The sequence below is a fragment of the Zootoca vivipara genome, chromosome Z, assembly GCF_963506605.1.
Source record: "Zootoca vivipara chromosome Z, rZooViv1.1, whole genome shotgun sequence".
NCBI classification, from domain to species: domain Eukaryota; kingdom Metazoa; phylum Chordata; class Lepidosauria; order Squamata; family Lacertidae; genus Zootoca; species Zootoca vivipara.
In genome coordinates this window covers 45,699,554-45,843,732 of record NC_083294.1, presented here as the reverse complement: position 1 = coordinate 45,843,732, position 144,179 = coordinate 45,699,554, and the positions used below count along the sequence as shown (strand labels likewise).

At 46.6% G+C, this 144,179-nt stretch overlaps 1 protein-coding gene across 1 annotated transcript; it reads right to left on the bottom strand.

Annotated features, from left to right (window-relative positions):
• Positions 1 to 27,507: 27,507 nt before the first annotated feature.
• GPC4 (glypican 4) lies at positions 27,508 to 138,401 on the bottom strand. Its single transcript, XM_060270287.1, has 9 exons — positions 137,978 to 138,401; positions 75,781 to 75,939; positions 56,965 to 57,356; positions 46,969 to 47,134; positions 38,309 to 38,439; positions 37,666 to 37,812; positions 36,304 to 36,440; positions 29,985 to 30,160; positions 27,508 to 28,247 (listed from the first exon to the last, which is right to left on the bottom strand). Exons 1-9 carry the CDS (start codon positions 138,156 to 138,158, stop codon positions 28,033 to 28,035), a joined length of 1,704 nt encoding a protein of 567 aa, XP_060126270.1. The 5' UTR covers positions 138,159 to 138,401; the 3' UTR covers positions 27,508 to 28,032.
• Positions 138,402 to 144,179: the final 5,778 nt, after the last annotated feature.

The window sequence follows — 144,179 nt, the reverse complement described above, 5'->3', positions numbered from 1 at the left end:
GCATTTTAAATAAAAGAACACATTCTACTCATGTAAAAACATGCTGATTCCTGGACCGTGCGCGGGCCGGATTTAGAAGGCGATTGGGCCGCATCCGGGCCCCGGGCCTTAGTTTGGGGACCCTGACCTAGCTCAATATTGTCTACACTAACTGGCAGCAGCTCTCCAGGGTTTCAGGCAGGGGGTCTTTTTAACTAGCCCTAGCTAGAGATTCCGCTGGGGATAGATAGAACCTAGGACCTTCTGCATTCAAAAGGAACTCTGTCACTAAGCCATATTCCCCCTCCCAGCCCTCCAAGTCCAAAATCCAGTGCAGTTATGAAATAAACCAAAACCAAAACCAGTGTTTCTAGCCCTGATCACTGCAAAGGTTTAATGAAAGTGTGTGGATGGCACACACTGAAATCTCTCACCCCAGAACAGTTGCTGAAGATTATTTGCAGTGACTAGAAAATGGTGTATAGGGTGTTATGGGAAGGTTAGTACCACTTGTGTGGGACATGCCATGCTTCTTCCGAGGTAGTTTGACTCATGACACCCTGGGGACAGATTTAACTGTCTGGCTAAACTATGGTGGGTAAGGGTAGTCGATGGATCTCAAACCCTGGGTGGGTTAGAGACTTCCTCTGCATGCAAATACAGGTTTTGACGGATAGAACAGACAAGCTCAAGAGTGGGTCCAATGGTCAAGAAGGTTGTTTCGATAGATGGAAACGAGGAGCAGATGCAGCCCATCTAGGAGAAGGAAAACTCTGACCCCAAATCTCCACTGCCTTGTGGGATATCTTCAGGAAAAGAAAAGGCTAAGGAGTAGGACATACACAAATCCAATGTAGAGTCACTAGGACTGTTGGATGGTGTCTTGTGCACCTCGTTCCAGCAACTCCTGCAGCCAAGTTGCTGCCAAACATCTTGCTCTGCTTTCCTTTGGACCCCATCAGCAAGACCAAGAAGGGTGGGAGGTCTTGTCCTCTGGGCAGCTCAGGATCTCCATACACATTGCCCAGGCTTGCGCCTTGGGGAGGTCACTTTGGTGCTTACTAATACAGTGGTTTGCCTTCACCATGGAGACACACTCCATTGCCCCTCGAGACAGAAGGATGCCAACAACTACCACCAGGAAAGGGAATTTGGCATCTTGGGAAGAGCCCACCCTTGGGGCTAGCAAAGCTAGAGTGGGAAAAACAAGACACCCAGGGCCAGTCTCAAAAATTTTGCTACCTGAGATGACCAGTGTGCTCCCTCCAAATTTTGTATGCAGACATCGGTCAGGCCAGGAGTTGAATCTTACTGTAATGTTGGCAACAGATCAGGATCCTCCAGGATGTTTTGGTGTAGCCCAATAACTTAGGAAGCTGTGGGTGTCAAGATGCAGCTCTCTCTCCTTCAGCACCTCATTGCTGCTTTTTGCTCCTGCCTGAGGCAGCTGCTCCAGTCTGGGTAAAGGTGAAGGGACCCCTGACCATTAGGTCCAGTCGTGACCGACTCTGGGGTTGCGCGCTCATCTCACAATATTGGCCGAGGGAGCTGGCGTACAGCTTCCAGGTCATGTGGCCAGCATGACAAAGCCGCTTCTGGCAAACCAGAGCAGCACATGGAAACACTGTTTACCTCCCCACCGGAGTGGTACCTATTTATCTACTTGCACATTGATGTGCTTTCGAACTGCTAGGTTGGCAGGAGCTGGGACCAAGCAACAGGAGCTCACCCCGTTGCGGGGATTCAAACCGCCGACCTTCTGATCAGCAAGCCCTAGGCTCTGTGGTTTAACCCACAGCACCACCTGCGTCCCTAGTCTGGGTAATTGTTGTTGTTTAGTCGTTTAGTCGTGTCCGACTCTTCGTGACCCCATGGACCATAGCACGCCAGGCACTCCTGTCTTGCACTGCCTCCTGCAGTTTGGTCAAACTCATGTTGGTAGCTTCGAGAACACTGTCCAACCATCTCGTCCTCCGTCGTCCCCTTCTCCTAGTGCCCTCCATCTTTCCCAACATCAGGGTCTTTTCCAAGGATTCTTCTCTTCTCATGAGGTGGCCAAAGTATTGGAGCCTCAGCTTCACGATCTGTCCTTCCAGGGAGCACTCAGGGCTGATTTCCTTAAGAATGGATAGGTTTGATCTTCTTGCAGTCCATGGGACTCTCAAGAGTCTCCTCCAGCACCATAATTCAAAAGCATCAATTCTTCGGCGATCAGCCTTCTTTATGGTCCAGCTCTCACTTCCATACATCACTACTGGGAAAACCATAGCTTTAACTATACGGACCTTTGTCGGCAAGGTGATGTCTCTGCTTTTTAAGATGCTGTCTAGGTTTGTCATTGCTTTTCTCCCAAGAAGCAGGCGTCTTTTAATTTCGTGACTGCTGTCACCATCTGCAGTGATCAAGGAGCCCAAGAAGGTAAAATCTCTCACTGCCTCCATTTCTTCCCCTTCTATTTGCCAGGAGGTGATGGGACCAGTGGCCATGATCTTGGTTTTTTTGATGTTGAGCTTCAGACCATATTTTGCGCTCTCCTCTTTCACCCTCATTAAAAGGTTCTTTAATTCCTCCTCGCTTTCTGCCATCAAGGTTGTGTCATCTGCATATCTGAGGTTGTTGATATTTCTTCCGGCAATCTTAATTCCGGCTTGGGATTCATCTAGTCCAGCCTTTCGCATGATGAATTCTGCATATAAGTTAAATAAGCAGGGAGACAATATACAACCTTGTCGTACTCCTTTCCCAATTTTGAACCACTCAGTTGTTCCATATCCAGTTCTAACTGTAGCTTCTTGTCCCACATAGAGATTTCTCAGGAGACAGATGAGGTGATCAGGCACTCCCATTTCTTTAAGAACTTGCCATAGTTTGCTGTGGTCGACACAGTCAAAGGCTTTTGCATAGTCAATGAAGCAGAAGTAGACGTTTTTCTGGAACTCTCTAGCTTTCTCCATAATCCAGCGCATGTTTGCTATTTGGTCTCTGGTTCCTCTGCCCTTTCGAAATCCAGCTTGCACTTCTGGGAGTTCTCGGTCCACATACTGCCTAAGCCTGCCTTGTAGAATTTTAAGCATAACCTTGCTAGCGTGTGAAATGAGCGCAATTGTGCGGTAGTTGGAGCATTCTTTGGCACTGCCCTTCTTTGGAATTGGGATGTAGACTGATCTTCTCCAATCCTCTGGCCATTGCTGAGTTTTCCAAACTTGCTGGCATATTGGGTGTAGCACCTTAACAGCATCATCTTTTAAAATTTTAAATAGTTCAGCTGGAATATCATCACTTCCACTGGCCTTGTTATTAGCAGTGCTTTCTAAGGCCCATTTGACTTCACTCTCCAAGATGTCTGGCTCAAGGTCAGCAACCACACTACCTGGGGTGTACGAAACCTCCATGTCTTTCTGGTATAATTAGTCTGGGTAATAGCCTCCAATAAACACATGCACACTTCCTTGAATCACATGGTGTCTGCAAAGCCCACAGAACAAAGCTATGTTAGGGGGAGCAATTTTAACTTTTTAAAATATTTTGAAAGCTTGTTTTCACTCAGCCTTATGATTTCCCACCCCAGACTTTTAAGAAGCAAATTGTTCTACAGTATTGCACTTAAGCAGAAGCATTTCTCTTTGTAAAGCAAAACTGTGGTCAGATGCGCTCTTCTTTCAAGTTCATGTGCACAGACTGGCATGCTGGAGTGAGTGCAAAGTTGCACATTCTGGAACCACACACACTCCAAAGTGGAGAGATGTAACTGAAGTCTCCTTGATGGGAGGTCATGCTACACATGCTAGATCAAGGAATGAAATGGGCAGAAAGGACCTTACCAAATTGCAGAGGCAGAGTCTGAAACTCACGACGACTTTGTGGCCTGACATAAGGTGTATCATTGTGGGGTCTCCACAATTCTGTGGTTCTTTTTGAAGAGGAGAACAGCCGAGAGAGGGAGAGAAAAGGAAGGAGTCTGGGTGAGGGGAGGGAGAATCAAATGCAAGTGAGTGTAGTTCTTTTTAACAGTTGCATAGAATATATTTTGATAGCTAAGGCTGCAACCTTTAATGGACTATCTCAATTAGTCAGGCACTTACAAAAAGAGGAACAAACTACTTGTAACAGAGGCACTTGGGAGGAAATTACAAGCAGGTAGAGTGTTTAGCAAACCAAATAGCAAACATGCGCTGGATTATGGAGAAAGCTAGAGAGTTCCAGAAAAACGTCTACTTCTGCTTCATTGACTATGCAAAAGCCTTTGACTGTGTCGACCACAGCAAACTATGGCAAGTTCTTAAAGAAATGGGAGTGCCTGATCACCTCATCTGTCTCCTGAGAAATCTCTATGTGGGACAAGAAGCTACAGTTAGAACTGGATATGGAACAACTGAGTGGTTCAAAATTGGGAAAGGAGTACGACAAGGTTGTATATTGTCTCCCTGCTTATTTAACTTATATGCAGAATTCATCATGCGAAAGGCTGGACTAGATGAATCCCAAGCCGGAATTAAGATTGCCGGAAGAAATATCAACAACCTCAGATATGCAGATGACACAACCTTGATGGCAGAAAGCGAGGAGGAATTAAAGAACCTTTTAATGAGGGTGAAAGAGGAGAGCGCAAAATATGGTCTGAAGCTCAACATCAAAAAAACCAAGATCATGGCCACTGGTCCCATCACCTCCTGGCAAATAGAAGGGGAAGAAATGGAGGCAGTGAGAGATTTTACCTTCTTGGGCTCCTTGATCACTGCAGATGGTGACAGCAGTCACGAAATTAAAAGACGCCTGCTTCTTGGGAGGAAAGCAATGACAAACCTAGACAGCATCTTAAAAAGCAGAGACATCACCTTGCCGACAAAGGTCCGTATAGTTAAAGCTATGGTTTTCCCAGTAGTGATGTATGGAAGTGAGAGCTGGACCATAAAGAAGGCTGATCGCCGAAGAATTGATGCTTTTGAATTATGGTGCTGGAGGAGACTCTTGAGAGTCCCATGGACTGCAAGAAGATCAAACCTATCCATTCTTAAGGAAATCAGCCCTGAGTGCTCCCTGGAAGGACAGATCGTGAAGCTGAGGCTCCAATACTTTGGCCACCTCATGAGAAGAGAAGAATCCTTGGAAAAGACCCTGATGTTGGGAAAGATTGAGGGCACTAGGAGAAGGGGACGTCAGAGGACAAGGTGGTTGGACAGTGTTCTCGAAGCTACGAACATGGGTTTGACCAGGCTGCGGGAGGCGGTGCACGACAGGAGTGCCTGGCGTGCTATGGTCCATGGGGTCACGAAGAGTCGGACACGACTAAACGACTAAACAACAACAGAGTGTTTAGAGAGGCACTCAGAGATGAAATGCCTTTTAAAAGGGCCCCTGATGCAGTCGTCCACAATTCATAAAGGCATGTTTTTCTGTTTTAATTATATGCAAATTTTTGTGCATCTAAGCAGCTCTATTTGATTCAAACTCATTTTACTCAATTGGCTTAAAAACCCTAATAATCACGTGACAGCCCTTTTTATAAAAACTTAAAAGAGCTTGGCCTGGTCAGCTGGGAGGCCCATCAAGTCCAGCATCCTGCATTCACTGAGGCCAACCTTACAAGCAGGACCAGAGTGCAATCTCTCTCTCCTGCACTTGATTCCCAGCAGCCGGTATCAAGAGGAGAGCAGCCTTGTCCTTTATGAGCTTGTCTAAACCAGGCATCCCCAAACTTCGGCCCTCCAGATGTTTTGGACTACAATTCCCATCTTCCCTGACCACTGGTCCCGTTAGCTAGGGCTCATGGGAGTTGTAGGCCAAAACATCTGGAGGGCCACAGTTTGGGGATGCCTGGTCTAAACTGTCCAACTTGAGGGCCAACACTACATCTTGTAGTGTTAACTATGTGCTGTGTGGGGAAGTGCATCTTTATATTTGTCCAGAATCCCCTAACAATCTAAAGCTTTGCCTATTACCCCGGGCTCTACTATGATGTGAAGGTTTTCACTCCTTTTACACATGCCATGCATAATTTCATATCCCTTTATCATGCCCCCACTTACCTGACTTTTTGAAGAATTTATTCTCTAAACTAAAAAGGCCCAAAGATTGCAACTTTTCCTCACGGGGAATTGCTTCAGCCCCTTGATCATTTTCCTTTTGCATACTGTGAGGGACAGGGGATATCGCGAAGTCCCTCCCCTCCTGAGTTCAAGCCCATCCCCGAGCACAGGGGAAAGCAGAGAGAGTTCCGATTCCAGTGGGGAAGCAGGAAGTCGTGTCCGAGGCTCAGGCAAGGTAGCGGAGCCAGGGTCCCAGGTGGGACAGGAAGGGGCAAATAAGGGGGGGAGACCCATCCCCCCAACTCCGGAATTGCGCAGAAAGCGGAGAGGAAAGAGGATGGGTCTACCCAGGCTTTTGTGTTGGAGAAAGACGCGCCAAAAGCCATTCGGAGGTTCTGAATCCGACTGAACACATAGCTCCGTGTAAATAGCAATGACTTCAGCACTGTAAATACGCAGCACCAATAAAAGAATAAAATGCAGAGCTGTGTAGAGTCGTTACTCTGAAGTAGCCCGCTCCGACCACTGTGACACATACCTCTCGGGTAATTGCAGTGGGTTATTTTTAGTTCTGTGCATCTGCAGTGCAAATCTTCTGCTTCCTATACAGTTAGAAATTCAACTCTACACTCCTTTTTGCACTGGGCAATCCTGAATCAGTGGTGGGCAGCCTCTAATCCACAATCCTGCCTTATTTTGGGCTAACCATACCCACCTTTCCTAGGCCTTATATGATGTCTGACCTGGGAAACACCCCCCCCCCCCCATTTTCAGCCCAACGGCTTCAATTTGAACTGGGCTTCAAAGGAAGAATTATGGCACACGAACCTCATTCCTAAAGCTGGATCACTTGACATGCAGGTCAAAGTGGCAAGCAGGGGTTGGACTGGAACAATTTATCCAGCACTTGCCCTAAAGAGAGAAGGAAAACTGATGTTGGGAAATGTTGTGTATTGAGTCAAAGGATTTTATATCTGTATTACTATTGTCTGTATTTGCTTTAGGGCAAAGTAACTGCCTTTTGGTTCCAGAAGGTACAGCTACTATTGGTTCATTTCAGCTGCTGTATTTGGATCCCCTGTCTTATTGGTTTCCTCCAAAAGGCAGCACTGTGATTGCCTGATATTGTTCCCTCCAAAATGTATCCCTTTCTAGATAGTCCCCCGTCCCTATAAATGTAGCTTTCCTCTCCTCAGAGCTCAGTCTTGTTTGCTTTAATAAAGTGTTACTAGAGAACTGTCTCCAGCATATTATGTCGAGAGCTGAAATCACAAACCCCACGTCACAACAGGAAACATAGAATGGCCTCCACATGCCCCCACCCCTGGCCCTCCTACTGCAATTTGAAATTAAAATTTAAAAATCAAAAGATTCCTGGACCATTTTGACCAGCGGTGGCTCATGTTCACCCCAAATGCCCATGTATTTTAACTTGTTGCATAGGGCGGCAGTAAAGCGGAACTTCAAAAGCAAGGCACTGGGCATATGTTGCAGCCAGCCAGCTGACGAACATGTGTGGGGATGTAGTCATGAGCAGCAACCACCTCCATCCCCCATAGGGCCTCCTAAGGAGTGGGCACAATGCAGACAGACCCCCTTCCGAGTGAAGCAAAGCCCCACCAGATGAGCTCCCAGAGAGTCTGGCTTCAGTGCTGGGAGTGATGGTTTCAGACGTCCATAAAATTACCTCCTGGCCACCATCTTCATGATTCTCTTCAGACCCTTTGAAGAAAGCAGCCTCCCAGAGCCTGAGGTTCCGGCTTTCTACCGATTCACTTTGATACCAAGGAACCCTTGTGAATTGCAGAGAGTTCAGAGGCATTTCCCCTGGTGTGCACTAGCTTCACACTTATGGGGTCTGAAGGCCTCTCACAAAATCATCTTCCCCGCAAAAAAACTTTGCTTGAGATCTGCTTATTTGGAATTTGCTCTCAGGTCTCTGGATGACTTGCAGGCAATTTAGATGTGTTGTTGGTGTAAGGATCATACAGGCACAAGACCTCCTCTGTTTCTTGACACCTTTGCAAACATTGCAATCTGGGTGGCTTTGAGGATTCCATGAGGACTAGACACTCATTCAATCACATCACAAAAACAAGGCTGAGATTCATAATTTTAAAATATTTAGCCACCATTATGGTGCAGTGATCCTGACCGAACTTCTACAGCCACTGTGTTTCTGTATTCACAGTTAAATTGAAATTTCACATTGAGGGCACAGCATGCAAAGAGAAGCAGGAAATGCACATTTTGTCATTCTATGCTTACTTCAGCTTCTGTAGCCTCTTAAATGACACCATTATATAAAATGGAGGGCACCCCCAGTCCTTTTATTGGTTAGGGGGAAAGCTCATTCAAATGACACAAGTTCCAGAAATTGCTTTGGTGCCCCATCTGCATCAAAACAACTTAATGAATAATAATTAGTAGACCATTAGTTATATATAAAAAAGGATTAATGGAAATTCTGAGGGCAGGGTGGTTGTTGTTGGGTACACCAAATGGGCTATATGTTTTTCCTTTTTAAGAGCATAATTTACAAGTCTTTAAAAACAACACAGGAATACCCTGTGGCCCAGCTTCTCACAAGTGCACACACATTTTGGCATATGTAAACTTCACAGGAGCTTGATGAGTTCAAGAGGATATCAGAAGTCCTTTTGGTGATGTTAACCCAGTGCCAAACCACCCACACACAACATCGAGGGAGTCAAGTGAGGAAGACGCTTGTGTGAACAGGCCCTTTACATAGACCCCATATTGAGGATCCAGAAAAGTCCTATTATTCCGTATGTAGACCAAGCTCTACTCAGTTTTCTCACAACTCCCCTGCCCGTCCCCCAGCCCGGCTGACGAAGGCTCCAAGAAACTCCATGTTTCACTGCAGCTCATTTAAATCTTGCTGGCAAGCTCATTAGCCACCAGCCAGCAAAATAAAATGAAGGAGTTATCCACCTAGATCTTATCTTATTGGGACATAATCACAAGAAAGCCCGAGAACATAAGGTTGATTTGTGTTATTTCATGACTGAAATGCATATAACAATCCCCCTTTAATAATAATAATAATAATAATAATAATAATAATAATAATAATAATAATAATTTTCTTTGAAAAGAGGAAAACAAGGGGTTGGGAAGTAATACATCCAAATCCTGTTCATTAGGAGCCATGGAAACCCTTGGAAGAAAAGGCTCGTCAGAAATCCTTTTGTCCGGCCCAAGAACTGGAAAGGGAAACAGCTGGACTTAGTTTGAAGCTCAGAATTAAAAGCAATCTAATGAGATCTGTAGGGGATCACTCCTTGGTTGTGTGCTGTAGGCCCTGGTTGCCAGTTTTTTTCTCCTTCAGTGTAATAGCACTAAAAACAAAACAACTTTGGGAGGGAAATTCCTCGGAAATGAGGTAGTTTCTTAGTCACTGGCACATTTCCCCCCACAAATCCTTGCAAAAAGCAACAGTTATTTACAATTCCCCCCTCCTTCTCATGCATAAATTTATAAGCTTTCTCAGGTTTTCTGTGACCAGCTTTCAGCAACAGGACCCCTCCACCCCCCGCAAAAAACCCCAACCTGTTATGTATTAGTGTATATAGTTTTCCCTCAGGTCCTCAGGTCCTTGTCAGTTGTTTTAGGAGGGAACTTTAGGAGGGAACTTTGAATTATGTTTGATACATTGTTTGAGCCAGCCTCTATAAAAGCAGGCCGGCTCAGCAATGCAGTTCAGTTCTGTTCCAGCTTCCAAATAAAGAGCTTCTTTTGGAGAGATTCCTGTGTCATCTGCTATGCTTACCCACTATTTAATACTGGCGACGAGGATGGGATGGAAGGACAGCAGAGCACAGCCAGAATCGGACATGCAATGAGCTGATCACTGAGCGAAATCACTGAGCAAAATCACATTCAGAGCTGACCGTTCTGGCTAGAGCACTGTGCGCCCTCCATCGCCATCCACGTAGGCATCGGAACCATGGCTTCATTCGTGCCTCTACCGCCGTTCGCACCAGCCTCTGAATCATGGGATACGTACCTTGCTCGGTTCGCTTGCTTCCTCCAAGCAAATGCGCTGACAGCGGTGTCTGATGAGCGGAAGCGGGGTCTCTTCCTCAGTCTGTGCGGCCCCGAGGTATTCGAGACAGCCCGGGCCTTGGTTGCACCTCTACCCACCGAGGAAGCGCCATGGGACACGCTCAAAGAGAAGCTCCGTAACCACTATGCGCCCAAGCCGTCCAAAATTGCTGCCCGTCATGCGTTCTACCACCGAGATCAGGCAGAGGGTTAGTCGATCAACAACTACATTGTTGCGCTTTGAAGGGCCGCCCTGCACTGCCAGTTCTGAGACTTAGAAGACTCCCTGATGGATCGAATTGTCTGCGGAGTCCAGGACAACCATCTACAACAGCGCCTCCTCGCCATGCCAGACCTCACGCTGCAGAAGGCCATTGAGGAGGCCACAGCCTCAGAAGCTGCTGAACTCTATGCTCAGGCGATCCGCAAGTCCAGCAGCCCACACTCCACTAAGAAGCCAATTCAGGTGCACCACGAGGTTAGCAGCCACGAGACTTCTTCTTCAGATGAAGACGACGATGTGCACCAAACCAAGCGAGAGCGCAGAAAATTTAAATCAAAGCCCAGAGACCAATCAGCTTGTGCCGGTTGTGGAGGCCGCCATGCCCGCGCTAAGTGCCGATTCAGGGACGCCATCTGTCGGCGGTGTTCAAAAAAAGGACACATCGAGAAGGTATGCCGGTCAGCTCCGTCTGACACGCCCCCTTCACCATTTCGCAAGGCCAAGTCTTCACTCCGGTCCAACAATGAAAGCTGTTTTGCACTAACCAACTGCCACTGCACGTCAGGAACCGCGATTGGACAAGCCAACTCACTGACACAATGCAAGCTACACATCACGGTGCTCATCGAAGGAGCTCCATGTGATATGGAGATCGACACCGGGTCTGCCATGTCCATCATGTCCTGGAACACACTCAAAAGACTTCTGCCCAGGCTGTCGAAAAGGCAACTTGACCAGCACCGTGTACATCTCAGAGACTACCAGGGAAATGACATTCCTGTGGTAGGCGTCGGCAGGTTCCGGGTTGCCTTCAAGGAATTCTCGGGCCTGCTCCGACTGGTGGTGGTTGAAGGTCCACGTCCTAGCCTCCTAGGGCTAGAATGGTTTGATGCCCTCGGCATGGAAGTCACCGGCATCAACAGCATCTCCAACGCTGAAACTGAGGCCCTCATCAAAGACTTTGCTGAGGTTTTTGATGGCACCCTGGGCCAATACACGGGCACGCCCATATCTTTCAGCTTGGATCCACAAGTCGCCCTCATCAGACTTAAGCCATGCCGGGTTCCGTTCGCCCTCAAAGCTAAGGTGGATGAACAGCTGGACAAGTTGATCGCTCAGGGCGTCTTGGAGCCAGTGGATCATGCCAAGTGGGAGACTCCCATCGTTACACCAGTCAAGCCAGATGGGTCGGTGAGAATATGCGCTGATTACAAGTGCACAATCAACAAGGCGCTTCAGCAGCACGCTTATCCGGTTCCCGTCGTCCAGCACCTGCTGCACTCCCTGGGTGAAGGCAAGGTCTTTGCAAAACTGGACCTTGCCCAAGCCTATCAGCAACTGCCAGTCGATGACGCCACCGCGGAAGCCCAAACGATCGTTACCCACCGAGGGGCGTTCCGGTGTCGCCGGTTGCAGTTTGGGGTGAGTGTGGCTCCTGGCATCTTCCAAAGCCTTATGGAGCGTCTCCTGCAGGGGCTTCCGGGCGTGGTGCCGTACTTCGATGACGTATTGGTGTCAGCAGAGTCTACCCAACAGCTGTTCGAGCACCTCCGCACCGTGTTGACCAGATTCCAGGAGGCTGGACTCAAGGTAAAGAGAGAGAAGTGCAAGGTCGCTGTTCCGGAGGTGGAGTTCCTGGGCTATCGTGTCAACGCCTCCGGTCTCCACCCGACGGAATCCAAGATCCGGGCCATCCAGCAGGCCCCCACCCCAAAGAACAAAACGGAGTTGCAGGCATTCCTCGGACTGCTGAACTTTTATAACATGTTCCTGCCCCACAAAGCAACTGTAGCCGAGCCTCTCCACCGACTCCTCAGCACAAAGACACCTTGGTCCTGGGGTCATCGGGAGACGACGGCCTTCAATGCGGTCAAGGCTCTCCTTTCATCGGACAGTGTGCTGGTACAGTACAGTGAAGCCAGGCCGCTGGTTCTTGCCTGTGATGCCTCACCTTTTGGCATCGGCGCCGTCCTCAGTCACCGTTTTCCGGATGGAAGGGAAGCACCGCTTGCCTACTTTTCCAGGACGTTATATCCGACCAAATGGAATTACAGCCAGCTTGACAAGGAGGCACTGGCACTTGTGGTTGGAGTGAAGAGGTTCCATGAATACCTCTATGGCAGGAATTTCGACCTCATCACTGACCACAAGCCGCTCCTGGGCCTCCTCGCGGGTGATAGACCAACACCACCGGTCCTCTCGCCTCGCATGCTGCGATGGACTGTTTTTCTGGCAGCTTACCGCTACCAACTCATCCACCGCCTGGGAAAGTCGCTGGGCCACGCTGACGCTCTTAGTCGGTGCCTTCTTCCAACGCTTGTGGATGTTGAATGATTGTGTAAAAGTGTCATTATTGTTTCACTGTACCTTTAAGAGTCAGGAAAGATCTAGTGATTGGAGTTCTGCAGCTGTGGAGCAGCTCGACAGGTGTTGCTGTGAAGCTGATGATGCAGGGTATATCAGGGGTGTTGTGTGTTGCCTCTGTGCTGGGCAATTTCCCAGTGTGCTCTTGGTGGGTGGTTTGGTTGTGTGTAAGCCTAATTTAATTCTTGTTATTTTTACTTTCTCCATTAAACCAAGCATTTGTTTAAGTCTTGGTATGACTCTATGTGTAAGTCCCTCAGCCAGCTCCTGCTGATGCAACTCAATTGCTTCTAACCCTAACATTTTGGTTATGGGCCCAGTGGTTGAGTGTGGAACTGCACGTTTGTTTTTGGAGAAAGGTTTAGAAAGGTTCCCCCCCCTCTTTTCTGCTGCAACGGTTTTATGGGCTGGTGATTAAAAAGTTCCAGCATGGCAGACCGTGTTGCTGAGGCTGAGAAGGCTTTAACATTCCCACAGCTAACGGCCGATAACTACAGTTTATGGTCCTTTCGCATGGAAGCACTTCTGACTTCCCGTGATGTGTGGAAGTACGTGACCCTCCTGCTGCTCCTGTGACCGATGCCTGGTCGAAAGGTGATACTAAAGCAAGGGCATTACTTAACTTGGCTGTTAGTGATCAGCAAGTTGTGTATATAAGAAATAAGAAAACTGCCAAAGAAATGTGGGACAGTCTTGCGGCAGTGCACGTTAGAAAGGAGTCAGCGTCTGCCCTAACATTTTTAAAACGCCTGTACCAGACAAAGCTGCAGCCTGGAGGCGACCTGGCAGCACATTTAAGACGTCTGGAGGCGATACGCGGCGAACTAATTCAAAGAGACGTAGATATAACTGACATCCAATATGTGTTTATTATTCTTTGTTCTCTTGGTGAAGACTTTGATGCCATAGCTAGCCAGATATCTGCTGTACCTCCAGCACAATTAACTGTGGAAGGGGTAACAGCAAGATTGATGGGCGATCTGGACAGAAGGGAGGCTTGTGGGATTAGCACTCCTATTTCTAAAACTAATGAGGAACGCCGTATGCAAGTCTGCAGTGATTCATCTGCTTTCAAAACTTCCAAGCATTGCTGGTTTTGTAAAAAGCAGGGGCACCTTGCGAGGGACTGCAGATTTAAAAAGCAAAATGCTTCAGGGTCAGTTCCAGTTCGTAAATCACAGACAGCAACCCAGCAGTCGGCAGCACATCGTAAAGATGGACGTGAGCCGCGAGCGTTCCATGTTCGTGAATTAGGTCGTAAAGTAATTAAAGATGACACGTGGAAATCGTTTGTAGTAGATTCCGGGGCGTCAATTCATCTTTGTAATGACCGAAGTCTGTTTGTTTCTTTCGAAGAGGAAATTGGCACCATTCATCTGGCCAACTCCAATGTTCTACAGTCGCTTGGCAGAGGTACTGTGAAACTCAACTCCTTAAACATCACAATAGCAAATTGCACTTATTGCCCATCAGTGGACAATTTATTATCAGTAAGTTGCTTTGCACGCCAAGGAGTAACTGTGTGCTTCACAAAATCACTATGTGAGTTCTACAAAGGGGGAAAGCGTGTATTGTATGCCAGAGAGTCTGAAGGTTTATATAGACTATATTTTAAAAAGCATTCACAGCCACCTGTGAACTGTAGAGTAACCCAGCCAAGGCAAGGGTTGAGAAAAAGGCAGGGGCTGAGAAATGTAAAGCCTCACTCCGGATGTATTCATGAGGTGCATAGACTTTTGGGACATTTAAATTTCACAGATGTGATAAAGACAGAGAAGATTGTTGATGGACTAAACTTGAAGCCATGTAAATACTATATGCAATGTGTATCTTGTTGTAAGAATAAGATAAAGGTTGCAAGAAAGGGTAAATGCTCAGGCAGGAAAGTAACAGAGCCATTTGAACGTGTGCATTGTGATTTAGTAGGGCCACTCCCTCCTTCTTTAGGAAATTCAAACTATTGGCTTACTCTTATTGATCAGTACAGCAGATATTGTTTTGTTTACACCATTGCTGAAAAGTCACAAGCACTTGAGAAGTACAAGATTTTTTGCAACTGGGTAAAAACCCACTTTAACAAACCTATAAAACATTTATTTTCTGACAGGGGAGGAGAATTTATTTCTGAGGATTTTTCACATTTCCTGGAAGCGCAGGGGACTGCTCACGAGTTGTCCTGCCCTAGAAGTCCCTGGCAGAATGGGATAGTAGAAGTAGTGCAACATGATTTGCAGGCAGGTGTTAAAACTTACTTGCATGATGCTAATTTGGGGAAAGAATATTGGGCGGAATCTCTTCATGCCTATCTTTACGTTAAGAACAGATCCTATCATTCTAGTTTAAATGTAACACCCTATGAAATGTTGTTTAAAAAACGCCCTAATTTAAAATACCTACAAATTTGGGGTTCAGATGTTATTATTCACTACCCTGCTAGACACAAGTTGGATGAGCGTAGTGTTCAAGGAAAGTTTATGGGCTACCAGCAGGGGGCGTACAGAGTTTATGTACCAGCAACTGGCAAATTTCATATTACCAGAAGCATAATTGAAACTGTAAATTGGAATAGAGTTGCTATTTTTCAAGATAGTGCTGGTTTAGATAATGCTGATGAGGAGGAAGTAGAAGTAGAAGAGGAAGAAGCTGGAGCAGGGGATACTAGTGAATCTGAAGACGAAAAGCCTGTTGTGTCTGGTGATTTGTTTGAAAATTTAAAGACACAGACACCTAAAGAAAGGTTAAGTTCTTCTGAGTTTTCTGAGAGTAAGAAAAGCCCACAAGAGTCTCATCAGTCTGATGATAGCAATTTACAGTCTGAAGCTAGAAGTCCAAATAGTTCTACTGATTCTGAAGGGCCTAGCTCTTCTTCAGGACTAAGACGTTCAGACAGAAAGAGACAGGAACCAAGACGGTTTTCAAAAGAGCAGTTATACACTGTGTATGCCAATAAAGCAGTTTTTGAGCCAAAATGCTACAACGATGTTCAAAAATTACCTTTGCATGAAGCTGCAAATTGGTACAAAGCTATGGATGCTGAAATAGCTTCTTTAAAAGAGCATAACACTTGGTCTCTTGTACCACAAACCCCAGACATGAGAGTTATTGATTCAAAATGGATTTATAAAGTGAAAATGAATGATAAAAACGAAATTGTAAGGTACAAGGCTAGATTAGTAGCCAGGGGTTTCCAGCAAATCCCAGGTGAAGATTATGATTTGTGTTACTCACCAAGTGTAAAGTATGAAACTGTTAAGCTTTTGTTAAAAGATGCATCCCAGCGTGGACATTCTGTCTATCATGTAGATATAAAAACTGCCTATTTGTTTGCAGATTTAGAAGAACAAATTTTTATGCGTGTCCCTGATGGCGTAACCGCCACTAAAGGAGTAGTGTGCAAACTAAATAAATCTCTTTATGGTTTGCATCAGAGTGGTAAAAACTGGCACCAGACTTTAGTGAAGGAATTGCTGAATTTTGGCTTTACACAAGGCAAGGCAGATAACTGTGTGTTTACAAAAGAAAATGGAAATTCTGTGACCAAATTATGTGTTTGTAGATGATATACTAATTTCTACAAAAACTAAACATGAATATACACAGATAGTGTCACTGTTACAAGAAAAATTTGATGTGGTAGAATTAGGCAAAGCTAAAAACTATATATCCATGAAAACTGAAGAAGGCAAAAATGGTTCTTATCTGATTCATCAAACTGCAAAAATAGATCTTGTTGAAATGTTATGTTTAAAGAATGCAAATGGTAAAGAAACGCCTATGGTATGTGGTTCCACTTTTACAGATGGCAATAATACGTTCTCTGACAAAACTTTGTATCGCTCTGCCATAGGCAAGCTCAATTTTATTCAAAGAGTTTCAAGGCCAGATGTAACTTATGCTTTTCATTTTCTGGCAAAATTTGTAGAAAAACCCACTACCCAATGCTTCAATGCTCTTAAGAGAGTGGTGATGTACCTCAAACACACAAAACATTATAGGTTGGAATTTACACCATCTATTGACAAAGGTTTTGAAATATATTGTGATACATCTCATGCTGTAGAGCAAAACAATTACAGAGGTACATCTGGTATGGTTTATTTTTATAATGGGTGTCCTTTTGAATGGAAAGCACAGAACCAAATGATTAATTGTCTTTCTACAACCGAGAGTGAGTTATATGCCTGTGCTCAGGCCATTCGTGATATAGAGTGGTATTCACAAATATTTGAAGATTTAAAGATGCCAGTATCACTCCCAGTAAAAGTTTATCTCGATTCCCAGAGTGGACTTGCTATCCTGTGCTCAGAAACCAACACACAGCACACTAGAGTGTTGAGATTACATTTACAATTTGCAAAGAATTTGATTGCTGACAAAACAATTGTTTTTGAATATGTTCCAGGTGACAAACAAGTTGCAGACATCTTTACTAAAGCACTTCCAAAAGTTGCGCATGAAAGACATGTACAAAGTTTGTCTCTGTTTCACAATAATGAACTGCAGGGGATATGTTGAATGATTGTGTAAAAGTGTCACTGTACCTTTAAGAGTCAGGAAAGATCTAGTGATTGGAGTTCTGCAGCTGTGGAGCAGCTCGACAGGTGTTGCTGTGAAGCTGATGATGCAGGGTATATCAGGGGTGTTGTGTGTTGCCTCTGTGCTGGGCAATTTCCCAGTGTGCTCTTGGTGGGTGGTTTGGTTGTGTGGGTGTTTTGTGTAAGCCTAATTTAATTCTTGTTATTTAAACAAGCATTTGTTTAAGTCTTGGTATGTGTAAGTCCCTCAGCCAGCTCCTGCTGATGCAACTCAATTCCTTCTAACCCTAACAGTGGAAGACCCAGCTCCAGCGTCATCAATCCTCTTGATTGAAGACCTTCCAGCAGCTCCAGTGTCGGCTACTGATGTGGCCTCCACATCTGCCCAGGACCGGACTATCAGCCGTGTGCTCAACTGGGTGTGGAGGGGATGGCCACAAGGTCCCTTCGCCTCAGATCTCCAGCCGTTTGCAACCAGACAACACGAGCTCTCGGCTCATCGTGGCTGCCTATTGTGGGGGGACCGAGTCGTGATTCCTCAAAAGCTCCGGCAACGCGTCCTCGAGGCTCTGCACGTCGGACACCCAGGAATCGTCAAAATGAAGGCGTTGGCTCGGTGTTACGTCTGGTGGCCGAACATGGACGATGCCATCACTGCATGGATTGCCGCCTGTCAAAAGTGCCAAGAGTCGAGACCTGCACCGCCAGCAGCTAAAGGGCACACTTGGGAGACGACCAAGGCACCCTGGTCAAGGGTACACATCGATCTTGCCGGCCCGTTCCACGGATGGACCTTTATGGTGGTGGTCAACACCTACTCCAAGTGGCTGGAGGTGGCCCTGATGACATCCACCACTTCCGAGGCCATCATCCGGGTGCTGCGAGGCCTGTTTGCAACCCATGGGTGTCCTGATGTTCTCGTCTCCGACAACGGACCACAGTTCACCTCAGGTACGCTTGAACGGTACCTCATGGGACTGGGCATCTGTGACAAATTGAAGCACTTTTAAAATGTTTATTTCTGCCCGGCTGGCAAAGAGTTAACCCACCTCCAGCCTGACTGGCATAGAACTCTGATGGGGGCGGGACTGTGCCAGGTTTGAAAGGAGGGAGAGTCGGTTTTGGTCAGTGAGGAGGGAGAGGGAGGAAGGTGTAGTGTGGTGTTATGAGGTGGCTTGTATGAAGACAGTTAAGAGGCTAGGAAAACTTAAAGTTGAATGTTTGACTGAGTTTATTTTGCACAACTGGAACAAAGCTAATTAATAAATGACACGTTAAAGAATCACTTATGTTTTTAACACAATAAAACTTCATCTCTGTTTTTGCCAACAAGAGGTCCGTCTGTATTTTTCCAGCGAGGTACCAGGACTCACAGCCGTGGTGACTCAAGAGAGGGCAAAACTCACCTCAGGCAGGGAGGTGGTGGTTTGTGTCCTGAAGTTACACGGAGGAGGCTTAGAAGGGTAACTTGAGGTGCCAAGAAGTTGCCAGAGTGCATAGGGCTAACTTCTACAGTGGGGGAATCCAACTGAGGGAGACCCTTTACTGGAGGCAAGAGGTTATTCCTGGGGGGACAGCCTAGAGTTTCTTAAGGTACCAGGCCACGCAAGCTGGAAGGCTCTCCTTACTTAGAAACCCATTAGTAAAAGGGGTTTATTTTTGAGGCGGTAGGACCAGAGGGTGGGTGTTTTCCCCTCTGGATTCCTGTGTCGCAGGGATAGTAAGGTAGAGTGGGACCTGGGTCGTCACATTTTTGGTGGCAGCGTCGTGATCGAAATTAAAAGCTCACGCGCCTAGTTTGGTTTGAGTCTGTCAGGATTTTCCTGTGAGGAAAATGACTCACGTAAGAAAACCCAGAGAGGCAAAAGGAGATGAAAGAACGGAAGGGGCTGAGGGAAGCCCAGGTTCTGAGGTAGAACTGATGAAACTACGAATTGAGATGGCCCGGATTGAAGCTGAAAGTGAGAGGGAAAAAGCTAGAATTGAAAGTGAGAGAGAAAAAGCTAGGATTGAAGCTGAAAGTGAGAGAGAAAAAGCTAGAATTGAAGCTGAGAATGAGAGGGAAAAAGCTAGAATTGAAGCTGAGAGGGAAAAGATGGCATCTGAGGAGAGAATGCAGTCCGAGAGGTTAAGGGTACAATTAGAACAGGACAGAATGAAGCTTGAAGAGATACGTTTGCGATCAGAATTAACTAGTGGCCCAGTTAATAATGATAGTATCGCAATTAATTTAAAAAGGTTCCCCAAATTTGGAAAGGACGATAATGTCGAATCGTTTCTATTTACCTTCGAACGCGTTTGTGTGGAATTTCAAATACCTGAGGAGAACTGGATGCTTTATTTAAGACCTCAAATTTGTGGGATACTAAGTGAAATTTACGCTGACCTGAGGGAAGAAGAGCTGTCAAGTTACCAAGTATTTAAGCAAAGGGTCAGGGTTCGATGTGGACTCACGGCTGAACAAAGCAGAAAGGCTTTTCGTGAGGCAAAAAAGGAACATAAAGAGACTTATGCCCAACTAGCTAGCCGCTTAGATAAATTACTTGACCGATGGATTCAAGGGAGTGGAGTGAAGGACTTTGATGAGTTAAAACAATTAATTTGTTTAGAACAATTTTTTAAGCAAATCCCTAGCAATTTACGTTGGTTCTTGAGGGATAAAAAACTGAAAACTGTGGCACAGGTTGCCGAGGTCTTAGACGAACTACAAGGAGATTTCAATGAAATAGCATTCCCAAAACACTCACAGAAGGGTAATCCATGGAGAAACAGAGAAAATAAAGACAGGCAAGAAAATTTTCCTGTCAGGGAATCAGTTTCTGACAAGACAGGGTCTAAGAAAATCACTTGTTTTTTCTGTAATCGTGAGGGCCATGTACGTGCCAGGTGCCCCCTGCTGGTTAAGTCGCAAACTACACCTACTGCAGCTAAACAAGTAAAACTGGTAATGCAGTCACAGGAAAATAGCTCGCCTCAGACAGAAGGCTCAGAGAAAACAGACAGTCCAGCTGAGACTACTTCTAAAGTCTTGCAGGTCTGGAGGGCTGAGCAGGAGTGCAACCAAGATTACATGGAGCCAATTGAATTAAATGGTCAGTCTTTTTTAGGTTTGAGGGACACAGGAGCAGAAGTCTCACTTGTCAAATCACAATTTGTTCCAAAGGAGCAGTACCTCAAGGGTCAGTCCTATAGTTTAAAAGGCATATGGGGCCCACATTTTGAAGTACCATTAGCTGAAGTTGATATTACCTACAAAGGATTTTGTGGCAAATGGAGAGTAGGAATCCTAAATGAGTTGGAGGTACCCTTTTTAATAGGGAATGACCTAGCTAGTCAGAAGCACCGTATTCAAGTGATAACTAGGTCACAGTCTCAAGTCACTGAGAGTAATCCTCCTGCAGTTATAGAGTCACCCATAGAGCCTAGTGAGGGTGAAGGGCTGATTAGCGTGCCAGTGGTCCAGGAGCACGGTGCCCAATTCTTGAGTGATCAAAAAGAGGATGAAACTATAAAAGAGCTGTGGGGTAAAGCACAAAGTCCTACTGCAGAAGTAACTGTGGAGAACCCCTGCTTATTTACCACCATTGAGGGAAGACTGTATAGAATTTCTAGGAGGAGGAAAACTGCTGCTGTTTGGGAAAGGAAGAAACAGTTAGTGTTGCCAAGAGCTTACCGGTTGCAAGTGCTACAAATGGCACACGACGCACCCTCAGCAGCGCATCTAGGCATTAGAAAGACTAGTGATAGAATCCAAGCAAGATTTTACTGGCCTGGGATGGGCAAGGACATCAAAGAGTATTGCAAGTCCTGTGTGATCTGCCAAAAAGCAGGCAAAAGAGCGGACAAAACGCGAGGCTTGTTACAGTCTATTCCTGTAATTACTGAGCCCTTTTCCAGAGTAGGAGTGGACATCCTCGGGCCTATCTCCAGAGTTACAAAAAGGGGGAATAAGTTTATTTTATGCCTCGTGGATTATGCTACGCGCTATCCAGAAGCAATACCTCTAAAGGACATTGACTCAAAGACTGTAGCAAAAGCCCTCATGTCGGTGTTCCTAAGGCTGGGATTCCCCAAAGAAATTATAACAGATTTAGGGACATCCTTCACGTCCAAGACCATGGAAGAGCTTTTAACTCTTTGTGGGATTAAGCATGTTAAAACTACGGCTTATCATCCACAGTCGAATGGCTTGACGGAGAAATTTAATTCGACCCTGAGCCGGATGCTAAAAACCTATTCCATCAATCATCCTAACGACTGGGATGAGAGGCTGCAACACTTCCTATTTGGTTATCGCGAAGTGCCGCAGGAGAGCACAGGGTTCAGTCCTTTTGAACTCCTATTTGGACGACAGCCACGAGGACCCCTAGACTTGATGAAAGCAGCGTGGTCAGGGGAGGAGCAGATCGACAGCCCTGATGTTGTGACGTATCTACAGGAGCTGCAGAGCGACCTTCAAGAGCTACGGGAGCAAGCTGCTCACAACTTGCAGCAGGCACAGCGTCGACAGAAGCAGTGGTATGATGCACACGCAAGAGACAGATCTTTCCAGCCCGGTGACAGTGTGCTCGTGTTAAGAACAAGACGTCGAAAGAAGTTGGAGATGTCGTGAGACGGTCCCTTCAAAGTGGTCGAGAGGATATCGGCGGTGAACTATTTGGTAGAGTTAGATGGGGAAGGGAACCGATGTAAGAATTTTCATGTAAATTTACTTAAGCCTTATTTTGACAGAAATAAGTTGGTGTTGCAAGTAAAGGGGAAGGTGACCCAAGGAATTCATTTAACTGGATGGGGAGAGCTAAGTAAGGGCACAACTCTAGCAGAGGTGTCATTCGATGAAAGTCTGACCCCAGAGCAAAAGGAGCAGTTAAAATTAGTCCTTGCTCAGATCTTCTCAAACATCCCAGGGAGGACCAACCTAGCAACTCATAAAATAGATACGGGGGAAGCAAGACCCATAGCTACCCCCCCTTACAGAGTGACGGGGGAGCACGCCGACTTGGTCTCTTCAGAGATCAGGGAGATGCTTGCACTGGGATTGATTGAGCCCTCTTACAGCCCCTGGTCATCGCCCCTGCTCTTGGTCAGGAAGCCAGACAATACCTTTCGTCCCTGTGTAGACTTCAGAAAGTTGAACCAGGTGACCGTGCCGGACGTTTACCCCATGCCACGGGTGGACGACTTGGTTGAGACCATAGGAAAAGCGAATTATATATCTACACTGGACTTAACAAAAGGGTACTGGCAAGTGGAGATGGATCCCTTAGATAAGCCCAAAACCGCTTTCATCACTAGAGATGGGTTATTTGAATTTAAAGTGCTGCCTTTTGGGTTAAAGAACGCGGCAGCCACGTTCCAGCGACTCATCGATAGGATGCTAAGGGGTCTGAATACGTTCGCCCTTGCTTACATTGACGACATAGCGGTATTTAGCCCATCGTGGAGAGATCACTTACAACACCTAAGTGTGGTTTTCCAAAGGATAAAAGCGGCAGGTTTAACAGTAAAAGCGGCTAAGTGTCAGATGGGGAAAAGACAGGTTAAATACTTAGGCCATGTTCTCGGAGGGGGAGTGATCAGGCCAGATACTAACAAAGTGGAAGCCATCAGAAGCTGGCCGGCTCCCAAAACTAAGAAGCAGGTGCGTGCCTTTATAGGAGCTATAGGTTATTATAGGCGTTTTATCCCCCAGTTCAGCACTCACGCGGCTGTGTTGAGTGACTGTACGAAGAAAAGCCGCCCGGACAAGATTATCTGGACATCACAGTGTCAACAAGCTTTTGAACTTTTAAAGGCTGCTCTGATGACAGAGCCCATTTTAAAAGCACCTGATTTCTTTTGCCCTTTTAATTTAATGACGGACGCTTCAGGTGTTGGTTTAGGTGCAGTGCTGGCACAGGAGGGAGAAGGAGGGTTTTTACACCCAGTATTATATATCAGCCGGAAGCTATTGGAGAGGGAAAAGCACCTCTCCACCATAGAACTCGAATGCCTAGCGATTTTGTGGTCCGTAGGTAAACTGAAGCCTTACCTGTGGGGCCGAAAGTTTACCCTATATACCGATCACTCACCGCTGAAATGGCTAAACCAAATGAAGGGTAACAACAGCAAGTTAATCAGGTGGAGCATGCAGTTACAGGATTACACTTTTGATGTCAAACACATAAGTGGGAAGGAAAACATCATAGCGGACGCCTTATCCAGGTATTTTTGAGAGGTATAGGATGGTGCAAATTACTATATGAAACGGTAATAACCCTAGCAGAACATTTGTGCTTAGGCATTATAGTCTGACACATGCCAAACATGGTTTATCTGTGTACAAGTTTATGAGATGTTAATTTAGTTGACTTTGTAATATGAATGTTATAGAATGCATTGAAGTATTTTTAACCCCAAGCCCATTGCTTTGGCATTGCTCTAGTTAGTTAAGAGCAAGCCGACGCAATGTCTTTGTGGTGGGGGAGATATGTGACAAATTGAAGCACTTTTAAAATGTTTATTTCTGCCCGGCTGGCAAAGAGTTAACCCACCTCCAGCCTGACTGGCATAGAACTCTGATGGGGGCGGGACTGTGCCAGGTTTGAAAGGAGGGAGAGTCGGTTTTGGTCAGTGAGGAGGGAGAGGGAGGAAGGTGTGGTGTGGTGTTATGAGGTGGCTTGTATGAAGACAGTTAAGAGGCTAGGAAAACTTAAAGTTGAATGTTTGACTGAGTTTATTTTGCACAACTGGAACAAAGCTAATTAATAAATGACACGTTAAAGAATCACTTATGTTTTTAACACAATAAAACTTCATCTCTGTTTTTGCCAACAAGAGGTCCGTCTGTATTTTTCCAGCGAGGTACCAGGACTCACAGCCGTGGTGACTCAAGAGAGGGCAAAACTCACCTCAGGCAGGGAGGTGGTGGTTTGTGTCCTGAAGTTACACGGAGGAGGCTTAGAAGGGTAACTTGAGGTGCCAAGAAGTTGCCAGAGTGCATAGGGCTAACTTCTACAGTGGGGGAATCCAACTGAGGGAGACCCTTTACTGGAGGCAAGAGGTTATTCCTGGGGGGACAGCCTAGAGTTTCTTAAGGTACCAGGCCACGCAAGCTGGAAGGCTCTCCTTACTTAGAAACCCATTAGTAAAAGGGGTTTATTTTTGAGGCGGTAGGACCAGAGGGTGGGTGTTTTCCCCTCTGGATTCCTGTGTCGCAGGGATAGTAAGGTAGAGTGGGACCTGGGTCGTCACAGCATCCAACATGTGCTGACAGCACCATTTCACCCCACCAGCAATGGGCAGGCAGAAAGAATGGTGAGATCGGCAAAAGAGGCGCTTGCGCGCCTGAACCAGGGGGACTGGCATGAGCGGGTCACCGAGTACTTGCTCGTGCAGCACATCACCCCTCATGCGGCCACAGGGCGGAGTCCGGCTGAACTGCTGATGGGCCGTCGCCTTCGATCTCCACTCGATCGACTACACCCGGATTTTGGTGTGGCCAAACCCCCGGGCTGTGCCAACGCACCACAGTCTTTCATTCCGGGGGATTGGGTTTTTGCCCGGAACTTTGTGGGAGACATTCCTTGGGTGCCGGCCACGGTAGTGGGAGTCACTGGACCCCGCTCATACCAGGTGGCACTTGAAGACGGACACTTATGGCGCCGACACATTGACCAGCTGAGGCGCAGGGTTGGGAATTTGGACACGGCTACAGTGCCCCCAACTGCACCCCCAGCTCCAGAGCAAGCTCTAACAGAAGGCGAGGCTCGATCTACACCTCCCTCACAAGCTGCGGACGTGGATCCTAGACAAGCCACGTCAGAGGTTCAGCAGGGCCCCCCAGAGACTAGAGCCACTGCTGTGCCTGACCATCCACCGAGTCCGCACATGGCGGTTCCTTCGGCAGTCGCGGAGACAGGAAACTTGGACTCACCACCAACATCGGTGGCGCCACAGGCTCAGCAGGAATCGGCCAACCCCCTGGACACTGGTACTGGCCCTCGGTGTTCCACCAGGGTCACCAAGCGGCCATCCTACTTACGGGACTATGTCAGTAACTGCACTTGAAACGTTGCATTGTAAATAGAAGCTATGTACCTTGAAACTGTTATGCCCTTGTACCTAATTGAAACCATTACGAATGTAACTAATACCTTTTCTCGGTGGGGAGGGGTGTTATGTGTTAGTGTATATAGTTTTCCCTCAGGTCCTCAGGTCCTTGTCAGTTGTTTTAGGAGGGAACTTTAGGAGGGAACTTTGAATTATGTTTGATACATTGAGCCAGCCTCTATAAAAGCAGGCCGGCTCAGCAATGCAGTTCTGTTCCAGCTTCCAAATAAAGAGCTTCTTTTGGAGAGATTCCTGTGTCGTCTGCTATGCTTACCCACTATTTAATACAACCAATAGAAACACCAAACATCTAGCCAGAATTAAGTCTGGCTTAGTAACATGGTGTTTTAATAAATAAACTGGCTACTTCTGGAAATATTATGCCTCTCAGGAGCAATTTATTGTAGTATCTCAGCCAATACAATTCTATCTTTTATATAAAAGTTCTTCTTTTGGGGGGGTTCAGTGCAGGGGGTGGGGGATGTGAACAAAAATCCCGACCCTGGTCTACCAAGCAATTAATGTTTCAGTATAAAATAGAAGGAACAACCCGAACACACACACACACACACACACACACACACACACACACACACACACCTTACAATACAACACAGGAAAGCAATAATCCCCCCATGATGTTCCTTGTTCATTCTTTCTCTTTTACCCTCAGCCAATTGTTTTCAGAGTCAGAGGGACACAACGATGGCTGAACTAGGGAGAAACTTCCAGAAAAGTTTTTAGTCTTCCTGCAGACTTCACATGTATCATTCTATTTAAAGTGATTTGATTTCCCCCCTTCCCCCCAAAATATAAAAATATATACATTTATCCAGGAGTTTCCCATTGCCTCAATATAGCCCCCTCTGAGGTTAGAGGTAAGTGGGATCTTCCAAGAAAGAAGGTTGCAAATCTTGCCTCACATCAGCCTCCTTCCTTCCCTTCCTGGCGAAATCTCTCAGCCTCGCCAGTTGCCTAAAAGTCTGTTCCTGGAAACCCATTAAAAACCACCAGCTGTTAATGTGGTCTTTCCCCAGCCTATCGTCCCTCAGTTGCTGTTGACTGTGACAACCATCTTCCCTAACCATTGGCCATGAAGGCTGGAGCTGTGATCCAAACCATCTGGAAGAGGTCTAAACACATCACATGGACTGGTCTTCCCATTTTCCATTTGGTGAGAAAAGCATTCAAACCATTATCATATCTCTTTATGGCTTCAAGTCATGGCTTTCTCCAAAGAATCCTGGGAGTTGCAGTTCGCTAAAGGTGCCAATAGTTGTTAGGAGACTCCCTGTTCCCCCCCAACAGAGCCACAATTCCCAGAATTCAGTGGGAAGTGGGATAAACAGTTAAGCCACTCTGGAATTGTAGCTCTGGGAGGGGAGCAGGGGTCCCTAACAACTCCAGCATGCTTAATGAACTATGAATCCAATTATTCTTTGGAAGAAGCCATGACTGAAGTCATAAAGTGATACGATACTGCTTTAAAAGTATAGAGCAGATGGGACCTAAATCTATTTCCCTGTGTGAAACAGCTTGCAGATCAGCAGTTTGACACCAAGGAAGTGTAACAGTTATTATACCTAAGGACCGCACTGTCAAAACTAGGAAGGGGTTATGGAAGCCAAGTGTTTGCCTCCAGTAAAAATTGGGTGCTGGAAGGGTGTGGAATCTCTTCTAAGCTGAGGGAGGGGGATATATACCCCATATATCAATGGTTCCCAATTAGCTGCAGACCCCCTTGTTTTCAAAAGCCAAGCCATGGACCCCCTACTTTTGAAAATTTTGATATCTCTTATGGTAGTTTTTGTTATGAAAATAGTGCCACAGACACCCTGGGGTCTGTGGAACACCAACTGGGAGCCACTGCCATAAATGCATCTGGGTGATTTCTTGGAGAACGGCTGGCGGCGGAGACAATGATTGGCTTTCCACAGCTGAGAACAAGGTGTGCAAAAGCTAACCGTTCACATTCTGTTCTAAAGATTGGAACACCCCACCCCACAAAGAAATGAGCCCCTTCCCTCTCCTGGGTAAGGCATCTGAGCGTAATGGATACATGTGGGAACTCAACATTATACAAAGCAGCGTCTGTTTGCTTGAGAGGCAGCTTCTTTCACTGCCCACGAAATATGATAATTTTTTTTTAAAAAAAGAACTTTTGCTTCTGTACAGATAATTTCATGTGGGTTGGTTTTGTTTTTTTGTTTTGTTTTTGAGGGAGGGAGGGGAGAGAGATCATCCTTGATACATGCCAAGATAGGACTCTGGTTCAGCCATTTGTTTTGCAGGGAGCAGGCTAAAATAAAATAAAATGGGAAGGGGTTGTGGCGAGGCAAGAGAGAATTGGGCTATTTAAAAACAACACAAAAGCAATGCTACCTACAGGCCTGTATATACAACTTAGTTCACCACATCTATTGTGGTTTCTCAGTCAACAGGTCAGACTAACTGGTCCAAATCCTCACATTCATCTTCTCCTTCCCAAAAATTGAGAGAGAGGGAGGGGGGGAGAGAGAGAGAGAGAAAGAGATTGGAAAAACTCATGAAACCCAGCGGCAACATAGTAAAAACTGTACACTGCTGTCCATTAACTTACAAATCTCACACCCCCTCCTCCCTGCCCCCCCCAAAGTCACTAGATGGTACAAAAGTGAAATCGGGTGCCTATTCGGGTGCCTGTTTCATTTTAATAGCAGTCATTTCCCACCCTCAAAAAGTAAAAGAAAGAAAGGAGTTGGCACAGTTATCTCCACTGTCTCTGCACAGCCAGGAAAAAGAGGGCGCTGGCGAGGAGAGGTGCTTCTAAGGAGGCCACCCTAGGGGAGGCATTGCCGGGGCTGGCATTTTTGTTCATTTTGTTGGTGTTCTGATTGACTTCTGTTGCGTTGAACACGAATTCGGGGGAGCACTGCTGCAAGTCACACCCACTTCCGCTGCCTTCTCCACTACTTTCATCACCTGGAAGAATTGCACAGACAGTTTGTTAACTCTATAATTCTAGCATTCTATTCAGATTCACCATGTTGTGAGTTTGGAGGAGCCTGAACAGGGAGCAAAACCCATCTACTAACTCCTCACCCCATGCAAGAAGCAAAATTTGGACAAGAGTCAGCTGCAAGGAACAAGTGCAATTCAGGGTGTGGTCACTTTAGATGGGGGGATATAATTTTTGCAAATTTCTTCAGTGAGATTTAAAAACACATTTTTAGGTATGAGGAATTTGAATCTATGGTCATACCTCGGTTTAAGTAGGCCTCAGTTTGAGTATTTTCAGTTTAAGTACTCCGCGGACCTGTCTAGAACGGATTAATCCACTTTCCATTACTTTCAATGGGAAAGTTCGCTTCAGGTTAAGTACGCTTCAGTTTAAGTACTCCGCAGACCGTCTGGAACGGATAAATCCACTTTCCATTACTTTCAATGGGAAAGTTCACTTCAGTTTATGAATGCTTCAGTTTAAGTACTCAGTGGACCGTCTGGAACGGATTAATCCACTTTCCATTACTTTCAATGGGAAAGTTGGCTTCAGGTTAAGTACGCTTCAGTTTAAGCACAGACTTCCAGAACCAATTGTGGTTGTAAACTGAGGTACCACTGTACTACTATTTCTGTGAGGCACATAAACTGCTTTAGGAAAACCAAAGAATTTTAATATTGCCTTTTGAAAATGTCAGTTAATGCTTAATAATAATAATAATAATAATAATAATAATAATATATTACTATATATTACTATATTTTTAATGATTTCTATGCAATTCTACACACATTTTATTTACCAAGCAAAACCAAATTATATTTATTTAATCAAAATATCTTTTGAATTTCTAAGCCTTACCACAACTTTTTAACACCCTCTCGTTTTTGGAATTTGAAAGTTTTAAAGTTCAACATGCCCTACCAACATATGCAGTGCAGAGCAAGCGTCATCCAGACTGGCCCAGCACCTCCCCACTCTTTCTGTTAAGGAAGCCCATCAACTCCAGGCACAAAAATTGCAATTCACCTTTGAGTTTGTCTTGGTGCTCCGGCAGGTGCAAAACATTGTGGCTAGACTGTTGATGGGGACAGACTCTTGCCGGCACATAACTCCAGTGCTCAAAAGTCTACCCAGACTGCCAAATAAGCTCAAGGGCCAGGTCTACAGTTTTTGTATTCCGTTACAAGGATCCTTAACAATTTGATTCATTATATCCCTAACTGATCACTGAGGCCTTCCAGGGAGTCACTGTTAGTGGTTCCCCATGACCTGAACGTATGGCTCATATCTGCAAGGAGTTCTGTGGGCCCAAGTTTATGGAACTTGCTTCCAGTTGCCGCCAACGCCCAAGTGATCTACTGGCAGAATGAAAGGCTGTTCACCAAGTGCTCACTCCAATGCTCTGCATTCTACCACTAGTCAGGCTCGCATCATTTTGCCACACGATAAATTGGTAAATTCTTGCCACGCTTCCAGCACCCAGTCAGATCTCTGAGAAAATCAGAGGAATGCAGAAGAATCTTACACACCCCTCCATTTTGCAGAAACAGACCTCCCAGGCATCCTAGAACCTTAAGCAGCTCTAGATATAGGCGTTCTCCAAAGGTCAATGGCCTCCAGCTCCCATCAGCGTGGTCAGTGGTGCTGGAATTCAGCAACATCTGGCAAGCCTCAGGTTCCCTCTCCTTGCCTTGGGAAGACTCATCTGCACTTACTTAGATCAATGAAGTCAACGTCATTGCCATTGTAGGCATTCTTCATCTTATTGGTCATCACACGGAGAGCCATGATTTGCCGGCGAATCACCATGTCTGGCTTCAAGGTGTCAACTTGCACTTCAGGATTGGTCGCCTGGTTGGCTAAGCCGTTCGCTGTCACTGCGTAGACATACCTGTGAGAAACAGCATTCACTCCATCAGAGGCCACTCAGTCAGTGGTCAGCAATGGTCAGGATGAGGGATGAATGGAACAGACAGCGGGAGAGGTGACGTCTTCACACCCCTCTTGTCTGCTCAAGAACATAGGAAGCCTTATACAAAGCTAGACCATTTGTCCCTCAAGCTCGATATTGTCTACACTAACCAGTAGTGTTTCCACAGGATGTCACACAGTCATACCTGGAGAAACAGGAATTGCACCTGGGAACTTCTGCATGGAAAGCACAACTTTCCAATGCCAGGTTGAATTAGCCATCATTGGCAACTGCTTGTGAATGGCCACTGTTATTACTGCAACTATAGTTGCCTATATTTTTTGTATTTTTGCCCTCACTGCTTATAATTCACCACCACCACTGTCCCACAAACTCTCTCTGTATATATTTATCATCTATCTATCTTCATGGATCACTGCCTTGTCGTGGCGAAGAGGCTTAAATAACTTAGAGAAGTTATGTTTTGACCAAACGTGATCCACCTGGAGAAGGAATTGGCAAGCCACTCCAGTATCCCTGCCAAGAAAACTCTATGGACAAAGACAACAGGCATATAAAAGTTATGACGCTGGAAGATGAGCCCCTCAGGTCGGAAGGCGTCCAACATGCTACTGAGGAAGAGCGGAGGACAAGTACAAGTAGATTCAGAGCTGATGAAGCGGCTGGGCCAAAGCCGAAAGGTCGCTCAGTGGCGGATATGCCTGGAAGCGAAAGGAAAGTCCGATGTTGTAAAGAAAAATATTGCATAGGAACCTGGAATGTAAGAACCATGAACAATGGTAAGCTGGATGTGGTAAAAAATGAGATGGCAAGAATAAATATTGACATCCTGGGCATCAGTGAACTAAAATGGAAGGGAATGGGTGAATTCAGTTTGGCCTTGGAGTTCAAAATGAAGCAGGGCAAAGGCTAATAGAGTTCTGTCAAGAGAACAAGCTGGTCATCACAAACACGCTTTTCCAACAACACAAGAGACGACTCTACACATGGATATCACCAAATGGGCAGCATCGAAATCAGATTGATTATATTCTCTGCAGCCAAAGATGGAGAAGCTCTATACGGTCAGCAAAAACAAGACCTGGAGCTGACTGTAACTCAGATCATCAGCTTCTTATAGCAAAATTCCAGCTTAAACTGAAGAAAGTAGGAAAAACCACTGGGTCAGTAAGATACAATCTAAATCAAATCCCTTATGAATACACAGTGCAAGTGAGGAACAGGTTTAAGGATTTAGATTTGGTGGACAGAATGCCTGAAGAACTATGGATGGAGGCTCATAACATTATACAGGAGGCAGCAACGAAAACCATCCCAAGGAAAAGGAAATGCAAGAAAGCAAAATGGCTGTCCAACGAGGCCTTACAAATAGCGGAGGAGAGGAGGCAAGCAAAATGCAAGGGAGATAGGGAAAGATACAGGAAACTGAATGCAGATTTCCAAACAATAGCAAGGAGAGACAAGAGGGTCTTCTTAAATGAGCAATGCAAAGAAATAGAGGAAAACAATAGAATGGGGAAAACCAGAGATCTGTTCAAGAAAATTGGAGATATGAAAGGAACATTTCGTACAAAGATTACCATAATAAAGGACAAAAGTGGTAAGGACCTAACAGAAGCAGAAGACATCAAGAAGAGGTGGCAAGAATACACAGAGGAATTATACCAGAAAGATATGGAGGTCTCGTACACCTCAGGTAGTGTGGTTGCTGACCTTGAGCCAGACATCTTGGAGAGTGAAGTCAAATGGGCCTTAGAAAGCATTGCTAATAACAAGGCCAGTGGAAGTGATGATATTCCAGCTGAACTATTTAAAATTTTAAAAGATGATGCTGTTAAGGTGCTACACCCAATATGCCAGCAAGTTTGGAAAACTCAGCAATGGCCAGAGGATTGGAAAAGATCAGTCTACATCCCAATTCCAAAGAAGGGCAGTGCCAAAGAATGCTTCAACTACCGCACAATTGCGCTCATTTCACACGCTAGCAAGGTTATGCTTAAAATTCTACAAGGCAGGCTTAGGCAGTATGTGGACCGAGAACTCCCAGAAGTGCAAGCTGGATTTCGAAAGGGCAGAGGAACCAGAGACCAAATAGCAAACATGCGCTGGATTATGGAGAAAGCTAGAGAGTTCCAGAAAAACGTCTACTTCTGCTTCATTGACTATGCAAAAGCCTTTGACTGTGTCGACCACAGCAAACTATGGCAAGTTCTTAAAGAAATGGGAGTGCCTGATCACCTCATCTGTCTCCTGAGAAATCTCTATGTGGGACAAGAAGCTACAGTTAGAACTGGATATGGAACAAATGATTGGTTCAAAATTGGGAAAGGAGTACGACAAGGTTGTATATTGTCTCCCTGCTTATTTAACTTATATGCAGAATTCATCATGCGAAAGGCTGGACTAGATGAATCCCAAGCCGGAATTAAGATTGCCGGAAGAAATATCAACAACCTCAGATATGCAGATGACACAACCTTGATGGCAGAAAGCGAGGAGGAATTAAAGAACCTTTTAATGAGGGTGAAAGAGGAGAGCGCAAAATATGGTCTGAAGCTCAACATCAAAAAAACCAAGATCATGACAAACAATGACAAACCTAGAAAAGCAATGACAAACCTAGACAGCATCTTAAAAAGCAGAGATATCACCTTGCCTACAAAGGTCCGTATAGTTAAAGCTATGGTTTTCCCAGTAGTGATGTATGGAAGTGAGAGCTGGACCATCAAGAAGGCTGATCGCCGAAGAATTGATGCTTTTGAATTATGGTGCTGGAGGAGACTCTTGAGAGTCCCATGGACTGCAAGAAGATCAAATCTACCGTGTTTCCCCTTTTTTAAGACACCGTCTTACAACTTTTTTTTCTCAAAAAAACACAGGGTGTCTTATTTTCGGTGGGGTGTCTTTTTTTTAATTACCTGATGATGATAAGATATAGTTTGCATTTCTGTACATTACATTTCTGTACATTAATTAATGATGATGATAAGCTATAGTTTGCATTTCTGTACATTACAAAAAGGGAAGAAAAAAAGAAGAAAAACTGGCTTAGGTGGTCCGCCCGGCCCGGCAGGGCGCTCCAAGCACTTGGCGCTGCGCCGGTTCTGGGCGGCGGGGAGGCAGGTCTCCTCGGCTGGGTCAGGCGGAGGCCACTGGCTCGGGCACTCCGCCCGGCCGACAGAGCGCTCCAAGCGCTTGGTCTTGCGGAGCGCTCGACGCGCTCCACGCTGCAGCCACCGGATCTGGGCGGTGGGGAGGCAGGTCTCCTTGGCCGGGCCAGGCGGAGGCCGCTGGCTCAGGTGCTCCGCCCGGCCCGACAGAGCTCTCCAAGCGCTCGGTGTTGCGGAGCGCTCGATGTGTTCCACGCTGCAGCCGCCGGATCTGGACGGTGGGGAGGCAGGTCTCCTTGGTCCGGCCAGGCAGGGGCCGCTGGCTCAGGCGCTCCGCCCGGCCCGACAGAGCACTACAAGCGTTGGGTCCTGCGGAGCGCTCGACGCGCTCCATGCTGCAGCCACTAGTTCTGGGAGGCGGGGAGGCAGGTCTCCTCGGTCGGGCCAGGCGGAGGCAAGACCGCTGGCTCGGGTGCTCTGTGTGCTCGTCGCTGCAGCAGCTGGCTCCAGGCACCGAGCCGGCAGGCTTCCTCCTGCTGCTGCTGCAGCCAGCATTCTGAGTCCCGCTGGCTGGTTGGGGCGCTCGGCGGTCTCTCTCCACATGGCATGGAGGTATGTCTTATTTTCGGGGTATGTCTTATGTTTAGCAAATGTTTAAAAATCCTGCCATGGCTTACTTTATGGCTACGCCTTAAAAAAGGGGAAACACGGTATCCATTCTTAAGGAAATCAGCCCTGAGTGCTCACTGGAAGGACAGATCGTGAAGCTGAGGCTCCAATACTTTGGCCACCTCATGAGAAGAGAAGAATCCTTGGAAAAGACCTTGATGTTGGGAAAGATGGAGGGCACTAGGAGAAGAGGACGACAGAGGACGAGATGGTTGGACAGTGTTCTCGAAGCTACAAACATGAGTTTGACCAAACTGCGGGAGGCAGTGGAAGACAGGAGTGCCTGGCGTGCTATGGTCCATGGGGTCACGAAGAGTCGGACACGACTAAACGACTAAACAACAACAACATCTATCATCTATCAATCATCTATCAATCATCTATCAATCATCTATCTATCTATCTATCTATCTATCTATCTATCTATCTATCTATCTATCATCTATCTATCTATCTCTAATCGACACACACACACACACACACACACACACACACACCTGTAACTCAGGATCTCACTTCATGCATCTGATGAATGTAAGAAGAGGGTTCTAGATCAGGCCGACAGCTCATCTAGTCCAGCAGGCCAACCAAATGCCAATGAAAGCTTGCTAGTCTCTTTGGCCAGGTTCACACAAATGCTAAAGCAGCATTGATTGCACCATGGTATATTAAACCATGGTTTAGTGTTATGTGTGAATGCTGCCCAGCCACTGAACTATGGTGTGCTTATTGTCAGCAAACCATGATCTGAAGGCTTGCAAGTTCTTGGATTTTTAAACTATGGTTTGGCATTATATTGGCATTAACCATGGTTCATTTGACCACTCCAAATGCTCACCAAGCCACAAAGGTATGAGGCAAGAGCAGCTGGGAAATAAACTGAGTTTTGGAAACACATATCACAGCTTGTTTAATCTCCTCTGGGACAACTCATGGTTTGTTAGCAAGCCATGGCTTAGCTTTATGTTATCTTATTTTTCCACCAGACTAACACACCTATCTAACACTGTCTGGAATCTGATTCCTGAACCAATGCATTCCAATTAAAAAAAAGGAGATTCCACTTAAACATCAGGAAGAACATTCTGCGGGTACGAGCTGCTTGACATGCTCTTCTGGAGTTTATTATTCAGTGGAAAGGAGCAACCAAGCATACTAAGACTCAAATCCTAGGACGTCCGGTCTGTCGCCAGCTCCGTTCGGCAGGACTTGCCACAGCTCTGAGGCAGCCCGGCTCTGTGAGGGGGGGGGAGAGCTGCGAGGGCGATGCAGCCCCCGAAAAGAGCCCCAGATTGTGCGTTCTGGGGATGAAGGGCTCAGCGGTGCTCCATTTGCGGTCCCTTTACCTCCCGGTAAGCTCGAGAAGAGCCCCGGTGAGAGTAGAGTCGGGAGACGCAGGAGCCATTTTTGAGCGTCATTTTACCCTCACGGGGTGAAGCCCTGCGCCGGTGGAGGAGAGCGATGGATTCTTCCTTTAAAGTAAGAATTTGATTATCTGGATAGCCTGTGGATTAAACTTTGATTTGATAAGAAGATTTGGAAACAGGGGGCAATTTAAAACAAGGAAGTCTGTTGCCACCCTCTGAGAGACAGCGAAGCAGTTAATTAACTCTTAGCTCTCAAAAGGAACGGAAACGTTCAATTTATCAGGAAGTGGACTTAAGAGCTCCTCTGTAGCAGGCACAGGGGAGAGGGTTGATTAAATTTAAATTGCCTGCGAAATAGTGACATTTGATAAAAGAAAGTTCCTCTGAAAGCTGGACCCGGATCCCGGGATGGTTCAATGAAAGGACTTGGAGTTAATTAAAGTATTGGATCATTATATTTAATTGGAAATTATTATTTTGGACTTGAAGATTTTATGGACTATGTATAAAAAATGGAAGAAGAGTGCATACAGTTCAGCCTAAAAAATTGAGAACTCTGTGTTCTTGATGGTGCTTGGACTGGATGGCCCTTGTGGTCTCTTCCAACTCTATGATTCTATAACATTGGAACAGACTACCTTGAAAGGTTTGAGGTTTCATTTGAGGTTTTTAAAGAGAGGTTGGATGGCCACCTGCCAGGGATTAAGTAGCTATGATTCCTACATTGTCAGGTGGTTGGACTAGAATGTCAAACCTGCGGCCCTCCAGATGTTTTGGCCTACGACTCCCATGATCCCTAGCTAGCAGGACCAGTGGTTGGGGAAGATGGGAATTGTAGTCCAAAACATCTGGAGGGCCGCAGGTTTGACATGCCTGGACTAGATGATCCTTGTGGTCCCTTCCAATCCTACAATTCTATGAGTCTATGAAAGGAAGAATTGGGCTTATTCCAAACCTGCTTTTGTCACTTCCATTCCAGCACTCTTCTTCATTGATGCTGTCAGCAGCCATCTTCTCATTGCTACAGATATTGCTGGGAAGGGAGGACCAGAATTTCTTGGCTTGCTTCAGCTTTTCCTTCACATCTGTCACCTGTTGGTCAAAAAGTATCATCAAAGTTACTCTTATTATGCTCAGCAAAACAAGCCCAGGAAGAAGAAGAAGTTGGCTTCTGATCCATCGAGTTCAGCATTGTCTGCACTGACAAGCAGTGGCTTTCCAAGGTTCTAGGCTGGATTTCTCCCAGCCCTACCTGGGGAGTCTGGGACCTTCTGCATGCAGAGAAGATGCTCTGCCGTTGAGCTCTTCTCCTTCCTTCTCTCACAGCGCTGGAACTTGGGGTCTCTTAACAGAGTTGGCAGGCAAACAGCTTTTGTGCTGCCAAAAGGGCACCCAACTTGGATGGCTTTAAAAAGAGGATTAGAGAAATCTGTGAAGGAAAAGGCTACCCATGTTCTGCCTCCATAGTCAGAGGCAGTGTTCCTCTGAATGCCAATAGCTGGGAACTGAAATGAGAAGAGTTGCTGTTTTGCTCAGGTCCTCATTCCAGACTGGAAGCCATCTGAGTGGCCACTGCGAGAAAAGCAGATCAGACGAAAGGTCCATCTAGAGCAGGACCAAGCCTTCTAGCGGTCAATCAGATGCTCCTAGGAAGCCCACAAACAGGGATTGGAGAGAAAACGTTTCTTAAAAGCAGCTTTGACAGCCTCTGATGCCTGCTGCTCCGTGGGAAACTTTGAAGCAGACTGAAGAGCTCCTTCCTTTTTTCAGAGCGTTGCATTTTGATCCCATCAATGTCAGCAATGCTTTGTTCAGTGCTGCTGCTGCTGCTGAAGCCATTGGCAGGCCAGCCAAAAAGGCTTGTTAGGCTCAGGATTGGAACCTTCTTCATGTGCCTCCTCCATGAGAGGTCCAGTGAGCAGCAACAAGAGAACAGACCTTTTCTGTGGTGGCTCCTTTTTTGTGGCACACTCTCCCCAGGGAGGCTTGCCTAGTGCCTTCATTACATATATTTTGGCATCAGGCAAAACATTCCTCTTCTCCCAGGCCTTGGGCTAATTATACAAAGTGTGTGGTGTTGTTTTGTTCGTCACTAAGTTAAGTACCACTGAGGTTTCATACCGTAAACCACCCTGTGATCCACTGATGACGGGTGGTGTAGAAATGTAATAAATAATAATAACAATAATGAGCCTTCAGGCCTCTGGGCCACCAGCTCGGCAGTGCTGCTCTATGCAATATATTTATTGGCAGGGGAGAGAAGACCCCCCATTCCTTGTCCTGTTGAACCACACAGCGCAGTTCTCTGTATACCCACCAGTCTATCTAAGCTGGTGCCAGCTGCTGTGGTCGGCCTCTCCTCTGGGTTGTAGGGTCTGAAACGGGCACTGAAGCTGCTTTCTGAGATGGAGCGAGACGTCCGGCTCTGCGCAAGTGTCTTGGGCTGCCCACACCCTTGGAAAACCTAAACCAATGGGAGACACAAAACAGTATCAGAAATTTGATTTTGTGCATCTTTGTTCTTACCTTCTACTCACTTTGAACTTAACATGCTAGACTGCAATACATATGTTTTCTGATTCAGCACAGCAACTGTTAGCTGACCAGCTCAGCATTGTGACTCTTTAAAGGGATGGTTTAACCTTGAAAAGTAGACAACTTTATCCCTTGAACTTTCAGTTTCTACTCCTGCCTTAAAAAACAAACGTTCATTCACCCATTAAAAAAAATCCAGGAAATTTGACAACTCAAATCATGCAATCCAACCAAACTAATGTAATTACATTTAAAAATAAAAAGTCAAGAGATGAAAAATAAATAATCAAAAAATAATTCACAATTATAGTGAGGTCATGGTGCCCCGTGGCTTGGAAACCTTGGTTCCATTAAGATGAGAAGCACCTTAATTCTCTCTCTCTCTCTCTCTCTCTCCCTACAAACGCAAAATGCCCTCATCATACCTTTTGGGAGACCTGCATGCTGTTCTCCTGCATGTTCATTATGGCATCAGAGATCTTCACATCAATCGGGTCCATGACGGATTCAATGTTGAAAGGGCCCTCCAGCCTCTCTGCCACCATGAGCATGGAATCTGAGGCAGAATACAGGAACAGTAGGATGGAGGGTTGTGGCAGATGCAATGAGTACCCTCCAGATGTTTCAGACAGCATTGCAATCCCAGCCAGCATGACTATGTTGGCCAGTGATGTTACAAAACTACCGAAAGGCCTGCTTACTCTGCTGGTCTTGTTGAGCTTTTTCACATTGTGGGTTTGCTACCAAGAGGGCAGGGAATGACAATTTGTGAGTCACTGGATGCCCAGTTACAATCTATTATACTGCACACACACACACACACACACCACCAGCAGCAGCTTCCTTATAGCACCTCTCCTGCTCATGCTGATGAAACAAGGAGAGTAAACAACGTAGAAATCTGGAACATTCCCTAGGCAGGCATCCCATCGTTTCAGAAACCAAGGAAGGCAGCAAGACGTCGGCTTTTCGCCCAGCTTTCCACTTCCTCACACCAGTTCCCATATGGGCTTCCTGCTTGCCTCCCCCTTCCCATTTGCCTTCTAAGCCCCAGGGGGACGGAGAGATTCCAGGCTCTTCAAACTGCACCCTCCCCTGAAATTTTGCAATCAGCGCAGATTGTCTAAAATAAATAATACCATCTGCCTTGTTTATTCATGCTGCATTTCAAGTTTTCCTGTTTCATTTCTTTTTACACACACACCAGAACACCCATGCGCACACCCTCTCTGCTGAAGGGCTTCCATCTCTTGTATATATTTACATTGTTAGCTTATTGGTGGCAGGAATCAGCTGAGGAACATTAAGGAAACTGAGTGTTTTATGGCCCTGAATACTGGTTGCTGAGGAGCAAAATTGGGGGATAGTGCTAAAGTTCTGCCTCCAGACTTCCAAAAGTGCCATCTGGTCAGCCTCAGGGTGTTGGACTAAATGGACCTGATCCAGCAGCCAGGCTGCTCTTGCAATCCCAAGTAGAGGTGCAGTGGTTGAAGACCCATTTCTATCCTTGCAGTAGGGTTCCTGTCTCCAGCACCCTGCAGCATGGAAGGGGAGCTTTCTAGCCACGGAGAAGGAGCCTTCTCACCCCTTGTGCTGATTGGAGCCCATCAGATATTGAGGATTGACTCCCAAGGTCACTCTGGAGAAGGGGTGTGGGAAGAACTCTAAAGAAGAATTGTTCTGTATGCTCCAAGAAGCATTTGAGAAAACTGGGGAAACAAGGTGCTTCTGTTTCAAGAAAGTGGTGCATAAATCCTTTTATGCACAATGGAGCTTAAGTCACTCCAAAATAAGATATTGGAGCACTCCATATCATTTACTTGTGTACATGCAATGAACACAGTAGATCTAGCAGAAAGGCCATGAATGGAGATGTGCACTGACCATTGCAATGAATCTCTAGTTAGTATTGCTGCATAGTTGTAAGACATTTGTATAATATTAGGAGAGTGCTTGTGGACAACCCTGTGACTATCATAAAGGGACCCTGCATGGCTGAATTTGCTGTGCCACAACTGCTCCTAAAGCTGAAAGAAACCTATTTGTAACCGTAGGCCAACTGAAGTGGCCCCTATGCCAAACCCCACATGGGTGATTTTAGAAAGGCCTGTGAAAAACGGATATTTGCAAGGGAAGAGGCAGCCATTCCCTTCCAAGGTACAGACCTTCTGCATTACCCAGGAGTGCCTGCTAAGCACCAGTGCAAACCATGCTCACCCTCACTCCATGGCTCTACTTGCATGGTGAGGCCCTGAGACAACCCTATTCCTGAAGCTGCAAATAACTAGACAAGACACAGCTTATTGGATTTTTGGGGCCAAATAATACCACAACGTTATTGGTTGTAGGTGTGAAAGGTTTGGCCATAGGAACTGAGGTAAGCCATGGTGCATATCACTGACGCCCCCCACATACCTGCCACTATTGGACAATTTGGCGGCAGGAGTACGATCTGGCCAGCAATAGGTCAGTTCATAGGGGAGATGGGGTGCCCACCTGCAAAGCTCCTGCCCGGGAAAGGCAAATGGACCTACCAAATAACTTCAGTAAATGCAAGATGGGACAGCTGGGCAAGGCAGAGCCTGAGATGGAACTGCAGCCAGTTCCCATAACGCTCAGCTTCCAGCCTTTCTGAGCAATGACTGCTCCCATGAATGTCCCTCATTGTACTGGTGAAGAGAGGGGGAAATGGCTTTTGATGTGACAGCAAAATGGAAGCATTCCACAGGAAAGCAGAGCATGACTTAAAGCAAGGCTCAGAGCTGCCTCGGTGAGCCAAGAAGGCTGCCCCTGTTACAGACAAGAGGAAATGTCTTGGTTTACTATATTATACACACACACACACACACACACACACACATATACACAGTCATACCTAGGGTTACGAACACCTCGGTTTGCGAACAGTTCGGGTTACAAACTGCACAACCCTGGAAGTGTTTTCGCCACGCGTGTATGCGCAGAAGCGGCGCGCGCACACGGTCTGCGCATGCGCAAAATGGCGCTTTGTGCAGCGTTCGGGTTACGAACTGCAATCCGGAATGGATCACATTCGTAACCCGAGGTATTACTGTATATATACACACAAACACACACACACACACACACACACACACACACACACACACACTAGCTGGCCTGCCCACGCGTTGCTGTGGGTGAGTCTGTTTAATGGATCCCTGAGAGTCCTCCGTCAGACTCCCCTCACCTTCAGAGTACCCCTTCATTTTGTTGGAATGTTTTACGTGTGTTCTGTTTACACAGGGTCATTCCTGTGACTTCCCCCCATCCCCCTGGTTCATGCTTGTGACCGTCCCCACCCTGTCCCGACCCATGAGGTATCGCGGAGTCTCCTCCCCCCGGCACATCCCTGTGAGTGGCCCCCCTCGTTCTGAAGGCGGTGGTGGCAGTGACTTTGGAGTGCAGCCTGCATGGGAGGTGGACTCCAGGCGGCCGTTGGGGTGTGTCGGAGGTGGGGTCGAGGCACCGGTGGTGGGAGGTGGGCTCAAGATGGCCGTTGGGTTGTGACCGTGGAGGAGAAGGGGGTGGGTGGGTTGTGCTGCTGAAAGGATATGCCGTCTGCTCCTTTCACGTCCACTGGAGGTGCAGTACCAGTGTGGTTGGCGCTAGAGGGCACTGTTTTGCAACCTCTCCTGTTCCTTTCCCCCCCAGCATGCACTTTAGGGTGAGTTGTGAGTTCTGGAACACGGGTTTTTTGGGGTTTTACGTGGCCCAGGTGTGACATATGTCTATGCGAATTGCCTAAGATACCTCACATATTTGTTTGGGATGTTGTGTCCAAATTTGAACGCAATCGGTCAAGCGATTTGGGAGAAAGGTTGGAAGTCACACACATGTACCTTTTACGTGTGTGTGTGTGTGTGTGTGTGTGTGTGTGTGTAAAAGGGACATGTTTGTTGGTCTCCACTTTTCACCAAAACCGCTTGACTGATTACGTTCAAATTTGGACACAACATCTCAAACGAATATGCAAGGGTTTGCATACCATTTGCGTAGATAGATGTCACACCTATGGCAGGTAAAGCAGGTAAAACCCACTGTTCCCGAACACAAAACTCAGACAGCCGGGGATGCTGGGAGCACAGGAGAGGTTGCAAAACAGCGCCCTCTAGTGGCGGCTACACTGGTACTGCAGCTAGGAAACCTTCCCTCTCCACAGCATCTTGGCTCCCCTTTGCAGACTGGACTGAGGGGGCGGGATAGGTCATGGCTCAGGACAGGGTGGGACCAATCACAGGGATGAGTCGGAGGGTGGAGGAGGGGCGGGATAGGTCATGGTTTGGGACAGGGTGTGGCCACTCACAGGGATGAGCCGGGGGTAGGGGACAGAATAGGTCATGGGTCGGGACAGTGGGGGGAAATCATAGGGATGACCCAGGGGTGGGGGAAGGAGGGGGCAGAATAGGTCATGGACAGGACAGGGTGGGGGGGAGTCACAGGGATGACCTGGGGGTGGGGGAGGAGGGGGCAGAATAGGCCATGGGTCAGAACAGGGTCGGGGCAGTCACAGGGATGAACCACAGCAACACGTGGCCGGGCCAGCTTGTGTGTGTGTGTGTGTGCACGCACGCATATGCACACACGCACACACTGTAAAAAAAAGATACACACATAAAAAGGAGGTATTCTTGTTGGTTTGTTTTTCAAAATAATCAATAAATTTGAAAGAGAGACTTGGGGGTGGTTGGGGACAGAAGAAGAGAAGAGAGAATGAACTTTTGGGTTATGTGGTGTTTTTGTCCAACCTCATGGCTAAGCAGAACATTCCTGAATTGGGGCCTTTGTGACCTGCAATTGTCATGGCAGCACACAAATCGCCACTCAGGCATGCCATCCTTATTCAGGCTGGGAGGAGAGTTAGGGTGGGGGCAGAGGAGAGAGGTGAGGGAGGGAGGGGAGAGAGAGAGAGAGAGAGAGGAGAAGCAATCCAAGTTGCCAGTGCAAAGCATTTGGAAGCAAATCCACACTTCTGCTCTCAGAGGAAGGATACAGATGGAAACTCTTTCTGTGCTGGCAGGGGGCTCAAAGGGATGGGTCAAGAATAAATACATTTTATTCAGGTGGGAGACAGAAGGCATTTTTGAAGGAGGGTGAAGTTTTCACTTTTTAAATGCCAGGATTTAGCCGGGAAGATGCATTAAAGGTGCATGGAAATGACTACATCCTAGCTCCCGCTAAGATCTGGCTGGCATGCCTGCCAGCAAATCATGATGAATGGTAAATCCCTCCCCCCTCCTGCCCGCAACAGCGTTGGGCTGTGGTTCAGGACAACAGGGCTTTAGCATTACACAACTGAGGAGGTCCGTATAGTTAAAGCTATGGTTTTCCCAGTAGTGATGTATGGAAGTGAGAGCTGGACCATCAAGAAGGCTGATCGCCGAAGAATTGATGCTTTTGAATTATGGTGCTGGAGGAGACTCTTGAGAGTCCCATGGACTGCAAGAAGATCAAACCTATCCATTCTGAAGGAAATCAGCCCTGGGTGCTCACTGGAAGGACAGATCCTGAAGCTGAGGCTCCAATACTTTGGCCACCTCATGAGAAGAGAAGACTCCCTGGAAAAGACCCTGATGCTGGGAAAGATGGAGGACACTAGGAGAAGGGAACGACAGAGGACGAGATGGTTGGACAGTGTTCTCGAAGCTACGAACATGAGTTTGACCAAACTGCTGGAGGCAGTGGAAGCGGACACGGAGCAATGGATTCAAACTTCAAGAAAGAAGATTCCACCTAAACATTAGGAAGAACTTCCTGACAGTAAGAGCTGTTCGGCAGTGGAATTTGCTACCAAGGAGTGTGGTGGAGTCTCCTTCTTTGGAGGTCTTTAAGCAGAGGCTTGACAGGCATATGTCAAGAATGCCTTGATGGTGTTTCCTGCTTGGCAGGGGGTTGGACTGGATGGCCCTTGTGGTCTCTTCCAACTCTAGGATTCTATGATTCTATGAAGACAGGAGTGCCTGGCGTGCTCTGGTCCATGGAGGTGGGCGGAGGCTGTGGAGAGGAGGAATCAAGGGCAAAGCTGATAATGGTTTGGAACAGCAGTAAGAGCTGCATGCTTGTTTACCTGGGGGTGGGAAAAATGTCTCCTCTCATGTGTACATTCCCTCCCTCCCCCTCCCCCCCACAATTAAGACCTGGCACCTGCTGGATTCCTTTTAAGGCAGCGTTCCTCAGCCTTGGGTCATCCCCAGATGTTGTTGCATCGCAATACCCCCACAAACCTCCAGTTTGCATGGACAATGCTCAGGGGCAGGCAACCCTGGCAACATCGGGGGATGCAATGTTGGGACGGGTGGCTTTATGAAGACTGGTCTGCTGTGACTTGGAGGCAGGACATTCTTGGCTGTGGCACCAGAGCTACAGACTCTCTTCCACAAGGTGGTGAACTAACTCATCCCCCCCCCCACCTGTTTCATCAGGCATTTGCTGAACACCTGAGCAGTGGAAGCTGCCTTCTAGCAGCAAGTCAGAATGCTTGTCTGTTGCTGGTCATTGGCTCTGACCAGCAACGTCTCCCTACAAGCTCTCAATGGCTGAGTGCCATGGACAGGTTGGGTGCAGAGGAGTGGGTGGGAGGCACCAGCTGGAGAATCCCCAAGGGACCCCTCAAGGGAAGAAGGATCAGAGCCAGTGGACTGGTGGTGGGACGGCAATGTGTGGTCAGAGGGAGACGAGGCACCAGACTGGGAGGAGAAAGTGTCATAAGCTGATTAGGCAACAGGGTTTAGTGAGCAGGAAGAGTCTGGGGCAGAGAGCAGTGCAGAGAGCAGGAAAACATTGAGGCAGAAGCAGAGGCTGCAGAGGAGGGGGGCCAAGATGCAGAGAGGAAGCAGACTGGTGAAGAAGCCAGGGAATCTCCCCTTCAGCCCCTGTAACTGCCCCATTGAGGCATGACCTACTGGGAAGAGTTGCTAGGCCTGCACTGTTTTGGTTTCTTCACTGACTTAACTGAGTTAACTTCACTGACACCAGTGTTTTTCATTCTGACCTGGTCCTGACTGGCTCCTGATACTCCTCCCCATAACAACAGCCCTGTGGAGCAATGCCTGGCCCAAAGCCACCCAGTGGGGATTTGAACCGAGGACCTCAGGTCCTAGGCAGGCACTCTAACCACTACATGACACTGGCTCTCTTGTTTTGCCAGTGCTCCTGCCTTCCCTCCTCACAAGGAGCTTTGCCTCTTGAGCCATTGTGAATGGTGCAGAGGCCCCTACAATTAGCAGACTGCCCTGCTTTGTCGAGCTTCCTGGCACTCAGTCCTTCTCCTTTGAAACATTCTGCACTTTTTTGCTGCAACTCTTTTCAGCACTGAGCTCTTCTGGTTATGGTCTTGGATAAATTAGCTAGTGTGCTCGCATCCTCTCTGGTGAAACTGGGCTTCTGAATGCTCGGTGCAGAGGCACAGGACAAGGCAAGCCTCTGTAACAAGCCCCAGGAGGAAAGGATATCAAGCCTCTTTGCCAAATAGCACCCCTACACACACACACAGAGAGAGAGAGAGAGACACAGAGAGAGAGAATTTAGAAAGGTTTTTAGCCCATGAAAAGGGCCATTACTAGAGTGTAACTGTGTCTTGGCTACCTGGAAGAAGTTCCTGCTACAGCATCTGCAAGCCTTGTCATCTCTGCTACCAAGTTCTCAGGTAATGATGGGGTGGGGTGAGAAATTCAGTTCAGATCACCTTTTAACGTGAACCTCTACTTTTTACCAAGATGCAGCTATCTATCAAAATGTGCACAGTACTTTGCATTTTGCGGCGCAGCTCTCTAACCAAAAACAGTGTGTAAAATGTGTATAAAACAAACAAGCAAACACACACACTCACACACATCTGCATGCATTAGTGGAAAAACAACAGGACCAGCTCTGTTTCTGTGACTGTAAATGGTTTTAACTGTTTCCAACAACAAAATTTAAATGTTTGCAACCTGCCCTGGATGAAGAGCAGGCAACACATTTAATGATACTAATGATAAGAGGAACAATGATAATAAGAACAGAAACATAAAACAATGCAATGTATAAGGAAAAATTGCACACAGAAATGTGTCCCTTAGGATAAACAAGTACTAAAATGCTGGTGGATTTTCACAAGGACTTTTAAAAAGAGAGATCCAGACTGACGTGGGAGAGTAGCAAATGAACTTAATACTGAGAAAGTGGGAGAAACCAAAATTGACATATTTGTCCACCCCTGTTCTCAGGATTTCTCCAAAGGACCCTGGGAATTGTAGTCTCAGAGCTACTTAGGGTGGATTTCCCAGAAGGCTCAGATGTCCTCTCCTTGCTCCACTGATAATAGGGCCAGCTATTTAGATGCCTGGAGCAGAAAATTTAAGTTGCATCCCAATGAAACTAAAAATATTCAAAAGGCCTAAGGAGGGGGTAAGGAACCTTTGTCTTGTTGGACATTGGCCTTATAAGTACTGTGTATCATTACTTTATATTGTTTTGGGTACAGTGCTTAGAGCTGTTCAGTAAAATGCTGTCAGAAAATTCAGCCAGGTGCTATAGAACATGGCTCTTAAAAGGTAAGGGAATGGCGGAAACCGAGAGAAAATAATATAATTAAATTAAATGGGGGGGGGGAGACCCACTAATACAGAGGTTTTCAATCTTTTTGAGTCCACAGCTCCCTTGACCAACTACATCCTTTCTGCAACTCCCCTGTGGGGCTCAGGTACCTAGTGGAGAAAACATGCTCTGAACCTCAGGAGCCCAGTTATGTCCCCCCTTGCCTGCAGAGCCAGCAGACCCTCACCCCTTTTCGAACGCCCTCCCTTGTGGAGTGCTCCCTCAGCCTCCTCTCCTCTCCTCTCCCATCTCCTTGGGAGCCCTCCGCTGCAGCCCCTCTTGTCTGCCCTAGCCGACAAGCTTTCTGGGATCCCTATTCTTAGGCAAATTCATGCCATCCATGTTGTTGTGTTTTTATTCAGCAGCCTATATACACTTTTCTAAATAATTAATTAAATTGGAACAAATCACACGGGGGGGGGGGGTTGTTTCATTTTGTTAATTCTCCATTGCCTGGTTTAAATAAACCGAACAAACAAGAGCCACTCACCGATGAAGTTGTTCCACTCCGTGTCCAGCTCGCCTTGGTTGGCGAGGCAGCCCCTCATGACATTAAAACAGTAGTTGTAACACGGCTTGACAGCAACGAGGCCTTGGCAGTACGCACAGTACATCATCTTCAGCAAGGCTTGGACCCCCTGAGGTGTGGGGGTGACCTTTGCAGAGAACAAAAATAAAAAGCATAGGCAGGGGGGCCAGGAGGAGAACCACAGACAGAACTATTATTATTGTCTTTAACATTTATAAAGTGCCTACTATTTCCTAAGCACTGATACCAAAAGATACAGCAGACTCACTATCTAATAGACGCAGCACAAAAGGAAAATGGAACAGGGTGGGACAAGGAAAGCGAGAGCAGGACCAGCTGCTCCTTTACCAGCCCATGGATGGAGCCACACTAGTCTCCCCCACCCCTTGCCATGAAGAAAAGCAGCTGGAGGAGGGAAGGTGTGCAGAGGCTGGAGAGAGGATTGTGAAGGAAGGAGTACAGCAGTACCTCAAGTTACAAACGCCTCAGGTTACAAACGCTTCAGGTTACAAACTCTGCTAGCCTGGAAGAGTTACCTCGAGTTGAGAACTTTGCCCCGGGATGAGAATGGAAATCGTGTGCCGGCGGCACAGCGGCAGCAAGAGGCCCCATTAGCAAAGCACACCTCAGGTTAAGAACAGTTTCAGGTTAAGAACGGACCTCTGGAATGAATTAAGTTCGTAACTAGAGGTACCACTGTAATCCTATTTGTCATCTCTGGGACCCCCTGGGAATTTCACCAAACCAACTGTAGCCTAGAACCGGGTGCATGCAGCGCAGATGATGTAGGGAGCCCAAGGAAGCTCTACAAGACCTGGATGCTTGCCAATAATCCCTAGAGTGACAGACTAGAGCGCCGTCAGCAGGTTTCAAGAACCCTCTTTGTTGTGAAATTTTGCAGGGAGGAGAGATCTGAGGCTGCATTCAGACATGGGGTTTATTTCATTAAGTTTTCCTGGTGATAATGATTCTTTCCCCACTTCCAGCATTCCATTTACATGGCATTACCTTTTCCATTACAGAGCTGGGGCTTTTTGACCAGCATACCACCAGGCCATGCTAAATTTAAATGGCGAGAAAGAACTGCATGGCGAGAAAGAACTACACCGCCCTATACCCGGAGGTCTCAGGGTGCTTCACAGAATAGAATCAAAATATCAAACCACAAAATACATATTTGGCCTACTGAAGTTCTTTACCCCTGGAATAGAATGTGCTGGAAGTGGTTGTGGTTCGTTGGCAGTTTGAAAAGCAGCACAACACAACTCAGCAACATGTGCTGCAGTGTCAGGAGGTAGAATGTACAAAAGGACACACACACACACACACACACACACACACACACACACACACACACGTGTTTCAGTGATAAATCCTCCAGAAAGGCTTTGGGACTGTGTTTAGCTGGAAAGGAAAACTGTGCTACAGTTTAGGGTTTCAAGACTTAGATGTCGGAGCTGCATGTTAGCAAGTTTAAGGTGGGAACAAACAGTTCTCAAGTCTCCAGATTTCCGTAGCTCTGCATGCCAGCAGAGTAATCCATCCCGTGGAGATTTCTTCATGTGAATAACAAGACACGTCTCTGTCTCCCTGCTGCATCTCACACAACAATTAAGAGCCCTTAACTTAACTGAGGAGTCTGGTGACTAGGAAACAAGTCTGGTTGGTCGACACCTTGGATTGGAATTGGAAATCTTTTGGGGGGAAATTGCACCTGGCTTAAAAGAGTCCACACTGCCTGGCTTTGCCTCATGTGGCTGGAAACTTGGTTGTAAGTAAAAACCCAAGAAGGGGGGAGAATGTGACTGGTCCCATTGTTTGGAATGGTCTCCCTCACTGTTATTAAGGAACAGAGGACAACTTTGCACACACAGCTTTGCCCACACAATAAGGAGGGAAGGAGAGGTCATAGGTCAGCGATAAGGACACATGTTCTACATGCAGAGGGTCCCAAAGTTAAATCCCCAATATCTCCAGTTAAGAGGATCAAGAAGCAAGTGAGGCTTGGGTGGCAGTAGCAGCGGCAGCGGGTGGGGCAGACAGAAGCAAAAACAAATACAAAAAAGGAAAAGAAACTACAGTGGTAGAATCATAGAATTGGAAGAGATCACAAGGGCCATCCAGTCCAACCCCCGTCAAGCCTCTGCTTAAAGACCTCCAAAGGAGACTCCACCACACTCCTTGGTAGCAAATTCCACTGTCGAACAGCTCTTACTGTCAGGAAGTTCTTCCTAATGTTTAGGTGGAATCTTCTTTCTTGAACTTTGAATCCATTGCTCCGTGTCCGCTTCTCTGGAGCAGCAGAAAACAATCTTTCTCCCTCCTCTTTATGACATCCTTTCATATATTTGAACATGGCTATCATATCACCCCTTAACCTTCTCTTCTCCAGGCTAAACATACCCAGCTCCCTAAGCCGTTCCTCATAAGGCATCGTTTCCAGGCCTTTGACCATTTTGGTTGCCCTCTTCTGGACACTTGTCAGTATCCTTCTTGAACTATATGCCCAGAACTGGACACAGTACTCCAGGTGAGGTCTGACCAGAGCTGAATACAGTGGTACTATTACTTCCCTTGATCTAGATGCTATACTCCTATTGATGCAGCCCAGAATTGCATTGGCTTTTCAAGCTGCTGCATCACACTGTTGAATCATGTCAAGTTTGTGGTCTACCAAGACTCCCAGGTCCTTTTTCACATGTACTGCTCTCAAGCCAGGTGTCACCCATCCTGTATTTGTGCCTTTCATTTTTTTTGCCCAAGTGTAGTACTTTACATTTCTCCTTGTTAAAATTCATCTTGTTTGCTTTGGCCCAGTTGTCTAATCTGTTAAGGTCATTTTGAAGTGTGATCCTGTCCTCTGGGGTATTAGCCACCCCTCCCAATTTGGTGTCATCTGCAAACTTGATCAGGATGCCCTCAAGCCCATCATCCAAGTCATTGATAAAGATGTTGAATAAGACTGGGCCCAAGACAGAACCCTCTGGCACCCCACTAGTCACTTCTCTCCAGGAGGAAGAGGAGCCATTGATGAGCACCCTTTCGGTTCGGTCAGCCAGCCAGTTAAAAATCCACTGAATGGTAGGATTGTCTAGGCCGCATTTTACCAGCTTCTTTACAAGAATATCATGGGGCACCTTGTCAAAGGCCTTGCTGAAATCAAGATAGGCTACTTCCACAGCGTTCCCTTCATCTACCAGGTTTGTAATTCTGTCAAAAAATGAGATCAGATTAGTCTGACATGACTTATTTTTCAGAAAACCATGCTGACTTTTAGTGATCACAGCGTTTCTTTCTAGGTGCTCACAGACTGTTTGTGTAATGATCTGCTCTAGAATCTTTCCTGGTATTGATGTCAGGCTAACTGGGCAGTAATTGTTTGGGTCCTCTCTTTTCCTCTTTTTGAAAACAGGGACAACATTTGCCCTCCTCCAGTCTGCCTGTTCTCCAGGAATTTTCAAAGATTATTGCCAGTGGTTCTGAAATCACACCTGCCAGTTCTTTTAATACTTTTGGATGTAGTTCATCTGGCCCTGGAGACTTGAATACATCTAAACGAGCCAAGTATTCTTGTATTACCTCCTTACTTATTCTAGGCTGTGTTTCCCCTGCTGAATCATCTGCTCCATGTTCTTCAGGTCGGGCATTGTTTTCTTTTTTTCTTAACCTCGGGTTAAGAACTTAATTTATTCTGGGGGGTCCATTCTTAACCTGAAACCGTTCTTAACCTGAGGTACCACTTTAGCTAAGGGCCTCCTGCTGCTGCTGCACCGTCGGTGCACAATTTTTGTTCTCATCCTGAAGCAAAGTTCTTAACCTGAGGTACTATTTCTGGGTTAGCGGAGTTTGTAACCTGAAGCGTTTGTAACCTGAAGTGTTTGTAAACCGAGGTACCACTATATTATATTCCTCTTCCATGTAGAGCAGGGGTAGGCAACCTAAGGCCCGTGGGCCGGATGTGGCCCAATCGCCTTCTCAATCCGACCCGCAGATGGTCTGGGAATTAGCGTGTTTTTACATGAGTAGAATGTGTCCTTCTATTTAAAATGCATCTCTGGGTTATTTGTGGGGCATAGGAATTCGTTCATCCCCCCCCCAAAAAAATAGTCCGGCCCCCCACATGTCTGAGGGACGGTGGACCGGCCCATGGCTGAAAAAGGTTGCTGACCCCTGATGTAGAGGTTTGCTACTTCTGGAACCATTGGCCAGGCTTTAGAAAGCAATTTGTTTAAATTTGTCACATATTAGCTTATCTTTTTTTGAACAACAACATTGTGTCTAAAACATAACTGTGTGACATCCAGTATTAGTCTTGCTCTGAGTAGACTGAAGCACATTCATTTCACACACACACACTTTTTTCTTTAGTTAGACATGTTATTTTTTAAAAGCGTTGCTTGAAATTTTAACAGGTGTCAAGCTATGTATCAGGACAACGTTGGTAGGTAGCCAATTGGATTTGGCAACATGGCTGTATTGTCAACTGAAGGCAACAAGTCCTGCATAAGTGAAGAATTCTGGTCTCTTTTGGAGCATCAGAAATGAACTGTCAAGACTCAAGAGGGGAATCTGATGCTGCCAGAAACGGCTCACAGAAATGTCACATTCTGCCCCTCTTCCTAACCGCTTTTCAGCTTAGCCCCAATTTTAAATGACATATAATTTAGCCATGTGTTGTTCATTATGAGGGTATTTCTGAAATCTATGAATTGCAAAATATCAAGTTCCCCTCCACCTTGAGTCACTGAGGTATCTGGCTTACATATTCCTGCCCCCACCAAACATACCGTACTTTTTGTTTAAGTGCCCTTGAGGCTTAGGCAGGAAATGTCCATGCTTGGCAGCAATTTAAACCTGTTGATTTTAATGTCTGTCAAGGGTTCAATAATATCCCAATTCCCCTGCCCTCTCTGTCACAGTTTCTGGTGGGGGGGGGTGAGGGAGGGTGAGGGAGAGAACATTTGAAAGAGAAAGTTCCCATACTTTTAGAAAACCTCCGCAAAGTCATTCACACTGGTTGAAAATAGCAGCCCAGGGTGGAAGGAAGAGAGAGAAATCATATTGCAAATTAATACATTTCACCTGCACTTGAAAGGGCTCTGCTCAGATTTACCCCCTTGGCACCCACCGGCCTATGTCCTATAATTACTGGTAAGTGAAATTTATAGCCCCAATCATCCGAAGGGCAGGAACAAGAATAATTCTGCTTGGGGGGGAAAACCCCCAGAGCCCTGTCCTCCAAAGGGCAAAGTAACATTTGGAGGAGTAGTGGATAGGTTCTGCTCGAACAAAGCTCAGATTAGATTTCGTTATATCAAAGGCATAGGAAAAGGAAGGCCCGCTGCAGATTGCTTTTACATGGTGAAAGTTCCTATTGGATACACTACTTTATGTTTGTGAAAATAAGAAGAGCCGCTTATATATATATTTTTTATGAATTGCAATATATACTTTTATAAATTAAAAAGTGCAAACAACTGTAATGATAATGAGCTGTATCCACTGTAGCACTAAACTAAAGTGACTTGGCATTATGTGTCCTGTTGGCAAAATGTTTTTTCCCCGTGCAAGAGAATGCATAAGCTGGTTGCTGGTGACTTAGTTGCTGCACAGTCTTCAACACAACAAATTTCCACTAGTGCAGCTTTTGCATTTAATGCCTCTGTTGGCCAACATTAAAACTCACCCACCCACCAGCACATGAGCACTTGAAACACTTGACAGAGAATGTTGGAATAATAATAATAATAATAATAATAATAATAATAATAATAATAATAATAATAATGCAAAATGAGGTGGTGTTGGGTAAGAAATTCAGGTTCCTCAGGAGTGGGCTGAAAATTAAGGCCAAGGAATTTGGCTACACAGAATTCCCGCAGATCTGCAAAACTGAAATAAATTCACGTGGTACACAGTTAGGTAAGTGGGCACCATGACACCTGAATTGGGCCTGCCAACATGATTGATCCCAAGGGGCTGCTACTCCATAAGAGGGAAAGGGTGCTGGTGCGTAAGAAGGAAGAGGAGGAAGGGTCCCAATTGCCTAACCATCATGGATGTTACATCTCCGTGGGGGCTGAGGCAATTCGGGGGTGGGGTGGGATGCGGGGACAGAAGGGAGAGGATTTTTAGGCTGGGAAACAATGATAGGGAAGGAAATCAGACAATGGGAAAACTCCGCATTTTACAGGAATTTGTGGAATTCTCTCAACAGTGAGCCTAGTCTGCTTCCTCCTTTGCTATATTTTCAAGTTCAGTCAATGAAAACTTTTTAACCCCCCCCCCCCCGGGCATTATAATTATTAAAAACAAAACCTCAAGATTTTATTGCTGCCAGGTCTTTTTTCCATGATTGAATTTTACTTTTATATTGCTATTGCTTTGCTATGATGCTTGTTTTCTACTGAGTAAGTTGCCCTGAGAGGGTTTACATTGCAGGGCTGCAAAGAAAACTCAAAACATGAGTACAGTAACGTTTCAAAGAGTGCTTCTTGCAACACAAGAGCAACAGATTTGTATTTTGTTCTGAATGGTCTGCTATAGTAATCCATAGTTTCCACAGCCAATCTAAGAGCATCCTTTTGATCTGCATTTACGTAGGAAGCTGACTTGTACACAGGCGTCAATAGCATCATTATGAGAGAGAAACCACAAACATTGCTAAAGGGGTATCATTACAATAAATGTTCTAATGAAAAAAAGTTATACTGGAAGTTGCCTACCCTGTTTCTCATATTTTAAGACATACCCATAAAATAAGACATAGCAGGATTTTTAAGCATTCAAGGAATATAAGCCATACCCTGAAAATAAGACATAGTGATAGGCGCAGCAGCAATGCTGGCCGCAGCAGGAGGAGGAGGAAAAAAATAAGACATCCCTTGAAAATAAGCCATAGTGTGTTTTTTTGAGGAAAAAATAAATATAAGACATGTCTTATAATATGAGAAACACGGTACTACAAGGTTGGAGTATTTCTCCATCTTGCCCAGAGGTTCCCCAACCCTTTGAGGCCTGGGGGCACATTCAGAAATATAAGAAGTTGTCTGAGCCAGTGTGGTGTAGTGGTTAAGAGTGATAGACTCGTAATCTGGGGGTGGTGTTCTTGGGGTCGTAGGCAGCATTCCTCCTCCTCCAAACATAGCGAGTTGAGTTGATGCCAAAGAGCTCGATTTTGGTCTCATCTGACCACAACACTTTCACCCAGTTCTCCTCTGGGTCATTCAGATGTGCATTGTCTTGAACAAGGGGACCTTGCGGTCTCTGCAGGATCTTAGTCCTTCACGGCGTGGTGTGTTACCAACTGTTTTCATGGTGACACTGGTCCCAGCTGCCCTGAGATCATTGACTAGTCCCCCCCGTGCTTCATCACCGTTCTCCTGATCATTGCAACTCCACAAGATGGAGGGAGGTTGACAGTTATTTTGTGTTTCTTCCATTTGCGAATTATTGCACCAACAGTTGTCACCTTCTCACCAAGCTGCTTGGCAATATGGCAATAGTCTTGTAGCCCCGTCCAGCCTTGGGCAGGTCTACAACTACACTCTAACTATAACTATATACTACACCCTAACCCCCCCCCCCAAATAAACCTTGACCAAACACTTCTCCTACTCCAAAGGCAACCCCCTTAACTAAAGAAAAACAACTCAGTTTTAAATACAGTGGTACCTCTGGTTACAAACTTAATTCGTTCCGGAGGTCTGTTCTTAACCTGAAACTGTTCTTAACCTGAGGTACCACTTCAGCTAATGGGGCCTCCCACTGCCGCCGCCACACGATTTCTGTTCTCATTCTGAGGTAAAGTTCTTAACCCGAGGTACTATTTCTGGGTTAACGGAGTCTGTAACCTGAAGCACCTGTAACCCGAGGTACCACTGTAAAACTAAAAACTGGGATGAGCCTTGTCAGAGAACTAAGGAGGGTATCAGCAGGAGCTGTGATGCCCATAGTGTCATGGGCCAGGAGTCAGCTTCACCTGCTGAACAGCAGCTTGAAGGGCAAGAAGGCAGAGTGACTCTACCTGCAGCTGATCAGCCTTCAGTGACAGAGAGGAGAAGGCACTGGTAAGAAGCAGCTGGCTCTGGTCTTCTTAAACAGAGCTCTGAGCAGCAGTCAGATGCTGGAAACAATGCCTGGGGTTCCCAGCCCCATTTTGCCGCTTTCTGCTCTCCATCTGGACCCTTTGCTCTGTGTACATCTGGATTCCCTGACCTCTGAACTGTCAAGGAAGTGTTCCTCAGAGACTCCTGTCCCCTGCTTGCTCAGCAACGGGACTCAGACAGGGCCACAAAACACAGGCACCATGCTGAGGACTCTTGGACCAATATTCTATGCACTGACTAGCAGGGCCTCTCCAGAGCTTCTTCAGGCATAAAAGGTGCTTCCCATGATCTTTCTCAGAGTTGGTAGATGTTTATGGAACCTGCTACCACTGGAGACAGCAATGGCCACCACCTAGGATGGTTTCAGAAGAGGATAGATTGGACAAGCTCATGGTAGATAAGCGACTACCACAACGGCTCTACTCTGCTTCCATGGTCAGAGGCAGTTCCTGGGAGCATCAGGCAAAGAGAGGGGTGGTGTTGCTCTCGGGTCCTGCTTGTGGACCGGTTAGCCACTGAAAACAGGATGATGGAGGAGATGGACAACTGGACTGATCCAGCAGTCTCTTATTCTGTTCTTCCTTATCCTTTTAACTGGAGGTGCTCTTAGGGGTTGGACCAGGGAGATCTTACTTAGTGTGCAAAGCTATTCCTTCTGCCTCTGAGCCACAGCCCTTTCCCCCCCAGATGCACCATAGAGCACTTTCTGTTGTGGACAATGAGCCCACCACCACCACCACCGTGGTGGGTGAAATAACAGCAAGCATTCCTATCTCCTGCATCCCCACCAGCAGCAAGAGAGGAGCAGTAGCCAGGGTAGCTGCAAAGCAGGTCAAATGTTTGCCACCACCTCCCTTGCTATGCATTGCTACTGCTTCCCACCGAAGGGATAGGAGAGGTGCTGGACGCCCCCTGGAGGAGGACCCTGGGTTCACTTACCGCTGATTTGCAGCAGCTGGGCTAATGCCAGACTTTGGGGTGGGCAGGTTAAGGAGGGGGAATTGTTGGTTGCTGTGAATGGTTTTTGTTCTGGGGGAGGGGTGGGAACCGAGGTTTCGTTTATCTGCTAATCAGTGGATGAGAGTATTGCTTTGCTTACTGTTTGACTGTTGCTAACGTTGCTTGTTACTGTTTACAGGGCTGGTGTATCGTTTTTGCTTTTCCATAAGTTGTATGTTAGATGAAATGCTTATGTATTATATGATTTTTCCACCCCGCCCATCTACCTTGACAAATGTTATTATGCATGTGCACATATTTTCTTTAACGTAAGTTGCTTGGAGAGCCTTGGATGAAAGCAAGTAGTAAATAAAACGTTCCTTTTAAACTAGGCCTTTGGCTGACCTGATCAACATCCCATACCCTTTTAAAATGTGGCTCTTTTTTGGTGTGTGTGTGTGTGTGTGTGTGTATTACTGGGTTATTGTTTTTAACTTTTATTTAGGGTGGATTTGATTTACATCAAATCAATTTAAATCACGATTTAAATCACTAGTCAGTAAAACTTGATTTAAATCATTAAAAAAAACACCTTAGACTGGGTTTTAGCACAAATGAAAAACTTAAACAAATCCTGATGAATAGCCTTTGGAGTATAATGTAACTTAATTAGAAAACTATCTTTAGAAAGATTTTTTTTCCTCCAAAAGCATTTCATTTTAAAAATCCAGTTTAAATTTGAAAAAAACTGATTAATTTTTTTTTAAAAATCCAATTGATTTTTATCCACCCTCCTTTTATTTTCTGTATTGTGATCTTTTAATGTGAACCACCCTGAGACCTTTGGATATAGGGCGGTATATAAATTCTAACAACAACAACAACAACAATAACAACAACAACAACTCACCACAGACACCTTGCCGACCACGTCCCTCGCCACAGCCAGGCCTTGTGCAAAGGTGCGTGCCGCCACGAACGCCCGCGTCACCTGGAGCTTCAGCTTGCGGGGCACGTCCCCGAAGGGCTTGAGCTGCTCAGTGTACTTGCTGACACACTCCAGGTACTCGTCCGAGAAGTGGTACTGGGGGTTGACCAGGCGGAACATGCGCTCCAGCAGCCGGGCCCAGAAGTCATTGAGCATCTCTTCCAGGTTGACGCTGCCGCCCGTGTAGTAGCGCTTCAGCTCCACAAAGAGGTCCTTAAACATTTCCGAATTCTGCATGTACAGGAGGCCGTAAGTCCTTACAAACATGTCGTTCAAGGATTTCTCGGCATTCTCGAGAAGCTCTCTGAAGAATTCTGCAGGGAAGGGGAGAATCGGTTCATAGAATCATGGAATTGTAGCCGAAGAACCCCAGTTGACTATACACAAGGGGACAAGCTTCCAATGGGTCTCCAAAGCTTTGGATGTAATAAACAAAGCTCAATTTTAATTTAGGAGGGACTGCAAATTAGGGCCACACGCTTTTATTTTGAAGGGTCTGGGCAGAGGGGGGACTGTTTAGGACAAGGGTCAGAAGCCTCTTTTGGGCCTCTTTTGCTGTGGAGGCCTCAGGACACAAAATGACTGCCGCATCAAAAAGAGCGGATAAAGAGACACAACCACAAAATGGTGCAGGCATGTCCCCACCATCTCCCACTCCCCATCAATAGTGGAGGGAGGTACCTTCATCAGCCACTAATATGCTTAATTCACAGAGAAGCTCTTTGCATCTCTTCTCTGAATTAAAGTTGGCCGTTCCTGTGCAAAACAGGCTACTGAATATGTCATCCTTAGTCATCGTTTCTCCTCCACATCTGAATGTGAAAGAGAACATCTGACATCTGAATACTTCAGCTAGAGTTAAAGACTGACTGAAAGCAAGGTTATGATTCATCCACAATTTGCAAACCACAGTTTGCATTAAATGTGGTTAAGAATTCTATCTGCCCAGAGCCAGCATGCATATCATACCCTTCCTCCAATAGTGCAAAAAGGTACACATGTGATGTTTCTGGGAGTTGGATTGATCATCCTCCCTCCAATCAATTTCAGGTATTGCAAACTCCCAGAGATACAGCAAGGTGATGGGTGTTCTCTACCAAATGTGGCCTTCCCCCAGCCCTGAAATCAAAAGGTGGGACAGAGCAAAGTTTCTGAAAAACGAAAAACCAGACCCTCATGCTGGAGAGGCAGAAGCTGCCTTCCACTCTGAGAAGATTTATGCTCTCCTGCAAGTTATTACCATTGCATTTCTGCAGCACCCAATATCATCCAGGAGTGATGCAACACAATAGGACACACACATGCCTACCTGACCATCATGAAGAATACAAGACGAAAGGTGAAGGGGATTGGAAAGGAAAGAGGGAGACTGCCCCAACTGGGAAGATGGTGGAAAAAGCAAACCGTTACAGAACTTCAGATATGCAAGGGAACATGGAGGTCACCCAGTCTAAAAGAAAGCCCTTCATGAAATGCAGAGTTAAGCTATGGAACTCCCTCCACCAGGAGCCAGTGATGGACACCCACTTGGATGGCTTTAAAAGAGGACTGGACAAATTCTTGGAGGAGGAGGGGGGGACTATTGGTGGCTACTAGCCAGGATGGCCATGCTCTGCCTCCACAGCTGGAGGCAGAAATACTTCTGACTACGAGTTGCTGGAAGCCCTGGGAGGGCAGAGGTGCTCGGGTCTTTCTTGAAGGTTTCCCAAAGGCCACTATGACTGCAGAATACTGGACCAGATGGATTGTTGGGGCCTGATCCACCAGGGCTCTTCTTGCGTTCTTATTGTTCAATGCACCACAATTTCCTCCCCTCTGATCATTTTCTTCTCTCTGGGGGAGATTCTTCAGCACAACCCTAAACCCAGATTCTTGCTGATCACTTGCCATGGACTGGCTGGATGCAGAGGAGTGGTGGGAGTCAGCAGCTGGTGAACCCCCAAGGAAAGAAGGCTCAGGACCCGGGGAGTGGTGGTGGGGTGACAATGAGTGGCCGCAGGAAGAAGACGGGGGGGTGTTGGAAGCAGAAAGAGGCTATGCCACAGAGCAGAGCAGATTCAGAGGCAGAAGTGGAGGCTAGAGAGGCCAAGAGGCAGATATGAGACAGGCTGCTGAAGAAGCCAGAGAATTTCCCATTCCTGCTGTGACCAGCTCCCCTCCCCTCCCCTCTGGTCTCTCAGAATCCACGGAGGTATGAAGAGGGCAGAGCACAGACAAAGAGGGCATTGGAGTCTCAGATTGTTTGGGATGGACCCAGGGGAGGAGGAGGCATAGAGAGCTGCAGGAAGGCAGGGACATCCCCTCATGGGGTAAGTTATTTTCTGTGCTCACTAGGCCTGGGATGTTTTGTTTCTTTGACTACAGAGTTAACTTCACTGACACCTTGTGAGTTATTGCTGACTTGCTCCCAACCCCTGCCTTAACACCATCACCTGTTAGAGGGGAACCCAGGGCAGATACCAAAGGTGGGCACTGTCTAGGGTTCCAGCAGATGCCCAAGAGTGCCAAATATAGATTCCTGGACACAGAAAACCTTAAAACGTTTTAATAGGTGCATACTTCATCCACTGAAAGCCAGACGCACTGATTCAAACTGTTAAAGGAATCCAGACCTAGGGATTGCTCTTGGGAGTGTCCCACATCATGCCTAGAAAATGCAGCATAGCAAAACTGCCACCCCAATCCCAAAAATGAGATGAAAGGTGCGAGATTTCCACAGCCACAGCCCTGTGGTCAGAAGGCACAGCGGGGTTTATTTTGGGGAGGAGTTCATACGAGACCCAAAGAAAGCTCAACAAGTAACATTAATACCATCATAATACCAGCCGTGTAATAATCTTAAAAAGTGTCTAATGTGGGACAGATGTCTGTAACAGAAAGCATGATTCCGTGCCCCAGAGTTACCTTTTCCCATCTGCAATGCAATGTTACCTTTTCCCATCTGTCCTGTATGTAATTACTTTATGATTCAATATCATTCAAAAGGAGGGGTGGGGTGAAGAAGGAAGGTCAATAGGTTGGGAATTCTCAGACTTCTTGTGTGCCGTCCTGATGGTTCCCTGTTGCACAGACTACTGCATCCCTAAAAAATAAAAGCCCCCCTGGGAAGGACGGTAGAACCCACCCTCCCCAAAAAATTATTTCCTCGAGGACACTGGATATCTGGCATTCTGTCCTGTGCCTTCTTGTGACTCATGTTCAATAAATAAAATTTTAATAAAACACGCCTCTGTGCTGGGATCCTCAAAGGAGGCAGTGTTTAGACTTAAAAAGTTGTTAGAAGCAGGAGCAGGAAAAAGAGTGACTGTCTTTGGCCCGGTTTGAATTTAAACCTTGTTAAAATGTATGAAGTATGTCGGAGTTCAAATTTTTTAAGTCTTCAAAGTGCTCCAGTACAAACAAAGTCTAACTCAGAACATTTTCGGGATGGGGTAGGGGTTCAGGGGGGGGCACTGAAATGCATTTTTTAAAAGGTGTTCTTTATTAACACAGTTCTGGGCTTGGAGCTTGACTGAGCAGCAGAAAGCACAGCAACGTTCAGAGTGCAGGAGGAGGAAAATGACCCCTAGGGAAAAGAGCATTTTATTTAGACACCCAACTCCCAACACATCCTCTGTCCAGTATCAGCACAAACTTCTCTGCTGGTTCCCATGCCTGGCATTTCCTGTCTACAATTTTCTCTCTCACTCCTGTGCGCATTTAATATATACTATAGAGAATGACTGGGTGGTTATGTATTAACTTCTAATTCACTTCATCATTCTGAAAGCTCACCTCCTTCACCTCTGTGTTTCTTTCTCTTTTCTACCCCCCCCCCCCGGCAGAATTTTTAATAGGAATAGGAAGGCCAGAGAACTTACACCCTTGGAAGCATAGCTGGGAAAGGATTAAGACAAAACTGGTTTTGAAAATGATGCTGTTAAAACACCTCCATCTGCTAATCCAAAGAGCAGAAGCCTGGGTTACTTAAGAGATTTCTGGCATCATGGATAGAACTCAGTTACTAGCACCAGTGTTAAGAAATAACAAAACAAAACATCTATATCTATATTTCTATCTATATAAATGTAGAGGGTGCATGTTTGTTCCAACGAACTTTTCTCCACAACCGCTTACCCGATCGCCCTCAAATTTGCCCACAACATCGGGTGCACATGTGGGAGTGTCTCTACCCACTTACATTGTCCTTGCACACACCCAGGACAGGTAGAAACCTGGATTTGTATACAAAAAAATTGCCCCCTCCAGTGGGCATCCAACAAACAACATCCAACATAATACCAAAATCATGCCCACTGGCAAAATAACGGCCACTCTCCATCCCCTCCACTATCCCGGGACACAACCCACCCTGGAGACCAGACCTCTGTCAGGGACCAGGCCACCCCAACAGCAGCCCACTCCCCAAGGACCCCGTCCCACCATGGAGGTAGCTACCCCAGAGATCCCCCCACTCCCCAGAGATCCCCCCCATAGGTCACGGTCTTCCCCATTCTGCCCGATCCACAATCCACGTTCTCACAGAGAGCAATCCGCCCTGACACTAGACAGCTCCCCAGGGATCACAACCCACCTCATAGATTGCACCCGTATCCATCCCAACACCGGCAGGGAGCAGGCCGCCCTGACACAAGGCCGCTCCCCAGGGATCGCCACCCCCCCAAGGTCTTGCCCTTGACCATCCCTCCCGATGCACAATCCGCACTCTCCGCTGACATCCCCCGCCACCACACATAACTCTAACCATTACAACTTCCCCAATTACCCTCTATACCTAACACACCCCTACTTTAATTTATACCTTCTTTATACCTCTTCGCAGATCTCCTCAACCCTCCCCTCCCAACTGCAACACCAGGACCACCCAAAGAAACAGACCTCCCCTGGGTGGGGGGTGGGGGAAAGAGGGAATTGGGGGATTCACAGGGACAAACCGAGGGGGGAGGGAAGGAACAAAATAGCTGATGGATCGGGACAACCTGCGGACACTCACAGGGAGAGGGGGTGTGATATGTCATGGGTGGGGGGAATCCCAGGGATAAGCTAGGGTGGGGGGAAGAGGAGATGGGATACGTCATGGATCGGCACAGGCTGGGGGGAGTCACAGGGATGCACCTCCGTTAACAGAACACGTGTAAAACAGGGGGACTCTGAAGGTCAGGGGAGTCTGAAGGGGGATTCTGAGTCTCCATTTAACAGGCTGAGCCACAGCAACGCATGGCAGGGCCAGCTAGTAAATAATCTATATATATATAAATGTAAAAATCATGAAATCCCGTTTGCCACTTTTCTCCGTAACCGCTTGACCGATCGTCCTGAAATTTTGGCACAACGATCCAGGCCACTCCTAGAGCGTTGTTGGGTGCAAAAATCCCTCAAATCGCACACCTGCCCAGGTACAGACCTGCTTTTCCATCAAGTCAAACAGCGCCCTCAAGTGGCATAGTACCCTCCTCCACCCCCTCCCTTCCTGTGAAATCTAAGCCACACCCACAAACCAAATGACATCATCATCAACCAAGCAACTGAAAATCCCCCAAGGCGGCCTTTAGGCCTTTGTTTAATGTAGGCCCCTGACAGACCGGGGGGGGGGGCACAACAACACACTTGGGGGCATGGCAAGGGGTTTTTACTGTACCATTTAGCACCACTAACCCTCCCCCCCCCAAAAAAAACCCCACAAAAAAACCAACATTGCCAAGTGGAGTTCGGGGCCTGCCTGGGGGTGTGTGGCACAGACCACAGCACAGCCTTTGATTTATGTAGGCCCCTGCACGGCAAGGGTTTTTTACTTTACCATTTAGCAACACTACCACACCGGTCATGGGGGGGGGGGGAAACTGAATAGATCATGGATTGGGACACATGGGGCCAGTCACATGGATAAGCCACAACAACACAACACACCCACAAACCCCGCCTCTGCCACGAGATCCTGTAAAACAGGAGGCCTTGGCTCCATTTTACATACTAGGCCTCAGGTCTACAGCCCATTAAATACTACCCCAAATGGAGCCCTGGGTGGGAGGTGGGGGGAGGAGGAGCCCAAATAGGTCATGGGCTGACGTAGGGTGGGGGGTAGATAACCCAAATCAACGCACTTGGGGGCACAGCAAGGGGTTTTTACTTTACAATTTAGCACCACTACCCCCCCCCAAAAAAAATCCACAAGACAAAAATAAATACCATCTTTCAAAACGTCCTGAGATACGCCGGTCATGGAGGTGGGGGGGACAAACTGAATAGATCATGGATCGGGACACATGGGGCCAGTCACAGGGATTAGGCACAACAACACACCACACCCACAAACCCCGCCTCTGCCACGAGATCCTGTAAAACAGGAGGCCTTGCAACCACCAAAACAGCTATTCCACCCCAAGCCCAAAGCCTCTCCCGGTGGCTGCATTAATAAACGCCTGGCAGCATTAGGCAGTCGTTCATCATTTCTCCTAACACGCACTTGGGGGCACAGCAAGGGGTTTTCGCTTTATAATTTAGTGGGCGTTGTGTCACATGCGAGGCTCCGGCAGCCATTTTAAGTAAGGGCAGTTGTGCCCCTTTTAACTTAGGCTTTACCGTGTTTCTCCAAAAATAAGACACTGTCTTATATTTATTATTCCTTTAAAAAAAAACCCACATTGGCTTATTTTCAAGGGATGTCTTATTTTTTAATTACGCGTCCAGCCTTGCCTCTTCCTTGGGGCCCTCCAGAACTGCGCCTATAACTATGTCTTATTTTGTGGGTATGGCTTATATTGCACAAATGCTTAGACATCCTGCTATGGCTTATTTTATGGGTATGTCTTATTTTAGGAGAAACAACTGATTGTAAGCCTCTGTGGTTTTTTTTTTTTTTTTAAAAACCCATTCACTTTCTCTCCCCAGTTTAAGTCCTCAGATTGATTTTTTTTTTAGAATTTAAAAACAACTTTATTTCTTCTTTTAAAAGTCATACAAGTGATAACTCATAAAATAGCAGTAATTACATAAAGTGGTCAAAATCAAAAAGCAAAAAGCTAAGATTGTAACAGACAAATCAAAAGCACAAAGCATACAAAATACAAAATGCAAAAAAGAAAACACAAAGGAGAAAGAAGAAAAAAAAAGAGAGAGGAAAAAGAAAGAAAGAAAGAAAGAACAATTTTGAAGTACCATAAAAAGAAAAAAGGGAAATATCCCACAATAAAAAGAAACTTCCAGATAATGAGATCGGTTTCCTTTCACCATTCCTAAATCATTGTGTTTCTTCCTCGAAATGGTTCTCTTTAGTAATTATGTGTTCCTCAAATATATTATACTCATATTTTTATTCATTTCCATCTTCCCTACTTTAAATGTTTATCTAGCAGCTTGTTGTTTCTATTCTAGGCATATCACCCATTTTGAGCTTAATCCCTCTTTGTGAAAATACTCTATTGCATAACTCCATTCCGTTTTTAATTTTTGTTTAGAAGTTTTCCTAATTATTGCCGTTATTCTGGCTAAATTCATATATTCTACCAATTTTAAATGCCAATCTTCAAGTGATGGGACTTTATCTCCTTTCCAGTTTTTGGCTAGCACTATTCTTGCCGCTGCGCATGCGTATAGGAGGATACTTCTCCTATCTTTGGGGGTGTTCTCAGGTAGCAGGCTTAGAAGGAAGGTCTCAGGTTTTTTTTCAAACGTCCACTTCAACATTTTTTTTAATTTCTCGTATACGTTATTCCAAAATATACTCACTTTGCTACAATTCCACCAGCAATGAAGATAGTCTCCTGCTTCTACTTTACACTTCCAGCATCTATCAGGTTCCTTTTTATATATCTTGGCTCATTTGGCCGGTGTCAAGTGCCACCTAAATACCATTTTCCATATATTTTCTTTTATCCCCATACAAGCCGTGAAATTAATATCCTCCCCCCACAATTTGTCCCACTGAGAGCTATAGATCGTTCTTCCAACATCCTGCGCCCGTCTTATCATTACGTGTTTAGTCATCTCGTCTTTCATATCCCATTCAAGTAAATGTTTGTAAATTTTTGCTAAAGATTTTGTGGGGATATCTAATAGTAATTCCTGTAATTTTGATCTATTTTCAACAAATCCGACCGCTTTGTGTTTATTGAAGATGCTTAACACCTGGCAATAGTGTAGCCAGCTCAGACAGTATTGTTCTATTTGATGGTAGGGTTTTAATACATATTGGTCATTAACCTTGTCTACTAATTCCTTGTATGTTACCCACTTTCCTCCAGTTTAAGTCCTCAGATATTTGCAGTGGCCACCCCCCACCCCATTTACAATCTCCTACCTTCCCCTTGCCCAGGCCAGGTAGATAATGTGGCCCTTTTTTAACCCCTTTGTTACTTTTCTCATTTTACTGATTGTAAATATGCTGACCGAGGCCCCCTTTAGATTCGGAGGCCCGCCCCAAGTGGCCCATATGACCCCCCTCCTTCTGTCTGGGCCTGTCTGTTGCTACTGGGCTATGGGGCTTCGCTATTTGACCCCGGGTTGGGATTCTTTAAGTAGTTATCTGGGTCCCAGGGCACATCATCATCCCCTATCCTTAATCTAAATATATAGAAATGTTCACGATTCGTTCGCAGGGGCCAATGTATGGAGATACAGGGGGGAGGGGACAACAGAGGGCTCAGACAGAAGTAAATACTGGGAAATAGAACCTAGAAACTGACAACTCCTTCTCCAATGATGGGGGCCAATGTAGGAAGATACTGGGGGTAGGGGCCAACACTCCCCAGGAATAACAGAGGGTTCAGACAAAAGTGCATGCTGGGAAATAGAACCCAGAACCTAACAGTTTCTTTTCAAAGGGTGGGGGCCAAGGTATGGAGATACAGGGGGAGGGGCCAACACTCCCCAGGGACAACAGAGGGAAGGGTATCCTACCGAAACACAGGGATGAGCCGGGGTGGAGGGAGGAGGGGCAGGATACGTCATGGATCGTGACAGGGGGGGGGGATCACAGGAAAGAACCACAGCAACGCGTGGCCGGGTCAGCTAGTAAAACAAATATGGATAGGTTGGTCTGAAAAAAATGCGTATTTGGCAGGTGTTGAAAAGAGCGGAAGGCTGACGTCAATAGGCAGGGAGTTCCAAAGTGTGGGTTCTGCCACACTAAAACATGCCAGAAAATATACAGCTGCTAATTCCTTGAAGACTGGGAGGTAAACCATAAGGACAAAGACAGCATGTGGAATTGGTGCACCAGAACAGTGTTCTTCAGATGTTGATGGAATGCAACTAACATCATCCATGCCCGCTTAGCCTAAAAGTGAAGGATGATGAGAGTTGTAGTCCTCCCAAGTTGGAAACACAGTCAAGCCATTGGTCCAGTGTTGTCTGCAAATGTGGTGCTGCTTGTGGAGGGTGGGAGTTGGGGGGGGGCACGAGGTTGACAAAGGCAGCAGTTCTCTTGCATATCAGGCAGGAGTCCCTCCCAGCCCTATCTGGAAATGCCAGGGATTCAACCTGGAACCTTCTGCATAGACAATGTTACTGTTAGGTGATAGTAGGCCCATCTGGAGGGGGCCAGGTTGGGAAAGACTGGCGTAAGTTGCATCCTTGTTAGAAGCATAGAATTGTAGAGTTGGAAGGGACCCTCCTTCAATGCAGGAATTGTAGCTCAAACATCCCGGACAGATGTCCATCCAAGCTCTGCTTAAAAACCTCCAAGGAAGGAGCGGCCACCACCTTCCATCCCCCTCTCAAACAGCTCTTGCTGTCAGAAAGTTCTTCCAAAAGGCAACTGCTACTGTTTCTCCTGGTTAGGTATAAATCCTCTCCCTCTCATGGTTTGTTGGCTGATTAATGAGCCACACTGTGGCCCAGGAATAAACCCTCTGACCTTGAGGGGAGGGACAGAATGGAGGTGGGGGCAGGAAGGCTGGTCTGCTATCTTGACAGTTTGAAGGGCAAAATAAATTAACACCTTTCGTTTGTCTTGGAATTCGGGCTTGTTCTCAAACAAAAGTTGTGCTTTAAGTGATGACTTTTCTTGTTTTACGGCATTGTAAAGGCGTGATCAGCGCTGCAGTGGGTGCTCTGGGTGGGGGAGACAAACGCAAACCATGTTTTCTCTGCCTCAGCTTAAAGGTGGGCTTCCATTGATACCCTGAACTATTTACAGCCTGTGCTAAATGTTTAAGTTTAGTTTAGAAGAACAAAAAGTCACCCTACTTGACATTCTACAAGGTCATGGAGAACAATAGCCTGCAATGTCCAGGAAGCGTGAACAGTGACTACGAACGACAACACTTGTTGGACTCCCAAGTCCAGCAGAGTCAATGGTCGTTGGTGAAGAGAGCTGTTGTCCAGCAAAACCTAGAGCGTCACAATTCCCCTGTAGAATTATAGAGAGAAGGACCCCAAGGGTACAGTTGAGAAGGACCCCAAGGGTCATCTAGCCCATGGGTAGGCAAACTAAGGCCCGGGGTCTGGATCTGGCCCAATTGTCTTCTAAATCGGGCCCGCAGATGGTCCGGGAATTAGTGTGTTTTTACATAAGTAGAATGTGTCCTTTTATTTAAAATGCATCTCTAGGTGATTTGTGGGGCCTGCCTGGTGTTTTTACATGAGTAGAATGTGTCCTTTTATTTAAAATGCATCTCTAGGTGATTTGTGGGGCCTGCCTGGTGTTTTTACATGAGTAGAATGTGTGCTTTTATTTAAAACTAGCTGGCCTAGCCACGCGTTGCTGTGGTTCTTTCCTGTGATTCCCTCCACTCTGTCTGGTCACATGATTTATCCTGTCCCCTCCTCCCCCCACCCCCGGCTCATCCCTGTGAGTAGTTAGTAGTAATAATAATAATACAGTAATAATAAAGTCATAGGGTGAGTTTATTATTTTTATTTCTTAAATTTGCACAGCGGCCTTCATCCACAGATCTCGGGGCAGTTTTCATTATTTCCTTTTCTTTCCTAACTTGTCTATTTATAAAAATGGGAAAAGAGTACTATTCAGGGAAGGATGCAGTTTCCTATTACAGAATCACAGAGTTGGAAGGGACCCCTGAGGGTCATCTAGACCCCTGGAATGCTGAAATCGGAGGGCAAAAAGAACTCTGTACATACTCTAGGCGTCGGGCCCTTGAAACCTTTTAAAGGCCCCACGGAAACACACGTGCCTTGCTCTGCAGAGAAGGCACTCTGCGTATGGTCAGAGGCACCCTTCACGCGGAACGTGGGCACCTTAGAGCCGAGCAAAGAAATGCTGCAATGGCGGGAAGGGAAAGGGCCCACTCGAGGAGGAAGCTGGGCCGTCGCCGCTGGCTCCCCCACTTCCTGGGGCCGCTGCCCAACTCCAGCGCGCGGTCTCGGCCCACTCATCCTCGGCCCAGGCCCGGCACATAGTCCAGTGGCGCAGGCATCCCCAAGAAGGGCTTCTTCTTCCTGTTCATGGTGCCGTCAGAGAAGCCGTCAGGCCCGAAGCGTTGCCTCTACCACCGGTGCTGGCGCCACCCCCGGAGCCTGCTATGCTGAAGCCCAATGGAGCCGAGGCCCCGGAGGACGAGGAGGAGGTTGATGAAGAAGCAGTAGCCGCGGTGGGCATGATGGTGGCTGAGGAGAAGACGCGGCGGGCAGCGGGCGAGAGGAGGGTGGCGAGGAGGCCTGAGTAGCTGGTCCTGCTCCGCCTCCCTCGCGGAGCGGCGGCCTCAGGTAGGTGGGTTTGCGGCTGCTTCTCCTCAGGCGGCGGGAGCCTCGCTAGGCCTTGGTTGCGCCAGCCGCCCTTCGGGGAGACTCTGAGGTCGGGAAGGCAGGGAGGAGGTGCCGCCGGGGAGGGAAACCGGCGCGGCAGTTGGTGGTTGCAGTTTGAGACCACAAATGTTTCTTTTTTTGTTCTGGGTCCCTGGTGGGTATGTGTCTAGGCCTTTGTCATGGGTTCTGGGGTCCGTCTTTGGGCTTTGGGGGTGGAATGGTCGTTTTGGAGGTTGTTGGACGATGGTTGATGATGTAATGATTTGGCCCCGCCCTCAGAGATATGCCTTTCTATTGGAGGTTGTTGGAGTCTTCAGAGCTTTTGCTGATGACGTCTGATAGGGACGCCAATTTTTTTGCGTTTGATCATTATTTTAGGTATGATAGGTGTGGTTTTTTTGGGAAAAAATCACGCTACATCCCTCCCTGATGGGCATGGAACGTTGTGGCCAAATTTGTTGAAATTCAGTTCAGCAGTTATGGAGGATGGCTGTTACATCCGCATGCACAATGCCTACATTTATATATATATACTAGCTGCCCCTGCTGTGGCTCAGCCTGTTAAATGGAGTCTCAGAGTCCCCCTTCAGACTCCCCTGACCTTCAGAGTCCCCCTGTTTTACACGTGTTCTGTTTACGGAGGTGCATCCCTATGACTCCCCCCAGCCTGTGCCGATCCATGACGTATCCCATCTCCTCTTCCCCCCATGCAGTCATACCTCGGTTTAAGGACGCTTCGGTTTGAGTATTTTCAGTTTAAGTACTCCACGGACCCATCTGGAACGGATTAATCCACTTTCCATTACTTTCAATGGGAAAGTTCGCTTCAGGTTAAGTACAGACTTCCGGAATCAATTGTGTACTTAAACCGAGGTACCACTGTGGAGGGTGTTGGGGAAATTGTAACGGTTAGAGTTATGTGTGGCGGGTTGGCATGATAGGAGATGGGAGTTGTGTAGTGGGGGGGTCAGGAGTTAGGTTACCTAGACAGTGGATGAGGTCTGTCTCCCTGTGGGGGTGGGTCCTGGGGTGGGCTGGATATCAGGGTGTTGACTGATCTGTGTAGAGGTATAAAGAAGGTGTAAATTAAGGGGAATTATTTAGAAATGGGGAAACATAAAGAAATATGTAGGGGTCTGGTGGATTTCCTTGGTGTGGGTGCGATGTGCGGGGGTGTCAACTGTGTTAGGGTTGGTGAGGGGGCGACTGTGTAGCAGCCTTGTGGATAGTCCGGGAGACCTCCTCCTTGTAGTGGCCTGGTGGTTGTTCCCTGGCGGTGGTGAGATTGGGGGGAGGGGATGGGGGGTGGACTGTGTAGAGGGCTTGTGGATATTCTGGGATGCCTTCTGTGAGGTGGGTGGCCAGATGGGGGGGCGGACTGTGTAGGGGGCTTTCCGGGAGGCCTGCTCCTTGTAGCAGCCTAGTGGTTGTTCCCTGGCAGCGGGGAGATGGGGACGGACGGACTGTGTAGCGGCCTTCTGGCTACGGGGCGGTCTGTTTCGTGGCGGTGGTTAGATATCCGCGGAGGGTGGGGGTCATGGATCGGGCGAGATATCAGCAGAGGGTGCGGATTGTGCATCGGGAGGGATGGTGAAGGGCGTGACCTTTGGGGGGGTGGGGATAACTGGGGAGCGGCCTCGTGTCAGGGTGGCCTGCTCCCTGCCAGTGCCGGGATGGGTAGGGGTGCAATCTATGGGGTGGGTTGTGATCCCTGGGGAGAGGCCTAGTGTCGTGGAGGGTTTCTCCCTGTGAGAACATGGATTGTGGATCGAGCAGAATGGGGAAGGCCGCGACCTATGGGGGGGATCTCGGGTAGGTTCCTCCGTGGTGGGAGGGGGTCCTTGGGGAGTGGGCTACTGTTGGGGTGGCCTGGTCTCCAGGGTGGGCTGTGTCCCAGGGTGGTGGGGTGGATGGAGAGTGGGCATGATTTTGGCAGTATGTTGGATGTTGTTTGGTGGGGTGGATGGGGAGTGGGTGGGGTTTAGGGTGTATGTTGGATGTTGTTTGTTGGATGTCCACTGGAGGGGGCAATTTTTTGTATACAAATCCAGGTTTCTACCTGTCCTAGGTTTCTGTATGGACAATGTAAGTGGATAGAGACACTCTCACATGCGCTTCCGATGTTGTGGGCAAATTTGAGGACGATCGGGTAAGTGGTTGTGGAGAAAGGTTTGTTTGAAAAAACATGCACCTTCTACATTCATAGATAGATAGATAGATAGGTAGATATCGGTAGATGCATCTCTGGGTTATTTGTGGGGCATAGGAATTTGTTCATCCCCCCAAATATATATATATATATATATATATATATATAGCCCGGCCCCCACAAGGTCTGAGGGACAGTGGACCAGCCCCCTCCTGCTGAAAAGTTTTGCTGTCCCCTGACCTAGCCTAATCCCCTGGAATGCAGGAATCACCAGTGTCTGTGGAAGAGTAACTTTGAGAAAAAGCCCTACTGAAATCAGGCATTTGCCTTTTCCACCAAGCTCAAAACTCTCAAAAGAATAGAAGTAAGATTTGTCCGCCATGCCTTGTTTTTAGGAAACTCTTGTTGGGTCTTAGTAATCACAGCATCCTTTTCTAAGTGCTTATAAAGGTAAAGTGCTTAGGTCCAGTCATGACTGACTCTGGGGTTGCGCGCTCATCTCGCATTATTGGCCGAGGGAGCCGGCGTATAGCTTCCAGGTCATGTGGCCAGCATGACAAAGCCGCTTCTGGCGAACCAGAGCAGCACATGGAAACGCCGTTTACCTTCCCGCTGTAGCGGTTCCTATTTATCTACTTGCATTTTGACGTGCTTTCGAACTGCTAGGTTGGCAGGAGCTGGGACCAAGAAACGGGAGCTCACCCCGTCACAGGGATTCGAACCACTGACCTTCTGATCAGCAAGCCCTAGGCTCAGTGGTTTAACCACAGTGCCACCTGGGCTGACCATTTAATTATCTGTTCTAGGACCTTTACTGGTACTGACACGAAGCTGACCAGTCGGCAGTTACCTGGCTCTTCTTTCCCCCTCTTTTTGAAGATAGGGACAACATTTGCCAGTCTCCAGCCCTCAGGGAACTCGCCTGTTCTCCCAGAATCCTCAAAGATTATAGACAGATTACATCTGCCTATCTGAGATTACATCTGCAAGATCCTTTGGTGCTGGAGATCTGAATTCACTTAAAATAGTTCCTATATTGGGCTGCAGCCCCCCCCCCCCTGCATCATTTATTCGGTTATCACAAGGAGCTGTTCAACAGTGGAATTTGCTGCCAAGGAGTGTGGTAGAGTCTCCTTCTTTGGAGGTCTTTAAGCGGAGGTTTGACAGGCATTTGTCAGGAATGCTTTGATAGTGTTTCCTGCTTGGCAGGGGGTTGGACTGGATGGCCCTTGTGGTCTCTTCCAACTCTATGATTCTATGATTCTATGACTTAATGGGAGTAACTCTGGGAAGGGAACAAGAGGTCTCCTAAGTGCTCTTCTTTTGTGTTCTAGCCAGCCAGCCATGCCCCACTTCCATGTTACTCCATTCCATCCTCCTCTTTCCATCTTTCTTTTTCAGCTGACACTTGTGGCTACTGAGCATGCTCAGTCCTCATTCAGCTGTTTTCTCCGTGGAGTGGAGGGTTGCCCCCTTAGGATTTTTAAAAGGGGGTTTAACTCTCAAGGTTCTCCCTCTTATGTGCAGGTGGGGCTCTCTTGGTTCCATTTTTATCAGCTGGCACTACCTGAGCTTGCTATTGAAAGGCGTGAGGACAGTAGTCTAGGTTATGGGGTGGGGCCTCTGTAATGAAACCCCCAAATTGCACCCCAGTCTCTCTCCAATTTTAGCCAAATCACAGCTTCTACTCAAGCCTTCTGGAAAACAGTTTGGTGTGGGGTGGGGGTCAGAAAATGAAAAGGGTCTAGGCCTCCCCTATCAAAGGACCTGTTGCTTGCCCACTGCCTCTATTTGATCTGCCAGTACTCCTTGTTCTTAACATCATTTGAATTCTGCAACATCCTTTGGTGCTGAATTTTCATGGGTATTTTTCAGCTACCTGGGCACCTTATTGAAAGGAAAGAGAGAAACAAATGCTTTTAATAAATAAAGCAGGTGGTGTTGGTGAGGGGAAGCAGACAGCAGTGAAGACGGAAATGATGTCACATTTTAAACAATGGAACAATTAGTGTCAGGCTGGCTTATATCAATTAGGAACTAAAAGCACAGAGCACATCATCGTGGCTCTCCTGTGGGCACAGCACAAATGGTTTTATGCACAGGATCAAGAGGGCCACAACGCCTTCCACCCACCTTTCCTCACCTGATTTTAAGCACTGCCACTTTGCCAGTAGTTCCATCTGCCCCCCCCCCACCAGTTGGATGGCATGCATGGCATTTCCCTGATTTATCCTCACAACAACCCTGTGAGATGTTTTAGACCCACCAGGCCCAGCCAGCACAGTCAATTTGAGCTACAACTCCTACAAGCCCCGACGAGTGTTGCCTGAAATCTGCTTTGTCCCTAGCACACTCATTCAAATTAAACCCACCCAACACCTCCTACATTCCATTTTGAGGCTGGTACAGTGAAGGCCTTGGGTCTTTCCCACCATACCCAGCATCTCCTTCCCTTCCCCTTCCTGTTTTGCTAAACATCCACCCTGATTTAAAAACAAAACAAAACTCTGGATGACAACTTGTGGCTTCTTAGCTGGCCCTAACAAACATATACTTTGCAGCATTTGAACTTCATGTGAAATAATTTTAGTAGCTGATGATGATCACCGACTTTCTCTCAATGTATAAGGGAAGGATGTTACAGTGGCATTAAATCTGGCAAGGAAAACAAATGTGGGTTGGTTTGGACAGAATGCCAAACCATGGCTTCTGCTCGTTCATCGTTTAGATGCCACATTATGATCCTGTGTTCTAGATACAGACTGGGGAGCAGTTGTGGCTCGTGTGAAGCTGCCTCATGAGTCAGACCATTGGGTCCATACCAAGCTGAATACCACCAGCCACATACTGGCAGCATTTCTCTAGGATTCCAGGCAGGGGGCACCCCCAGCCCTACCTGGAGATGCTGGGGGCTGAGCCTGGGACCTTCTGCATGCTTCCTAGATGTTTTCTACCTCTGAGGTACTCCCAACATTCATCATAGCTGCAAAGTTGTCTGCCAAGAAATGGCTTCTGCTTCTCATCCAGGAAGACATCAGGGTTGGTTGGCATGTCCTGTGCCCCCCCCCATCCCTACTCCACAAAAAGGAAGTGTTTAATTAAGAAATCTGTTTAGTGACACAGACTATGTGGAGCTTGGGAGACTGCAAAAACCCAATGTTTGGAGCCAGCTGTAGGAGAACCTAAGACAAGCACTGCTGGGTGAGGCCAAGATCCTGTCCTCACAGTGGCCAACCAGATGCCTGTGGGAAGCCAGCCAGCAGGACCCCAGCACAAGAGCAGTCCTCTCCCTCCCTGCAGTTTATGGTAACCGGTATCCAGAAGCATTACTGTTTTCAACCATGGAGGCAGAGCACTCTTCCTCGTGGCTGGTAGCCATCAATAGTCCTCTCTTCCAAGAAACTTTTCCATTGGCAAGCAATAGAATTGCAACCAAGCAGTATGTAATCTTGGGGGTGGGGTAGGGATAAGACAAATCAAGCATTTTCTGTTACTGAACGTGAGTATTTTCTACCCTGCGCACTAGGCCAGAGATCGGCACTTTCAGGTAAGCAAGGTACAATCCTCAGGTGCATTTGTAAAAAGTGGGGAATACTCCTAATCTTAAACAGCTTCTCTTCTGTTCACTGTAAAGTTTTAGGAGTTGCGAGACCCCAATAGCCTGTGGCAACCAGAAGCTGCACATTCAGAAGCTGCGCAGGGAAGGTCAAACTCCTCATCACCATGTATTGGCCCCTCCAAGTGCAAAAGCAAGGATGGAGCTAGAGAAGTTACAACTGCATTTCACATCCACTCTGTGCCCAATCCTGCTAACTGGATTCTGCATGAGGGTGTTAAAGAAGACTCAATGTTGAGGTGTTCATTAGAGCCACAAGTAAGCAGTAAGGTCTAAAAAGAGTTTAGGTGGACTCTTGCAAATCATGCCCATCTGGGAACAGCAAAAGAAACCCCAAAAAGAAAACCCAAGCGCCCTGCTTTAATGCAGAGTTTGCTGTTCATGAATAAAATGGGAAAGACAGACGCACACCCCTTGTGGGTCACTAAAGAGATGCAATCAGCAAATATTTCTATCAAACTGGTTTGCAAAATAAGCAGCCCTCTGAACTTGTGGTACCAAAGTTTTGAGTAATTCAAGCACAACTTTGAAAAGGAGAGAGTTGTAGAAAAAACAAACAAAAATAATGACCAAACACAACAAAACCTTGTCTGTATAAACCAGGCATCCCCAAGCTTCGGCCCTTCAGATGTTTTGGACTACAATTCCCATCTTCCCCGACCACTGGTCCTGTTAGCTAGGGATCATGGGAGTTGTAGGCCAAAACATCTGGAGGGCCGCAGTTTGGGGATGCCTGGTTTAGGGCTTTAAAGGTCAGCACCAACACTTTGAATTGTGCCCGGAAACGTGCTGGGACCCAATGTAGATCTCTCAGGACCAGTGTTATGTGGTCTTGGCGGCCGCTCCCAGTCACCAGTCTGGCTGCTGCATTCTGGATGGGAGTTGTAAGCCAAAACATCTGGAGGGCCGATGGGAATTGTAATCTAAAACAAGAGGATTTGAGCACAAGAGCACTCTCCTCTCCTGTGGCTTCCAGCAACTGGTGTTCGGAAGCATTTAGTAGCCATCAATAGACCTCTCCTCTTCCCTGAATTTGTCTAATCCTCTTTCAAAGCCATGGTTGATGCCATCACTCCCCCCAGTGGTTTCACTATGTGCTGCATAAAGACCAACTCAGAGATGTTTGGGACTGAACCTGGGACCTTCCACTGATGCTCTAGTCTATCACTTCCAACCAGGCTATCAAAGGTTGGCATAAACAAAGTCCATAAATATATTGCAGCACGTCTCATCTGGGCTAGCTAAGGGCAACCCAGGGGCTAGGACTCACCATCAAACTTTTTGTATCGGGAACTGAAAGTTGCTTGCAAGTTATTACTAAGTTCCACCACAGCATTTCGGAAGTCCTGTTTGCTCTGCTGGCTGTATTTCTCTTCCATCTCTCGAGAGCAGCATGTGTAGCCTCGAGGGCAGACTTTCAAGTGATCACCTGGAAACACAAAGGTGAAAAAGCTTTACACACGAGTACAACAATCTATGACAATCACGGGGAATCAGTTATAGCAGGTCTTATGGGATATGTGTGCGTGCATGTACTTCAGTTGTGTGCATTACTTCAGTTGTGAAGCACAGAGTTCACATAGCACTGCCCACCTCCTTGCTGATGCCTCCAAGAGCACAGATCTCCCTCCCCCAAGAGGTGTGCCTGGCATCATCTCTTTGCAGCAGCCTTTGCCAAACTGGTACCCTTCCAGAAATTTCCAACTACAACTCCCATCAGTGCCAGCTGGCATAGCCAATGGTATTACGGGATGTGGCGGGTGGCTGATGAAGACACACCTCCGTCTCCTGGCCTTTGAAAACTGAAGAACTTGTTTTTATATCCTACCTGTAATATGTCATGTGGAAGTATTGTTTTCCAGCCTATTCTGGCCTATGCACTTTTAAAAACTGCATTACATTTTTGTATGCTGCAACTTGCCCTGCGGCCTTCTGGTGAAGGTTGAGTAAGACATGCTGTGGTTGTTATTCTCCATTACAAAGAAGAGCAGAAATGGCTTGCAAGCCTGGGTTCAGTGATACAGCAGGTGATTCAAGTAAGCATGGTAAGACTGCCAAGTGAAACAGACTTCTGCAGGCAAGGCAGCTGTTGCCCCAACAGACAGACTGGTTCATGGCCTTGGTGCTGAAACCTCCATCCTTCCTGGAAACACTCGCTGGGATTTCCAACTCAAAATATTATCCTCTTCTCTCAACCACCAGCTTGTATCATCCTCCTTTATGGTTTATGACTTCCTTTAGAATCAGCTATAAAAAGAACCCAGGGCTAAGCCAATTTCACACTAGACTTGTGATCTCCATATCAAGGGCATAAGGGTCCCTCTTATCATTGCTAATTAACAAGTGTTTCCAGAACGGAAGCCCTGTTAGTCCAGTATTTGGGAGAGAGGACAGTGCAGATTCCCAGAGCATCTTAAATGGGACTAACAACTTTATTCTGCCAACTTACAACGAGCTTTGTCAGATGCATGACATGGACTGGAAAAATTGGTAGGTGCGTAGAATACAGATTTAATAAAATGCACAGGAAAAACTGCATTCAGGTTCTGCTTGAGGGCTGCCCTTTGGGGCATTTAGTAAGTTACTGTGAGAACATGATGCTGGATTACATGGGGCACTGGCCTGATCCTGTAGGCTCTTAATATGCTCTTATGAAACAGAAAAGGTCCTTCGTCACCCTCTTCAGGGGTCATATAAAGAAAATTTAAGCTTCAGTCATATTATGGGCTTGTTTTAACACTGGAACTAAAGAGGAAGGCTCCAGGTGACTGTAGCAGTTGTCAGTTCCCAAATTGCTACAGACAGCCAGAGAGTGTCCCCCCCCCCCTTTCATCAGCTCAGGAGAATTTGCAGCACACTTAGAGATGTGAAGGTCCAGGGGAAAACTGGAAAAATTTTGGGGGGGAGGAACGGTTTCCCCCCGGTTTTTTCCCCTGAAGCCTTTTTGGGGGGTTTTTTCCAAAAAAAATTCCTTTTCCAAAAAATTTGAAAAATAAAAAATAGATTATGGAATGTTTTATTTTAACATTATGAATAAAATATTTTAAGATAAGGGGTTCATATATTTTATAAATCGTTATCATTACAGCTCAGAAAATGATTCTGATTAAATTTCATGCCCATTCATTGAAACTTAGTAGCACTTCCTTCTTCAGTTTTTTTTTATGAGAATGTTTCTTTTTAATACTGTGGAGAGGAAATATGAATAATTGTTACTTCTGGATTTTTAAAATTTGTTTTCTGGAGTTTTTTGTTGTTGTTTTTTGTTCCACATAAACTAGTAAACAGTTCAGGATATTGTTGCTCCATTTGTTACAAATACAAATAAATATTATTTTAAAAGTAAATTCTGTTTGTAATAATTGTTTGGATACACTATATTTTAATATGCTAGTTGTGATAATTTTATGCCCATTAAAATTGTCCATAGTTATATTTTATGTTTCTAAAGTAACAGAATTACTTTCAATCTGGAAAAGAAAAAAGAAGTGCTAATGTAGTTATTTTTTTCTATTTTTTCAAAAATTCCCGTTTCCCTCTGTCTCTATTCGGTGGTGCAAGTGGCGCAGTGAACCAGGGCACAAAGGTCTGAAGGGTGCCAAGCTGAGTGTCCGGGAAGGAGAGTTGGAGTCCGGGGAGAGCAGAGGCTGTCTGAACAAGGAGTGGGCTGGCGAGCTTCTCCCCCTCCCCAGTCCCAGAGCCCCACTGAGGGAGGGGAGGAGGAGGGAGGAGGAGGAGAGTCCACCACCTACCCACCTTCCCACCCCACGCAGCTGGAAGACCTTGCTAGGGAAAGAGGCCACGCTTCCCAAACTTCCTGCCCCATGTTCCTCAACATCCAGCTGCCGAGCACGCACCAAGTGTGAGGAGCGAGGAGAGAGCTGCCTCGGGAGCAGGTGGAGTCCGAGGCAGAGTACCGCCACCATGGAGGAAAGGCGCTGGGTTTGCAGCCCCAGCGCGTTGGGAGAGCCGCCCCAGCGGGTGCTTGCAGGGTCCCCTTGCCCATCCTGTTCAGCTACATCGAGACCCGGTCCTCCCTTTCATTTACCAGCAGCACCAGCAGCTGCTGCCCAGGTTTCTCTCTCTCCCTGGAATCGCACTCTGTGTGTAACGTTATGGGGAGGGGAAGCCTCCTCCCTTTGCTTTCCTCCTCCTTCTTTGAGGGGGACGGGCTCCTTCTCCGCCCTCCCCCCAACAAGGTCCTTAGGGGTTGCAAAGCAAGCCAGACCATTTAGCACCGACCCCATTCATTTCCAGCAGCTGGCCATCACCCACTCACTCCAAGCCCTGCGAAAAATATCATCACCATTACTGCTGCTGCCCTCCACCCATAGATATCAGGGCAGCTCACAGCCTGAAACTACCAAGCACATGCTAAAAACTAGAACAAAGGCAAACCAAACCAAGCCAGCAACCCTCCTTCTCCCTTATTTGTGAAACAAGCCTGTTAATTGCCTATCCAACTAAAAAAAAGGCACTGAAGGTTTTTGAGATCAATGCAAGCTAAAAAGCATTGCAGGTGGTTGGGCTAGATGACCTGCAGGGTCCCTTCCAATTCTACGTTTTTCTGGAAAAAAACACGCACAACCCAACTATGGTCCCTCTGCAGTCCTCGCCCCAAGCAACTGTGTGAGAGACTTGCTCCCCAGAAAGTGTGCCTTGTCTTCCTACCTGTGGTTTTTGGTCTCTCGTCAAGTACACACGTAAAGTACATACAGTAGAGCTGATGGAGGAAGCTAGAAGTGTGGCTCTCTTTTCCACTTGATCTTTCAGCTCCCTTGTATTTTTCAAGGCCCGTATTAATTCTACTGGATCCAATTTTTACCCGGATCCCTTAGAAAAGCAAAGTGTGTGTGTGTCTGTATGTCCACTTTTTTTCAGTCTAAATGGGAAGGGGGCAAGAGAGACATAATTGGGGAGGGGGCATGCTCACAGCACTCGTTCAAAACTCCAGCTGTGCCCACGTGCTTATAAAGTTTGGTAACCCCTGATATGAACTTTTGCGAATCATTCCAGGCACATGTGTGGGTCTGAAAGAAAAAGGGAGCGAACCTGCTTCTAGTTTACAAGAGTTTCTCTTTCTGGTCACTGGGAGCAAATACTTAACTCACCACAGGCAAGTAGCTAAGGGGCTGTTTACAAGAGTGAGGACATGCAACACACTTCCTAATGCCATGCTCATTGGGGACTGGAGGGGGAGGCGTTCTTTGGGCAGCTTTTACAACAAAAGCCTCACCCAGTATGCTACAATGGCCTACAATGTGGAACCAGACCTTTGCAAAAATTTGCCAAGCAGCTAAGAAACTGGCCCTCTAGATGGGTTCAGTGCTGTCAGGGGTACACCAGGAATCGGTGCTGAGCCCAGCGGAATGGTGCCTGAGCTCCAGGATGATGTCAGTTCTGAGTGTCAGTCTGAAAGTGGTGTTGAGGCTCTCGCAGTGGAGAGGGGAGCAGGGGATGCTGACAGCTCACAGGAGCACTGGGGAAGGTTAGAAGTGCCGGACCAGAGTATGGTGGAGGGTGAAAGCGTCGGAGATCAGGCTTGGCAGTTAAGCAGCTCAGGGTGAGAGGGGAATATGCCTGCACCTTCACCCCCCGTTTGTAGGAGGGACAAACGGTGGGAACAGAAGCGCAGGCTGAGAGTACCAAAGTTCCTTTGTTGGAAACGTTCCCGCAAAGCGACACTTCTGGATTCTGACTCGGACTATGGTCATGTTCTTTATTGCTCTGGCTTGTACATATGTATATAATGAAACTCTGTAAAAACCAATTACAAAATTTTGAGTGTGTTACTCGTGAGAAAGCAACACAGCACCCTGACAAGTGCCCAGGTGCTGGGGGGGGGGGCTATTTTCAGCAAGCCTTTTGCTGTCTGTGTCCCCAGCTGCTGGCTGGTCACCTGGGTCTAAAGAATATACAATCCCCTTCCATGCTACAAGTTCCCCACCACAAAAAACAACAACAAGAAGAAATTCTAATTATTTCTGTGGCATGCACTTAAAATACCCTATACAACCAAAGACTGTGATTTCAATTTCCACTCCCGCTCCCCATTTTTTTCACTTTGCTTGCTGACAGCTTAGGGCCTGTGGATTTACTACAGAGGGAACACCAGACACTTTTTTTTAAGAAGGAAAAGAATGAGAAAGATTTATGCCCCTCTCTGTACAAGCCAAGGAGCCAAAAGGCACATTAGGAAACTTAATTCTGTTCTGGAAGGGGTGGGGTGGGGGAGAGAGAGAGAGAGACAGACCTTGCCTTCCCATTCATTCATTCCCAAATTTCCCTCTACAAATACTTGTTTTACAACCCCAGGGTCCAGTCCTGCAAATGCAGCTGCCATATGAATGACTTAAATAAAATAGCTGCTGCTAGATGGAGCCAGTCCACATCAAGGTGGATGGACACACACACACACACACACACACACACAGAGAGAGAGAGAGAGAGAGAGAGAGAGAGAGAGAGAGAGAGAGAGAGAGAGAGAGAATGCTTTATCAAGTCATCATGCAACACTTAAATATCAATAGAGTCTGGTTCTCAACCAAGACTTGGGGCAGCCATGTACTTTATAGGAGACAGTTCTCTACTTGTTGTAAGAATGAAAAGAGAGCCTGACTGATGGATCAGGCCAGTGGCCCATCTAGTCCAGCATCCTGTACTCCTGGTGACCAACCAGATGCCCCAATGGGAAGCTCACAAGCAGGATTGGAGCACAAGAGCCCTCTCCCCTCCTGCAGCTTCCAACACCTGGTGTTCAGAAGCAATACTGCCTCCATAGCTATACTGGTTAGTTGCCAAGGATATTCTCATCTTCCATGAATCTGTCCAACCCTCTTAAAAAAAAAATCATCCAAGCCGGTGCCCATCACTGCCTCCTGGAGGAACGAGTTCCATACAGTACTTTAACTCTGTGCTGGACTTTCTTTTTCTCGATCCTGAATCTTTCAACATTCAGCTAATGGAGGACAGCCCTCTACTTCCATGTTATGGTGAGACATGCAAATGTTATGCAAATATGTCCCTTTTCATGTGTGTAATGTTATGTCCTGTTTTCTTACAATGCATAGCAGGCCACCCAGAAACACGGGGGCATCAGAAGAGCCTGTCTGCTGGCTCAGGCCAAAGACCCATCATAGCCCAGCATCCTGTTCTACCAGATGCCTCAATGCGAAGCCTGCAAGCAACAGCCCCCCCCCCCCCGCTTGTAATTCACAGGAACTGCCTCCAACAATGGAGGTAAGACACAGCCATCACGGATAGCCTTACCTCCATAAATTTGTCTCAGTCCCTTATAAAGCAGTCCAAATTGGTGTGCATCACTGTATCTTATGGTAGTGAGTCAACTTTTGAGTCCCATCGATTCCAAGGGGGATAAGGTCTGGATCCAACCCCTACAGGACTATCCTGTGTACCATTGTTATTGTACTCAGTGGGGCTGTCGGGCAAGGGAGGGTGCTCAGGTTTGCAGCATTCCTCCTAAAGTTGTTGGAAGCTTATTGTTTTAAAATTATTGCTTTTGTTCTTAAAAACAATAGAAAGACCCAGAAATAATAAGGAAAAACAGAGAAAAAGAAGGAAGACAAGAGAAGGACTCCCACTGTTGTTAGCTCAATCAACAAAGCATGAGATTCTTAATCTCAGGAATGTGGGTTCAAGGTCCACATTGGGCAAAAGATTCCTGCATTGCAGGGGGTTGGACTAGATGACCCTCAGGGTCTCTTCCAACTCTACAGTTCTATGATCCTGTTATTCTCTGATATGTATGGGTGTGGCCATTATCAGAGGTCTAGCTTGGCAAAACACTCCAGGCAATGTGCAAAGCACAATGTGAAGGATGTGGCCAGTGGAAATAATCCCAAGGGCCAGGGAGAGACACTATGGGGTCTACATCTGGCCCTTGGGCCAGAGGTTCCCAGCCCCTGACCCATTTAGCCAGAGATGCCTGGGGCCTCCTCCACAGCACAACAGGATTTGCATCTCTCAAGATTTTGCAATCCAAACTACCTTTTCTAGCAGCAAGATTTGCAAGATTTCTCTCTTGTATTATTATTATTTTTTAAATCCTGGCTTCTATAGGTATGGGAGTGGCAAGGACACCAATGCAACCCCCTCTGCACAAAAAAAGACTGAGAAGTATCATTCAACCACCTCTCCAATGTCTGAAACATCATCACATCACCCACAAACCACTTTCAAGTTTATCTTTTAAGCAAGAAGGCCCAGAAATTTCCTGTTGTTTTTTTTAAAAAAAGGAACACAAAGACACCCATGACTACATTCTGCTCCTGCAAAATCGTGACATACACCAAACTTGGCTTATTAAAACTACCCAGCTCTTCTCTTTGCTTTTCTCTAGAATAATAAGACAAATTCCAGTAGCAATCCAGTTTTTAGAAATCCAGGACAAGGCCCTGTTTCAGTTTATTCTCCATCAGCTCAACTTTCATAGTTTCAAGGTCAAAGCGTACCATTCATGGGCCACCTAACCAAGGGGAGGGTTTTCAAGTGCACATCAAGCAACCACAACCACCAAGATGGAAAGCCGCATGATGAGGACGAGCTTGAACAATTCCAGATTGAGATAAAGCTACGCCTGTTGCTCTTCACTTGCTCTTGAACTATAAACTCGCATCTTTTCTGACTATTTGCCATGCTGGGTGGGGCTGATGGGAGATGGGGAGTCCAGCAACATTGGGAATACCACTGGTTATCCCCAGTCCTGAACCATTATTGTATTTCTAGATCTTTTCAGCTAAAACTCAACGCTCAAACCTGCAACATCTCACTGGATCTTTTGGAAGACACTCTGCTTTGGAGGAGGATGCCTGCCTATGCTGGTCCAGGAGCAGCCATTAAAATTAGTCTTTCTGCTGCAGAAGTTGCTAGCAAGGAACCCGATCTAAGGCAACACCAGGATAACTTGCTGCTTCAACAGCACAGGTTTTTTGGTGTGTGTGTTTGTTGTTGTTGTTGTTAAAAAACAACAATCAGAAGTGATTGGTGTTTTCTGTTTAATATAGTTGTGTTTCTAAAAAATATCCTTTTCCACACCACTCTGACAAAAGAGGCAGGCTGGGGGTTAATTCTGCGTTTCCTATGTAAACCCACTTCCTGCCCCTTCTCCAAGAACCAGGGCAAATAATTAAGGTTAATCCTCGTTAGCTCTGTATGTTTCCTTTGAATCCTGTTACCACATTCCTTCATGCAATCAACTGCACTCTTTTTTTTAATGGAGAGACAAATCCCAGCACCCCTTATGCCTGTCTCCTGCTCAAAAGGTTACGACCTGACTCTGCCTGCGGCCTCCTGACCTCTGGTTCCTGTCCCTGCCCCTCCAGCTTTGCAAACTTACCTCTCAAAAGACTGCTTTATAATCAGCAGCTGAAAATTGGAAAGGCAGGGCGAAAGTGTCTGAAAACAGAAGTGTATGAAAATGAAGGGGAGGGCAGAAAATACTCAACAAGCTTCCTCGGCATAGCTGCCAAGTTTTCCCTTTTCTCGCGAGGAAGCCTATTCAGCATAAGGGAAAATCCCTTTAAAAAAGGGATAACTTGGCAGCTATGTTCCTCGGCGGACCCAGACACACACTAAACAGTTGAAATCCACAGTGGTATCTCATGTCTTCCAACAGTGCAATCCTGTACACATCTACTCAGAAGCAGGCCCCTCTGTTTAAGTGCACAGGAAGCTTCTTACACTAAGTCGGACCCTTGGTCCTTCTAGCTCAGGGGTCGGCAAGATTTTCCTCGCCTGAGCCGGTTCACTCCAGTGGAGATCCCTCCATGGGCCGGACCGCGTGCGCGCAGCTGTGATTTCCGGTGTCTGCACAGACACAATTTTCAGTGTCTGAGCATGCGCGGATGTAATTTCCGGCTGGCCGGTTAAACGACCCCCATGGGCCTTAGGTTGCTTACCCTTGCTCTAGCTCAGTATTGTCTACACCAGTGATGGCGAACCTATGACACGCGTGTCAGACGTGAAACGCAGAGCCCTCACTGCTGGCACGCGCCCCATCGGGCAATATGCGCTGTTGTTGTCGCCCCCCCCCATTTGTTTTCCTGCTCCTCCTACAGCTTGTCTTCGCTACAGCTTGTCTCTGCTGTTAAAACCAGGATCCTTTTTTGTTGTTTTTGTTGTTGTTGTTGTTGCTGCTGCTGCTGCTGGTAGCCAGAGATTGGTTTTTTAAAACTTTCTGTGCTGTTTTTTTTCTGGCGCTTTGGCAGACTATGATTGGGTGTAACAGCGTTCGTTTTTTAATCCATTCTGTGCTGGGGTTTTTGGGCGCTTTGACTATGTCAGTGCTGCATGTTAGTTCCAGTGAAGGTATTATTCATCATTTATTTCTGTTCTCTCCCCCCCCCCAATCACAGCAGCTTTGGGGCACCCCCCAAAAAGCTCAACAACTCTGGGCACTTTGTGATAAATAAAGGGTTTTTGGTTAGGTTAGGTTAAATAATTAGTTTTGGGTTTATTAAATACAGCTATCTATTACAATTATACGTTTTTGTTATTTAAACTATAAATATCACAAAATTATGGTTTTTTCTCTCGAAGTGACACACCACCCGAGTTATGCTCGGTTTTTTGGTGAATTTTGACACACCAAGCTCAAAAGGTTGCCCATCCCTGCTCTACACTGACTGGCAGCAATGGCTCTCCAGGGCTTCAAATGTACCTCTGGACCAGCCTACCTGGAGATGCCGGGGCTTTACCCTTGGATCTTCTGCATGCAAAGCAGAAGATCATTAACTGCAGCCCTTCCCTAGGTAAGCTCTGCTGTGTTCCATGGGGCTCCTTCCTCTGCTTGAAGGCATCACAGAGGCATCTGCTTGGCCACCATGAAAGCAGGATGCTGGGCTGGCCCAGGTGGCTCAGCCAATAGGTCCCTTCTTACATGTGCACTTCCAGGCCTTGGTGTTTCCTAACTGTAAATCAAGGCAAAAGCACTTGAGGTGTGTTTATCATGTCATTTGCCCATATTAGTCGCAGCCTCTGCTTTGATTTGGGTGCATGTATGTCTCGCATCGAGCTCTGCTTTTATTCATTTCTCGCTTTTGTTTGTTTGTCGATATTTTAATGGTCTTGCATTTTAGTTTGTATTTCAATTCCCCACCCACCCTGCTTATTCACTGCAAGCCAACCAGATGACTTCACACAAATGCCAACAAAGAAAAGAAAAAAGGAACAGTTCTAGTATTAACAATGCTCTCCACCTGGTTAACTGTGACAGAGTCAAGCGGGGAAACTCTTTTAATTTCCATTACTCCCTCCCCTCACCTACAAACCCTTTAAATTTGTGTTCAACTCAACTTTCATTTTGCATTGATAATCTATTCCAAGCATTTATTTTTTAACATTTACTCTCCATTCCCTATACCTTCAACATCACTGGCAATCTACTGGAAGGGGGGGGGGGAATTAACTTGGTCCATGACTTTTGTAAATGAGATTAAAATCCTGTATTATGGACAAAAGGCCCTTAACAGCCTTTGGATTTACAAATTATTGCAGCTTCAGGGAAAAACAATGCTTGGTTTTGTCCACTAATGAGAAATGCCAGCTTCCTTTTTTTATTTTTCTGTAATATGGGACATTAATTTGGGGGCAGACTTTTTGATTCCTTCATGCCCTCGGTCAGCAAAAATTCACAGGCACTGCTCAAGGGTCTCTAAAAATAGGGTCTCTTGCCTGTGACACCTTCCAGGTAGACAAAGCATGCAAACCATCATCCAGGTGCAGTTCTGTCCACCTCAACTTGATCTGTCCAACTCTCTCAGGGTCTGCTTCACTTCCTAAAGCTCTGCTTGCATGTTCAGACATCTCTGGAGAAAGGAACAGGCTCTTTACATCTAGGATGGTTTGCAGCATCAGACCAATATATACTTCCCACACCTCCAACCCAAGTCCCGAGTGCAAATCTGGTGGGCAAAAACCTTTCCTGACATGAACATATACATTTCTTGGTGACATTCCATAAACTCACTGACCAAAACATGTGCTTTTCCAGCATTGGAGTTGGGGTTGGGGGGTGGAGCTCACAGCAAAAAGGAAGTTTCAATTACTTTGTGAAGTGAAGTAGAAAAAGTATGATCTTAGCAAACTTTATTAGGGATGACAAGCAGAAGGGCAGGACTTTGGTTTCCTTTGCGTGAGTGTCAAATAACTTTCTAGGAGTTTCTTCCGAGGCACATAAAAGAAGCAACATTTAATCATGAAGTGCCACTTGTTTTTAAAAAAAAACACTCTACAATTTAAAAAGGCAAACTGTATTAACACTTCAATGAAACTACACTCCAAAGATTGTAGGAGCTAAAGATTCAGGGTCCCCCTCTCTTTCTGCCTCAGGGAGAAGGAACTAAGTTTCAAAACACACCCTAAAAACCATCTACAAATTACCCCTTCAGGTGCCTGAAGAAAGCAAATACAGCCTCTAGCTGATCAAAATGAGAATAATTTTATATCACACCACATATCTGGGCTCCTTCGGGAAGAAGGGTGGGATGTAATTTCAATAAATATCAAGTTTCCTTATGCTGTCCTAAAAAATTGAACTGGGGTTTTTGGTGGTGTTCTAGGTACACCTGTGAAGGTTAGCTGACACAAAAATGCTCCCTGCAGAATAAGAGCCATAGACATGGCAAGTGATTAGTGCTAAAGGTGACTTACAACACCCTCAAGATCTTAGAATTAGGTGCATCTCTTCCTACAATGTCCTACCTGACATCGTTAACTATTAAACTTTTAACTCACATTTCCTCCAAAAAGCTCGAGGACAGGGCCGGCCCTACGTGCAGGCTGGGTGGCGCAGGGCACTATGGTGCCGGCCCGCCAGGAGGGCGCCGTGAGCTGCGTCCACCCGCTGGCCGACCGGTCCGCCGCGCAGCTGTGCCCGCCCGCCCGCCTGCTGCACAGCAGCGCCTGTTGCACCCGCGCTGCGCCCACCCGCCCACCGCGCTGGGAAACGGGGTGGGAGGGCGCCGGAGGGATTCAGCGCACCACGGCACCGGGGGCGCTTAAGACGGCGCTGCTCGAGGATGGCACAGATGGCTGTACTCATCCTCTCTGTAGCATCCTCACAACTACCCTGTGACATAGGATATCCTGAAAGTCAATTAGTGGCCCACGGTCACCCAGTGGGTTTCATGGCTGATCCTCTGTCTCCCAAGGTCCTAGTCCAGTGGTGGCCAACTCCCAAGAGACTGTGATCTACTCACAAAGTTAAAAACTGGCAGTGATCTACCCCCTTTTTTGGTTAAAGTTGTTGAGCTTTCTTAAGGAAGGAAAGCCCTGTTTTGGGGGGGGGTTTCTGGATAAAAGTTGTAGAGCTTTTTTCGGGGGAAACAAAACTTATTGAGCTTCTTTGGGGGAATTAGCGATCTACCAGTGATCTACCACAGACATCCAGTGAACTACCGGTAGATCACGATCTACCTGTTGGACACGCCTGTCCTAGTCCAACACTCTGACCATTGTCCCACACGGGCTCTCCTCTGCCATGGAGGGTCTCCTCCACACACCCTCTTTCAGAGCTATAAATTGTGTGGGGAATTTCATTTGGGGGGTGTTGTAATGGGCAGGATGCAATGGCCTTGTTTCAACAGCACATCAAGATCTGGATATAGTCAATTTTTCTGCTCAGTTTGAGGATTCTTCACTTTGCTTTTTGAAGATTACTCCTATTTTTGTTTCACATGCTGAATTGTTGTATTAAGTGAAATATGCACGCTGCCCAGAGATCAGATGATATAGGGGGGGTTAGAAAGATTTTGAATAAATATATGAATATATGACACCAGGCTCCTAAATTTAGCACAAAAAAACCCATCTAGAAGGAAACTGTTTGCATTTTATTATACTCAGGAGAAATTACATGTGTTCAGAGTGCAGAAACTCTTGCTTAAAAAAGGCTATTTGCCTGAGAATTTTCTTTTAAGGCTCAATTCAAGCAACAGTTGATGTAGCCATGGTTTGCGCCATGGCTAAACACCTCCCATCAAAGTTTAGGTTAGTTAAGTCTGTGAATTCAGGCAAAATGGCAAAACAGAGCTAGGGCAAACCATCGTTTCCAAACCTGTTTCGAACTGTAGCATCCAAAGTAGAATGGGCTTGTGAACCGACCTAAGTTAAAACACTGAAAACAAATTCTATGTCCAAATGTGAGCTTTGTCCCCATCACCACCAAAGGGAGTGCAGGTATCACAGGGAAAACCTTAAAGCCCTGGAAGGGTGAGATCAGGATCTGCTCTTCCTGAACCACCTAAGAAGCCCTGAGTGCTCCAACACATTAAGCAAATAGAATTTTTGATCCATGATTTTAGTACTTTGGGGAATTCCCTCCCCATAGAGGTATACTTGTTACCTTCATTGTTAATACTTCCTCACTCGCTGAAGATGCACTTTTTTGGCCTTTGACACCTGAGAGACACACATGTTAGGATTCAGCTTGTTCTTCTGGTTTCAAATTGTTTCACTTGATTTTAATACTGTATTTTTACATTGCTATAACCAACCCAGTAACCTTACAGTGAAGGGTAAGAAATAATATAATTATAATAATAATAATAATAATAATAATAATAATAATACAGTTGTATTATTACTAACTTGGTTCCTTTAAATTTCAGTGGGTCTATTCCTACTAAAACTTATTTGATTGCTTAGTTATGACTGCACAAAATATTTGTTAGCATAAAGCTTGGTGGTGTATTTATTATAAAAGGAACGCATGAAAACATTTGCCTTTGATTGGAAAGTTATGAGGCAACTGGCTGGTGTCCATGCTAGATGAACTGTGCACCTCGAAGTCCAAAGGAGAGAATGCCATCACCAGGCACTTGCGGGCAGTGAGCAAGCTGCAAGGGCTGTAGCTCAGTGGCTGAGCATCTGCTTCGCATGCAGAAAGTCCCAGGGTCAATACCCAATGGTATCACCAGGTAGGGCTGGGAATGTCCCCAACCTGAAACCCTGGAGAGTCACTGCCTGTCAGTGTAGAGTAGACAGCACTGTGCCTAAGCTGGGTGGAAGCTTCCCGGCATAGCTGCCAAGTTCTCCCTTTTTTTAAGGGAAATTCCCTTATGCTGAATAGGCTTCCTCGCGAGAAAAGGGAAAACTTGGCAGCTATGCTTCCCGGGCTTTGGGAAGGAGGTGCCAGGCTTTAATACTCTAATTTTCGTTGTTGTTTAGTCATGTCTGACTCTTCGTGACTGCATGGATCAGAGCATGCCAGGCCCTCATGTCTTCCACTGCCTCCCTCATTTTGGTAGCTTCGAGAACACTGTCCAACCATCTCGTCCTCTGTTGTCCCCTTCTCCTAGTGTCCTCCATCTTTCCCAGCATCAGGGTCTTTTCCAGGAAGTCTTCTCTTCTCATGAGGTGGCCAAAGTATTAGAGCCTCAGCTTCACGATCTGTCCTTCCAGCGAGCACTCAGGGCTGATTTCCTTCAGAATGGATAAGTTTGATCTTCTTGCAGTCCATGGGACTCTCAAGAGTCTCCTCCTCTTTACCAGAAGCATTTACAGACTAGCTCAGTCCTCCTAGTCCACTGACCACATGCCACTGAAGCTGAAGGTGGTCAGTGTTCCATCAGCAAGAATCATCACAGCTTCTAAAGAGCTGCGGTGATTTGCCAGTTAGTAACTGGTTAGAGGAAACACAAAGCTGCTGTAGATTTTAAAGAAAAATATTATTTTTATTTTAAATAGAATTACTTACAAAAGTGGCAGGTGGGCAGCAAACCCACACATCTTACAACAGGGGTCAGCAACCTTTTTCAGCCGTGGGCTGGTCCACTGTCCCTCAGACCATGTGGTGGGCCGGACTATTTTTTTTTGGGGGGGGGGAATGAACTAATTCCTATGCCCCATAAATAACCCAGAGATGCATTTTAAATAAAAGCACACATTCTACTCATGTAAAAACATCAGGCAGGTCCCACAAATAACCCAGATATGCATTTTAAATAAAAACACACATTCTACTCATTTAAAAACACCAGGCAGGTCCCACAAATAACCCAGAGATGCATTTTAAATAAAAGGGCACATTCTAATGTAAAAACACAAGATTCACAGACCGTCCGCAGGCTGGATTGAGAAGGCGATTGGGCCGCATCTGGCCCACGGGCCTTAGGTGCCTACCCCTGTCTTACAATAAGTATTCCTGCTCCTCCCTCACATGGGAAGAGATGCCTCTTTTAAGATGATGAATGCAAGCACTTTCTTTTCTTTTTAATTCTTTTCCCCTTGTGTGCAAACATATGCAGATTTAATCAATGAATCCACTAAGATATATTGAACTGGGCAACAGCCCTAGAGGTGTCCTATGCAGAAAGAAAGGTGGTCTTTTATAAGGGGGAGTGGTACGCCTGCTTGCTCACACCCTGACGGGTCTGTGGCCTCCTCCAAGCATCCTGTTTATTGAGATTCCATCCCAATTTACTACCACAAAGAGGTTATACAATGCCTGATCTTTACTGAGCATTTGTTCTCATTTGTTTACAGGGATATCAACTCATTGTTCTTCCCCACTTCTGAGCGCAGCCCCACATCACTTTCCTAACTGCAAAAGGGCTAGTTACAGGTAGGTAGCTGTGTTGGTCTGGTATAGTCAAAACAAAATAAAAAAGAGCTGAAGGGCACTGTGTGTACAGATCTAGTGTGGTATTGCATCCATCAGGAGGGATCTACGTGGAGTCCATGTGGAGTGCCCTTCAACTCTCTATATCGGACAAACAGGCCAAACCCTATGCCAAAGGATAAATGAACATAAATCTGACATCAGGAATCACAAGATAGAGAAACCAGTAGGAGAACACTTCAATCTCCCAGGACATTCTATACAAGATCTCAAAGTAGCTGTCTTATTACAAAAGAATTTCAGAAATAGACTGGAAAGAGAAGTTGCTGAACTGCAATTTATCACCAAACTTAAAACCATGGAGAAGCCTGGTCTAAATAAAGACATTGGATTCTTATCTCATTATACATGATAAAGCTATCTTTAGCCATCTCACCCCTTGCTTTCCCTGTGGAACCAATTGCAGTAGTAAACAGTCGTAAATTCTTCCTGTAAGACCAAATGCAGTCATAAACAGTCCGGTTTCCCATCACCCTTTTGAGTGGTGCCCCTCCCCACCTTCACACTATATGTGGGGATCTGATAACTTCTGTTTCAGTGTATCTGAAGAAGTGTGCATGCACACGAAAGCTCACACCAATGGCAAACTTAGTTGGTCTCTAAGGTGCTACTGGTAGGGGGGGAAATTGCAAAAGGGCTGTGTGTTTTTAAAGCAGATTTGTTGCAACAGCGCTCTTTAACCCAGTTTAACTTCATGAAACCTAAATTTCCAGTATGGACTGAACCAGCCTGACTGTGCACAGGGTAGAGGCAACATTTTGGGGGCACCGGTGCCCAATTTGGTAAGACCTTCATGCACAAGCTCCCTTTTAAAAATAGACCCTTCACAAGCACTAAAGACATAAATTAAAACAAAAGACACAGGCCACAAATGTTAAAAAAAAAGACCACGGAGGGAGACTAAGTGACAGATGGAAACTCAAAACTGCCCTTGACTCTAGGGCAACAAAATTCCACTCTGAAGTCAAAAAATAGCACCGAGTGCACTATTGTAGACACAGAATCCAGAGCCGGCACATGCTCCGTACTTAAAAAAAAGATTCGTCTGGGTAATCCAAATTCTGCACCAACAGCAGCTGGATTCTGCAGCCTGCCAAAATTATGCAAACTAGCCAAGTACATATAATTTATTTTGCAATTGCCATATTGTTTGCTGATTGATTGATTGAATTAATCCCACCCTTCTGTCTAGGTTGTCCCAGCCACTGGGACAACAACAACAACAACAAATTTATTTATTTGGCCACAGACAATTTTTCCAGGTCATGTGGTCAGCATGACCAAGCCGCTTCTTGGGAACCAGAGCAGCGCACAGAAACGCCATTTACCTTCCCGCGGGAGCAGTACCCATTTATCTACTTGCACTTTGGGGCGTGCTTTTGAACTGCTAGGTTGGCAGGAGCTGGGACTGAGCAACGGGAGCTCACCCCATATTGGGGATTTGAACCACTGACTTTCTGATTAGCAAGCCCGCTGATCATCACCTTGTCGTGGTGAGTGGACTTGCATGTTCCTATGACCCTTGTGAGCGAAGCCGTCGGGAATCTCGTACTCCCAGCAGGGTCACCCAAGGCGGTAAGGTCAAAGGGAAGGAGAATGAGACAAAGAATGATCCAAGAAGTCCTCAACAGCAGAACAGGAGGATGATAACAAGTGGTATGTTACAACGACTGTGAAGGCGGATGAAGGCTGCAGCAGATAGGAATCTACCGGTTTGTTGTGACTACTTTCATGCCATCAGAACAGAGCCCTACTGCGAAGACTGTGCGTTGGTCAACATGCACTGATGTACACACATAAAACAAATTCACACACGGGCATCTTCCAAAAACCCAACCCAATTCAAGCACAGGCATCTTCCAAAAACCCAACCCAAACCCCAAAAGTCCCATGGCGATTGGCAAATGGTAACGGGGGCAGGATCGTGAAATCTGGAAGCCCCTAGTCATGAACCGGCACATGGGCAGTGGATACAGATTCAGTTGTTCTGACTCAAGGAACGAGGCAGTTGAGCAGCTTGGCAGCTGTATCCATGACTGAGCAGCCCTTTTTATGGTCCACTCTGCTCTCCCCGAGAAGGAGAAGGGGCTAGAAAAGGTGCCCTAAACATAGTCTGCTTCCCTTTTCCCCTGACTGGATTACCGCGCCCAGTGGGGTCACCACCTAGCAGTCGTAAAAGACAATTGAACTTTGGAACATGGAATATATGGACTTTGTTAGATGACGCAGGCAGCGAGCGTCCTGAACGCAGAACTGCCATCATTGCAAGAGAGCTGTGATGTTTTAACGATATTGCAGTGCTTCAAGAGACTCGAAGAGTAGGCAAGGGACAACTGAAGGAAGAAAAAGGAGGCTACACTTTCTTCTGGAAAGGTCTATCTGAACAATAACACTGAATACATGGGGTAGGCTTCACTATCAAAAACGACCTTGTGACGCTCCCGTCAGAAGTCCCTACTGGCATTAATGAGCGACTCTCAACCCTTCAAATAAAGGTCTCCAAAAACCAACAGGCTACTATTATAAGTGCTTATGCACCAACACTGGATGCCGATGAAGACATTAAAGAAAAAAATTACTCTCATCTGGAAGCTGTGCTATTTCAGACACCTAAGGAAGATAAAATTATCCTCCTGGGTAATTTTAATGCAAGAGTTGGGCGAGATTTCATTCTGTGGCCTGGAACTATTGGGAAAGAAGGAGTTGGCAACAACAACAACCAGAACGGAATCTTACTTTTGACGATATGTGCAGCACACAACCTTGTTATTACCAACACACTCTTTTGACAGAAAAATAAGACTTAAAACTTCATGGACGCATCCTCGGTAAAACCACTGGCACCTCTTAGACTATGTTATTGTCCATGCTAAAGATTGCTGTGATGTGCTCCTTTCCAGAGCTATGACGAGCACTCACGACTGCTGGACAGATCACCGACTAATACGCTCCACGATGGCTATCAAGATTATACCTCAACGCAGGCTTCAAGAAAGGAAACCAAGGCGCAAAATGAACACTCAAGCCCTTCAAGATCCCATTAAGCGGGATTGCTTCCAAACGACTCTTAAGGACCATCTGCTTTCAGAATTCCCTGATAACATCAAGGAACACTGGACCAAGCTAAAAACATCCATTATTGCAGCCTGTGAACAAACTGTTGGATACCAAACCAAGAAACACCAGGACTGGTTTGATGAGAATGACAGTGAGATTGAACGCATGATTGACAAGAAAAGGAAGGCCTTTCAGATCTGGCAAAGATATAGAAACTGTGCCACTAAGAAAAAACCTATGCCAACGCTAAGGCTAAGGTCCAAAGAATAACCAGGGAACTAAAAAACACCTGGTGGATAAAAAAAGCTCAAGAGATCCAGCACTTAGCTGACACTCATGTTGCACAGAGTTAAAGCCACAAAGACCATCTATGGGCCAAAAAATCATGGCATATGCCCCCTACGCTCAGCAGATGGTAACACACTTCTAAAAAATAAATAAGCTATTGCACTGCACTGGAAAGAACATTACCAACATCTCCTTAACCACAACTCCCCCGTAGATGCTGAGGTCCTCTCACAAATTCCGCAAAAACAAGTTAGAGATGAGCTTGCAGTATCTCCAAATCTGGGAGAGTTGTGTACAGCTATTAACCAAATGAAAAACAACAAAGCCAGTGGACCTGGTGGGATACCTGCCGAAATCTTCAAAGTGGGCGGAATTGAACTTACACAACAACTTCACAAGCTCATCGAAAAAATCTGGGAAAGAGAAGAAATCCCAGCAGACTTTAGGGATGCCAAAATTATCACTCTCTTTTTAAAAGCTGACAGAACTGATTGTGAAAACTATCAAGGCATTTCTCTAAGGATCTTAGCAAACCGTCTGGTAACTATATCCGAGGTGACCGTTCCTGAATCCCAAAATGGTTTTCGGCATTCTAGGGGGACAGTGGACATGATTTTCACCGCTCGACAGCTTCAAGAAAAATGCAGAGAGCAAAACCAACCCCTGTATATGGCGTTTATTGACCTGCCTAAGGATTTCGACACTGTAAATCGTAATGCCCTGTGGACTGTCCTTCTGAAAATTAGCTGCCCAGATAAATTTGTCAACATAATTCGAAAGTGCTGCACCAACAAGTACAAGATAACCCCTCTGCAGCGCCAGTGGTTGTAACGTTGGAAAATGTTGATCACTTCTCCTACCTAGGCAGTTACCTTTCCACAAGGGCCAACATTGATGCCGAAATCCAGCATCGCCTGAGCTCGGCGAGTGTGGCTTTCTCCCGATTGAAGTGCAGACTGTTTGAGGACCAGGACATTTGCAGGGAAACCAAAGTGCTTGTTTACAAAGCTATTGTACTACCAACCTCACTATATGCTTGTGAAACATGGACCACTTATAAACGCCCTCTCCAACTCCTTGAAAGATTCCATCAACAGTGTCTCCAAAATTTTTTACACATCACTTGGGAAGACAGGTGAACTAATGCCAGTGTATTGGAAGAAGCAAAGATCACCAGTGTTGAAACAATGATTCCTCAACATGAACTTCGTTGGACTGGTCACCCTGTTTCTCCGAAAATAAGCCATAGCCATAAAATAAGCCATAGCAGGATTTTTAAGCATTCAAGGAATATAAGCCATACCCCGAAAATAAGACATAGTGATAGGCGCAGCAGCAATGCCGGCCGCGGCAGGAGAAGGGAAAAAATAAGACATCCCCTGAAAATAAACCATAGTGTGTTTTTTTGAGGAAAAATAAATATAAGACGGTGTCTTATTTTCGGAGAAACACGGTCATGTTGTGCAGATGCCTGATGATCGTCTTCCAAACCAACTACTCTATTCCGAACTTAAAAATGGAAAGTGTAAGGCTGGTGATCAACAAAAGAGGTTTAAAGACTGTCTCAAGGCAAATCTTTAAAAATGCAGTATAAACACTGACAACTGGGAAACACTGGCCTGCGAGCGCTCCAGTTGGAGAACAGCCTTGACCAAAGGTGTCATGGGCTTTGGAGAAACTCGATCAAGACACAAGGGAGAAACGTGCTAAGAGGAAGGCACGCTTGGCAAATCTACACCGTGATCAACTCCCACCTGGAAACCAATGTCCCCACTGTAGAAGGACGTGTGGATCCAGAATTGGCCTCCACAGTCACTTACGGACCCATTGTTAAAACCGTGTTTATGGAAGACCATCTTACTCGGCTACGAGTGATCGCCAAAGAAAGAGTTTACAAAAGGAAGAAAACAATGAAACCATCAATAAAAACAGTTAAAAGCAATTATTTTAAATGTCCTATAAACTAATAAAAAAGCAACAGTAAGCTAAAAGGCCAGGTTAAAACAGAGGTCTGGATAGCATGGCCTTAAAAAATGTGGTTTGTTTTTTTTAGCAGGCAGTGAAAAGCATCCTGTGAAGGTATTTGCCTGATGTCAACAGGATTGAGTGCCAAACCCAAAAATAGATTTCTTACAGACGTAGAGTGAGTATTATGCTGCACTTATAACAGGGACAGTTCTGCAGGTCAAAGCAGTTAGTGGGCATCTATGAGGTAAGGTGATCTCACAGGTAAATGGGCAAAACATAACTGCACATAAATATATTACAATTTCAGTAGTGATGGGACAGAGCAGGAGCTATGAAGGGCACTGGAAAAATCTTGTTCTAGCTGCCCTTCTGACTTCAAAGATTTCTGAAGGTGTTGCCCACACTCAGGCAAGCGAGTTTTTGCAGCCATAAAGTCCTAGAAATCAAGAATACTGGAGTCCTGTGTCCTGTTCTGGGCCACAGTTTAAGGAGGCTATTGACAAGTTGGAACATGTGCAGAGGATGTTCAAGGATCTGGAAAACAAGCCTTACAAGGAATGGCTGAGAGTGTTGGGTATGCCTAGTCCAGATAAGAGAAGACCGATAGGTGAAATGATAGACAACTGCGAATATCTGAAGGGAGCAAGCTTGTTTTCTGCTGCTCCAGAGGACAGGACCAGAACCAATGGATTCAAATGCCAAGGAAGAAGATTCTGACTCAACGTCAGGAAGAATTTTCTGACAATAAGAACTATTTGACAGTGGAATGAATGGCCCTGCAAGATGCTGAACCTCCATCCACTGGGAGGTTTTTTACCAGAGTTTGGATGGCCATCTACCTGGGATCCTTTAGCTGTAATTCCTGCCTTGCAGGGGGTTAAACTAGATGACCCTTAAGGTCCCTTCCAACTCTGGCACAGCACATGATTTGCATCCCTTCCATCTCCAGTAGCAGAGGCTGGGAAAGACCTTTCTTGACCAGAGAGCCCAGAGAGCAGAAAACACTGGACTAAACTTTGAAAAGATTGGGCAGATCAGCAATGGAGATATCTCATGCACCATGAGCCAAATGCAGCCCTCCAGGTCTAACTGGCCCCTGGGAAGCCGTGTCCCCTCATCAGCCACATCCCTCTCCCCCAGGTCACACACATTCACCAGATTTGCACCCTCCTTGAGTGCTTTCACCTAACTGGAACACACTCTTGAACTCGTATCATGCCTCTTGCTCAGGGCCGGCCTGTCCACTAGGCAGACTGAGGCAGCCATCTAAGGGAACAGAATCCAAGCAGCATCTCAGGGAATGCCCCCTGCTGTCAGAGAAGCAAATAGCAGGTGCAGTGGGTTCCTGCAAGACTGCCTCCCTTACTGGGGTGTGGGGAAGCTTGTGTGAGGCCTCTGAAAGATCTTGCTGGTAGCCTCAGCCGCACAACCCTGGTAAGCAAGGCTTCAGTGGGGGTGGCAAAGGGGGCATATGTGCAGGGCAGCACCTTCCCATTTTGCCCCAGGCGACAAAAAGGGACAAGCTTCCCTCACTCTTGCTTGCCTGAGTGGGGGTTCAAGAGGGTTGTGGAAATGGGAGTGTATAACTGACAACATAGAGGAAAGCTTCACATCAACTGCTGTATCTACTTTTGCCTCTTGCCCTGCTTGCACCTAACATGTGGCCCCCGAAAGGCTGTCCAGAATGGAATATGGCCCTTGGCTTCATAAATGTTCCCCACCCTGAACAAGATTCCTAAAAGGCTTTGTACCCGAACTGTGCATTCCAGTGCGTGTGTGCGTGCGTGTGTGCATGCATGCACACACACACACACACACACACACACAGCCCTGCCTGTAGCACTTTCCCCAAAGGCCTCTGCTTCCTCATTTCATCTGCCAGCTCCTATCCACAGGAGCCAGATCATCCTTAACAGGAGTTGTGCTGAAGTGACTATTTGTGTTTAAATTCCTGCCGGTCTCTTGCTAGCCAGCCAGCCAGCCAGCCGCTCTGAATGCTGCTTCCGCACGTCGGCCAAGCAAGCCATCCAACTCTCGCACACAAATTACTCACTGTACTGTATTAGCCACTGCATAATATTACCTCTATCGGAAAGACCAACCCTTATCCAGCAAAGTATTCTCTCTAGCCCCAACCCAAAGCACTTCTGGTCAAGAAGATTCCACCTCAACATTAGGAAGAACTTCCTGACAGTAAGAGCTGTTCGGCAGTGGAATTTGCTACCAAGGAGTGTGGTGGAGTCTCCTTCTTTGGAGGTCTTTAAGCAGAGGCTTGACAGCCATATGTCAAGAATGCTTTGGTGGTGTTTCCTGCTTGGCAGGGGGTTGGACTGGATGGCCCTCGTGGTCTCTTCCAACTCTATGATTCTATGATTCTGCTGGGAAAGTAAAGGCAGAGTTTATTCAGGCTGAGCAAAGCAAGGGGAAGCCCAGTCAGAAGGCAGGTATCCTAGGAGTCATGGCTCAACCTAAGGACTCCGCTGTTCAATTCAAAGCAGCCAAGCTATTCATCCCAGAACAAGACGGCTGCACAACAAACTTCACCAGCAAACAAGGTGCGCCGCACTAGGCTCTTCGTGGTTTCTCCCCTTCCCGGGGTCTCTTACCTACAGTGAATGAGATCAGGAGCAGGCCAAAAATCTTCACCCCCTCCCTTTCCTCGTGGGTGCCATCCCCCATCCACTTCTACGGTAGTTCAGGATTGCAATGGCACCATGATAAGCCTGCTCACTGTTGCGCACCCTCTGCTAGCATTCAGGCTAGGCTACTACAATGCAATGTGTGTGGAGCTGCCATTGAAGTGCAGCCAGAAGCAGCAACTGGTCCAAAAGACGACCACTAGCCAGCTGACTGGGAATGCACTTTGTCGGTTCCCAAAGAGAACTGGCCTTATTTGTAAGGGCAATCCAAAATGCTGGCATTGCCCATCCCTGCTTTAAAGATTAATCTGTGAGCTCTCAGTCTCCTTTCATGCAGGTTGGGGGAGCCAAGGAAGAGGGAAGGAAGTGGTGCTGGTGGGGAGATGTAGCAATGGAAGGAGGAGGGGGGGGAAGCCCAACACAAGCCCAACACAAGCAATCAGTTCAGAGCTGTGGCAAGGGGGGCTATGTGTCCCTTTCCTTGGCAGCTCACTGAGGAGGTCAGAAGAGGGGTGCAGAGAAGAGGGTGCATTCAGACATGGGGAATACGGCATTAGCTTGCTGGACAATAATGCCAGCTCCTTCATTCCATTTTTGAACATTCCTTTCACCCTGCAGTGCCTGCTGCAATATGGAACCGTGGCTTTTGCACCAGCATGGCATGTTAGATTTCATTCATGCCAGTGGCTAGTGGCATAGCACAACAGCAGTCGTCATTGGGCATTGTCACTCCTCCTCCAAACCTTCTGCACATACCTGCTTCTGTTCCTCCATGAAAACAGCAGGGGGGAAATGGCATGCCAGGATACCTTTCCCTTTGCTTGCTACTGCAATTTTCCAGCTTTAAGGGAGTTGCAAACAGTCCCCCCCCCAATCCCGGAATCAAATAATACAGAAATGAATGCTCAGCATGCGCTGCATTCCGTTACTTTTCTAGGGGGGGTTAAAAAAAATAATCAGCCAGAATTTTAATTTCATCAGTAAATTAGTTTTATTACTGCCTTGCTGCTTTAAGTTACTTGTTTCTGATTTGATGTTGGGTTTTTATGTGCATTGCTTTAGCGTCTGCTCTGGGAGGGTGGGATTGATGTACAGTACATGCATGCTGAATCAAGCAAACAGAATTCCTTCTCCATATTGAGGTTTGCAAACTCTGGTTTCAAATGGTAGTTGTGAGCGCACCCTGGACAGCATTAACCACAGTTGATATCAATGAGTGCTGCATCCTTTACACTAGGGGTAGGGGTCCTGTAGCCCTCCAGATGTTGCTGGACTCAGATTCCCATCAGCCCCAGCCAGGCTGGCCCATGACCATAGAATCATAAAATTGTAGAGCTGGAAGGATCATCTAGTCCAACCCACTGCAATGCAGGAATGTGTAGCTGTCCCATATGGGGGTAGAATCTGCAACCCGCACCATGCTCTAACCAAGTGAGCTATCCAGTGATCAGGGATGATGGAAGCTGGGGCCCAGCAGGTTCTGGAGGGCCAGAATCCCCATCCCTGCTTGCTGCCAAGGCCGAGGGAGATCTGTGACCCTCTAGATCAGGCATGTCAAACCTGCGGCCCTCCAGATGTTTTGGCCTACAACTCCCATGGTCCCTAGCTAGCAGGACCAGTGGTTGGGGAAGATGGGAATTGTAGTCCAAAACATCTGGAGGGCCGCAGGTTTGACATGCCTGCTCTAGATGTTGTCAGACTCCCAACTCCTATCAGACCAAGATAGGACTGGAGCTCCAACAACATCTGGAGGGCCAGCGCTCTGCCAGCATCGCCTCCAGATGAAAAGACAACCCCGCCCCCTGTTTGTGCCATTGCTCCTTGGCCTGTGCATAGGGAGTTCTTCAAAAGCCCTTGAACAAAAATACGACAGGGATAAAGCATCTGCTTTACAGGTGAAAGTTTCCAGGCTGAATCCCCAATCATCTATCCAGGTAGGTCTGAGGCCGACTCCTTGCCTGAAACCCTGGCAAGCTGCTGGCACTCAGTGCAGACAAAGACATGACTCAGTTTAAAGTAGCTCCATATACCTTCTCTGAACATCTGTATTATTATTTTTTTAAGGCCACCACCTTTTCTTCCACCTCCAGAACACGTGCCAGCACTACTTAGAGATGAAGGGTGGAGTCTTGCTCACAGCTGCTCCTTGGGGGCCCAAGAAAACCAGAATTTCTACTTCTCTAACCCCCACCCCACCCCACAGCAACACTACCCAAAGCAGCCTTGTGGCAATTTACACATCATACTTGCATTGCTATGATTTACTAGTGGATTTCAGCCCGTTCAATAACGGGCGCTAGAATCCTGGGGTTCAGAGAAGCGCTTGCACAGCGCTTCTCCGAACCCTGGGACCTGTCCTTGTTGTCGGCGGCAGGGGGGGCAGGAACGGAGGAGGAGAAAGCGCTGCTTTCTCCTCCTTCCTTCCTCTCCTCCAGCCGCCGACAGGAAGGACGGGGGACACAAATGCCTACCTCGCCGCTGCTGCTTCGCGGCCTCCTGCCGCTCCTCTCACGGGCCAGGGAGAGTTGTGAGGAGGAGGCCTCTGCCGGCCTCCACCCTCGCTTCCCTGACGTGCCCTGCAGTGAGGCGGTGTCTGGCCAGGAGCGGCGTTTGGAGGAGGCAGGGGGGGGGAGTCTCTGGGGCACATGCGCAGTAACCCAGGGACACACGGGAAAACTGGACGCAGAGACACTTGCATATTATTATATAGGATTTGGACATTTAAATCCTGCATGTTCTATGGTCAAACTAACTCAGGGTGGCTCATACCAGTAAATATAAAATCTCAGCACTGTTAAAAAGAAATCTACCAATAAAAAGGAAAATCAGCCAAATGGCATTCTACTGTAAGCAGCAGAGGAGCATATCAAAGTGCTGCTGGGAGAAAATATGATCTTGAAGAGTGCTTTCGACAAAGCTGGAGAATGCGAACCTCTCCCAGAGATTTGGAAGTGGGAGATTGAGCTCTTTTTCAAGGAGCAGAAAGATGATGGGCACTGACTGATTGACTGACTGACTGGAGAATTGACATGCAGCCCCTCAATATAAGTGTTCTCAGGACAAATAGGAATAGGAATTTTGGACGACATCCAAAATAAAACCTGACCAACAACTAAAAAGCAGGATAAAACAGAATAGCAGCCTTTTGAAGACAGCAAAAACAAGGTGTATTGTCACACCTTAGAAACTAGCACACTTAAGTTAAGCTTTTACAGACCCACAAAAGGCGAGCAGGAGGGGAGGGGAAGTAAAAGGGCCTCTCCCTGGGCCCCAAAAGGCATCAGAGGTGGCTCCTAGCAGACAGGTTTGGAGAAAGCATTCTGGAATCAGGGCACCACCACCTTGGGTGCAAAAAACAACAACAAACCACATTAAATCAACCCAGCTATTTGAGAGTCTGCCCCAATCTGGTTCCAGCCCTCCAGCTGCCATCATCCCCTCCAGCCAGTGCAGTTGTTGGAGTTCAAAACAGCTGGCAGTGCCCGCCTGAAAGCAGGATGCCCTGTGCAGATTGGCCCATCAACAGCAGAGTCCCCTGCTTATTCTGCATTTCACCTGCTGTCCAAAGAAAGTTTGGCAACAGCTGTCTGTTTTTAAAAAGAAGTCCTATCCCACCAAGTTACCATTCTGCATTGGACAGGGTTGGAACAGATGACCCTTGGGGTCCCTTCCAACTCTTAAGATTTTATGATCCTACACACATACATACATACATACATGTGTACTGTATGAGGATGTCTTGTGGCAAGATTTTGTAATTCTGTAATTCTGTGTTTTCGTTTGTGAAATGATTTTAAAAAATAATAAAGTTATATATATATACACGTACCTCGGGTTACGACCACCTCGGTTTGCGAACAATTCGGGTTACAAACTGCGCACGCCCGGAAGTGTTTTCGCCGCGCGTGTGTGCGCAGAAGCGGTGCACACGGTCTGCGCATGCGCAAAGCGCGAAAATTGCAAAAATAGCGCTTTGCGCATGCGCAAAATGGCGCTTGGGGTCGCGTAATTGGATGGGGGGCATATTGCAGCTGAGTTTACTGTACTAAGAAGAGCTTTTTGCAGCTGAGAGGAGTGTATATCTACTTGCACCATCAAGTAAAGGCGTAAAATTATTATTATTATTATTATTATTATTATTATTATTATTATTATGTATTCAATTTGTATGCCACCCATACCTGTAGGTCTCAGGGTGCCTCAGAACACAAAAGTTGCAATATACAAAGCACAAAATACATAATAAAAATAAACAAAACAATTAACAATTAACAAAAAAGATTCTATGATCCTATGATATTGGGGTCTCAACACTTAAACATTTGCTTGTCTGAACAGAAAGCAATGTGGAAACATTTTTGGAAAATTAAAACAAAAAGGAGAAAGTTAATTTTAAAAATATTAGTCATCATCATCAAATTAGACTGCATCAGGCTGCAGAACAAGGGCTGCCAAACCAGTTACTGGAGGAGCCATGGCATCCACAAAGTCTTTCCCCAGCTACTCTAATTTTTGTGTTATGCCACGCCCTGGTAGCAGCTGTTTTGTGACTCTCTCAAAATACAAAATGCACCCCCCCCTGTAGAATATCAGGTATTTAGTTGCCTTATGTTTGTTTGGTTTGCCTCTTGCCAGACTGCTTAATTAGGGCTGCCATAAATCCAGGAATCGCTCAGAAAAATGGCATCTGGGCGGATTTTTGCTGAATCAGCAAAAATGTCTGGGGAAACCCAGACCTATGGCAAGTAGGGACTGTTTTTTATTTTTTTAAATTATTTTTAAAAATCTAAGAAAAGCCCCCAAATGATGAATTTTGACAGTTTTTTTGCTGATATGTTCCCAAAAAAGGCTCATCAACTTCGACCAAAATAAAAAATAAAAACTCAACAACTCTGTCTGGATTTTCACTTTGGGGAATATGGCAACCCAATCTTAATGTATAAAGGGGGGGAGGCTACCCTCTTCTCGAAATAGAATTCCACCCCTAGGGCACCAGGTTTTCCTCATTTTAAGGTTTTCAGCTCCCCTGCTATTAAAGTGGAGGAGGTCAGACAAACTGCAGGGAGGGGGCGCTGAAAAAAGACCCAGCAGGGAGCCCTTTTAATGATCTGCATAAGACAATGAGAGGGCTCTGGGAGGTGTTCAGAGAGCTGAAGTAATGTCCCACCCTTCAGAAGGATCCAGTGGAGACAACATCCTTGTTTGCTCTTTGGAACTTTGGGAAGCCAGAAGACCTGAAAGGGTCAAGAATGTTGATGGTGCTGGACCTTCGGCAAGTGGAAAAATAATAGGTTTTTTTTAAAAAAAAATAAAAAATAATCCCAGAGTGACAGACATATACTGCAGCATGAATATTTCCAGCACATTTGTGTGACTGAGAAGCACCTGTAGAATCCTTGCCTCTTTGCCCAAGGTGGAAATACCTTTCCCAGGGTGCAGATGAAGGGGGAGATGACCAGAGGACAGTCAAAACACAGGGGGTGCAAGTTGCAGAATTACTATTTCTGGTTTTAAAGAACTGGAGGTGGCATGCTGCTCTGATTTATTTCAAAGCTAGTGTGAGGGGCTCTGACTTTTTTATATTGCATGAAGGAAGTGTTCTATGTTCATTCATTCATTCGTTCATTCATTCTATAAAATGCATATCTCCCTTGGTTGTAGAAAATCTCAAAAGCAGTTGACAGAAACTGTTGTCCAGGCACACCTCACTTTATTGCACTTCACAGATATTGCTCCTTGGGAGGACAAGGGTGCAGCTGCAGGCAGCCCAGTCACTTCCAAAGGAAGGAAGCCCCCCCCCGCCCTCCCCTCCCCCTCTTCTGGCCACAGCAGTGGAGTTGGCCAGGAAACAAAACATTTTTTGTGTGTGGCTTGCTTTATTGCAATATTCGCTTTATTGCAGTGATCTAGAACCGAACCTGCAATATCTGTGGTGCAATGAGTCAGTGCGTCTGGCTGTTAACCTGAAGGCTTGTGGCTCAAGCCCAGCCAAGGATGGCTTGGGGCAGGATTCCTGCATTGCACAGGGTTGGACTAGATGATCCTCGGGATCTGTAAGGGGGAAGGCTCATAGGGAACAGCCCCCCCCCCAAAATCAGGTCGAGTTCCTCTCAGAGCAGTAAGTCCAGCAGCGGATCAGATTACAGGAGTCAGGAAGCAGAGTGGGAGAGACAATGCTCTAGCAGCGTCAAACAGCCTCCACACCGAGTGGAGGGGGATGAAGCGGGGAGGAAGGGACTGGAGAGCAGTCAGAGGGACGGCCCTCCCCCCCCCAACGCCTGAATTGAGGTGTACGGCACCCCATAGGACAAGGAGGAGGCGCTTTGGAGTTCCCAAGCTGTTATGTTGGGCACGAAACAGAAAGAAGCCACTGCGAGGTTCTGACTCAGACTAAGCAGACATGATTTCCAGGCACTTTGCACTGTAAATAGAATGCACAATAAGAAACATCTTAAAGACAAGCAGATGTGGAGAATCGTTACTCAAGAGTAGCCACAAGAACCTCTGACAGGATCCCTTCCAACTCTACAATTCTATGATCTCCAAGGTATGCCTGTATATGAGTTTACACGCCCATAGACTACCACAATCCTAAAATGTAGTCTTATCAATGTTGGTCATTTGAAGACCTTTAAGGTAAGAAGTGATGGATGAGGTTTTAATAATGATGATGATGAACAGCAGGTTAAGAGCAGAAAAGATGTCGATTCTGCTTTCTGACACTACCACTCCTCCTTCAAAAGCTTATTTTAACCCCAATGCCTGAAGTCCTTCTAGCAACTATACTCTGCAAAGCCACAGCAGTAGCAGCGATAAGGAACTGGCTGGGCTGCCCTTCCATACCCCCCCCAAAAAAAACCTTCCATATGGAGTTATTGCATGTAAAGACAATAGGGGTTCTTCTCCATCTCAGGGCTGTAGCTCAGTGGCAGAACCTTGCAGGCAAAAGGTCTCAGGTTCAATCTGAATGCAGGAATTACTGAGCTAGACAGACCCATTGGCCTGACTACTGTATAATACAGCACCCCACATTTCATCTCCAACTACCATCTGAGACTCAGAGAAACTTCAGAAGACTGAAACATGGGACTGGAAGTGCTTTTTCAGAGCAATCTAAAAAGGTTCGCAACAATCTTGATCAAACCTGAACTAAAAGAGGTGGGTGTGAACCCCAAAACACTCAACTGCTGAAATTTAACAGAAATTCAGGTGCATTTTATGTCAAAGGATTGGCTAGTGCATGAAAGTCTCCAAAATTTTGTTCTGAAATGGCCTTTGCAAACAGCCTCAAAGGCCCTGCTATTTCTCCTGTCGGCTCACAAAGCCAGGTAAGCAATTATAAGCAGCAGGGCTTTCTCAGTGGTGGCTCAAAGATTGTGGAAATCCTTCTTATTGAGATCTGCTGAGTTTGCTGTTTGCCTATCTTTAGATGTCTACCTTTCTTCTCCCAGCTGGCTTTCAACGTGGTCTGTTGCTTTAAAACTACCTACTAGAACAGGCATCCCCAAACTGCGGCCCTCCAGATGTTTTGGCCTACAACTCCCATGATCCCTAGCTAAGAGGACCAGTGGTCAGGGATGATGGGAATTGTAGTCCAATACATCTGGAGGGCCGAAGTTTGGGGATGCCTGTACTAGAGACTCTGACTGCCTGTTGACAGATGTTGACTGTGGTTGAATTCTATGGTGTTCCTAATTTGTTACTCTTAGCTTTTATTTTGATGCATTCAGTTGTTGCTGTTTAATTCTGATGTAGTTTCCTTAACAGAAGAAAGCAGAATACAAACAGCAAACTAAGCTATTTGAGCTACCCCCCCCCCAAAAAAAACCCAACTATATTTCTAACCCAGTGGTTCTCAAAAGGTGTAGCAGGCAGTGGCGGAAAAAGACTTTTCGCGACCTGGGGCGGCACCGGGGGCGTGCACCCGGGGGCAGGGCATTGCCCCATGCAACGTGCATGTGCAGCATCACAGCGCACGACGCATGCGCAGGTGGCGCATGATGTATGCGCCGTGCACGACGGCTCCATGCATGCGTGCTGCGCGGCGGAACCGCCAGCGGACTTCAGCGATGTGCGGGGATGCTGCTGCCCGGGATCCTTCGCCCGTGGCTGCAGCGGCTTCATCCCTGTGCGGCGCCTGGGGATGTTTGCCGGTGGCTCCGCTGCATAGCGGGGCGTCGGTGGAGGTGGGGAGAGGGCGCTGTCTCTCCCCCCCCCCAGAGTGGAGCCCGGGGCAGAGCACCCCTATCGCCCCTCCCTTCCTATGCCCCTGGTGGCAGGAGAGGGTGACAAGTGCAGCAGGAAGATTCAAGAACAAGCCATGAAACATTTCAACATTTCAGTGTAGTATAAAAGGTCAAGGGACCCCTGACCGTTAGGTCCAGTCGTGGACAACTCTGGGGTTGCAGTGCTCATCTCACTTTACTGGCCGAGGGAGCCGGCGTACAGCTTCCAGGTCATGTGGCCAGCATGACTAAGCCGCTTCTAGCAAACCAGAGCAGTGCACGAAAATGCCGTTTACCTTCCCACCGGAGCGGTCCCTATTTATCTACTTGCACTTTGACGTGCTTTCGAACTGCTAGGTTGGCAGGAGCTGGGACTGAGCAAAGGGAGCTCACCCCGTCGCAGGGATTCGAACCGCTGACTTTCTGATTGGCAAGCCTTAGGCTCTGTGGTTTAGACCACAGCGCCACCCATGTAGTATAGTATAGTATAGTTTAGTTTAGTATAGTATAGTATAGTATAGTATAGTATAGTATAGTATAGTATAGTATAAACGTTAGCATTTTCACCCCTCCCACTGTGAAAATCGGATGATCTGATGTTAAGGGAGAAAGGGGGCAGTGACTCTTCTGCTTTAGCATTTTTGGCGTTTTGGAGTTAGTCTGTCTCTGAGTTCTCAGTCTTCAGTCAGAGTGTGTGTTTTAACTGTGCTGAAGATAAGATGACTGAGTGGCTGAGTGAAGATTTGTAACACTCACACACCCTGTAAATTCTGTAAATATGTTGTAGCTTGTAGAAATTTAAGAGAGGATAAAACCTCCACTTCCGCGTCCATCGTTTATTGAAGTTGAAGTTGGTGCTCACAATGTCCAGTTGTGGGTCCACAGTGTTATAAAATCATATGGGGGGGGTTGCAGGACACCATTATTAATGAACAGAGAGGGGTGACAGAATTTGACAGCTGCAATACCCAGAATCCTGTTCAATGCCATCTTCCCCGTCTCCTCACCCCTCCCGCTAGGACGAGACCCTGCCTGAAGGAAGGCTTAAGGATCTGCATATGCACAACAGTTAGCATAAACTCACACATTTCCCTTCTCCACCTTCCCCTCCGCCCCAGACTCCATTAGATTATCACTACAGAACCTTTTGCCTTAAATTATGCTAGGATCTCTCTGTATTAGAATTGCTGTTTTATGTCTCAGAACCTTTATATATCAGGACTACTACCTTTTGCATAGAATTCTCTGTATTAGATATGTCTCCTGTAAAAGGAAATGCTGCATAACCCGTGCATGACCCCAGCCCACCTGAACCTTGCCCCATCGCCTCCCTGATTCAAAAGACACCCATGGACAAAGATGGATTAACTGGGACAGTTTATTCAAACCTCCAGAAGTGTCACCTTTTACATAATCCCAGGGATCATCCTTGCATGACCTGGGGGAAAACACCTGCCGGATGGACCCCAACCCCTCAGTAATCGCCAGAAACGGCCCCACCTCAACTCCCATCTAGACTGATCAAACAAAGGGAAACCCATCAACAACGGGAGGAGAGCGATTGACATCTCACCATATGAAGAAATAGTCGTCTCTGCACCCAGTTAATCCCATCACCACCCATCCTTCTTGTCCTTCCCCTCCCTCCCAGTAAAGGGATTTTCACGTGGGGACAGGAGGGTATAAGAGGGAGGTTCACCATTTCCCGGGGGTCCTTCCTACATTCTTTGAGGCAGGGACCCTACAGCTGTAGTTCTTTCTTTCTGTAATAAAGGGATCAATTTGTTTTTCCTGACAGCATCGTGTGGTCTCTGTCATTTTCCCGGCGGAGCTGAACTTAGTGCAAATTTTGGAGCTTCTGACCCGTGTCTGTCCTTCTTAAAAGGCAACGCATTTTGGGGTACATTTTTCATAACAGTAGAAAAGAGGTGAGAAGTACACAGCCATGGGGGGGGTCTAAAAGCCCTTCCCTGTGAATTAAAAGCATCAACCCCCCCCAGAAGATCTCCTCCTAGTGGCCAAATTCTCCCCACCCAACAGCAAAGTCCGGGGGGGGGGGGGTTCTAAGCAAGAGAGTTCAATCTTTGTGTAGAAAAGAAGTGAAAAGTACACAGCCACGGGGGGGGGGTCCTAAAAGCCCTTCCCCGTGATTTAAAAGCATCAACCCCCCCCAGAAGATCTCCTTTTCCTAGTGGCCAAATTTGTCCTAGTGGCCAAATTCTCCCCACCCAACAGCAAAGTCCGGGGGGGGGGGTTTCTAAGCAAGGGAGTTCAATCTTTATGTAGAAAAGAAGTGAAAAGTACATGGACAGATCCTGGCTTAAATTATCATAAAAACTGTTTAACCCATGATCATTTTATAAAGCAGTTGTGCTCTTTGTTATAAATCAAGCCTTTGCTAGTTGTTGTTTCTTTTTGTTATAAATAAAAAAATCTTTGTGGCGCAAACACATTTTTATTCTGAAAGTGTGGCCCAAAGGAAAAAGTTTGAGAACCACTGTTCTAACCTCAGCATGGGCTAGTAATTCTAAGGCAAATGCATTGTGAATACCCTGGCTTGAAGAGAAGCTGGCAAGAGGGTCAAGGGAAAGTAACTTATTTTATTATAGGTTTGGCGCCACCAGACTCCCTTCGTCGCACATCTGCCTGACAGACATTATGGAGGCATTGGCTGTGTCTCATGACGATCCTTAAATTCCGTGGGAGCCCTGACATTCAGGAAGAACATCATGGCAGAATAGTCATTGTATCCCACTGTCTTGAGCTGGGGAGGCTGTCTGGAAGGTCAGTCCCTGGAAGTACTTACAGTACGGTGTTTACCTTTGCTGACTCCCACCCAAGCAGGCAACAAAGGACCACCCAGTAGGATGAAGACCGTTATCTCCGGCACAGAAGCACTTTTGTGAGAAAGCCAGTAGAGGAAGAGACCGAATAGTGCCAGCAAAACAACCCAAGGAAATTTCCAGCAAGACCCTTGGAATGTGCAGAATGAAGCCATGAAAATGAGCTGCAGCGAATCCAGCTCTTCCTGACCTACCCTGGCTCTAGATCAGGAGTACACAGAAGCTAGAACAGGCTCTATTTAGGGATCTCTGGCTGGTCAGCAATAAAATGGCAAGGGGTTTCTGGCTCCCAAGGCTCCCACAATAGCAATAACTAAACAAAAACACACACAACTTCTAGCCTTCCTAAATTTGGTTGTTGAAAAAGAGTTTTTCGGGGGGAGGGGTTGATTTTCATGTATAAGGACTTGTGAGTTTGCTTCTGATACTGATTCCTGGGCTGGGCACCTTCTTTTATTCTTAGGATACATCTACTCAGCCAAGCCACTGGCCTGGTTTGCGGATAATACTAAACCATGGTTAACATTAGCCACAGTTAGTAAACCACTGTTAAGGCTGTGGCACCTGGCAGATGGTTGCTTAAACCTTAGATCACCCAACAGTTAAAAGCTCCAGTGAAGGAGGCAAGCCTTGAGCATGGTTTGAATTTTGTGTTGATCTTCACTCACGGCTCTGTAGGTTTTGGGTGGTGATGGGGGACCAGGTTCACACATAATGCTAAGCTTAACTAAGGTTTACAAAACAACTACACACCTTGGTTAATGGGTGACCTTTAACCATAGTTAACAACCCACAGTTAATCTGCTATGCTGGGCACAGCTATAATGCTAAGCCAGAGTTAATAAACCAGTTAACCATGGTTTACTGTTACTTGAAAACCAGGATTTTGCATATGGTGCTCACTGGTGAGTGTTGAGGGTTAGTAAAAAATGAAGTAGATCCTATAAGCCTGAGGTCTGTCCACCCTGCTATAGAAGAGCTTCAGATTAGGACTGGTGCCATCTGGCCACCTCTCTATAGAGTCATCAAAGAAGCTTAGCAGACAAAGTTTAGCAACTTAGAGAGGGAAGGCATTTACTTGGCTCAAAGAGTTCAAAGGAAATCTTCCTCACACAACCTTTCCTAGGAATTGTTTGCAACAGGGTTATTTGGAGAGTGCAGATTGTGGCATTGTACAATGCTCTGTGGAAGATTTCCTTTGAACCAGGAGTCAAAGCACAGAAACACCAGGGACTTCCGCCCGGGCGCCATAGAAGATGGCTGACAATAACATCTCTCTGGCTTCCACGCGGTAATTACAGAGGCTGTAATGAGAGTATGCAACCTCCTGAAATCTTCCGGGGGGGGGGGTAAAGGAAGACACAGTCTCATCTGCAGATGCCCATCACCAACTTCGACTTCCGAAGTTAGGAGGGGCTGGGGGCACTGGATGGAAAGCCCCTGTGGGAGTCTGGATCTCCTGGATGCTGATTCTACGAGCAAACCGGGCTCCATGACTTAAGAGAGAAATTGGCTATAAGTTGTGGACATGCTTCAGATGAGGAAGGAGATTTATTCTGCAAAGCTCAGCCACTGAGAAAATAAAAGATATGGTATGTGATGGAGCAGAAGGGGGGAGGCAAGAACTCTATAACTGTGCTTTATTGTGCTTTATTATTTACTTAACAAAATTCCCTCCAGAAGAGCCGTATACAGCATTTACAAAGCAAGCGAGATCGGAATGTTGGAAATTTATTGAGATAATATGGTTTTTTAAATATATAGATTGTGTGAATTAAAAATATAAACAATCAAAGTTTGTAATTTGGGACTTGCCTGGAATGTGGCTAAAGATTCCCTAAATTTATGGACATCAAAGAGAAGCAAGCTCATTAGCAGTTGGAAACTTGTCAAGAAATTTCTGAGATATGACGCAGTTATAAAAACAGCCTCTGCCATTTTGGAGATAGAGCCTCTACAACAACAGTCAAAGAGGGAGGCAGGCATAAATAATGACATTAGATATGTGTATATGGTTGTGACCTGGCAAAACCTCCCCTGAAAAGGCTGTTTCGAGTAGCGGCTTGGAGAAATCATCACAGAGGCTCAAAGATCTGATTTATTGGGATTACTTGAAGATCGTGGCTGCTGGCTGTGAAAAGGACTTGTGGATTTTTGGATGGACTTGGCAAGATACCAGCGTGCGAGGAGACAGTGCTAAATTTACAGAAGGGAATTATAGGCATAAATTCACACAGAATCATATATGGTTTGGTTAAACTTCCTGGAATAAACTCAGTGACTTGAAAAAAGAAGATAGATAATAATAGATTATGGAATAAGATCTGGACTATATTGAAAAGAATTGCAGTGACTATAAGAGGACTAGGCCTTCTGAGTCTGAAGCATGGGAAGTTGATAAATTTTGTACAATTTGGCAGAGGATTTGGATTAATTGTTTAATTGATATTTGCATAATTTGTATAATTTGAAAATGGATTAGATATTTAAATTGGAAATTTTAATAAAAATGTTTATTTAAAAAAAAAGAAACACAGAAACGCCTTTTTCTTCTAAAATGAAGAGTTAGCCAACCAGACTTGGGTACATTATAACCATATCATAAGATTCAACAGCTCATCTAACCACATGACAAATCTCTCACCTTCTCTCCAAAGGGGACAGGCCAGCATGTATTATTCACCCCAATTTTTACCCTCCCAGCAACTTTGTGAGGGAGACTAAACTGAGTAGTAGTGACTGGCCCACTGTCACCCAATAAATTTCATGGATATGGAGGGATTCACATCTTAGCATCCCTGGACCTACTCCAGACACTCTAGTAAACCACACCACTGCCATGCCTGGGCTCTCTCCATTCTTATCGTCTCCAGCCTGGCAATCATTTTCTTTGACACCAGTTCCATTATTCCTGGCTACTGGTCGGGCTGACTGGGGCTGATGGGAGCTGGAATCCAAGGACATGGAAGAGGAGGTGTTTTCAAGGTTGGCAGAGGCTGCACAAATTGATGGGTTTCAGCCTTAACAGCAATCTTGCACATTATTATCTCTGCAATAGAAGCCTAAATGTGTGTGTTCAGAAGCAAGGGCTTACTTCCAAGCAAAGGTGTACAGGATGGCAGGCTGAATGATGCACAGGTAACCTCACTGGGCTGAAACCAGAGACACTGCCATTCAGATGCATCCCACCCACCCCACCCCAAACTCCCCAAGGACAGGGGCAGGCTGCCACAACAGATTCTTTTGTAATGGCTGGCAAACAACTGGCTTTAAAGTAATTTTTAAAATCCAGTTTGGAAATTTAGGAGTCATTGCCACAGGAATCCAATGCAGGAGCCTAATCTTTAGAACATGACAGTCTTATTCCCCCCCCCCCCAATATGGAACTGGGAATCAGATCAGCTTGCCTTGAATTTAGAGCGCAACAGTTTCTTTTTTTAAAAGAGAAACCTATTAGGTTGTGTTGCCATTTCTAATTAAATGCTGTACAGTATTTGAAACAGACACTTGGAAAAGGGGGGGGGGGCAAAACCAATGGCCCGCTGCAGCCGGCCCAGAGTGTGAAAGGGCTATTTCTGAAAGAAGAATGAGGAATTCTGCCAGGCCTCCCCCCCCATAGATCTGCATTCCAGTCTGTCAGCTCCCTCATTATCCCCGGGGCGGCTGAAGTGCCTTTGGCCTCTACAAAGCCCAGCTCCTGCTTTTAGTAATGGAAATAAAGTATGTGCTCTGAAAACTATTCAGCAATCTTTGCACTGAAGCGCTAAGAATGTGCATGCAAAATATGCAAGGGCAGAGAGCAGCAGGAGATCTGTGGAGAAAGGGGTGGGCTGCCTGTCTTGTAGCATCAGTGGGTGCAATGGGGGGGCACACAGCAGCCCCTCTCCATCAGCCTGATGCCCTCCAGGCCCCTTGACTCTAATACTCATCACCCCTGACCACTGGCTGGGCTGGTATTTTTTAAATAACATTAGTAGTAGCAGTAGCAGTAGCAGTAGTAGTAGTAATAGTAGAAATAAATAAATAAATAAGAAATGAAATGAAATGAAATGAATATAAAGAGCATTTTAAAAAATACTGTTACCCATTTTGGAAGAACGTTAATGAAATAAGCTTGATTATGAACCAAAATGATACTTGCACTCCAACCTCAGTGTTACTAAGAATTTTTAAGATGGTAATGTTAACTTGAGCTATAACACACTAATCACTTTCCTGCTGCTAAAGAACTCATTCCTCCAAACTGGAGATCTTTACATTTTCAATTATCACAGTGGAAACAAAAAGTATGGATATTAGCACACTCTGAAAAATTAACTAAGGAATTCAAGGCCTTAGCCAGAAAAGGAGAGGGGGATAAAGTTATCCTTTTATTACACATGCAATGGACCATCACTCGAATGGCACCCACAAGACTCACCCACAAGGTGTCAGCCTTAACAGCAATCTTGCACATTATTATCCCTGCAATGTAAGCCTAACACTGCGTTCAGTGTTGTGTAGTGGGTCTTCAGTGATTTCAGCCCGGTGCAGATAAGAAGCTGGAGGCGAGGATCTGGTACAACATCTCTTTACTTCAAGGACCAGGCAAGAGCCAGAACGCAGGAATGGGGAAAACTGGGGCTTATATAGTAACAGAGGACTAGCAGGGGAAACCAATCCGGCAGAGGATCCAAATCCTGCACCCTGAACCAGCAAATGATAGACGTTCTCGCTGGAACGTGTACATTCAAATAAACTCTGTAATACAATACAATAAACTCTATATTACAATATAATGCTATTACTTTAATACACAACACCTCCCACACACACACTTAGTGAGAATTACACACAAAGTCTTTCAGGGACTGTGGCTTCTTGCAGCTTCAACCATTCTAGAAAGTTAGTTCTCAAAATAAAGATGCCTTTATTTCACTTTTAAAGTGATTTACTGAGAGGAACCTATTCACCTCCCTTCCTCATCCTTTTCTTTCTTCTACCTCCTAACCTTCTCTTCGCCCCCTTCAAGTTGCTTCCTCCTGCTTCTGTCCTTCAGGGGCACACACAGGTCGTCTGAATTAAGCTCCCAGTCTGCCAGTGGAATGCAGACAAGAGTTGGGAGTCCCATGGCCTGCTAGTTACAAGCTCTTGGAGGAGCAGTGGATCCTTGCAGGCTACTAGTCATAATAAACAGAGCGTGCTGTCCCTCTCTTTTAGTTCTTGCGGCAGCAGTACAACTCATCCAGGATGAGTGGACTTCCTCATGAAGTTGGGGACTTTCATTGAAGGTTTTTGAGCAGACATCTGTCAGGGGTGCTTTAGTTAAGATTCCTGCATTGCGGGGGAGTTCGACTAGATCACCCTCAGGATCCCAACTCTCCAATTCTATGATTCCATTATCACATTTGTTGGGAGCCTGTGGGGTTCAGCACAGAGGCTTCCCAATTGCTCAGACTTTGTTCAGTAATGCTTAACAGAGAGTCTTGCTAGCGCTTTCCATTAGAATCCAAACTATATACATATGTATGCCTAGGGTCTCTTGCCCTCTTCCAAAAAAAAAAAAAATACTTTACAGTGGTACCTCGGTTTATGAACACAATTGGTTCCGGAAGTCTGTTCATAAACCGAAGCGTTCATAAACCGAAGCGAACTTTCCCATTGAAAGTAATGGGAAGTGGATTAATCCGTTCCAGACCATGAAAAACAGCAATTTAACACAAGCAGCAATTTAACACAAATTTTACTGTCTACCAAGACCATTGATACATAAAATGAAGGCAATAATCAATGTATTGTACTATAAAATAATTAAGACAGTATTGTAGATGGGAAAAAATTAAAATTTATTTTTTTTCTTATCTGGACTGATGGTAGTCATTGTTTGCATGGGGGCTCAGGGTCCTCTTCGCTTCTGTGGCAGTGGCGGTAGTTCGGCAACGGGGCAGCTGGGCTAGGGCCTCCTCCTTACCCCTCCGCACCCCGGTTTTGCCCCTGGGACCCTCCAGCCCCGGATCTCCGGGTAGCCAGACGATCCCGGCGCGGCGGCGCAGCAGCAGCAGGTGCGGTGGTCAACGGGTCCAAGGCTCCTTTCTCGGAGGGACTCCTCTCCCTCTTCGGATTAAGTGTGGCGGTGGCGGCAGAAAGGTCGGGTCCGAGGGCAGCCAGCATGTTCGTGCGGCCCGAGCAGCTCCGCCGACGCCGACGTGTGGGTGCCGGGGGTGCCCAGCGACGGCGGTCTCAGCGCAACAGCCCAAAATTGAGGGCGCGCAGCCGCCAATCAGCCGCCGACCAGGCAGAGCCTCAGGGGCCAGAGGCCTGGGATCTCCCGCCTCGAGGAGCGCCGAGGCCTCGGACCCGACCTTTCTGCCGCCGCCGCCACGCTCAATTCGAAGAGGGAGAGGAGTCCCTCCGAGAAAGGAGCCTCGGACCCATCGGCCACCCCCACCAGCTGCTGCTGCGCCACCGCGCCGGGATCGTCCAGCCACCCGGAGATCCGGGGCCGGGGGAGTTCCCAGGGGCAAAAGTCAGGTAAGGAGGGGTAAGGAGGAGGCCCTGGCCTAGCTGCTCTGCGAAGGCATCGGAGCACTTTCGCGGATGCTCCGATGCCTCAGCGGAGGCCTCAGCAGACCTTGGAAACCCCGGGTTACTTACTTCTGGGTTATGATTGTTCGTAAACCGAAGGTTCGTAACCCGAGGTGTTCGTAAACCGAGGTTCCACTGTACTGCAATAACTACATTAGAAATTACTATATTTTACGAGACCCAAGGGCTCAAAGTATCCATAGCATGTGTGAAGCAGGGAGGAAAAGTGAAAAATGTTCATGCCTTTGTGCCGTGGTGCAATGATAGGAAGCTTCTCCCACATTTGATCTCACCAGCACAGCAGCTGTGCATTGCTGCACACACAAATGTCATGAGCCCCGAAGTCTCCAGCAATCTACCTTCACCCTGGCCTTGTCATTTCTCCCACTGCTCCACTTCCAGCTCATCGCTAAACTCATGAACTTACATAGTTAACTGGAGACAGATTTCTGGGGTGGGCCCCCCGTCAGGGCCTAGGCCCCTGGTGGAGGTTGGTTTTGCCTAGGTATGCCTCTGGTTGGGACGCAGGTGGCGCTGTGGGTTAAACCACAGAGCCTAGGGTTTGCCAATCAGAAGGTCAGCGGTTTGAATCGAGGTGAGCTCCCATTGCTCGGTCCCTGTTCCTGCCAACTTAGCAGTTTGAAAGCACGTCAAAGTGCAAGTAGATAAATAGGTAGGAAGGTAAATGGCGTTTCTGTGCGCTGCTCTGGTTCGCCAGAAGCGGCTTTGTCATGCTGGCCACATTTACTGAAGGCTGTACGCCGGCTCCCCCGGCCAATAACGTGAGATGAGCGCTGCAACCCCAGCGTCGGTCACGACTGGACCTAATGGTCAGGGGTCCCTTTACCTTTACCTAGGTATGCCTGACTATATAGGAAATACATGGTGAACCACCTTTTGTTACCCCATCGCCTATCTCTTCCTCGAACCACAGTCCTTGGAAATGCCGACTCAACTTTTTCTACTATACATGCAGGACCCTCCTTGTATCTTATCTGGAGTTGTTTTTCACTCTAACAGTGAACGCCACGTTCCTCCTAAATTGGTTCTTATTCTAACTCAGGCACACTTTCAAATTGGCTTGTTGTTTCATGATGTTTTTTCCTGAATTTTCAATTCAGCCGCCTTCGGAAGTTTTAACTATTGTTGTTCTGTGGGTGTTTTTTTTCACTGTCTTATTTCACTGTTGCAAGTTTATATTCTTTTTACTGAGAAATGCTTGGATTATTATTCATAGAAACTGTTAGCTTTTAAAGTTTATTGTAAAATAAACTTATATATAAAAGTCATGGGTGGCGTCCAGCATGGCCAGAGAAGACCCACTGAGATAAATTTATTTCAATGGCTATACTCTTTGAGTTTGCGTCTGACTTTCATTCAATGTCACTCATTAAATAAACTAAACTTAACTAATTACATTAGCAACTGGAAGAGATTTTCTCCAAGAACACTGGTCTTGGTCTGAATGAGTTCGAAACAGTTCAGGGGGGTGGAATTTAGCTGTACCAGGGAGACAGAGCCCAAGGCAACTTCTGTGGATCTACACATTCCTATGCAATCCACATAGCAGCTATTCTCGAATCTATAGACAGGGGCTCCTTGCATTTTAAGAACCTTGCCCACAGATAGATGACCCAACCCGTCTTCTGAACTGGGCAAAAATGTCTCTCTCAGGAAAGCTTTCAACCTTGAATAAATCCTTCAGGTTTCTTACAGTGCATTTCCAACATCTATATCTCACTTCTTTGTTTCAGCTCATTGCTGCCCTTCTAAATCCTTGAAAAGCAAAAGCAAACACCCACACAAAAACCAAACAAAGAGTCAGAAACTAGTCCCCAGTAATCTCCTCACTCTTATCAGTGAAGTCAAGGCACTGGCACCAGAGGAAAGGGTTAGGCCTCCCCCTGTACTTATCCAAACTGGTTCCTCAAGGGGACGCTTTTAGCAAAAGGAATATATATTAGAAAAGATCCAATCTCAACTCTCCTTTGAAACAACCATTTTTGCCCTAAACTGCAATGACCCAGAGAGAGAGAGAGAGAGAGAGAGAGAGAGAGAGAGAGAGAGAGAAAGAGTTGTGGCTCCCTGGTTGTGAAACGCCCTCCCTCCCTCCCTAACAAGGTGTGCCTGTCTCCATCACTACCGGTAACTCTCAGGAGGAATTTGAAACAATTCCTTTTTACCCAGGCATTTGGAGGCAGAAGAATACTATATTTGGAAACCTTGAGGTTACTGGATAGAAGAAGTGTGTTTTTAGTTGGAATTGCTTTTTAAAATGTTTTTTACTGTAGCTGCTTTTTAGACGTTTTTAACTTTGACTTTCTTATAGTGTTTTGATTCAATTTTGAATATTTTTCTTTGTTTTTAAATTGTATATCCTTTTCCTGTCCTGAACACCTTTCTTGGGATGAAGGGCAGACTGTAAATTCAGTAAATCATAACAATATCCAAAAGTGCAAAAATCCCGCACACCTGTGCTATGGGAATACGCACACCCCAGACTCAGGGGAAATTAACCCAACCAATTCCAGACAGTCAAAGGCATTTGCAACTGTCATAAGACAAAGCACTCTGGCACATCCAGACTTAGAAGTTATGGAACAGCCTCCTAATCAACAATAGGAGTGTGTGTGATTCATTTAAAAGGGAGAGACTTCCACCCACTTTCTACTCCTCCCCCCCCCATGTGTGTGGGGGGGAAAGAGATGAGTCAGCATCAAGTCATTCATTGCATGGGGCAAAAATGCAAAGTTGCTTTGCTTCAAGTCATAATCCTGCCAAATTATTTTTCAAGCATCTTAATAAAAAAATCACATTTCCCTCTTTTCTGACTTCCTCCAACTGATTAAAAGTCATCGAACTCTTAGAAGTCTGTGAGAGGTCTAGAGGGCAGGTGTAAACATTGATCAGAGGCTCATGGAGAACATTTGCTCAGGCAAACTTGTTAAACACAAAGTCACAAACACAGTATCATCTAGATTCGTAGCTATTCGTATTTGCTTGAATTCCTGCAAAATGACAAAATCAATGGGAGTTTTGCAATGACTTAAAATTAAAACAGGATTACCACAGTCCAAAACTTGCTTCTCCTCCGAGGGATCTATAACTGTGGACACAAAGAATACCAATAAAGGTCTCTTTTTTGGGGGGGGAAATGAAAAAAATCAATCAAGCATTACTCTGAAGGAAATAGATACCTTGGTAAGTGCCTTTTGTTCTTAACCATTTACACAGTAACTGTTAATGTGCAAAGCAATTCTACAAGCCTCAACTCCTTAACTCTATGACAAACGGCTCAAGTGAAGCGATACAGTTATTGCTGGGATCAAAGATTTTGCCCAGAGGCTAGTAACAGGTGTGTTAAAGCTGGCTGCACACCCAGAAACATAATTCATTTGCCTCAAGCCAGGGATGTAGCATGCAAACAATGCACAGCCTTTTCTACTGACTCAGCAGGCTACAAAAGCATTACTCTGCAGTCTTAACACACTACCAGCCACTAGCAATGTGCCCCACTGGCTCAGAAGACAGGTGCCCATCTCAGCTCCAAAACACAAAATCATACCATCATTATGATATGGAATAGTAATAGTAATTGTTAAGATCTTAACAATGAGTCCATAAGTGACTATGGAGACCAATTCTGGACCCACATGTCCTTCCACAGTGGGGACATTATAGTGAGAAGCTCACAGGGTAAATCCCCATGATCCCTTCATTTACAATTCCAGGCATTACTGCCCACAGTGAAACAAGGGAATATATAGAATGTATAGTTACAGGTAGGTAGCAGTGTTGGTCTGACGTAGTCGAAACAAAATATAAAAAAAATCCTTCCAGTAGCACCTTAGAGACCAACTAAGTTTGTCATTGTGTGCATGCACACTTCTTCAGATACCATACAATTTCTGACTGGCACCACACCCTTACTTTTGTGCAGGTCTCAGCATTTGTGTACAGTTCAGCTAAATTCAACTGCCACAGAGAAAAGAGTTGCAAGTTGGGATCCTGGGTTATTGCTACTTACGGGCTGAAATTAAGCATGCAGTTTTAAAAACACACAAGTGCATCAGCTTTTAGGTACAGTTAAAGTTCCAGGAATTGTTTTCTGCACTGTTTATAGCAGCTTGGAAATTGACCAGAAACTTCAATCAGCTTTTAATGGGGGGGGGGAGAGGGCAGGAAGGTATCTTCATATTAATGACAGCACTTAACGATGCGTACAAAGGGCAGCCAATGTATGAAACGGGTGCCACCAAAGAAGCAAATGTTGTGGGTGCAGGACACTGCACAGAGAAAGTAGATTAAGAAACTTTTTTCTTTGTATCTCATTAACACTAGAACTTGTGGGTGTGCAATGAAGCTGGACTTCTTTGTGGGAGAAGCAACAAGAGGATCAGCCATTTTAGACCTGATCCTAACCAATAGTGATGACCTGGTTAGTGGGGTAGAAGTGGCAGGATCATTAGGTGGGAGTGACCATGCTCTTCTGAAGTTTATTATACAGCGGAAAGGAGCAACCAAGCATACTAAGACTCAAATTCTAGACTTTAAGAAAGCCGACTTCAGAAAACTTAGGGAAATGCTGGGTGAAATCCCATGGACAGAAATACTAAAAGGGAAGGGAGTTCATGGTGGTTGGGAGTTTGTTAAAAGCACAACTTCAGGCAATACCAATGAGACAGAAACATGGAAGGTGCCTAAAGAAGCCAGGGTGGCTATCTAAAGAACTTTCAACTTTTAAGTCCCCAGCAGACTGGAGGAGGGCAAATGTTGTCCCTACTGTATCTTCAAAAAGGGGTAAAATAAAAAAAATTCCTTCAGTAGCACCTTAAAGACCAACTAAGTTTTTATTTTGGTATGAGCTTTCGTGTGCATGCACACTTCTTCAGATACAGTGAAATGGGAGTTTCCAGGCACTTATGTAGAGAAGGGGTGGGGAGGGGTGGGGATGGGGAGGGGTGGGGAGGGGGAGGGGAGGGGACTACATAAGTGCCTGGAAACTCCCATTTCACTGTATCTGAAGAAGTGTGCATGCACACGAAAGCTCATACCAAAATAAAAACTTAGTTGGTCTTTAAGGTGCTACTGAAGGAATTTTTTTTATTTTACTTCGACCCAGACCAACACGGCTACCTACCTGTATTCAAAAAGGGGGAAAGAGAGGACCCAAACAATTACCGCCCAGTCAGCCTGACATCAATACCAGGAAAAATTCTAGAGCAGATCATTAAGCAAACAGTCTATGAGCACCTAGAAAGAAACGCTGTGAACACTAAAAGTCAGCATGGGTTCCTGAAAAATAAGTCATGTCAGACTAATCTGATCTCATTTTTTGACAAAATTACAAGCCTGGTGGATGAAGGGAATGCTGTGGATATAGAAGAAGAAGAAGAAGAAGAAGAAGAAGAAGAAGAAGAAGAAGAAGAAGAAGAAGAAGAAGAAGAAGAAGAAGAAGAAGAAGAAGAAGAAGAAGAAGAAGATGAAGAAGAAGAAGAGGAGGAGGAGGAGGAGGAGGAGGAGTAGTTTGGATTTGATATCCCGCTTTATCCCTACCCGAAGGAGTCTCAAAGCGGCTAACAATCTCCTTTCCCCTCCTCCCCCACAACAGACACCCTGTGAGGTGGGAGGGGCTGAGAGACTTCAGAGAAGTGTGACTAGCCCAAGGTCACCCAGCAGCTGCATGTGGAGGAGCGGAGACGCGAACCCGGTTCCCCAGATTACGAATCTACCACTCTTAACCACTACACCACACTGGCTCTCAGTGTGCCTATCTTGATTTCAGCAAGGCCTTTGACAAGGTGCCCCAAGATATTCTTGTAAAGAAACTGGTAAAATGTGGGCTACACAATGCTACCATTCAGTGGATTTGTAACCGGCTGACTGACCGAACCCATCAATGGCTCCTCTTCATCCTGGAAAGAAGTGACTAGTGGGGTGCCACAGGATTCTGTCTTGGGCCCAGTCTTATGCAACATCTTTATCAATGACCTTGATAATGGGCTTGACTGGAGAAAGGGTGTTTGTTTATAGAAAGTGGCTTTGCTGGGTATAACATTGGAGGGGATGAAGTGAATTTTGTTTATATACAGCGGATTTACCTTCTGAATTTTATTATTATTTTCTCTCTCTAAAACCTCTTTTTAATTTCATTTTCTTTATTTCACTCTTTCTCTGTTTTTATTAACTTCTCCCTCCATTCTCTTTATATTCAACATCTTTATCAATGACTTGGATGATGGGCAAGTTTGCAGATGACACCAAATTGGGAGGGGTGGCTAATACCTCAGAGGACAGGATCACACTTCAAAATGACCTTAACAGATTAGACAACTGGGCCAAAGCAAACAAGATGAATTTTAACAGGGAGAATTGTAAAGTACTACACTTGGGCAAAAAAAATGAAACGCACAAATACAGGATGGGTGACACATGACTTCAGAGCAGTACATGTGAAAAGGATCTAGGAGTCTTGGTAGACCACAAACTTGACATGAGTCAACAGTGTGATGCAGCAGCTCAAAAAGCCAATGCAATTCTGGGCTGCATCAATAGGAGTTTAGCATCTAGATCAAGGGAAGTAATAGTACCACTGTATTCTGCTCTGGTCAGACCTCACCTGGAGTACTGTGTCCAGTTCTGGGCACCACAGTTCAAGAAGGATAGTGACAAGCTGGAACGTGTCCAGAGGAGGGCAACCAAAATGGTCAAAGGCCTGGAAACAATGCCTTATGAGGAACGGCTTAGGGAGCTGGGTATGTTTAGCCTGGAGAAGAGAAGGTTAGGGGTGATATGATAGCCATGTTCAAATATATAAAATGATGTCATATAGAAGAGGGTGAAAGGTTGTTTTCTGCTGCTCCAGAGAAGGGGACGCGGAGCAATGGATTCAAGCTACAAGAAAGAAGATTCCACCTAAACATTAGGAAGAAATTCCTGACAGTAAGAGCTGTTCGACCGTGGAATTTGCTGCCAAGGAGTGTGGTGGAGTCTCCTTCTTTGGAGGTCTTTAAGCGGAGGCTTGACAGGCATATGTCAGGAATGCTTTGATGGCGTTTCCTGCTTGGCAGGGGGTTGGACTGGATGACCCTTGTGGTCTCTTCCAACTCTATGATTCTTCATGCAGTGCAGTTATACTATGGAACTCTCTGCCCCAAGAGGCAGTGATGGCCACTAACTTGGACAGTTTTAAAAGACAAATCCATGGGAATGGCTGCCAGCCACAATGGCTATGCTTTCATCTCCACTGTCAGAAGCAGTAGCCCCTGAATGCCAGTTCCAAATTAAGGGCGCTCACTCACACCTTCTCACCAAAGGCCTTCCAAATCCTGGAGCTGCTGCTTAGGACTTTTGAATCCAGGTCTGTGTGCTCTGAAACCATCCAGCTTTGCCGACCTCACTGTGAAACACAAGTGTGCCTTTCAGAGTCCACACTCTTGTCTGATGTCATAAAAACAGGCCGCCAGAGAAGGTCAAAGTCAACACCAAAATTCTGTCCGTCTGGCTTTCAGAATGTACTGAAGTGGCGGAACAGACAAAGCAATGCTCCTCTCCATACAGTGGAGCCTCAGAGGAGGATCAGGAAGGAGGGTCGACTCTGCCCACCTCTCAGGGAGACCTGTCTCACTTTGAGGAACACTTTTTTTAAAAAAAAGGATTTCAAAGGAAAGGAACTGCCAACACAGTGTTGCAAGTATCACACACACACACACACACACACACACACAGTTCCTTGCATTGTCCAAACATACTTTAAAATGTGATTCCTATCTGCCTTTGGGAATGACTTTAGTCTTCCACAATGATCTGGGTGGTGAGTGGGGAGGGGAGATTGTCTTCTTCTGCATTTCTGAAGGCAGCCATCTGACAATTGAGGCAATTTCAACAATAGATAATAATTTGACTGTAAATGACGTGGAATGTAATGACTGTTTATTCTGGCACTTCAAGAGGGCTCTGTGTGAAGTAGATGCCAAGCAAAACGGTCCTCCCACTCACACTGGGCCATCGCTAAGCAGCTCTGGCAAACCTCAGGCTTAATGCTGCAGATTGTCCAGACCAAACATCCCGGCTGCGGCCAAATAAAACCCTCTTCTTGGAGCTTTCAAGGCAGCAAAGCAAAGATGAGCAGCTGGGAGGGCAAAGAGGGAGGCTCACACTCCTATTCAAGGAAATCTGGACAGGGCTGTGGGGGAGAGGAGATACAGTGGTACCTCGCAAGACAAATTTAATTCGTTCCACGGGTCAATTAGTTTTACGAAAAATTCGTCTTGCGAATCGCGGTTTCCCATAGGAATGCATTGAAAGTTAATTAATGCATTCCTATGGGCCCCTCAGCGCCGCAGCCGCCACGCGCATTCTCCTGCTCACCCCCCGCGTGCTGCGCTTGCCCTCGGGTTGGGCCGGGATCGGCTGTTTCAGCGCCGCCGCCGAGGCGAGCGGGAGAAAGCGGGGGACGGAGCCAAAGTGAAGCGGTGCAGGGACTGTTGTACGCTGACAGCTGATCTTCCTTTGCCACCTTCTGCTCTGCCTACATTCTATGGCCGCGCTTCGCAAGATGAAGCGGCGGCCATAGAAAACCTCCTCGTCTTGCGAGGGACCACTGTACCAACTTCAACATGTCTGGCTGCCCCCTTCTCTTCAAAAATGAAACAATCCCTTTCAACCTCTGAAAAAGCAGCTCAAGGAATGCACATGTGCCCATGCCCAGGGCCCTGGAGAGCTGTTGCCAGTCAGTGTAGACACTGCTGAGCTAGATGGATCAGTTTCCTTTGCTCCCATAGGGGAAGGGCCACCGCTCAGTGGCAGGCAGAAGGTCCCGGGTTCACCAGCATTGCCAAATGGTGCTGAGAATGTTCCCCTGCTGGAAATCAGGAAATCAGACCAGAGGTTTCCAAACTTTGTGTTGTGACACGTTAGTGTGTTGGCTGCAGTATGTAGGTGTGTCACATGAACACTCCCCATGCCACTCTTGGGGCTGGAAAGGGGTTAGTTTAACCTCGTTTGCTAGAAAAACTGAGTTACTGCGTTGCAAAATGATGCATGTCCAAAAAGTGTGTCACCAACAGGGAACGTTTGGAAAGCTCTGGTGTAGACAATGCTGAGCTAAGTGGACCAACAGCCCGATTCAGTGTAAGGCATCTTCTTACAATAGAGCAATGCTTACACAAAGCAATGGATTCAAACTACAAGAAAGAAGATTCCACCTCAACATTAGGAAGAACTTCCTGACAGTAAGAGCTGTTCGACAGTGGGATTTGCTGCCAAGGAGTGTGGTGGAGTCTCCTTCTTTGGAGGCCTTTAAGCAGAGGCTTGACAGGCATATGTCAAGAATGCTTTGATGGTGTTTCCTGCTTGGCAGGGGGTGGACTGGATGGCCCTTGTGGTCTCTTCCAACTCTAGGATTCTATGATTCTATGGAGAGCAGTGGCATCTTTCTCTTGCCATGCCCATAGGGTGCAATGGAAAAGCCAGAGCTCCTAGTCCAGTGGGTCTGGTGGCTTTGCAGGCAGAGCTGCCTTTCTGTTTCACTTTGGACAATTCTTGCCACTGCAACTGAAAGTAGCAGGACTTCCAGAGTATAGGGGAAGAGATGTACGGCATCCCTGCTGTTTCTCTGCTACTAACAGACCCTTAAAAAACTGCACCAGGATATATTTGGGGGGGTCTTCTGCTGCAGGCTCCAAATAATCTGGCTGCTGTTTCCTGAATCTGGCACTTTTGAGGAACAGGTTGCTGGTTATCTTATTTATTAATGCCCACTTGCACTGCAAAGTTATATTGAGTCATGCCAGGCCTGTACGTTTGAACACAAGTAAGATCAATGGATATGTGTCTTAATGACTGGAATTTCATAATAAATTTAAAGGGCTATGATGCTAGTACTATCAAAACACATTGTTTGATTTGACATCTTATGCTTTGAAATGAAATAGTGTTCACTGTTTCATGTAGTGATCCTAGAAACATGGAAGGGGAAGACTGTTCAACCATCAAACAGCTTTTACCATCATGAAGTTCTTTCTAATGTTTAGTTGGAGATCTATCCTGCAGAGCACGAGAAAACAAGTTTCCTCCATCCTGTGTGTAATAATCCTTTAGATATTTGGCTATCATATCTCCTCCTCAGCCTCCTCGCTTCCACGCTAAACATGCCCAGCTCCCTCAACCGTTCCTCGTAAGGCTTGGTTTCCAGACTACTGATCATATTGGCTTCCCTCCTCTGCATGCATTCCAGTTTGATACCCTTTTTGAACTGTGGCACCCAAAAATGGACACAGGATTCCAGGTGTGATATGACCATGACCTTGATTGGGACACTATACTTCAGCTAATGCAGCCTATAACTGCATTTGGCTTCTTTGCTTCCATGTAACAATGATCTAAGGCCCTTTTATCCTTTTCACATGTACTTGGGGGTGGGGTGGGGAACAAGTGTCACCTATGTTATTTTCTTATTTGGACCATTTCCATATTGCTTAACATGTAAAAGTATCTAAAACAATGATAACATAAGGGAACGTTACAAAAATACACGTGTTGCATACATGGATGCTACTAATATTTTTTTTTATAAATATATAACAACATCAATTCCTTCTCCTAACATACAGTGGTACCTCTAGTTGCGGACACGATCCATTCCAGGGGGCCGTTCACACCCTGAAAAGTCCGCAACTAGAGCAGCACTTCTGTGCAAGCGTGGAGCGCTTCTGTGCATGTGTGAAGCACGCAGAACGCTTTTGCGCATGCAAACACTTGTTTGCCACATTCGCAACCCGAAAATCCGTAACATGAACCTAATGCAACTAGAGGTATGACTGCACCTCCCTTCTCAGACCCCAGAACTCCATGCATCTACCCTGACCCTCACACAGGGCCCAGACAGACACACAGCGCACCCTCCAAAAATTGACAACGAAGAGAAATGCCACAAAGTCTGAATGCCAGTTTCAAATCTATGCTCATGGCGTCTCATGACCAGCCAAGAAGAAGACTCTTGGGTCCTAGTGGACAACTCAATGAAGATGCTGACCCATGACGCAGCAGCTGTGGGGAGGATATGCCATCTGGGGGATAATTAGGAAAGGGGCCAGAAATCATGCTGCACTGACAAGTATTTTGAAACCTTGCTTGGAATACTGTTTACAGTTCCAATCACCTCACCTCAGGACATTGTAGGGCTGGGAAAAGTTCAGAGCATCCGAAATGATTCAGGAGTTGGAACAACTGCCCTGAGAGAAAGGGATACTTTGATTGCAGCTCTCTGGGTGGGTGTGTTTTTTGGGGGGGGAGGGGAAGGCAAGTACAGTTTGTGCGTGACGGAGGTGTATAAAATTACACACAGAAAGCAAATAGCGATAAGCTTTTCTTTCTCCCAGTATTAGAACTCTGGACCGTCCAATAAAGCTGAATGTTGGAAGTGTGGATCACACTTCAAAATGACCTTAACAGATTAGACAACTGGGCCAAAGCAAACAAGATGAATTTTAACAAGGAGAAATGTAAGGTACTACACTTGGGCAAAAAAAATGAAAGGCACAAATACAGGATGGGTGACACCTGGCTTGAGAGCAGTACATGTGAAAAAGATCTAGGAGTCTTGGTAGACCACAAACTTGACATGAGTCAGCAGTGTGATGCAGCAGCTCAAAAAGCCAATGCAATTCTGGGCTGCATCAATAGGAGTATCGCGTCTAGATCAAGGGAAGTAATAGTACCACTGTATTCTGCTCTGGTCAGACCTCACCTGGAGTACTGTGTCCAGTTCTAGGCACCACAGTTCAAGAAGGATACCGACAAGCTGGAACGTGTCCAGAAGAGGGCAACCAAAATGGTCAAAGGCCTGGAAACGATGCCTTATGAGGAACAGCTTAGGGAGCTGGGTATGTTTAGCCTGGAGAAGAGAAGGTTAAGGGGTGATATGATAGCCATGTTCAAATATATGAAAGGATGTCATATGGAGGAGGGAGAAAGATTGTTTTCTGCTGCTCCAGAGAAGCGGACACGGAGCAATGGATTCAAACTTCAAGAAAGAAGATTCCACCTCAACATTAGGAAGAACTTCCTGACAGTAAGAGCTGTTCGGCAGTGGAATTTGCTGCCAAGGAGTGTGGTGGAGTCTCCTTCTTTGGAGGTCTTTAAGCAGAGGCTTGACAGGCATATGTCAAGAATGCTTTGATGGTGTTTCCTGCTTGGCAGGGGGTTGGACTGGATGGCCCTTGTGGTCTCTTCCAACTCTAGGATTCTATGATTCTATGATTCTAAGTGTGCGGGACAAAGGTGCCTAGAAAGAAGTACTTCAATGCACAGGGCATGCAACTTGCTCCCAGGAGATGTAGCGATAGCCATCAACTTGGATGGCTTTAAAAGAGGAACAGACAAATTCCTGGAGGACAACATTATCAACAGCTACTAGTAGGAATCTGAGCACTCAATGAAGGAATCACAAGTCAGGGGAGGCTACTTTTTTGCTCAGTTCCTGCTTGCAGGCTTCCCGCAATACAAAAGAAAACCAAAACTTGCACAAAAAGGCCGATTTGAACATTTAATTTATGTGAATAGTGATGTGTTCAGCATCAGAAACCACCTGTTCCAAATGCATTCTTCATCAGTGTCTATATATATTGCTTGTAAGCGCAAACACATGAAGCAGTAATTAGTATCTGTTCAATATAATTCTATAGACATGTTAAAAGCTTTCCGTGCATTGTGCGATTCCCATAATGAGCAGCAGGTTGACCACTGTAAGAACAGGATGGTGGACTAGATCCCTCAGGGCTCTTCATATAAACTGGGGGACAAGAGTGGGAGTGAGAGAGAGAGAGAGAGAGAGAGGATTGCTCACATGCCCTGCTTATGAGCTCCCAGAGCTAGCTGGGTACTGTGGGCATTGCAATCATGGGGCAAATAGGATTTTGGTCTGATCCACTAGGATTCTCCTTATTTTATGCTCTTGCACCAGGATTGCGCCACCTCTGCAAAAACGCCAGTGAGGCTAGTGGAAGATTAGTCCGCGGCTGCAGCCCTGACTTGAGAGGAACTAGGATAATCAAATGCATTTCTGAAACAAAGCTGGATTCCCCAGACAACATTCTCTGGCGTTCCCTTCACTTCCTTTCAGAAAAGATTCTGAGCTTCATATCGGCTGACCTGAACCACCATCAAGCATCTCCAAAATGCAGATAAAGCTTGGAAAAGGAGGACTGATTTGGATGCCCAGCAATGGAACAGAAAGGGTCAAAGTTTTGCCCAACAGGCCTGGAAGCAAACGGCAAGAAGCCAAATGTGTAAATCAATAAGCAACGAAGCTGCAATGACTTGTGTTGCCACTGAATGACAACTGCAGGAAGGAGCATTAGACACAGCGCACAGTTGAACTATGGAACTCACTCCCACAAGAGGCAGTGATGTCCACCAGCTTGGATGGTTTTCAACTTGGACAGGGCCAATCCATGGCCGTACCCTGCTTCCAGAAACCAACAGCTGAAAACCACAGTGGGGGCAGAGTGCTCTTGCCCTTGGTCTTGCTTGTGACTTTCTTACATGGATTTGGTTGGACATAATGAGAACAGGATACTGGACTGGACGCGTCATTGGCCTGATTGAGCTGGGCCCTTCTTATGTTCTTATTAGGAAGAGAGGTGAGGAGATCCCAAGGAACAGAGAGAAGCAGCATCAGGGTGAAGAAAAATGATACCGGGGGGGGGGGGCAGCAATGCCAGCTGGGAAGGACCATAGCTCAGTGGCAGAGAACCTGCTTGGCATTCAGAAGGTTCCAGGTTCACTTCCTGCCACTAGGGCGGACGATATCTGGTTTTTAACATCATGATATATCGGCAGCTAAACATCATGATTTAATGATTTATCACAAAGTCTGCTTCTCCAAGGCAGTTTTGCCCCCTGCCTTGATAGCCAGCCAGCCAGTCAGCCCTCTGTAGTGACGTTGTGTGCACTGGTTCTGCCACTTCATGGTAAGGTCAGGTGGAACTGGGCAACATGTGGGAACCCAGGGCTGAGAAAGGTTGGCTTACTGGGAGCCTCCCCTGAATCTGTTTCCTCACCTGCCACATCCTCTGTAGACAACTCTGATGTTTCCCAAGGCCCAGCATGGTTCACCCAAGCCCAGGATCATCAGCCTCAAGTTCTTCCAAAGTGTCTCCACAGCAGGGAGGATTGCCTAAAGCTCTCTGAAAGCAGGGGGGGCTTCGAGGGGAGAGGAGGGGGTGGAGGGAAACCCAGACACAATAGTGGATCTCCTTTGGAAGGCCGCACATCACGGGTTCCTCTTGTGGCAGGAGGGGACCCGGGGGAGGCGGCACGAAGGAGGAGGAGGATAAAGTGAATATTTTAAGGAAAAGATTTGGAATTAAGTATAGAAAATCCGCTATAACTATATTAAGAAATTAAGAAGTCCAGGAAGAAGAGATGCAAGGAAGTCACAAATACAATGTTAAGAGAATAAGAATAGAATTTTTTTTGTAAGTTTCTTGTTTGTTTGTATGTGGGTGTTGAAGGATCAGCTGGGGGAAATCTGAACCTCAGTACTCCCCCACCCCTGTCCTCCTGGTGGCAGGGGGGACGGGGGGAGGGGGGAGGACAAACCCAGCATTAAAAAGGGACCGCCTTTGACTCTCAACGCCTACGGGTCCTACTGGTGGCAGAAGTGGACTTGGGGGGGGGAGGGAGGGTAGAAGGATGGAAGATATATATTATGTTTTGTCTTCTTTTGTTTATATTAAAATTAATAAAAATTATTTCAAATAAAAAAAAAGCTCTCTGAAAGCCATCCAGGTCGTAGCAGTCACTGCTTCCTTGGGGCACAGAGTTCCATAGCTGAACTATGCTGATCTACCGTACTTCTTAACTACATTGACCTGCAACCTCACCAGCAGCAGAAGGAGGAGGAGTAGCTGGGTCAACTGCAAAGCAGTTTTGTTACCATTTCCCTGCTTTGCAGACCATTCCTGGAGGACCCTGGACCCACCCACCACTGATTTGTAACAGCTGGCTTGGGCACCAGACTTCTGGGTGGGGAGGTTAAATGGGGGCAGGATATTGGTTCGATGTGAATGATTTTTAGACTAGGGAGAGGTTGAGGTTTTGTTTATTTGCTAATTTGTGGTCAGAAACCTGCTTTGATTATTATTTGAACATTCTTAATGTTGTTCGCCACTACCTATACAGCTAGTGTATTTATTTCCATGTTCTTTTATATTCATGTACCTGTATTATATTTTATATTCATGTATTATAGGAAATAAATGAATCTAGTTCAGTTACTGTCTGTCTGGCGCTCTGTGCACCTTGCCTCTCTCTACCTACTTGGTTCTGCTAAATGGTGATGCCAGGGCCTTGAAGGCCTTTGTCACACAAAGCTTGGGCTCCATCACTGATCTATGGCCCTTCCTTTAAGACACAGAAAGATAGGATGCCTGCCCTATACTGCTGACCCTGCAGTGGTCACCTTCCATGCTGCTGAATTAATGAGACAGAGCCCGTGCAGTATAGCACTTTAAAGCATCGAACCAGGGGCTGGGAGGCCAGGGTTCAAATCCCCACTTGTCCACGAAACTCACTGGGTGACCTTGAGCCAGCCGCTGCCTCTCAGCCTACTCTACAGGGCCACTGTGAGGATTAAATGAGGGGGAGAACCATACAGTATGGCACCTTGAGCTCCTTGAGAGGGGTTGGGAAGTCAGATTGAAGTTGTTGTTATTATTATTATTATAAAGAGAAATAAATAAAAGGCACAGAGTCATCTCATTCTGAACTGTCTGCAGAGTCTGGCATTCCAGGGTTTCAGGCCGTCCTCCCTCCCAGCTTACCTGGAAATGCAGGGGGGGGGGAGTTTGAACCGTGGGTCTTCCTTCCTGCAGATGCTCTACCTCTGAACTGTGGCACCTCCCCAAGACACACAAAAATAACTAAAACTGTCTTTGCTCATGGCAAGGAAAGGGGATATGCTACCTGGAGGGCACCTGCAACAATGAAGATTTACTCCCACTCCCTACTTCCTGCTGTGTAAAGGTGCTTAGGGGCTGTCTGTGTTGTGACAGTGTCCTAGACTCCAATGAATGCCTTGAACCCTCCACATTTTTGAGTCATTCAGTCATGCGGTTTTGTTATTGTGGGGGGTAGTGCGAAATGGCACCACCAGGGTGGGAGTCCTTGGTGGTCTCTCAAAGGCCCTGGCTAAAAAGGCACATCCTTTGTTCCTTGGGAGAATGCAGTCCAGTAGGTCATTCAGAAGGGAAACTAAAGGCAGCAGTCTCTCTCTTTTTGGAATGGGGTGGGGGGGAGAAAACCTTGAAACAAGCAACTGTGAAAAAAGAGGCTTGTTGCAGGGAGAAATAAAAAGTTTTGGTGCAAGCGCAGTGGCCACGGTTTTGCCTGCTTAAAGTGTGCAAGGCACCTTTGACACACAAACGCATCAAGGCAAAGCTGCAAAGGGGGTATTCTGCAGTTTTGAAACAGCAAGGAGAAGCTTGGCTCTTGGATAATGGGAGACTGGAACATGGCTCGGCCAACTGCACCATGGCAGCAGACGATTCCCTGCCTAGAAAAGCTCCACTGGCTGCCGGTCTGTGGGGTGAAGGGGGGAGATGCTGCCTGCACAGATGGAAGACTGGGGTGTGGGGTGAGGGGGGGAGATGCTGCCTGCACAGATGGAAGACTGGGGTGTGGGGTAAGGGAGGGAGATGCTTGGCTTTGGCCGAGGATGGAGGAGAGCAACCACTGTTTTCCATGGCTGCTCTTCACCCACATACACACACACACACCCCTTCTCTCTTTCTCGGTTAAATAAAGGCAACAGCAACTGAGCCCAATGGCAGGGAAAAATTTGAACAAGGGCAGAAAAAAGTTTGATCAAGTTGCAAAGAGAGGCAATAAACTCCCCCCCTTTTTTTGCAAACTGTCTCCATGTTTGCATGGGTGTGGGACAGTCATAAAAGATCGGGTGGGTGTTTTTTTCCCCCCTCTCCCCCTCTTTCTTTTTACTTTTTAAGTTCCCAAAGAAAGGAGAGAGACATCATATCTCTTTCTGACGTTTGCATCCACAATCTTTTAAGAAAATAAAGGGGGAAAGAGGGTGGTGGGGCAGGGAAATACATCTTTTGACCAGGGGCAGGGGAGAGAGAGAGACAAACCTTCCCCCTGCTGCTTCTTAGCAACGATTAAGGTCGCAGTTTCCAAAGAGACACCTGTACTCGTGAGGATGCGTGTGTGAGTTTCCTCCTATAATCCATTTAGCCCCAGGCTAAATTTTGAGAAGGGGGGGGGGCGCTGGATGCAGAAGCTCTGCTCTTTGTTCCACGGAGCAGCATAAAATGCAGGAAGGAGATGGGGGCGGGGCCAGGTGCTCCAAGGAGCCAAGGATCGACTGCAAGCCTCCTGGGGATCTACCGGTTGACTGCGATCAAACGTGTTGGCCAGCCCTGTGATAGAGCATATTCACTCCTATGACCGTGCTTTTGCTCTTCCCTCAGTCACACCACCCTCACAGGTCTACTTGGTGGGGAAGTGGGACAGGGCCTTCTTGGTGGCTGCTCCCAGACGTTTTATTGTAATGATGGTTGGTTTGGAGTGGGTGGGTGGGTGTAGAATCCTAGAATTGTAGAGCTGTAAGAAATCCCTGAGGATCATCTAGTCCAACCCCCTGCAATGCAGTAATCTCAGCTAAAGCATCCATATTCTATTGATGTTTAAATGTGTTTTTTTATTTAAAAAACGATTGCTTTTCCCTGTATTTTTAGCTGCTTCTATTTTAGCAGTAAGTCGCCTGTCAGAGAAAGAGGTGGGATATAAATAAATATAACAACAGCAACAACAACAACAACAGGAGCAGCCTGTTCAAAGTCACCTGCCACCATATGATTTGCACAAATGCTATCCGTGAACATTCCCAGTGTGCATTTTGGTGGCGTAAAGTGGCCTCCTTGGTTTTGGCTGTGGTGGAGAAGAACACCAGTGGCCCTCCAAGGCCCACAGAAGATGGGAGCTACCTTCGAGCAACATCTGGAAGGGCACAGCAATTCTGAACTCTAGAAAAAGAAAGCCCTGTTGGTCAGAGTGCCAAAGTGCTTGGCAAAGTAGGGATTCAAACCCAGTCCTCAGCTTTAAAGGAACTGGGCTGTGAGGAGAGAGATGCCCTCCCTGCTGAAGACCCTGGAGGGTCACTGCCAGTCAAAGAAGACTGGACAGTGCAGGAGAGCTAAATAGCAGGCTGACCCTGTTCATTCTCCCTTCAGAGGGCCAGCAGAATATCAGCTGGGGAAGACCCCTTTGTGGCAGAGATCCTGGAGAGCTGCTGATTGGCTGCCACCAGTCAGCAAAGACCAACCAGGTGTCATCCAGATACTGGTAAGCTAAAACTCCCATCATCCTTGACCCGAGGTTGAATGGAGGTGTAATCTGGAGAGCAGGGAGGCTGGCACACACAGTCCTGGGCCTGATGGGACAGTTAAAAGAGGGTCCTTTATGCAGGAGGCCATCCCTTAGTACAGCTGGCTGGGCATACACTATATACCTTTAAAGCACATTCAATACACATTTTTGCCCGCCCCCCCCCCACAAGATGCTGCTCCAGAGAAGCGGACACGGAACAATGGATTCAAACTTCAAGAAAGAAGATTCCACCTCAACATTAGGAAGAACTTCCTGACAGTAAGAGCTGTTCGGCAGTGGAATTTGCTACCAAGGAGTGTGGTGGAGTCTCCTTCTTTGGAGTCTTTAAGCAGAGGCTTGACAGGCATATGTCAAGAATGCTTTGATGGTGTTTCCTGCTTGGCAGGGGGTTGGACTGGATGGCCCTTGTGGTCTCTTCCAACTCTATGATTCTATGATTCTAAGAATCCTGGGCACTGCAACTTGTTAAAAGTTGCTGGGAAACGTAACTGTGAAAGGTAAAACTACAGTGCCCAGAATTCTTTTTAGGAATAGGATTTGTTTTGAATGAGCTTTAAAAGTTCAGAACAATGCATGCAGCCTCTGTTGATTCTAAAGGGGGGGGAGGGAATCAACACCTCTCTTTCCCACCCCTCCTCCCTAGGAAGTGTTGCTAATAACTCTTCTAAAGGGCAAGAGGCAAAAGTCAGGACACCTATTGATAAAGCCTAGTGGGCATTGGGGTCCAAATGTAAACCCAGAGAAAAGGCCAAGAACTTCCTACACAGAGAGTCTCACATTTCGGCAAGAAGTCTGCCAAAATTCATCGGCCAGTTAAGGTGATGCTATCCCAAGGGGGTGACGGCAGCTTGGGGTATGGGGGGGGGGGCTGCCTAGCTGCACAATCTGGCAAGCAGCAAACAAGTTAAATGTGGCTTTCGCCATGTGACAAAAATACAGAGGGCATGTTAATTGCTTTCATTTAATAGATAAATATATCCGGGGGGGGGGGCAGGGCCTGCAGGGCTGGGTGAGTATCACCAGGTGCCATCCAAAGAAGCCGAATGTCAGAAGACTCCTTCGCAAAACAGTTATACTCTAGAACCATCTCCCACAAGATGTAGCAATCGGCACCAGGGATGCCAACTTGAATAAAATATTTGGGGGAACAGGTAAGCCCTGCCCCACATAATTGTTCACATGATGCACCATTTGAATGGCAATGCCTATTGATTGGGGGGGGTTAAATATTTTACGGGGGGGGGGGAGACTCCTCATCCGAGGAGTTGGCTCCTATGATGACCACCAACTTGGATGGCTTTAAAAGATTATTGTTCCTGGGGCAGGTAAAGGAGGCAATTAGTGTCAGTGGTTAGATTGTCCACTCCACTGTTGGAGACAGTATTGCTTCTGAATCCCAATTGCTGGGGGCTGCTAGTGGGGAGGGGGCTATTTCCCACAGGGTCATCTGCTTGGCTACTGTGAGAGCAGGGTGGGAGCCGAGTTGAGCCCCCTTTGGCCTGACCATGTTGGCCAGGCTCTTCATCAGTTTTTCTTCACCATCCTTCTTAGCATCCTGGCTATTCCGGGCCATCATCCGTTTTCATCGATTGACTGAAACGTGGGTCAAGGCAATGGCCAAGGTGACCAGCCACGTTTCCACTTGGGGGGGGGGGGGGTAGGAATACTGTGTGGCCTTCTCAATGGCAGAGGCTTCTCAATTGCCAAGGAAATGTAAATGAAGTCTACCTTCTTTCCCACCAATCCTAAGTTCCGCTCCCTTGCTAGAAACTCCACCCCCCCCCCCCTGCAAGGGGGGTGGGGGTGGAGAAGAGAGCAGCAGCCACATGGTTTGGGAGGCATCAATTGTTGCGAATTCCATCAGCAAATTCCTCCACGGTTTGCCTGAATTCATTTAGTAGATGCGAAGGGGGGCTGGGGGAGAGATGGGAGGTGATTTCCTCACCAAATAATCTCTCTTCACCCCTCCGCTTTTCAACTGCTCCGAAACTGAAGTTGTTTAAAGAAAGAATGAGATTTCTGCAATCCAGAACTCTCTTGAAGTGTGTTTGGAAAATTCAGGAACTCAGATTACAATTAAATTGTAATTGTGTGCGTTTGTGTGTGTGTTGGGGGGTTGCAATAAAAGGCTACAGCTTTTTGCCAATTTGTTCACTGGAGATTCCCCCCCCGTTCTCCCCCCCCCCCACGGCCGCCGCCCGCCCCCAACATTACACGAGCAACAACTTGAGAAAGAATGAGAGAACGGGGGACGAATCTTTTTCCTTCACACAAATCCCCATTCCCCAATTCTTTCTTTGGGCAGGCGCCTACCTAGAAGTAAGTCCCACTGAGCTCCCAGGAGGCTTACATGCGAGTAGACGCTCCTGGGACTGAGCTCCAAATCGAATTTCCAAGCCGCAGAACGGCGCCGGGATCGCAAGCCTTGTCCTCAGTTTGCAAAGGGGATGGGGCCCGGTATCGAGGAGTTTGGGGTCCATTTCCCGCACCCACCCCAACGAGGCCCTGCTTTCCAAGGCAGTTCAGACAACATGGATTGCCAAATCAGAACTTTTTTGACGTTTTTTTTTGGGGGGGGCGAGACCAGTAAAGCCCCGGGGGTGTCCAAGGACACCAGTTGCCGGCTGAAAGCTCGGGGAGAAGAAAGAGAAAAGCGAGAGCCCCCCCCCCTTGGAAAAGTCTTGGTAGAGCGAGAGTCATGGAATCTAATGAAATTCAACCCCGAGCTCTCCCGAACTGACGACAAAGGGGGCTTCCATTCCCCCCACCCCGCAGAAAGTCACCCAAAGCCGGTCCCCCACGGTTACTCCACCCCTAACTCCCCGCCGCCCCTCACCGTTGATTTCGTGGCTGGGCGCCTCGCTCTGGCTGAAACCTTTGGCCACGTAGAGCTTCTTAACTTCGGAACAACTTCGCGAGCGGGGCTCAGCCGGCGACGAGGCGGCGGCAGCTGCGGCGAGAAGCAGCCAAAGGAGCGGCCGGCTCCAGGCGGCGGGGGCCGGAGGCCGGGCCAACATGCTGGACGAAGGCGCGCGGCGGGCTCCGGAGAGGAGAGGGCGCCGCTGGCCACACGGCCCGGCGGAGGACGGCGAGGGCGCCCTGCCGCGCGCGGCGAGGCTCCCCACCGCGGCCGAGTCCCCGGCGGCTCCGCTGGGGAGAAGAAACTTTAGGCGCCTCGGAGGGACGGAGGCGGCGGCGCGGCGGGAGCAGAAACAGCAGCCGGGACAGGCAGCGGCGGCCCCAGGAAAAGCAAGAGCAGCCCGGCGGGGCGGAGTGGAGCCTTCGCCTCCGCCTCTCCAAGCGCGCGCGCCCCTCCCTCCGCGCGGGGGAACCCGGCAGGCGCGCACGGGGGCAGGAGTGGGAGTGCGAAGAGTGAATGGGTGGGCTGGCCCCAATCGCCAATCTTCCTCCCTCCCTTTAGGCCCTACAGTCCGCCCCTACCCATAATGAAGATAAGAGAGAAGCGGCTGAGAGTTCGCAGGGGCTCTTTTTAAAAAATTAAATAGATAGATTGTACGGGTCTCTCTTCCATTCCCTAGGGTGCCCCCCCTTCCAAAAGCAGATTTTTTTAGCCGCCGCTACGATCCTGGCAAGCCGCACGCCCTTCCCCCTCCGTGTGCGCCAGAAGGGAGACCCATTGAGTTCATAGAATCATAGAGTTGGAAGAGACCACAAGGGCCATCCAGTCCAACCCCCTGCCAAGCAGGAAACACCATCAAAGCATTCTTGACATATGCCTGTCAAGCCTCTGCTTAAAGACCTCCAAAGAAGGAGACTCCACCACACTCCTTGGCAGCAAATTCCACTGCCGAACAGCTCTTACTGTCAGGAAGTTCTTCCTAATGTTGAGGTGGAATCTTCTTTCTTGTAGTTTGAATCCATTGCTCCGTGTCTGCTTCTCTGGAGCAGCAGAAAACAATCTTTCTCCCTCCTCCATATGACATCCTTTCATATATTTGAACATGGCTATCATATCACCCCTTAACCTTCTCTTCTCCAGGCTAAACATACCCAGCTCCCTAAGCCGTTCCTCATAAGGCATCGTTTCCAGGCCTTTGACCATTTTGGTTGCCCTCCTCTGGACACGTTCCAGCTTGTCACTATCCTTCTTGAACTGTGGTGCCCAGAACTGGACACAGTACTCCAGGTGAGGTCTGACCATGGGCTTCCTCGTGAGTTAGCCTTCCTGGGACTTGTTTCCTAAGCCATGTGCATAGAATGGCTCTGACGGAGGCGGGGGGGGGGGGGAAGCCTGTCGTTGCTCACCTGGGGCAAGTCCCGTGGAAAGCAACTGGTCTTACTTTTGAGCAGACGTGCGAGGGGAGAATGGATCGGGCACTGCTAAACCATGAAGAGAGGCGGAGGGTTGGATTCACACAGCCTCTTCCTGGTGAGGTGTTTGCAGAAAGAAGCCCAAATGAAGTCAATGGGGGGGGTCGTTTTCAGGTAGTAGGGTAGGCGCTCCTTACACCAAGAAGTCTTATTACAATGACAGAAAATAAGAAAAAGCATTTATTGACACCACCAGCAGCTAGAGATGTATCCTGCAACATGTTTAGGTTAAATTCTGTTTATTTTCTTTAGGTGGTGGTTCCATGGCTGGCTGCCATCCAGGTACCAATCAGACCCAGGCTTACTTCATTGCAGCTAAGTGACATTATAGAACCTGGAAGACCAGAGTTCGAACCCCTGCTCAACCAGGAAGCTCACTGGGTGACCTTGGGCCAGTGTCTCAGCCTAACCTACCTCAAAGGGTTGTTGTGAGGATAGAATGAGGAGGAGCAGCTCTGAATGCAACACAGTGGTACCTCGGTTTATGCACACAATTGGTTCTGGACGTCTGTTCATAAACTGAAGCGTTCATAAACTGAAGCGAACTTTCCCATTGAAAGTAATGGAAAGTGGATTAATCCGTTCCAGACGGGTCCGCGGAGTACTCAACCTGAAGTGTACTTAACCCGAAGCATGAGTGTAATTGGTTCCGGAAATCTGTTCATAAACTGAATTGTTCATAAACTGAAGCGAACTTTCCCATTGAAAGTAATGGAAAGTGAATTAATCCGTTCCAGATGGGTCTGTGGCGTTCGTAAACCAAAAAATCGTAATCCGAGGTGGTCATAAACCGAGGTTCTACTGTACAGTAAATAAAATTATTACCATTACTATTACCATCCAGCCTTCACTAGCACACCCCAGAGCAGGTTACAACAATATATTCAGAATTAAGGACAGTTAAAACTCACAACAACCCTGTGAGGTAGGGAGGGGGAGATTCCTGGTACTCCCAACATTCTTTATTTTCCTGTAGGCCTGGGTTAAAAGTCAGTGACCCAAATGTATTTTGATGCAGATTTTTTTCTGTGTGGCGATTTCTGATTGGCAGGTAAACCAATTCAAATTAATTGGTTGTCTTTGCACCTGTGCTTGCACACGCACACACACACACACACACACACACACATGCCCCAAGCACCAGTGGTGTTAGTATCTCCTGGAGCCCCACCTCTCTGTCTTTAACCACACCCCTCCCATGATTGGCCATGCCCATTTAAAAAAAAGAAATAGATGTAAACTTGCCTATAGCAATATTAATAGAAAATCTCCAGTCATGCCTAAACACATTTTCCTTCACTTTAAAGTTGCTACAGCCCCATGATTCTATGATTTATTTCCTTACATTTTTAAAATTACAGTCATACCTCGATTTAAGTACGCCTTGGTTTGAGTATTTTCAGTTTAAGTACTCCACGGACCTGTCTGGAACAGATTAATACACTTTCCATTACTTTCAATGGGAAAGTTCGCTTCAGACTTCCGGAACCAATTGTGTTTGTAAACCGAGGTACCACTGTAAGCAGTAGGGGTTTTCCCAAGGCATGGGGACAAAACACACACATTTTTCCGAGGCGAAAGGCTGTCTTAAGAAATGTTGCAGCCCAAATGACACCCTCTCTCTTTCTCTCTTGAATAAATTTTATTAGGGTTTGTAGAGAAAAATGCAAAACTTTATATCAAATATATTGTCCTCTTTTTTTGTCCGAAATAAGACTTGGATTTAAATACAATAAAAATAGAATCATAGAGTTGGAAGAGACCACAAGGGCCATCCAGTCCAACCCCCTGCCAAGCAGGAAACACCATCAAAGCATTCCTGACAGATGGCTGTCAAGCCTCCGCTTAAAGACCTCCAAAGAAGGAGACTCCACCACACTCCCTTAACCTTCTCTTCTCCAGGATAAACATACCCAGCTCCCTAAGGCATTGTTTCCAGGCCTTTGACCATTTTGGTTGCCCTCCTCTGGACACGTTCCAGCTTGTCAGTATCCTTCTTGAACTGTGGTGCCCAGAACTGGACACAGTACTCCAGGTGAGGTCTGACCACAGCAGAATACAGTGGTACTATTACTTCCCTTGATCTAGATGCTATAGTCCTATTGATGCAGCCCAGAATTGCATTGGCTTTTTTAGCTGCTGCATCACACTGTTGATTCATGTCAAGTTTGTGGTCTACCAGGACTCCTAGATCCTTTTCACATGTACTGCTCTCAAGCCAGGTGTCTCCCATCCTGTATTTGTGCCTTTCATTCTCCCCCCCCCCCAGTGTAGTACTTTACATTTCTCCCTGTTAAAATTCATCTTGTTTGCTTTGGCCCAGTTGTCTAATCTGTTAAGGCCATTCTGAAGTGTGATCCTGTCCTCTGGGGTATTAGCCACCCCTCCCAATTTGGTGTCATCTGCAAACTTGCCCATCATCCAAGTCATTGATAAAGATGTTGAATATAAAGAGAATGGAGGGAGAAGTTAATAAAAACAGAGAAAGAGTGAAATAAAGAAAATGAAATTAAAAAGAGGTTTTAGAGAGAGAAAATAATAATAAAATTCAGAAGGTAAATCCGCTGTATATAAACAAAATTCACTTCATCCCCTCCAATGTTATACCCAGCAAAGCCACTTTCTATAAACAAACACCCTTTCTCCAGTCAAGATGCAGAGTACCCATAGCCAACTGGGCTGCTTTTGCTGAGACGGCCAGAGCACCGAGATGTGCGCTGCACCCCATACTGTAGTTGCCTTCGACTGGACTTAACCATCCAGGGGTCCTTTACCTTTTTACCTTTACCTGCACCTCTGGCAGCCCCCCCCCATCCAACAAGTAAGCACTGCCCTCACATCCCTTGGCCACATTCTGGAAAGTGCAAACCAAACTCATCAATTTCCCAAAACTTTTGAAGGTTTCGGGTGTCTGGCTATGTCATAATGGAGTGGCTCAGGAGAGAGGGAGGACCTTGCAAGTCTCTTCTCCTCTCCTCCTTGACTCTTCCGCCTTAAACTCATGAGTAAAGAGACCAACCGGTTAATAGAGGGCACATTATCCCAGAGGAGAGTCTCTGTGCTGCCAGAAAAGAGCAGTTGTTGTGTGGGGCAAAGCTTCAAAAATATGCTGAAACACCTTTGTCAGAGGAGGAAAAGGGACGGAGACTCTCCAAACATAGGAAACTGCCACCTAAAGAGTCAGACTGTCCTTCTAGCTAAGCATTGCCTACACTGGCTGGCAGCAGCTGTTCAGGATTTCAGGCAGTGGGTCGGTCTCCCCCAGTCCTACCTACTTCTACCTACCTACCTATTTCTGCATGTTCAGCAGGTGCCCTACCACGGAGCTATAGTTTCTCCCTCTCTCTTGTAAGCCAGATGTGACCCTCTAGAGCGGGCACCCCCAAACTTCGGCCCTCCAGATGTTTTGGACTACAATTCCCATCTTCCCTGACCACTGGTCTTGTTAGCTAGGGACCATGGGAGTTGTAGGCCAAAACGTCTGGAGGGCCGCAGTTTGGGGATGCCCGCTCTAGAATTAGAGAACTGTAGAGTTGGAAGCCGGAATCCCAAGCCGGAATTAAGATTGCCGGAAGAAATATCAACAACCTCAGATATGCAGATGACACAACCTTGATGGCAGAAAGCGAGGAGGAATTAAAGAACCTTTTAATGAGGGTGAAAGAGGAGAGCGCAAAATATGGTCTGAAGCTCAACATCAAAAAAACCAAGATCATGGCCACTGGTCCCATCACCTCCTGGCAAATAGAAGGGGAAGAAATGGAGGCAGTGAGAGATTTTACTTTCTTGGGCTCCTTGATCACTGCAGATGGTGACAGCAGTCACGAAATTAAAAGACGCCTGCTTCTTGGGAGAAAAGCAATGACAAACCTAGACAGCATCTTAAAAAGCAGAGACATCACTTTGCCGACAAAGGTCCGTATAGTTAAAGCTATGGTTTTCCCAGTAGTGATGTATGGAAGTGAGAGCTGGACCATAAAGAAGGCTGATCGTCGAAGAATTGATGCTTTTGAATTATGGTGCTGGAGGAGACTCTTGAGAGTCCCATGGACTGCTAGAAGATCAAACCTATCCATTCTTAAGGAAATAAGCCCTGAGTGCTCCCTGGAAGGACAGATCGTGAAGCTGAGGCTCCAATACTTTGGCCACCTCATGAGAAGAGAAGAATCCTTGGAAAAGACCCTGATGTTGGGAAAGATTGAGGGCACTAGGAGAAGGGGACGACAGAGGACAAGATGGTTGGACAGTGTTCTCGAAGCTACGAACATGAGTTTGACCAAACTGCGGGAGGCAGTGCAAGACAGGAGTGCCTGGCGTGCTATGGTCCATGGGGTCACGAAGAGTCGGACATGACTAAACGACTAAACAACAGAGTTGGAAGGGACCTTGAGGGTTATCTAGTCCAACTCCCAGCAATGACATTGCTGAACTCCAGCTCCCACAGTCCCTGATCACTGGCCATGCTGGCTGGTGCTAATGGCAGAGTCTAGAGGACCTCAGGTTCCCCACTGCTGCTTTAGCCCTGCCTATTCAGTCCCTTCCTTCCATCTCTGGCCAAACCCTTCCTTAAGGAAACAGATATGAAGTCCCATTGAAATAACATGTTTACAGCCGAGAAAAAGAGCAACCACTGACACCCATTGCAGACTTTGGCTGCCACTCTTCCTCTGGAAATGAAGGATAGGTCCCCAACTCCCTTGGCAGTC

Coding starts and splice junctions, on each gene's coding strand:
- GPC4 (XM_060270287.1), bottom strand. CDS start 138,158: ATGTTGGCCCGGCCTCCGGCCCCCGCCGCCTGGAGCCGGCCGCTCCTT. Junction 75,940..137,977: donor GCCCAGCCACGAAATCAACG/GTGAGGGGCGGC, acceptor TTGTGTTTCCAG/GTGATCACTTGAAAGTCTGC. Junction 28,248..29,984: donor CGTTGACTTCATTGATCTAA/GTAAGTGCAGAT, acceptor CAATTCTTCCAG/GTGATGAAAGTAGTGGAGAA.